The 126,640-nt window shown below is 52.9% G+C and overlaps 3 protein-coding genes and 1 pseudogene across 4 annotated transcripts; 2 read left to right on the forward strand and 2 right to left on the reverse strand.

Annotated features, from left to right (window-relative positions):
- Positions 1 to 397: 397 nt before the first annotated feature.
- SNORC (secondary ossification center associated regulator of chondrocyte maturation) lies at positions 398 to 6,599 on the forward strand. The gene is made up of 3 exons (XM_004576722.2): positions 398 to 567; positions 6,128 to 6,310; positions 6,409 to 6,599. Exons 1-3 carry the CDS (start codon positions 402 to 404, stop codon positions 6,516 to 6,518), a joined length of 459 nt encoding a protein of 152 aa, XP_004576779.2. The 5' UTR covers positions 398 to 401; the 3' UTR covers positions 6,519 to 6,599.
- Positions 6,600 to 7,184: 585 nt separating this feature from the next.
- NGEF (neuronal guanine nucleotide exchange factor) lies at positions 7,185 to 94,403 on the reverse strand. 2 transcript variants are annotated; one of them, XM_058665115.1, is made up of 15 exons: positions 94,230 to 94,403; positions 61,047 to 61,383; positions 60,496 to 60,601; positions 38,592 to 38,734; positions 28,830 to 29,134; positions 16,413 to 16,573; positions 15,269 to 15,421; positions 14,837 to 14,966; positions 12,673 to 12,747; positions 12,190 to 12,279; positions 11,563 to 11,726; positions 11,090 to 11,245; positions 10,162 to 10,241; positions 9,671 to 9,775; positions 7,194 to 8,120 (listed from the first exon to the last, which is right to left on the reverse strand). In XM_058665115.1, exons 2-15 carry the CDS (start codon positions 61,306 to 61,308, stop codon positions 7,930 to 7,932), a joined length of 2,121 nt encoding a protein of 706 aa, XP_058521098.1. In that variant the 5' UTR covers positions 61,309 to 61,383; positions 94,230 to 94,403; the 3' UTR covers positions 7,194 to 7,929. The 2 variants fall into 2 exon arrangements, with proteins under 2 accessions (XP_004576778.1, XP_058521098.1); XM_004576721.2 differs by lacking the exons at positions 60,496 to 60,601; positions 61,047 to 61,383; positions 94,230 to 94,403 and adding an exon at positions 39,432 to 39,647 and having other exon boundaries at positions 7,185 to 8,120.
- LOC101520468 (kallikrein-5-like) lies at positions 85,744 to 106,482 on the reverse strand (annotated as a pseudogene).
- Positions 93,621 to 111,254, forward strand: NEU2 (neuraminidase 2). Its single transcript, XM_004577193.2, has 3 exons — positions 93,621 to 94,131; positions 108,960 to 109,164; positions 110,243 to 111,254. The coding sequence occupies exons 2-3, from the start codon at positions 108,964 to 108,966 to the stop codon at positions 111,176 to 111,178; spliced, it is 1,137 nt and encodes a 378-aa protein (XP_004577250.2). The 5' UTR covers positions 93,621 to 94,131; positions 108,960 to 108,963; the 3' UTR covers positions 111,179 to 111,254.
- The last annotated feature ends 15,386 nt before the right edge of the window (positions 111,255 to 126,640 follow it).

Genomic DNA, 126,640 nt, shown 5'->3' on the forward strand with positions numbered 1-126,640 from the left:
GCCGGGGGACTTGGGTGGGAGGTGCTGCAGCTGGCACAGCTGGGTGCTTACACCTGGCCAGACATGAGTTCAGGCCCTGGCTCCCAGAGGCCCCAAAATGCAGCTTCCCAGCCACAGAAACTGGGATGCATCTGCATTTGTTTCCAAGCACCCTGGGCGATTCAAAAACTCACTTCCAGTGACCAGGGAGTATGTGTGAGAGAGGGAAGGCAATTTTTGCCTTCCTTCTCTGTGGGTGGGGCTACCTCTGAGGTCAGGCGCGGAGGTCATTGGCTGAGCTTGTACGTGTGTGTGTGTATGTGTGCATGCGCACAGGGGGTGGGCATGGTGTCCCACAGGAGGACAGAGTTTGCATTGATGGAAAAAAAAAAAAAACCAACCAAACTTTTCCCAGCCCTTTGATGCCTCTCGCCCGCCACCCCAGAGCACAGCAGCGCAGCCCTCTGCAGCCCGCCTGCCCGCTCGCCCGCCTGCCGCACTCACTCCCGGCCAGGATGGCATCCTGTCTGGTCCTGCGCATGACACTGCTGCTGGTCGCTGGGGTCCTGGCCCCTGCTGTGCACACAGGTAAGGGTGCAGGCCCTGGCTCCCCTACCACTGGGGTGGAGGGGAATCCCTCACTGGAGACAGGTCAGCTGTCGGGGACATTCTGCCTGGGGGACTGGCTAGGAGGGTCGCCTGGAAGAGCTAGGGGAATAACAGAACACAGGGCCCCAGAGCTCCCTCTCTGTGATAGTAAGGCCATAATGGCTGGGTCTGGGGTTCCCAGTAGGCTCCCAGGGATCCGGGGCTAGGATGGGCTGGCCTGGATAGGAGAGAAGAGGCCCAGAACGGGTGTGGGCACATCTTAGTGGCGGTCGCCTTGGCCAGCCGAGAGCCGCCTGTGCCTTGGGGGCTGTTGGCTGGCCTGATGAGAATGGAGGGGACTTGGGTCATAGCAGCGAAGCCCGGAAAGGACACTCAGTGGTGCAGGCTGAGTGGAACCCCAGCCTCACACACCTGTGGGCTGGCATCTGAAAAAGACGACCCCAGCGGCTTGGCCTCCTGTGTAGGAGTCTGTGAGGCTCAGGGGAGCCTACAGTGTGGGCCGGGTACCCCATGAATATCAGAGAGCAAACGAATTCCGAATTCCCAGCCCAGGATGGCCTGGGGGCAGACCCACCTGCTAGAGGTGAGGAAGTGGCCTATGTGTCTGGTGGCACCTTCTAGCCCAGGTCTTAGGTTTGAGATCCTTGCCCATCCCTCTTCCTACTCCAGCTCCTGCTAGAGATGAGGCAGGTGACCCAGGCTGTCCCTGCTCCTGCCCCAGGCCCCTGGACCAGGCTGTGCGTGCCTCATGAGGGCAGTGGGGTGGGCTGAGCCAACCACCCTAAGATGCTCTGGTCACAGCTAGGCCATTGCCTGGCCTCCCAGTCTACTCTCCTTCCTCAGCTCCAAAATCAGGGCCCAGGTGTGTTGAAGCCCACCCAGTTCCTTCAGGGTCCTGGCCTCTGTACTGGAAAGCTAGCGCACCCAGGCCACCTCGAGCAGGTGTATGCCAGCCCTGCCAGTGCCCCTGCCTTCTGCTCATGGGCCAGGAGCCTGCAGTAGACAGGCCGGGAAGGAGTGGGCTGTGGGCCACAGCCCAGGCCCAGGCCCAGGCCCACCCGCTACCCTCCCTGCCTGTCTGTCAGGGCCAGTGGCTGCAGTCCTCAGAGGAGGGAGCAGGCCAGATTGAGTAGGCGTGAGGCCAGGGCACTCATGAAAAGGCCCTTCATGGGCCACACAAAGGCTGTCTGTGAGCCGGGCGCCTGGCCCCAGGGCCTGTGGTCAGCCCGGGAATTAAACAAACTTATTTACCGAAAGGCAAGGGTGGCCGGGGAGAGCCCACGGTGCCTGGGCTGGTGGCTATGTCTCCAGGTCCCCACGTCCCAGGGTGGCCCTTGCTGGAGCTCGGAGTGGATTCCCAGGATGCTCTGAGGCCTCTCCTGGTCCCTGTCCTCACCCTGACCTGTTGGCTGCTCCCCTGAGCTGTCGCAGACACCCCCACCCCACCCTGCCACGTCTTCACTCCTGTACCTCCACTGTCTGCCTATCCCTGCTCCTCGTCCTTGGACCAGCCAGCCAGTCACTTGTATTCATGGCTTGCCAGGAGAGACTTGGGGGGCATGGCCCTGGAGCTTTGTGCCCCTTACCACAGCTAGTTTAGAAAATACAAGAGAACAGCTGGGGGATTATGGCTTTCACCTGGGGCTGGTGTGTGAGGTGTCTGCCGCTGAAAGCCACCTGGTCCTGGGGCCCTGGCTCTAGGGGTGCCTGGGGCATTGGACTAGTCTTTGGGGGACTCCTGAGATGGCCAGTGGAGTACTTGGCTTGTGTCCACACATGTCCTGCAGCCACAGAGACCCTAAAGGTGGGCAGTGCCTAGGACAATGCCCAGAGAACTACTCCAGGCCCCACCATCCACAGGCCATGATGGGGCAGCTGCGGTGGGTGAGTGGGATGTGGCTCAGGTCTCAGGTAGGACCCAGGGACCACGTTTCTGGCATGGGTGAAGCAGGCCATCCTTGGTGGGGAGGCCGAGGAGCCGGGGCATCAGGGCAGGTGGGGAGAGGGCTGCCTGGGGGTCCCTACTCTCTCAGAGGTCTGGGGTCTGCCACTGCTGCCCTTGCACTAAGGCCTGACCCTGGCAGACACCTTCCAGCTGCCCAGAGCCCTCCCCGGAAGCCTGGGGTGGCCTCCCTGGCCTGGGGCCCCGCCTCAGAGTTTCACTCTGACCACCGGCAGTGGTGGGGACAGGGTGGTGCCTGCTGGGCAGCCAGCAGGAGAGTAGGGGACACCAGGAGCCTGTGAGGCTGGGAACTGGGGGCCTGCCAAATGTGGGGCATGCTTGTCTCATCTCTGTCACCCCCTCTCTCTGGGAGCCTGGGGCTGGCACACCTGGAACCTCCCTCGGAAACTTCCAGGCACAGACCCCTGCCTGGCTGGGTCCCTTCTGCCTCTCACAGGGTGGTCTTCCCGGCTACTATCAGGCTGGGTTGGCAGCCAGCCTTGGCCTTGTGAGAGGAAGACCCTCCAGCCCCCTCCAGTGGGCACCAGGAAGCCTTCTGGAAGGGGATGTGGTTGGGGCAGGCCTGGGGGGTACAAGCTGAGCAGCAGAACCTACCTAGCCTAGGCTCAGGCGGGGCAAAGTTCACAGTGAAAAGATCTCGAGTTTCGATAGACCCTCAGCTGGGTTGGCTAGTGACCGAGGCCGCCACACGGCTTTTCTCCTAACGTGTGTCGCCGCATCACTCCCCCCTTTCCATCTGAATGTCACCCCCTGGGAGTAAGTGTGGGCATTGTGCTCCTTTGCCCGCAAATCCTGCTCTCACACAGGCAGGGCCCACTGTCACGGCCAGGAAGCACACGCTGGTGCAGCACTCGGTCAAGACCTCACCCAGCCCTCCCCAGGGGTGCCCAAGTGCCTTACAAAGGGCCCTGCCCACCACCTGTATTGGCTCAGTTCCATCCTAAGCCCCACACTGTTCTTTTTTGTTTTTTAAAGTGTCCTGTATGATTGTCACTTCTATCTGCCACAATGGCTGCAATGGCCAGAGTTGAGCTGATCCAAAGTCACGAGCTCCCTCCAGGTCTTCTACGTGGGGTACAGGGTCCCAAGGCTTTGGGTCATCCTCTGTTGCTTTCCCAGGCCATCAGCAGGGAGCTGGATGGGAAGTGGAGCAGCCGGGATTTGAGCCGGCAACCATATGGCAACCACCACGGAAGGGAGCTTAGCCTCCTCATCTTTCTGATTTCAATGTATTTAATTTTTAAGGATTTATTTATTTTTATTAGAAAAGCAGATTTTACAGAGGAGAGGCAGATAGAAAAATCTTTACTCCCTACTTGCCCCAACAGCTGGAGTTGAGCTGATCTGAAACCAGGAGCTTCCTCTGGCTCTCCCATCCGAATGCAGGGTCCCAGGACTTGGTCCATCCTCTGTTGCTTTCCCAGGCCATAAGCAGGTAGCTGGATCAGAAGTGGAGCATCTGGGACACTAACCAGTGCCCCTATGGAATCCAGGCACTTGCAGGAAGATGAGCCTTTTGAGTCATTGTGCTGGCCCTGTCCTTGCCATTTTTTTTTTTTAAATTGTTCTGAGAGAGATAAGTTCACTCCTCAGATGCCCACAAAGGCTGGGGTGAAGGCTGGGCCAGCCCAAGGACGGGAGCCCAGGACTCCACACAGGTCTTCCATGTGGGGTGGCAGGGATCTGTTACTTGGGCTATCCTCTGCTGCCTCGCTGCGTCCAGGAAGCTGGCACTTTAGCCCACTTACTGCACATGGAAGGCAGGTCCACACATCGGAATGGTCCAGTTATTTAAGGCTGACCCTGGGTCTGCATTAGGCTGATGTTCGACAGTCTGCCCGACATGGATCCTCATGGGCAGGAGAACCCAGCAGCACTTTTGTGTCTTCTCCAAGCATCCTCTCTGGGAGCAGGTGCAGTTGGGACCAGCTTGTCTGCCTGCTCCTGCCGGAGTCCAGATCCAGCCTGGGTTTCGGAACTCGGGAAGGGTGCGTGGATGAGGCGCAGAAAGAAAGAGACGGACCACTAGGATTCCATGATGATAGTGGACACGGCAATAAAGCCGTCCGCTTTATTTATACAGAATCAGTTAAACTCTGGCTCAGACTTTCCACGTCATGGTCAAGTGGGTGTTTCTAAGAACAACCATGCCATCTGCTTTATCCAAAAACAATAGAAATTCCTGCTACAATTCTTATCCTACAACCTAATCTTGTATCACAAAGAAAAGGAGAACCTAAAGATTAAGGAAAGGATGAAACCCTAAACACAGGTCCCTTGATTAGCATAAGGTCAATGGGGTCAGCCAAAACAGTAGGAATAATAGAAGGCCCTTTTGTAAGACATTATTATTGACATTAACCTCCAAGCTCACATTGTGTAAAAAGCCAGTCTCACAGTAGCAAAAATGCCTGGACAGATTAGAATTCTTCAGCTGAGCTGGCATAGTAGGCACGGCGAATGTCCAAGCGAAAAGCACATGGAGATCATGGTGGTGGTAGAAGTGCTGGGAGCCATCTGCTCCAAAGCCTCTTTGTTACATATTATCTCCTCTTCCCCCCAAGCCCATTAACAGGATAATAGGACGTCAATGAGTCTGCAAAGGCCAGGTGCTACTGCCTTAGGCCTGATTCCTGAGTGCTCAGCTAAAGCAATGTAAATCAGCTCCTCAGCCCACAACATGCTCCAGCATGCGATGGCCCCATGAACTGGCAGGCGGGGTTAATGAAAACCACCCCAGAGCCCATTCCCATGTTGTTCAAGGCCTTAGGCGCACACCAGCCCTCCAGTGTGGTTGAAGGTTGCACAGTTCCCATGCCATGGAGCTCCTGGGGTCCATGAGATGATTTTGTGGTGGCCACCAAGCCCATTCTGGGGACCTGCTTGGGGCGGGGGGCAGGCACCCCCGGTCCTTTTGCAAAAGCCGTCATGTCGGAAGGTGGGGCTTGCACGAAGATCTCCAACTGCCACCATCTGGGGGTTCCTTTTGTGTGGGCCCAGGGTGGGGCCGTGTTGGGGGTCTCCTTAGAGGTGGGCAGTGCACCTACTTGGGCTAGCTGGGGCCCAGGCCAGGGGATGCAGGGCTGTGGGATGACTGTACACACTGTTCAAGCTGTGCTTCTGGAGGGTCCTGAGCCTTCTGCCTGCGGTCCCGCGTCTCCCACAAACCCTGCTGACTCCCTGCCTCATAAGCAGGTCTGCTGCTAGGGCCTCCCTCTCTTCTGCCCTGGCCTTTAAGGGGCAGCAGCTGTAATCCGTGTCCTGCAGGTGTCCCGGCAGGGTCTGGCCCCTGCCCTCCCCACAGTTGTGAGACCCTGCTCAGGACCCGTCGGCCCCGCACCTGTGCCCACAGTTCAGATGCAGGCGGCCAGGCCCCGGTCCAAGTCCTGGGGCTCCGTTCCCGGCCTCACCTCTCCATCAGCCAGTCTTAGCCCGGTCCAGGAGTGTGTGCGTGTGTGTGTGTGGGGGGGTGAGGTGCGCCTGCCCCCCGGGGGGGGGACACACCGAGCCAGCCAAGCCGGTCCATCAGATTAACCGCGGGCCGCGCCCTTCTCTGTGTCCCCCTGGGCCTTGCAGCTGAGGGTCCCCAGGAGCCCGAACCCACGCTGTGGAACGAGCCCGCGGAGCTGCCGTCGGGAGAAGGTCCCGCCGAGAGCACCATACCCGGCCAGGAGCCCGCGGCCACGGATCCCCCAGCGCCCTCCGCAGCGCCGGGCCCCGAGGACAGCACCGCGGGGGAGCGGCTGGACCAGGGCAGCGGTAGGGATGGGGGCTGGGGCCGGGATGGGGGCGCGGGGCTGGGCCCGCGGAGGGGCTGACGGGGTCCCCCGTTCCTTCCCTTGCCCCCAACCCCGCAGGCTCGCTGGGGCCCGGCGCCATCGCGGCCATCGTGATCGCCGCCCTGCTGGCCACCTGCGTGGTGCTGGCGCTCGTGGTCGTGGCGCTGAGGAAGTTCTCTGCCTCCTGAAGCAAATAAAGGAGCCGCGCCGGCGCAGCGCGATTCTGGCACTCTACCTGCGCCCGTGTGTCTGCGCCTGCATCCGTCAGGCCCCGCCCCCAGGGCCCTGTTCCCGCCCCCAGGACACTGGCCCCGCCCCCAGGGCCCAGTCCCCGCCCCCAGGGCACTGTCCTGCTGTCCCCGCAGTTGTACCACCCTGCTTGCACTCATCCCCCATCCCCGTGAGTGAGGCTTGGGGACCCCTGGGGGCAGCACCCTCCCTTGTGTTCAACCTTGGTGGCCCCTGTGGCTTCTCCGAGCTCCTTATGGGTTGGGGTCTCCTCGTACACCCATCGATGAATTGACGCCCTTCTCCAGGTGTCCCCTGCCCGCACCCAACTGAGGGACCTCAAGCCTAGCTTTAGGGAGTGGAGGGTGACTTCAGGTCATGGTACATCGAAAGCCTCGGTGGAGCTGACCCCATCTTAGCCTCAAGCCTTCTCCCACTGGCTCAGAAATGGAATCCTCGTACTCCCCTGCTCCCAAAGCCCCTGAGGCAGTGCGTGATGCCGCACCCATGGAGGCAGGTGCACTCAGGCCCAGGAACCCCTCTAACGCAGGAGCCTCCTCTAGGGTCCCAGCCCAGGCATGCGGTTCACCCTCTGGGACGAGGCCAGGGGCAGAGCTGCAACCCCACTGCCCCAGGCTGGCATCTGGCCCAGAGGAGGTCACTGCCTGTGGGAGCGCCGTCCACGAGACCTTGGTGCCTCTGACACAGGGTGCCCCACTCCCTCCCCATCTGAGCCTGGGGTCCTGCAGGTGAAGCCCCCTACCAGGGTCTGCAAGGCGGTGCTGTGCTGGCTAGCTTGCTCAGAACCAAAGCAGCTCTGTTTTATATGTGAGGATGCTTTTAATGCAGCCAAAAAATGGTGTTTGCTTTTTCTCAGAACCATAACCAATACAAGATGCAGTGACCAAGTCATTCCCATAAGACACCTGGGCTCCCTAAGGGACCAGCACCTGGAGGAGCCCGGGCGGGGCAGCGGGAGGAGCGTGGACAGGGGTGGGAGGAGGCATGGCTGGTCCCAGTTCTGTGAGAAGGAGGAGGAGGAGGAGCAGCGAGCAGGAGAACAGAGGCAACTGGTCGAGCTCAGGTAGGCAGGTGCTGCCATGGTAGACAGGGAAACGTGCAAGGGCCCGTAGCCAGCCTCCCTTCCCACCTGCCCGTCTCCCTCCTACAGAGGTGGTGTGACACTGCTGACGCCATGCCCCCAGTCTGAGGGTCTCAACCCAAGCTGCCCTCTGCTGCCTGGGGCCAGGTGGGGGTGGGGTGTGGCCCATGCATCCCCAGGGCCCTCTGTCCTTTGTCCATTAGGGTCAGGGCCAGCCCCTGCCTGCCCACCTCCCTCTGCTGTGCTGGTGCCCGGGGCCCCGCCTGCAGTCATTGCCGGTTCCGGCTGCCCAGCTTCCTGCGGTCCTTATTCTGGCTGCGCTGGGGGTCGTCCATCTTGTGAACTCGGAAGCACTCCTTGAGGTTCTGGGAGCGGATCTTGGGGTTCAGAATCTCCTCAGTCATGGAGCTGGGGAACCAGCCTCTCTCCTGGTCGTGCAGACGCTCACCAAAGATCCACCCTGCACAGGGATGGGAAGAGGAGGGTGCAGGGAGTGAAGGTCAGGGCCTCCTCCCAGCCAGGCCCCTATCCTGGTGTGCCGGCTGCCCTCCTGGAGACCCTGATGGGGGTTGCCCCCCAAGATTGGCAGGCATGTGATGCGGCAGGGCTGAGAGCAGTGCTGGGCATATTCTGATTTGGGGGTCTGTCCTGCCAACTCAGCAATGCCAGGCTGCCCCATACAAGGCCAAGGCTGCCGCAGGGCCTGTGGGGTAGTAGCTGACCCCTCGGCTGTGTGCCTGGGGCTGTAAGCCACCCTCCTGGGGCCACTGCCTCCTGAGGGTCCATGGAGTCAGAGTGGTCAGGCTCCTCACTCTCCTGTCCACCTCCAGACATGAAGGGCCTGGTGGAGACGGCCTGTCTTGGGGGTTGCCGACCTGGAGCTTCTAGCCGTGCCCTGGCAGGAGCGGAGGGGTGTGCTGGGGGAGGGATGGCAGAGATCTCGCAGACTTGGGGTGTCCTGAGCAGCAGCAGCCAGCACAGGACCAGGGAAGGACTTTTAAAAGGACAGGAACTCACGGCTTGATTCTGCATGGATGTTCTCCCTCTCAGTGCCTCTCAAGGAAAAAAAACACAACTTTTTCTCTAAAGGAAGTAGGTGGGACTGGCATGGTGGTATAGTAGGCTAATTTTCTGCCTGTGGCACTGATGTTTCCTGAGCATTGGTTCGTGTCCTGGCTGCTCCACTTCCCATCCAACTCCCTAGTAATGACATAGGAAAGCAGTGGAGGATGGCTCAGGTCTCTGCACCATGAGGGAAACCTGGAAGAAGTTTTAGCCTCCTGGCTTCGGACCAGCCCAGCTGGAGCTGTTGTGGCCATTTGGGGAATGAACCAGTGGATGGAAGATGTCTCTCCTTCTTTCTCCTTCTTTCTCTAGAATTCGGCCCTTCAAACAAAAATATATATATATATTTTTAAAGAGGGTATTTGGCATAGTGGCTTAGGCTCAGCTTCAGATGCCATGACCCATGCTGGAGTACCCGGTCCAAGTCCCAGCTCTCTCCCTGACTCCAGTGTCCTGCTAATGTACCCCTTGGGAGGCAACAGGTGATGAGTTCAGTGACTGGGCCCCTGCTGCCCACATGGGAGACCCAGGTTGAGTTCCAGCTCCAGCTTCAGCCTGGCCTGTTGCTGGTGTTTGGGGCAGCTGGCGGTGAGTGGCCCAGCTGACCTGTGCCTCTCTCTCGCTGCCTCTCACTTGAACTCAACATTTATAAACAGTTCCACAGGGGCTGACGCCAGGGCAGGGCAGATGGGAGCTGGGTGCTGGCAGGCTTCCTGGGATCTTGTTGCAAATTCAGGGCCTGGGGTCATGTAGACCTTTGAAAAGGAAGGGTCACGGAGCCGGCCAGTTGGGCTGAGTCCCCTGCCAGCTCCAGGGAGGGACAGAGGTGGCTGACAGGCCTTTCTTCGGGCCTGAGGGAATCCTGGTGGCAGCCAGGCCGAAGGGTGCTGGCATTGAGAGGCTGCAGGGCGACGGGACCCCTGTGGGGTGATGCCTTGGCCTCACCGTCTTCCGTCTTGTCCAGGACGTTTAGGATGTCAGCCAGATCCAGCGTCAGCTCGTCCGGCTGCTGGGCCATGTACGGGTGCACACACTGGACCTGCGGGCAGTCTGCAGGAGGGAGGGCCGTGGCAGTCCTGGTCACTGTGTCTCACACATGCACACAGTACACACACACACACACACACACACACACACGGATACACAGGCCTTGGTGGGGCCAGGAGCCACACTGACAGATGTGCCCAGCAGTGGCCATGGGGTCATCTGAGGGAGAGGAGCGAATGGCTCCAAAGCAAACCTCAGCTGCCTGGCCAGGGAGCTGGGCAAACAGCAGGGCGTGGCACTGGCCGAGGCTCGCAAGGAGCGCATTGTGCCGGCCTGGCGGTGCCCATGCAGACTACACGCCTTCAGATCTCACAAACTTCCCAGGGTGGGGGCACATGGACATTTAGGGCCCCATTCCTCCTGCCCCCGCCACCAGGCTGGTGACTTACCCAGCAGCCGTGACGTGAAGGAGACGAACTTGGTCCTCCTGTTGGGGGCCAGGGAGGTCATCCAGCGCTTCATCTCGCTCCTGTGTGGGGACAGCACAGTGCCCCAGCCGCCAGCGCCAGCACACGGGGCCCATGGGGGGCAGCGGCATGGGGAGGGAGGGAACTTGGAAAAGTTCATGGAAAAATGGAATTAAAAGAAAAACACTCTGAAATTTATACCTGGTTCTGATCATCTGCATTTCCATGAACCCCCAGAAGATCCTTCATATCTCCCAGTCTTGGGTATGTGTGGCACCCCGATAAGTTTCTTTCTGGATTCCATTTCCCATATAGTTAGAGTTTCCCCTGGGATCTTTTAGGGGGCCACTGAGAACAGATAGAGTGGAGCGCCCTCCCCAGGTCCCCATCAGGTAACCTGAGCAAATGCATTGTGGGGCCAGCACAGCTGGGCAAGCCTGAGCTCCCTGTTGGACCCCCCGGTGGGCTGGAGCCTGAGTGAGCCACGTGGGCAGGCGTGCCCAGCACTGTGGCTCTCTCCCAGGCCCCTTTGCCCTGGAGTTTCAGGGTGGGGTCCCTGCTAGCTCAGAGAGGGGGACAGAAGAGTCCAGCACTGCACAGCAAGCGGACAGGAGGCAGGGAAGGAGGGTAGTCCCAGGTCAGCCTGACTCAGGGCTCTAAACTGCCCAGGCTAACAAGAGGGCAGCCAGAGTCTGCAGCTCTAGTGTGATTCACGAGGTGTAAGCATGTGTGTGCTCACGCACACACACACACACTCACGCATGTGGGCCTGTGACCCCAAGGATACAAGTTCTCTGGGCAGGTCTGCAGTGGGAAGGGTCCTGGTGAGGGGAGTGGACCTGCGACTGCAGACAGGTGACTGGCAGGTAGGGTGCCTGGGTCGGCCGGCTGGCCAGGACAGGGCACTCACTGGGAAGATGCCTTCAGCATGTAGGTGGCCTCACGGTCGTCGGCATTCTCCAGCAGCCGCAGGATGAACACGTTGGCTAGCGTCTGGCCCTGGTCTTCCAGCTCCTCCACCCGCAGCAGGCCTCGCGGGGCCGAATCAAATACCTGGTACTTGTCTCTGGGAGCCAAGGAGGCAGGGGTGTGTGGGTCCCCAGGTCTCCACCTGCACCAGATCCCTATTCCCACCCCCACTGCAGGGTGTCCCCTGGGGTTGGCTGAAGTCGGAAGCTGAGCCGGGCTGTTCCCACCCATGGGAGAACAGCCCCACACGACAGGAGGGGAAACTGAGGCTCCAGGAGGTTAAGCCAGTTTTCTGGGTGGCCCAACACTGGACAACGGGAGCGGGTCTGCCCTCCCTTGCCAAGCTGGGGCCATGGTCAAGCCAAAGCTGGTGCTGCCTGCTGCCCACCTGCCCGCCGCCTGCTGTGGGCTCACCCTGGGATCTGCCGGCAGATGACCAGCAGGTCGTTGAAGAGGAAGAGGTAAATTTCTTGGAAGAGCTTCTTGGTCCGCAGGGTGCGGGAGGTCTTGGGGCCTGACATCTGCTGCAGCTCCCCCTGCTTCAGCAGCCAGCGCGAGTGTGAGATGATGGGCACGGACTGTGGGGAGCGGCAGTGGCAGCTGAGCAGCCAGGCCTGCTGCCTGCCCCCAGGGCACTCCATGGACCGTTGGGGGGAGCGTCCCAGGGGACCTTGAGGGAGGGCTGTCATGCTTCCTGCCGCCCATGGGGGCCCGGGCACGGCACAGCAGGCACAGCTGGACAAGAAGTGGCAGGTGTATATGTGTGTGAGTGTCCCTGTATTCCCGGCTGTGTGTGCTTCTGTGACACACATGGAAGCCCACATGCATGGAGTCGGTGTTCAGCTGTGTGTGTGTGTGATCAGCCCGCTGGATGCAGAGTCAGGCTCCCAGCAGAGGGGGAGTGGTCCACAGCGGCCAGGCAAGGACCATCTGACACCCAGAACCGAGCTGGGTGGGGGCAGACAGGGTGCTTGGGGCTCGGGCTCCCTGTGACCGGGCGTGATGGGGCAGGCCAGAGCCTGGCTGCCAGTGAATGCTCACCTTGATCTTGAACTCCATCTTCTTCTGGATGCTGATCATCTGCTCCGTGCGGCTCATCTTCCGGACACCCTCATTACACGCCTTCACCACCTGGAGCAGATGGGGCATCAGGGCCTCCCTGCCGCCCAGCCACGCCTGGTGCTGGCTGGTCACTTAGTCTGGGGACATCCCCTGTGGTGTTGCTCACAGTCCTCATGTTCATCACCTCTCCCTGTCCCGCAGGGTTGAGGGGAGGCAGAGGTGGCTTCTGTCACGATGAGCTGGGCAGTGACAGCTACAGAGTGGCCCCACACCACCTGCACCCAGCAGGGCTGGTGGGCATTCACAGATGGGAGAGGGGTAGTGGAGGCCACGCCACATGCTCTCAGCCCCAGCGAGGGCCAAGCTGGAGATGACCCTCAGGACCCAGTCCTCTGGGGGAGCGCAGGCCGGGCAGGTGGGCCATGGGGTGGTCGGGAGGGAGGAAGCGGAGGCGCAGCTCACCAGCTCCAGTTCCCTGTGGGCGTCCAGGGCTGTGGACTCCCTCTCTGAGCGCTCCTCCACCCGCTTCAGGATATTCTAGCACAGAGAAAGGCCACGTTAACCACTGACAGCAGGCAGGCAGGCCGACTGGCCCTGGGGCTTGAAGGACACGGGAGCTCCCAACGCCGGCCCAGGCTGCAGGGGTGCAGCCGAAGCTGATGGGAGGCTCCCCTCCCCTCCGACATCATCCTATGTTCACCACCATCTTAGCCACGGAGAGATCTTTTCACCAATTGTTCAGTTTCTTCCTCTTTTAAAAAGATTGCTAGACAATGGGCTTGGTGCTCTGGCTCAGTGGCTCAGTCCTAGCCTTGCACGCACCAGAATCCCATATGGCACCGGTTCGTGTACCAGCAGCCCCGCTTCCCATCCAGCTCCCTGCTTGTGGCCTGGGAAGGCAGTAGACAACGGCCCAAAGCCTTGGGACCCTGCACCCATATGGGAGACCTGGAGGAGGCTCTTAGCTTCGGATCAGTTCAGCTCGACATTGACTTGGAAGGCCCAAGGACACAGAGGGACACAGAGTGGGATGATCCTTTCATTGGGTCACCATGCAAAGGCCCACAGCGTTCCAGGGCCCAGTGGGACTGGGCGCTGGGAAGTCCATAGGGGCAGGAACCCGCGTTCTTGGGCCATCAAGCCCCGCTGCCAGGCTCGTTAGCAGGAAGCTGGACTGGAAGCCCCTGGCAGCTGGGACTTTGGCCAGGCCAGGCGCTCCGCTATGGGATGTGGCTGTTGCAGGCAGCAGTTTAGTCCCTGGTACCGTACTGCCTGCCCGTTCAGCCACGTCCCCTTAACCAGGTCACGTGCCTGGTGCTATTATCGCCACAAGCTGCTGTTTGCACTGCTCCTGAACTTCACATTGCTTTGAACTTGCATTCCTTGAGCAGGTGTGGGAGCACCCTAGCGCATCCATCTGCCATCCCAGATGTGTTCTTTAGGGCTTGGAATTTTCTCCCAGGGGTGGCCCCAGGACACTGGGTGAGGCAGTGACATCCGGTTCTCTCTGAAACACCCTGAACCTGTGACCCACGTGTCCACTCAGCTGTGCCTGAGTCCCTCTCACTGCCTCCTAAGCTGGCACAGGTGGGCTGTGCTGGTTTTGAGTTAGGAAATCACGCTCAGTTTATAGAGGCCTAGATGGTCTGTCCCTGCAGGAGACCTGTTGTGTTTCCTCAGCACCACCAGAGGGCGCTGCTGTCATGGCCCTTGCAGCTCTGCGCTGCCTGCTCCGGCTGTTCTGTCCCAGGCAACTGTCTCGGCTCTCCTCCCTGACCCCTCCGACACTAACATTGCTGGCTTTGCCCTCAGCTTCTGAGCCTGGCCCTCCATGGCCCCTTCCTCCCCTCTTCAGAAAGTCCACAGAAAATGCCCGTTATGAAGAAGGTAGGGAAGATGTAAAATATGTTTTTGCACCAGGATAAACTCATCTTTAGTTCCACTTTTCCCAACACCCTTGAACCTCCCCTTCTGTGGCTCCTGGGTCACTGTCTCAGTCATTCCAGAGTCCACACAGCCTCTCCATCTGCTCAGGGTGGGACAATGCATGTCTGTCAGCGTGTGTGAGGCAGAAGGACCGGCCTCCTGGCTTCCCGCATCCAGGGGGTCCCTGTCTGGGCCACATGGCCTCCAGCCGCCCAGGCCCTGCTCCTCTGTCCCCCGCCTCCCTTGCTGATCCACTAAGACCCTGCCCTTTCCATGAACTTGACCTCGCCCATCCATATGCTCAAGCAGCTTAGTCAGCTCTCGCTGGGCCAGACTCCTTGCCAGTCTCTCTGGGTAACAATACACACTCCAAGTATTTTGAATCTCCGTTTACCTGAGTCCCTCCGGGTTCCCACAACCCGGACCAAGCATGACCCCTCCACCTATGTCCACTTCTGCCCTCACTCTGCCCTCTGGACAAGCCTCTGTCCCCACCTCTGCATGGGCTCCACCCACCACCAGGTTGTGGCCCTGGGGTCTGGGGAGCTCCCTCGGCTGCCGGGTCCAGGATGGGAGCTGACTTGGTACTTACTGGGCACATGGGCCACAGGAGCAGGTAGCATGGCAGGGTGGGGTGAAGAAGCCCGGCCCTCCCGCGCCATCCTGGGATTGCGCAGGTGCAGAGGGGCGGGGGCAGTACCTGGACCAGCAGCTTGAGGCGCGTGATCCTTTGGAAGGGCAGGATGAGGAAGGAGGAGAAGGGCAGCCCCTTGCACTTGGGGTCCAGCTCCAGCTGCGCTATCAGCTCCCGGAACGCGGCCTTCTCCTGCCTGGGAGAGGGTGTCCGGCTCGCCGTGGGACCGCCACCCCTCACCCCGTAGCCCCAGCACCCCCACCCTGGCATGGGGCACATCCACCTCTTTCCTGTCCAGGGAACACACAAGGCGAGGGTGACCGTGGCTGCGAGGGGGGCAGGAGCAGCCCAGGCTGACTCAGACACACAGCAGGTGCTGCGGGGGTGGGGGAGGGGGCCAGCCAGCTCTCCTGGGCTCTGGGGCCTTAACCTTTCTCTGGCTACACAGACCCTCCCTCTGCCTCCTCCCTGGCCCCGGGAGGGCGGGGGAGCGCTCACAGCAGCTGCTTGTAGGTTCTCTCCTGGTAGGTTTGGTTGCTGACGTAGGTTATGTAGACAGAGAAGGGGTCGGCGGCATAGCGGTGCACAATGTCACACACATCCGACAGCACGATGCTCTCCTCCATACGGTGCTCTAGTTCCAGGAGGAACCTGTGGGAGGCGGTGGCTTGGGTGGGGAGCCGAGGCGGGGGACAGTGAGACAGTCAGTGGTGGCAGAAGGGGTCAGTCCCAAAGAGCTTGGTTACGTAAAACGCTGTGCGTGGGTGTGAACAATTCTGCACCCAAATAAACGGACTTCCTGATAACCTCGTGTTTTTTTTTTTCAGGTGGGTGATTATTAGGAGTATTAGAGTGAGCAAACGAGAGTGAACAGGCTCACCTTTGAGGGACACGGTGATGTGCTGTAGGTGAAATAAAGTGACATTGCCAGTGGGCAGAGGTGGGCATTGGGCAGACAAACCCTGTCTTCAGTGGCTACCACTGCTGGTGGTGGGGGACCCCCCATGTGGGCATCCCTCCACTTGCCTGCCCAGATAGAAGAGGCAGGTCCTCGAAGAGACCTGGCCTCTGAACCCCTGGGAGGTAAGTGGTGCTGCCAGGGGCAGCTGGAGGAGGGGGCCTGTCCAGGAGGTGGGCGGCTTGTAGAGGGGGCCTCCCTGGGGTCTTGGGCAGTTCCTAGGGCACCCCCTGCAGGACAGAGGCTGCCTCTGCGCCCAGCAGTCCTCTACCTGCACAGGACATAGGGGATCCCCGCAAAGCTTTCTGACAGTGAAACGGCACTGTGTCTCATCCCAGCCCGCGCCCTGAAATCAGCTCTTCCCCCAGGCTCTGCTCACAGTCGCCTGTTCCTGCTGGTCTGGAGCTCACGCCATCCTCATCACGTCCTCAGGCAGCGACAAGAGCAGACAGGAGCAGCTGCTGCAGAGGCTCTGCACTGCCCTGTGACAGGCCCCCCAGGGGCAGACTGGAGAGAACCAGACAGTGTGCACGCTGCAGCAAGGGACCCGGCGGCCCTGCTGGGTGAGCGTGGTAAGCCCTTGAGCCTACATCTTTCCCCACCGCATCCTAAACTGGAACATTGCCGAGCCAAGCTCGTCAGTTGGTGGACAAGTCTGAGCCCTGCGTCTGCCTGGCGCCTCACCGCTCGCTGACGGCCATGACGTCCAGCACATTGGAGAAGAGGATGTGCGCCTCAGAGGGGTGCAGGATCTTCTTCAGTCGCTCGTTCTCCATGAAGTGGGAGACCAGCAGGTTCAGGCTTTTGTAGTAGGAGGCCTCGGAGGTAACCAGCTCGAACATGGCCTGTGTCGGGAAAGCAGACAGGAGACCCTGGGGTCACTGGTCCATGTTCTTCCCCTGGCAGGCCTTGAAGCTGTGATCCCAGACACAAAGGGGCTGAGAAGTTCAGAGCGACACGGCTGCCTCCCTTTCAAAGTGTACGTGGTTTGAGATCAAGGCTCAAAAGGCAGGGTGGGCAGGGTGCACACGGCTGCACCTCTGAGCCCGAGCAGCAGGGGGCGCTCCAGGCCACACCTGCGGGGGGAACCAGGGAGCAGGTGGCCAGAGCCCGGGTCTACCTGGTCTGTGAGCAGCAGGAGGTGGGGCCTGGGGCCAACTTTTACCGACACCACCCCCTCAGGTGACCTTCGAGTCACCTGAAAATTTAAAGGTGAGCATCCATGATTTCTTCCAGGGTCTGAGTTCACAACTGAAGAAGCTGAAGCAGTCCCTACTCTAATGCTCTCTGAGAAGCACGTTGGCCCCACGTCATGATGTCACCCGAGCTCCTGAGCCCTCCACACTGCCGCTTGGGTGACACAGGCAGGCAGGAACCCTGTACAATGCGGTCCAGACTCCCACTCACCCACATCCTTCTAGTGCAAATAAGCCAGCAGGGACTGCGCCCTGCACTGCTCCCCCCACCCCAGCCCTCTGTGGCTCCCTCAAGGGAGAGCGTGGCCAGTGAACCTGTGGCCTCCACGGAAGGCCACACCTACGCACCCTAACCCCCAGCTCCCGGAGTGAGACCTTGTTTACATGCAGGCCTTTGAGGGCGGGGTTGGGGCGCTATTGGAGGATCCGGAGAGGGACTACCCCCCCGCCCCCCGGCTTAGGGAGGATTCCCAGAACCTGGTGGAATGCAGCCAGGAGCCAAGGACATGGGGGTGGGGCTCCCCAGGAGCCAGGGACAGGGGTGGCCTCTGCAGGGAGCACAGCCCCTCACACCTTGACGGAGGAGGGGCGCCCATGGGCGTGGGGGGGAGTTGTGTCCCTTCACAGCCTCCTGAGGTGTGACGTGGTGATAAACCCAGGACCCTCCTCTTCCACATGTCCTGCCCAGTCTCATACCGCTCCCTTCTGGGTCCCCCTCAGTGTCGCCCCCAAGCCCCACCCCCCAGGGCTCAGGCAGGGCCTGGCAGGGAAAGCTGCAGGTGCAGAGCTGAGACAGGGCCCAGCAGGACAGTGCTGAGGCTCTGTCAGGACCCAGCCCCTAAGCCCTGCTGTGCGGACCAGCCAGTGGGGGTCACCGGCCCTGTCAGCCTGTCAGGAAAAAACTGGCCCCACTGACCACTCGTGTCACACCAAAGAATCTGGGGTCACACAGGGGCAGTGTCAGGTGGCCTGAAGTCCCCGTGCTTGCCCCATGGCACCCTGCCTGCCCTACGGACCACACAGACCGCATGCGCTGGGCCTGGCCATGCCAGGGCTGCACTCCTAACACTGACCAGCCACATGGCCACTCGTCCAGGGTCAGCCAGTGTCACCCTGAATTCCGCCTGGCTAAAGTGAGGCTCTGTGGGCCAGAGGTTTCCAGAAGCTTCCCTGCAGACAGGAACAGCTGTGCCTACCGCAGGTGGGTGTGAAAACGCAGCCTCTCACGCTGCCTGGCAGTGCATACGCTCCAGAACCGTCTGCAGAACGTGGGACTGAAGGATGTGAGAGAGACAGAAGCCCCACGTGAGAGGGTCTTCAGAGCGCGCCTGGGAAATGAGCGTGATGAAAGCAGCGCACATGGACTGCCAGCTTGCGGACCCAAATCAGCCGGCCCCTCGTGCCGTCTGCACAGTTCCCGCGCCTGCCCTCCCGCTTCCAGCCCAACCCCTGCTCTTCCTCTGCGCTCGACCTGCTCTGCTTCTGGAAGGAGCTGACCCGAGGACTCACAAGGTTGTCAGGCACCAGGAGAGTCACTGTTACTCAGGGAGGTCCCCAGAACTTCGAGCCTTGGTGGCCCCAGGGGACCCTGGAAGCCCTGGCCTTCAGGTGGGTGTTCCTCCCCCTGCCCTTGTAACTGTGTGTCCCAAGCTTGGGTGCACATGTGCAGGCCCCACTGTGTCTGGCCCCACTCAGCACTGCTCTAACAGGACCAGGTCTGGGCACTGCAGGAAGAATAGGGCGGCAGTTGGCTCTGTGCAGTGGTGGGAAAGCTACTGCCTATGGTGCCGGCATCCCACATGGGTGCTGGTTCAACTCCCAGCTGCTCCACTTCTGACCCAGCTCCGTGCTGATGTGCCTGGGAAAGCAGCAGAGGACGGCCCAAGTGCTTGGGTTCCTGCACCCATGTGGGAGACCTGGAAGAAGCTCCTAGCTCCTAATTTTGGATTGGATCAGCTCTGGCTATTGTAGTCACTTGGGGGAATGAACCAATGGATGGAAGATTTCTCTCTCTTCCCCTCTCCTTCTAACTCTGCTTTCCAAATAAACAAAGGTGAGGCCTGGCTGCACAGGGAGAGTCCCCTCCCCAGATGATAATGCTAATTCCCAGGACCCAGCCACCTGTCACTCTCTCAATATATTATTGCCTCGGGAACTGAGCTGCCAACATGGGAACAATGGGGGCCACTTTCCAACCCAGCAGCCACTTGGCTGCAGCCTGTGGTGTGGGGGGAGAATGCCGGCCTGCCGGGAGGAATGCCCGGGACCTTGGCCTCTCCTTGAGCTCCAGCTAACCTTGGTGGCTGTGAGGAAGTCGCCCGGACCCCTCCATTCAGACTTCACCATCCAGGCCCCGTGTCTTCCCCTCCCTTGTCTTGGTGAGTTGGGGTAACTACAATGGCCACCTCGGACTGCTGAGGACTGGACCATCGGTGGCCAGGTCGGTGGCTCAGGTGAGCAGGTGTGGGGATGGCGATGGTACCATGCACTCTTTTGCAACAGTGACTTTGGTGACCTCTGGAATCCATGCCCTCCCTGGCTGAGTCCAGCAGCTGTGGGAGTGGGATGTAGACCTTGGGGGGGAGGGGCTGCGGCAGCCCTGACCTCCGCAAAGGCAAGTTGAGGCATGTCTGGGATTCCTCTCCCAACTGGCTCGCAGTGAATGTAGGTACACAATGGTGTCCGAAAAAAAGGAGGTGCCGCTGAAGACAGGGTGAGCATGACTGACCTTTGGGAAAAGTGCATTTGAAAACCCAAGGCAATCCCAAAGGTGGGAAGACGGCCAAGGCTGGGTGAGGTTGGTGCAGGGATGGGGTGGGGGGGGTCGTGGGGTGCATGCTCAGACCCTGCTGGTGTGTGCCGACAATGGGACAGGACCCCCTCTAATTCAACATGCTTTGACCTTAAACCTGACAACTCCAGGAGTGCCGCTATGGTCCCCAGGGGTTCGATCTCCAAGGAATGCAGCCAGGACTGCTGGGAACATTTGGTTTCCAGTTGTCCAAGTCTGCCAGCCTGAAACTGGCAGAGAAGCCACAGAATGCAGAGGTTCCTGGCCTGCTGGGCAAGGTGTAGAGCCCGCCACCCGTACAGGGTTGCTCTCAGGGGATAAGATCAGAGTCCTATCTGGGCACACTGCCTTGGGTACCGGGGTCTCACAGCAGCCTTCCCTGCTGGCTTTCCCAGCTGTAGGCACCCAGCCCAACACGATCAGGGACCATGCATGTTGTCCGTTTGTCTCTGCCTCCTCCATTGAGAGAGGTTCCTGAGTGTGCTGGGGACACAGGTGGTACCAGCCCAATGGCTATAGCCACTTCCAGGTCCTTTTCTGTGTATAAATTTTTTAAGGAGTTATTTTTTGAAAGACAGAGATAGGGTGGTGTGAAAGGGAGAGATCTCACTTTCCAGATGGCCATTACAGCTAGTGCTGGGCCAGGCGGAAACCAAGAGCCAGGAGCTTCTTCCAGGTCGCCCACCTGGGTGCAGGGGCCCAAGCACTTGGGCCAGGCTGTTAGCAGGGAGCTGGATGGGAACTAGAGCAGCTGGGACTCGAACCAGTGCCCATGTGAGATGCAGGCATTGGAGCCAGTAATTTCACCCACTATGGCTCAATGTCAGTCCTAACTAACAATACCCCATGCTTTCTCCTTCCTGGCTGTATGCACAGATATATGTCAAATTCATGGCTCAAACCATCGCACATTCTCAAATAGTGAACTCCAAAACCATCCAAGAAAGGAGGCTGGGAACCGAGGGCCTCAGATAAATTAGAAAACAAAGCAGCAAACCGAGAGAATCCTTTGCAGTTTCAGCTACTTCATTTTTGCTTTACAAGGAGGAAAATGTTACTAACAAGTTCTCAGATCCTGATTCTTCCAGGACTGGGTGAGACACGGGCCTACCAAAAGACCATCGCCGTGGGCTGTTTTCCTGGTGCGAACAGTACTTCACTCAAGCCTGCTGCTTTTGTAGTCAAAGAAACAACAGATTGTGCAGGCAGTGCGAGTTGCCTGTTGGCTTTGATGAGTACGCAGAGACAAGATCTAACACGGTAGGCACGAATCTGGAACATGGCAGCTAACAACGGTGCTTCTGTGTCCATTATCCAAGCGCAAAGCTCAGGTTCGGCTCTTAGAAACAAGCTTGGACAGAAGTGGCTGTTACGGCACGGGGTCAAGTTACTGATCAGGATGGCTTCCATGTTGGAGCGCAGGTTTGAGTCCTGGCTGCTCCGCTTCCGATCCAGCTTCCTGTTGATGCCCTTGGAAAGCCACATCGACAAACGGAAGCTCTTTTCTTTCCCTCTCTTATCTGTGCCTTTCAAACAGATAAATAAATCTTCAACTTTTTTTTTAAAGCTGTATTTATCTGGGCCCGGCGGTGTGGTCTAGCTGCTAAAGTCCTCACCTTGAACGCCCCGGGATCCCATATGGGCACCGGTTCTTATCCCGGTAGCCCCAGTTCCCATCCAGCTCCCTGCCTGTGACCTGGGAAAGCAGTCGAGGACGGCCCAATGCCTTGGGACCCTGCAACCACTTGGGAGACCCAGAAGAGGTTCCTGGCTCATGACTTGGGATCAGCACAGCACCGGCCGTTGTGGCTCACTTGGGGAGTGAAACAGCGGACGGAAGATCTTCCTCTCTGTCTCTCCTCCTCTCTGTATATCTGACTTTGTAATAAGAAAAAAAATAAATCTTTAAAAAAGAAAAAAGCTGTATTTACCTATTTGAAAGCCAGGATAACACAGTGGGAGAGACAGGGAAAAGGGAGACATTTTGCACCTGCTAGTTCATTCCCCAAATGGCCCATCATGGCCAGAGCGGGTCTAGCTGAAAGGAGGATTCCGGAACTCCACCTGGGTCTCACGTGCGGGTGGCAGAGCCCAAGCATTTCACCCATCCTCTGCTGCCTTCCCAGGCACATCAGCAGGAAGCTGCATCAGAAGCAGAGCAACTGGGATGCTGGAGCCACAAGCAAAGGCTTAATCCAGTACACCACAACACTGGCCCCCAATAAAGCTTTAAAATAAATGAAATGAAAATGAAAAGCCAAACACAGTGACTCAGGAGAAGACATGTTGACACCTGTGTCTCTGGGTTGTTCACTGAGAATGTCACTGCAGTAAGTATTAGTTAGGTCATCCTTACTTATTTTTAAATATTTGTAACTGAGCCATTGGGAATTACAAACATCCACTCTGCTATAGAGGCATTGTTTGCCCTGCTCCTTTGCTTAATAACTGTTCTAAGAATATTTACCCATGTCATTCTTTGAAAATGCATTTTAAACTTTTTAGATTTCGTTAGCTTTCATTCTACCTCAAAAGTGAGAGGAGGAGAGAGAGGAGAGGAAGAGGAGCATTTACCTGCTGGTTCACTGCCCAGATGCCTGCAGCAGCTGGAGCTGGGCTGGGCCAAAGGCAGCAGGGACTGGAATGAACCCAAACACTTGAGCTGTAATCGGCTGCCTCCTCAGGTGCCAGGTAGCAGGAAGCTGGATGGGAAGTGGAGGAGCTGGGACTCAAACCAGGCACCCTGATATGGGATAGGTCAGAGTCTTAACTGCTAAGGCCTGCCGCTAGAAACTTTGCACCTTTTGTATCTGTGTCTAGCGGTAGATTATCTTGCTAAACATCATGTAGTTGCATATTACACTGTGCCACAGTGTTCCCGTCATTGGGCATTTAGCTTTCTTCCCCTCCTTCTCCTCCGAATTTCTGCTGGAACGAACATTCTTAAAAACAGATACTTGTGTATACTCCGATGGTGCGGTAAGCTAAACACCCAGGAACAAGAAGAGGAGCAGTCTACAAATCAGGCTTCCTCCTTTGATACAGATGTTGCCAGATGCGGCAGGGCTGCACTGGCCTCCCAGCTAACAGGCCACCTGGGGCGCCTGCATTCCATGGCAGAGTGCCTGGGTCAAGTTCAGTCTTGATCCCAGCTTCCTGCTATGGCACCCTTGGGAGGCAGCAGGTGCTGGCCACCCACTGGGAAGCCTGGACGAAACTCCGCTGCTGCTGGCCATCTGAGGTAGGGCTGAGAGATGGAAGACCTGTTTGTCTGTCTTTGTCTATTGCTCAAACGGAATAGAAGGGGGAAAACAGAGTCCCCCAACACTGTTTTTGTTTTAATTGTTTTTTGATACAATTTAGTTGGCTGTGGGCTCTCCCCTCTCCCTCCCCCAAATTCCCTCCCTTCCTCTCTGTTCTCCCTCTAGGTTCATAATCCAACACTGGGTTTTAAGTCTACATTTACAAGCCTGTCATTTTGAAGTGCAGATGACAGCCCTGCACCGTGGGCTCCCTTTAAACCTTTGTAATTGCTTGAAATCTAGGTTTTGGGCCCGGCGGCGTGGCCTAGCGGCTAAAGTCCTCACCTTGAACGTCCCGGGATCCCATATGGGCACTGGTTCTAATCCCGGCAGCTCCACTTCCCATCCAGCTCCCTGCCTGTGGCCTGGGAAAGCAGTTGAGGACGGCCCAAAGCCTTGGGACCCTGCAACCACTTGGGAGACCCGGAAGAGGTTCCTGGCTCATGACTTGGGATCGGCGCGCACCAGCCGTTGCGGCTCACTTGGGGAGTGAATCATTGGACGGAAGATCTTCCTCTCTGTCTCTCCTCCTCTCTGTATATCTGACTTTGTAATACAATAAATAAATCTTTAAAAAAAAAAAGAAATCTAGGTTTTGCTGATGGGTATTAAACGCAACTATTGTACATGTGTCTTTTATCTAGCCACCTCCTAGGACAGCCAGCTTATGCCTACTATTTTTAAAAAAATTTATTTATTTATTGGAACGTCAGATTACAAAGAAGGAGAGACAGAGAGAAAGATCTTCCATCTAGTTTGTCACTCCCCAGTGACCACAATGGCCCGAGCTATGCCGATCCGAAGCCAGGAGCCAGGAGCTTCTTCCAGGTCTCCCACATAGGTACAGGGTCCCAAGGCTTTGGGCCGTCCTTGACTGTCTTCCCGGGCCACAGGCAGGGAGCTGGATGGGAAATGGAGCAACCAGGACATGAACTAGCTCCCATATGGGAACCACACATGAAAAGTGAGGACTTTAGCCACTAGGCTACAGTGCTGGGCCCAGGTCTATTATTATTTTTTTAGAAATATTCTCCACTGATTTCTTTAAATATTTATTTTATTTTTATTGGAAAGTCAGATATACAGATAGGAGGAGAGACAAAGAGGAAAATCTTCCATCTGATGATTCACTCCCCAAGTGGCCTCAACGGTCAGAACTGTGCCAATCTGAAGCCAGGAGCCCAGAGTCTCTTCTGGGTCTCCCATTTGAGTGCAGGGTCCCAAGGCATTGGGCCGTCCTCAACTGCATTCCCAGGCCACAAGCAGCTAGCTGGATGGGAAATGAGGCTGCTGGGGTTAGAACCAGTGCCCATATGGAATCCCCATGTGCGTGAGACAAGGACTTTAGCCACTAGGCTACTGTGCCAGACCCAGGTATACTATTTTTAATTTGTTATCTCAGGCTTTTAAACATTTAACTTTATATATGTTATATATTAATATATAATATAAAATATACCCACAATACAATATACATTGTATATTACATATATATATATATATATATATATATATATATATATATATATATATATGGAGAGTGGGAGAGAGACACACACACAGGTCCTATCCACTGGTCTCCCATTGCTCCGCAAATACACACAACAAGTGGGGCTGGGCCAGAGGCGGGGCTGGGAACTGCATCCAAGCGGGAGCTGGGACCCAGTCACCTGAGTTCTCACTGCTGCCGCCTAGAGGCCAGAGCCAGGCACTGAGTGCAGGCGCTCTGATGTGCCACGCCACCCGTGTAATGCCTTGGCTAAATGTCCACCTGCCCTTGGATTTTTAAAGTCAGCAACCACCACAACCACCATGGGCAGCAAATGATGGCTTGGGCTTTGCGACGGCTTCCTCGGTTACTCCTTGGAGGGTTTGCAAGCACTACCTGTGGCTTTTATCATTGCACCGATTCTTCAGAGTGTGAGCCTGTAATATTGGACATATTTTTCAGACACCTTGAACAGTGTCCTCCTGAGCTCATTTAGGTGGTAAAGGATGGTCTGTCTTCTCTTTCAGTCTCTTCCAACAGCACGGCATATTTCTTCTCTGGTTTATTAGAGTGACACACTTGGCTCCCAACATCCAATCTTTGCATTCATTTTTACCTAGCCAGTGTATTTTGTTTCTTTAAGCTATCTGCAGATTTGACTGACTTATGTTTTATATGAATTTTTGTCTTGACTCACAATGAGACAAACCTAGGGGAATACTTCACTTGTTAGGCTGAACAAAGTAAAATTTAAGACATTCACCCCTTTCAATATTTCCCTTTTGTTAATTATCACACTGGGGCCAGTGGTCTGGTGTGCTAGGCTAATCCCCTCCCTGCGGTGCCAACATTACGTATAGATGCAGGTTTGTATCCCAGCTGCTCTGCTTCCCATCCAGCTCCTGGCTTGTTGTCTGGGAAGGCAGTCGACGATGGTCTAAAGCCTTGGGACTCTGCATCCACATGGGAGACTCAGGAGAAGCTCCTGGCTCCTGGCTTCCGATCGGCTCAGCTTTGGCTATGGCAGCCCCTTGGGGAGTGAACCAGTGGATGGAAAATCTCTGTTCTTCTTCTTTCACTGTAAAATCCACCTTTCCAACAAAAATAAATTTTAAAAATCAGAGTTCTCGGAGACTGATAATCTTCCCCAACACATGCTTTTTCTAAAAGCTGCTAGATTCTGTATTTACATTTAGGCCAATGGCTCACTTTGAGCTGCTATTTGGACAGGGTGTGAAGTTCAGGTTGAGGTTATTTTTTTGCAAGTGTACAACTGTTTCAACATTCATCGACCCTCCAGCTGTGGCTGTGTGGGTTCAGTTCTGGATTCTCCTTTCCATGTCTTGATTAGTGTAAATTTTTAGTGAAATCTTAACATCATATAATTATGACTCCTCCGTACTTATTTCTGTTTCCAAAATTGTTCCGTATGCCCCAGATACCTTGACGTTTCATGTGAACTGTAGGAAACAACAAAAGCCCAGGAGTTTGGCTGGATTCGTCTTACATGCCATGGCGCAGGTCCTGTGTGGTACAATGGTCAAGCCTCCCCGTAGGTTAACATTATTCCGTATCAAAGTGCTTGGGATCAAGTCCTGTCCTGCTTTTATACTATTAAAATAATAATAATAATAAAGATTGACTCTTGTTTTTCTTTGAAGGGTACATTTGCAGAGAAAGAGAAACAAACACAACGTCTTGCTCTCCCCAAACAGCGGCAACCTCTAGAGCTGAGCTAATCTGACGCCAGGAGCCAGGAGCTTCCTCCAGGTCCCCCATGGGGGTGCAGGATCCCAGGGATTTGGGCCATCCTCTGCTGCTTTCCCAGACCATAAGCAGGGAGCTGGATGGGAAGTGGAGCAGCTGGGATACAAACCAATGCCCATACGGGATGCTGGCACCGCGCTCAGAGGCCTAGCCTACTACACCATGTACAGCCGATGACATTGTGGTTCCGCCCTCCCAGCCTGTAGAACTGGGAGCTGAGAATCCCCTTTGCAACAACAATAGCAAATGCCACCCAGTCTCCGAAAGGCAGACAGAAGCGCCTCCCTTTCACTGGGCCACACAGACACTAAGTCATGTGCCCAAGATCTGACTGCTGATGTGCAGTCACTCTGTCACAGTTCACACGCTGTGGGAGAACACACTGGTGACACCAAGGAGAGAACTCCCCTCCAGCATGCAGGAAAAGCTGCGGCAAGTCCCGCAGAACAACATACACAGCACCTTGGAACAGGGGCCAGGGATAAGAGACACGTGGTGAAGAAACGGAAACAGCCGCACTGGAAGGAACACGCCAGTTTACAAGTCGTCAGGGGCAGGCAGATGAAAGCAAGACACCAGATGAAGACATCCTGGAGGGTGCGAGCGGCCGAGCTGCTGCCAGCGGAGTCCCTGACCTCCTGGGTGGCCTGGGCCATCCTCCCACATGGTCTCACAAGACACAAAGATGGGGTCCGGGCACGCATCCTCACTCAGATGCTCACCCAAGCTTTGCGCACTGGGCGAGGATCCCCTGATGGTCTGGAGCCGGCGGTCGCACACCTGTCCCTGCTCACAGGAGCTCTCGTGCCCACCCTACACTCACTCAAACCCGCTGTACCCGTGGCGCTCTGATCGAAAGATGCGAAAGGCAAAATTACAGAGCTCAAAGGAGACAGAAGGATCTTCTATCTGTAGGTTCGCTCTCCAAATGACAGCAACAGCCAGAGCTGTGTCGACCCGAGGCTGGCAGCCACGAGGGCATCAGGGCCCCAGGAATACAGACTTCTCTGCTGCTTTCCCAGGCGTGTTAGCAGGGAGCTGGAGAGAAAGTGGAGCAGCTAGGACTCAAACTGGCCTCTACATGGGATGTTGGCACTACGGGTGGAGGCTTAATCTATCATGCTAGGGCACTGGGCCCTTGGTTTAGTTTTGCAAATGTTGGAGAGCCTGACTTGCAGAGGGAGTCCAAGGCCTTGACCCGTTAACCTGCCACCCTCCTCCGCACTGGTCGCTTTTGTGTATTTATTATTTCATCTCTGCTTACTACACGGGCCCTTCTCTCTGCTGCTGGCCTTGCTTGTGCTGCAAGGCTTTGCCCCAGCCTTCTGTGTCCTGTTAGGATTTGTCTCTGAGTTTTACATCAGAACGTTTGCCAAAAAACCACTACTGCGATCATTTACAAATCACTGCTCATACATACAACAACGTTTAAACATTTTTTCCTAATTTTATGGGGCCACACACCTCGTTGAGCCGTGAGGCCCTTCAAAAATCAAAATTTAGGAGTTGATGCTGTGGCTTAGTGGGCAAAGCTGCCGTCTGCGGCACCAACATCACACATGGATGCGAGGTAAGTCCTGGCCACTCCACTTCTGATGCACCTCCCTGCTTGTGATCTGAAAGCAGCAGAGGATGGCCCACGTGCACAGGCCCCTGAACCCACGTGGGAGACCTGGAAGAAGCTCCCGCAACCCAGGCTGCGGTGTCGCAGCCATCTGGAGAGTGACCCAGTGGGTGGAAGATTTCTCTTTGTGCCTCTTACTTTCCAAGTAAAATGAACAAATCTCTTTAAAAACAAACAAACAAACAACCCCCCCACAACAACCCACCGAGTTTGATGGAAACTTCCTCTGGCAGCAGCTGCATCATGAAGCCCAAGTGTGATTGGGGATGCTGATGGGGGGAACCTGATGGTCCCAGCTGGGCTGGGAAAACAGCAGCTGCCAATGTCTGTGCCAGCTAAGGACCAGCAGCAACTGGGGCTTGGGAGGGGGATGAGAGTGAGCCCGGGGAGGATCACCCAGATTACCCACATCTGCGCGGACTCCGCCTCTCCCACCACGCGTCCCTCAACACGCAGGTTAGCACACAGACCTCCAGCTGCTCCCTTCTGCTGCTGCCAGCCTGAAGCGATCCTCTTTCCCAGCAGGCGACCTTGAGACCCCTCAGCAACAGGTGCGCGAGACCCCAGGTCCCCACCACTTCAGGACCCCGCTGGGCTCGACCCGGAAGCCTCTCCATGGATTCCCTGCGTGTTCCAGTCGCACAGCCCCTGCCAGTGACGCTGGCAAAGACGGACAAGCTCGGACCCCAAAGGTAACCTCAGCCAGGAAGGCGGCCCTCGGGGGAGTTCCGCAGTCATGCCCACACCCCAGCGACAGGTGTCTCCCAGGCTCCGGGCCCGCCGTGACGACATATCTCCAGCGGCCCGCCCCCATGACGACACCCGCCCCTCCCCCTGACGACACACCTCCCGCGCCCCCGCCCCACCCCATGACGACACACCTCCCGCGGTCCCGCCCACACTCCGGCGACAGGTGCCGCCCCGGCCCGCACCTCCTGCAGTTTGATCTCCTCTGGCTGCAGCATCTCCAGCACGCCGCTACTCCGGATCTCGGGCAGGTCCTGCCACAGGTTGAACCGTGAGTGGGGGTTACTGAGCAGGCAGATCTGGGGCAGGGTCCTCCTCTCGGGCGGGCTGGCGGGCTCCTCGTCCTCCTCTTCCTCCTCCTCTTCCTCCTCGGGGGTGCCCTCACTGGCCGGGGAGCCGTCAGCATTGCCTTGTATCTCTGCATCCTGCTGCCTCCGGGTTTCGATTTCCTGCAGGGTCGACTTGTCCCGGTATTCCTGATACAGGAGCCCTGGCAGAGACAGAAGACAGAGATTTCAGAGGCGCCCTCATCCACAGTCACCAGGCCGGGGCGTGCTGGTCGGGCACAATTTTACATAGACACACACACACCTGCACCCCGCACCCGCTGCAGCTGAGGCAAACTCCCGGGAGGGCTCAGCATGCCCAACTTTCCCCAGCGGAAGAGAAACCCGCAGGTGAGGCGGCAGGGACCTTGATGCAGTCACGGCCAGAGTACAGAGTGCCTGCCAATGTCCCTTCAGGCCACTTGCCAGAACCTTAGATGCCTCAATATTAAAACCCCAGTTGGCTCATTCGTGCAACAGGAGTCGCTGCCAATCTTCCTGTGCAAGGAAAGTCAGCATCCCACCATCCCAGCGGTGGGTGCTGGGGTTTGCAGAATGGTTTGGATGTCTGCCTCCCCCTCCACCCCCGCCTGCGACCCAGGAGGGGGAAGCTTGACCAGGAGAATTTCAGTTAACAGATTAAGGCTGAGACTTGCTTCAACCACGATGAGGCCTGGGGCAGTGATGTAGTGGGATTCTATCACCAGGGGTGTGCTTATTGTTGTGGCATAGCACGCTAAGCCACCACCTGGAGTATGAGCATCCCATACGGTCAGTGGGTTAAGTCCTGGCTGATCCCGCTTCCTGCTAATGTTCCTGGGGACGCAGCAAAAGAAGTGCTAAGTGCTAAGTCCTTGCACCACAAGAGGGACCTTCAGCCTGGCCCAACCCCAGCCTTTACAGCTCTCTCTGTACCCTCTTACTACTACCCTGTAACTCTTCCTTTCAAATAAATGTAGCGCCTTTTATTATCATAAGAGAATATGTATGTGATAACTTCACAGTTTTGGGCCCTTTGTGTAATATTTTTAATGAGACCAAATTATTTTTCTATTTCTCTATTATTATTATCATCACTTTATGATACAGTTCCATAGACTCTGGGATTTCCCTTATCCCCTCCCCAATTCCCTCCCCCCCACTGAGTTCCCCTATATCATTACTATAGTACAGTTCTTCACAAATAGTCACATGTTCATCATTGCGGGCATGGACAGTGGCAGAGAGTCCAGCATCCTATTGTCAACATATACTTTACAGTTTCATTGGGAGCCCATCTTTGATCTGGAAGTACAGATGCATACTGCATTGTATCCTCACATCTGGATGTGACAGACTCCATTACCGAGTTACTCTACATCCTCTTAAATGAAAAGCCACAATACAAAGTCAACAACAGGAAGAAAAATAGAAATTTACAACACCATGAAGTTAAATAACATGCTACTGAATGCCTAATGTGTCGCTGAAGAAATGAAAAAAGAAAATCAAGAACCTTCTTGAAGAAAATGATGCTATTGTATTATATATGAGTCACTAAAGAATTTAATCAGAAGGAAGTGTTTTGAAGAGATGAAACTAACCATAACCAAAAAATCAAAACCCATGAGATACAGTTTCACTTATCTTTATTGGTGAGATATGTCTTCTGTAGAAAACCAAACAAATGGGCTTTGTTTTTTTAATCCAGTCTACTAATCTATGATGTTTTATTGAGCTTAAGCCACCTATATTCAGGATTAACATGAATGGGTGGTAATTTGGTCCTGTCATTTATGCAATGGGTTGTTCATTGATTTAGTCTTCTGTTATTTTACTGGGATGTTCTTCACATTTGCCTTTGGTTTTTTTTTTCCAACAAAATAGGGTACTTTATTTGATAAACAATCTGATTCTATTTCAAATACAAGTATTTTAATTATTAGGAACAATTGTTAATATTAATAAAATGTTCTAAAATATATTTTTAATGACAGAGCTATATTCAAACTTTTCCACCAGAATATAACAGGCAATCACTTTTTTCATTGACTTTATTAGGAAGTCTCGGCCCCTGCTTCATTCCTCAAGTACTGGTAATGGCAGGACTCGGCCAGCTGGACGCCAGGGAGTGTAGTGTTAATGTGGGTCTTCTCTGTGTATGGAAGGGACTCAACTAAATGAACCATCCCTCACTGCCTTCCAAGAAGCTGGAATAGAGAAGAGAGAATTTGAACATTCGCAACCCTATGGGACAGAGATGTCCAGATTGGCATTTTTTTAAAGATTTATTTATTTTTAATCGGAAAGGCGGATATACAGAGAGGAGAGACAGAGCGGAAGAGATTCTGTCCTATGGTTCACTCGGATGGAGCTGAGCCCATCCGAAGCCAGGAGCCTCCTCTGGGTCTCCCACACGGACGCAGGGTCCCAAGGCTTTGGGTCATCCTCAACTGCTTTCCCAGGCCAGAAGCAGGTAGCTGGGCAGGATGCGGGGCCACCAGGATTGGAACCAGCTCCTACATGGGAACTCGGGTATTCAAGGCAAGGACCTTAACTGCTATGCTATCGTGTCAGGCCCCAGATTGGCATTATAACCACTAGGCAAAATTACAACACAATTATAGCTGTTAATATCAAAAGTAGTTTGGTATTACTTTTGCTTTTTAAAAAGTAAAAAATACAACTATTAATCTAAAATAATTTCAAATCACAGACAATTTTATTACATTTTCTTAATCATTTATTAACTGTCTTACATGTTTATGTTATGGACCTGGCTCAGTAGCCTAGTGGCTAAAAGTCCTTGCTTTGCATTCACCAGGATTCCATACGGGCACTGATTCCTTTCCCAGCTGCTCCACCTCCCATCCAGCTCTCTGCTTGTGGCCTAAGAAAGCTAAAGCAGACAGCCTAAAGGTGTGGGACCCTGCACCAACGCGCGAGACCCAGAGGAGGCTCCTGGTTCCTGGTTTCAGTTCAGCTCACCTCCAGCCATTGTGGCCACTTGGGTAGCGAACCAATGGATAGAAGATCTTCCTCTCTGTCTCTCCTTCTCTATGTAATTCTGACTTTCCAACAAAAAAATACATAAATCTTGCCTTTGGTTTTCTTGGGTGCTATTCCTCTTCTCTGTCAAGAGAACATCTTGAAGTATCATTTGTAGGGCAGGTTTGGAAGAGGCAAATTCTTTTAACTTTTCTTTACTGTGGAAGAATTCTATTTCATTTTCAAAGACAAAGAAAAGCTTTTCTGGGTACATTATCCTGGCTGATAATTTTTTGCTTTTAGAATCTGGACTATGTCGCTCCATTCTCTTCTGTCTGTAGAGTTTCCTGGGAGAGGTCTGTGAATTTGATTGGCATTCCTTTATATGTCAATTTATTTCTTTTACGTGCACATTTAAGGATCTTTTCCTTATGTTCAATTGAACAGAGCTTGATGATCATGTGTCGTGGTGAAGGTCGCTTTTGGCCAACCCTGTTGGGAATTCTGTGTCCCTCCTGGATGTTGTTTGCCAATTCTTTCTTTAGATTAGGGAAATTTTCCAATATTACTTCATTGAATACACCCTTAATCCCAGCTTCTCTTTCTGTACCTTCTGGGACTCCCATAATTCTTACATTTGGGATTTCAATCGTATCTTTCAATTCTTGAATGCTTTTTTTTTTTTCCAGCTTGACCCAGCTCTGCTTCCAGCTTTTTGTTTGTTTCCGCTGGTGATAGGAAATATCTTCCAATTCTGAGATTCTTTCTTCTGCCTCCTTCATTTTATTTTGGAAACTCTCCACTGTACTTTTAATTTGTTCCACTGTATTCCTCATTTCTAATGTGTAAGCTTTCTTTTGATTCATTTCCTGTGTGACATATTCCTCAAATTCCTTGAACTTCTGTATTAAGTGCTTCTCATTGTTGATAAGAAGCTTTATAACAAGCGTTTAGAATTCTGTATCTCCCATTTTCTCGATGTCTTTCTCAGTGAACTCTGAAGTTGGCATAGGGTTTTGTTCCTTTGCAGGGGAGTCTTCAGTACTATTCATTTTGCCTGTGTCTCTTCTTTTGCTCTTGGTCACTGTACTTCTGGTTAGCAGGATCTTCTCCTTGGGGCAGGTTTCTAAGCTGTGTCTACAGTTCAATTTTACTTACTGCAGTTGGTACATGGCTCTTTGTAGTCACTATGCCACTCCCTCCAGCAAGTTCCAGGTCTGGGTTCCTATGTTAGATTTCCACCATGGTCTCCGTAGCCCCAGCTCCAGGCTCACCACTCTCCACCTCCTGTGACACTGCTGAGGCTGCACCGTTGTCTATACAACCTTTCTCCCACTTCCGGTTGGAGCAGGTCCCAGGATTACGGAGACACCAGGGGTCCAATTTAGCTAGGTTGTTGGTTTTTTTTGTTTGTTTTTTTTTTAGAAGTAGTCTTTTTTTTTTTTTTTAAGATTTATTTTATTTTTATTACAAAGTCAGATATACTGAAAGGAGGAGAGACAGAGAGGAAGTGGAGCTCCCGGGATCAGAACCAGCGGCCATATGGGATCAAGGCAAGGACCTTAGCCACCAGGCCACGCTGCCAAGCCCGCTAGCTTGTTGTTGGTGGCGATCTTGCAGGAACCTGTTGGCCGTTAGATCTGAGGGTCACATGGACCTATTTTACCCGTACAGTGCCGTAGTTGGTATTATTTTCCCTGTGGGACAGTGCAATGCACTGGGCTCAGTGAGCTCGCTCCCATCTCAGCACATGCACAGCTCACTGTTGTCCCTGCAGTCTTACAGTTTTCCACACTGTACAAAATGGCGCCTGATATGCCACTACTAGAGTTCTTGACCTGCTGGCCATCAGGTCTGAGGGCTTCTCCTACCTATCTTGGGTGGAACCCTTAGGATGCCACGTTGTTGCACTGAGCTGAGCCCATTGAGTTCACTCCCAGCTCAGTGCATGCGCAGTCCTGTCCCATAGCCTTTGCCTCCCTATACAAAATTGTGCCCTACTCAGCTCTAGGGGGTGGAAGGGTTGTGAAATCCACCCTGTTCCTGCACTGGCCTTGTGGGACCTGCTGCTTTTTCTCTGCTCCTGGTCAAATCAAACAGACCAGCAGGACGAGCAGTTCTTTGTCTGGGTTCACCTCCTGAGCTCCTGGTGAACCTTCTTTCCCACCTGGTTGCTGGTGGAGTTCAGATTGCTACTTGCTGAATGCTGCTTGGGTATTAGTCACTGCATCACCACACCGCTGTGTCTGCTGCTTTCCTGTGTCTGTCAGTCTCCAGGTGCCCTCTGCTACTGTTCTGGCCTCTCCTTTTTACTGGAACGTGCCTTCTCTGCTTCACACTGGCCAATGTTTCTCTGTCTGTTTAAACCTGTCTTACCCTATTCTGCCATCTTGATTCTTTCTTCAAATAAATCATAAAAAAAATATTGTGCATAACCTGGCCTGGTAGCCTAATGGCTAAAGTCCTTGCCTTGCTTGTGCCAGGATCCCATATGGGCACTGGTTCTAATCCTGGCTGCACCACTTCCCATCCAGCTCCCTGCTTGTGGTTTGGGAAGGCAGTCGAGGAGAGCCCAAAGCCTTGGGACCCTGCACCCATGAGGGAGACTGGAAGAAGCTCCTGGCTTTGGATCAGCTCAGCTCTGGCCGTTGTGGTCACTTAGGGAAGCAGCAGATGGAAGATCTTTCTGTCTTTCCTTCTCTATGTAAATCTGACCTTCCAATAAAAATAAATAAATCTTAAAAAATAAATTGTGCAGGGCCTGGCACGGTGGTCTAGTGGCTAAAGTCCTTGCCCTGTCTCGCACGGGCCAGGATCCCGTATGATTGCTGGTTCTAATTGTAGCAGGCCCCTGTTTCCCATCCAGCTCCCTGCTTGTGGCCTGTGAGAGCAGTGGAGGATGGCCCAAAGCTTTGGGACCCTGTACCCACGTGGGAGACCTGGAAGAGGTTCCTGGTTCCCGGCTTCGAATCGGCGCAGCACCGGCCGTTGCGGCTCACTTGGGGAGTGAATCATCGGACAGAAGATCTTACTCTTTGTCTCTCCTCCTCTCTCTGTATATCTGACTTTGAAATAAAAATAAATAAATCTTAAAAAAAATATTTTGCACAAAAAGGAAAAAAGGGAATGTGGAAACAATGGTCTTACCCACTTTCCTGTAGCCCTTGACCCTTTGTGCCCTAATCAACTATGTAAGATCATCAAAATAGAATATAGGTATACAAAATATGTTGCGTAACAACAAAAGTAGCTTTCGAGCTGCTGGGCTAGGCCCTGATTGCATCATGGCAGTGTCCCACAAGGACACAGCAGTGGACAAGGCCTTCCCGGCTCCCCGCTGCCTATGCACAAGGTGTGTTCTGCGCACGCATTGCCCCAAGAACTTGGGTTTCTCTCTGCTGCTTTCTCAGGCATATTAGCAGGGAACTGGATGGAAAATGGAGCAGCCAGGACTCAAGCTAGCATTGATACTGACGTCAGCACTGCAGGTAGAGGATTAGCTGGCCGTGCCATGAGCTGGCCTCTGAACACCTTTTGAAAATGCACCTTCCAGGGCCAGAAGTGTGATGTAACAGGCTCAACTGCCATTGCAGGGGGCTGGCATCACAGATGAGCGCTAGTTTGAATCCTGGCTGCTCCAGGTCCTCAGGCCCCTGCACCTGCGTGTGAGACCCAGAGGAAGCTCCTGGCTCCTGGCTTCAGCCTGGTCCAGACCTGGCTGGTGCAGCTAGCTGCTGGAGCGAACCAGGGAGGGAAGAGTCTCTCTCTCTGACTGTCCCTTTCAGACAAAATCTTTTCTTCTTCTTCTTCTTCTTCTTTTTTCAAATGCAGTCTCCAGACTTCACAAAAGTATCTCATCTCATGGATTGTTGATGGCTGCTGGGCCAGACTGATCCCACGATATCTGCCTTGCGGCTCACTGGGGTGGAGACCGCGACCTGGAGGTCACAGGGCAGCGGCCGCCACTGGCCGCCTCTCCGGGGCCTGCAATCCGCAGGTGGGCTTCTGGCACGCTGTGCTCCAGGACGCGGCGGCAGGAGAACTGACCAAAGCCTGCTGTCACAGTTCCTCCCCGTGTCATGGGCATGCGGAGCGTCCTGCAGTGTGTTCCCCTGCCTCTATTCCTTCGCCGGTGGGATTCCTGCCCTTACAAAGCAAAAGGGGGGGCACCTCTTCCCTGCCATCCCAGAGAGGATGTGTAGGAGGCTCTGCCATCTTCCAAGCAGACCCAGCAGTCTCTGCGAGACTGGGATTTCCCAGACTCCAGAACCATAATCCAACAGCCTGCTGTCTCCAGGTTACCTGATGAGGGGGTTTGGTTGTAGCAGCACCAGGAACAGAGGAAGATGCTGGCCAAGGAAAGCCAAAAGGGCACCCATGGTTTCTCCACATAGGCTGTGACGTCCGGACCTGCAGCAGCCTGGCTTGCACCATGAGGCATGCATGGAGGTGGACAGGGAGCCGGGTGATGGTCTGGCTGGGATGGACTGGCTCTGGATGTGTGCCCTGAACTAGGACACGCCCACTGCTTTGCATCACTCTTCACCAGGTATTTTTACTTGTAGCTTTCAATACAAATTTATTTTAAAAAATCTTATACTTTTTTTCCTCCAAAGGTGTTTAGAGCCTGATTGTGAACACCCATTTCCTGGGGCAAGCTGTGGGGCCACTCTCACACCCACTTTCACTTGCCCCGAATTGCGATTGCTAGTCAAGGAGGACAGCGCCACCTGCAGGATTCTGTGTCCTCGGAGGCCATACTTACCATGACCTTCCATCAGCCAGCTCTCGCCTATGAAAGTGTCCAGTTCCATCCTTCCTCAGTTAGAATGCTCATGGCCAGGCTGGAATCCTCACCCCTTCCAGCCTCTCTAACGCCTCTGCCCCCGCCCACTTGCTGGTCCTTTCTTTCCCAGAATACATTTTGGTTGACACCTTCTCAAGGGTGGAAGGTTTGTTTGTATTGAGCACCCTCTTCAAGACAAACCCCAGGTGCCAGAGCCCGCACAGCACGCACAGATGTCACAGGCACGTGTGCCTAGGTAGCTGCCCTCAGGGTCTCCTGGGACCTCAGCTGGCCTCTGTGACCCCCCAGGCACTGCATCATGCACAGGCCAAACCCACTGCTGCCTGGCTCTGGTGGGAGCTACTGCCTGTGGCAACAGTGTGGTCCTCAGAACACCTGCGAGAGCCCCTGAGCTCCACGCCATTCCCATGGGAACCTGCCGTCCTCTCTTAACACCTGGCAGCAGCAGTCAGCTCCGCACCCCACCCACAGCTGAGACAGAGGCTCTGAGCAGAGACCTCCTCCCGGATATCACCCCACACACCCACCTCCCCAGGGACCAGAGGCTCCTGGCAGGGGCCCTGGGGGAGACACTCAGAATGCATGCGACATCTAGCAGTCGAGAAACGCAAGGCCTCCAGGGCCTCACACCCTGCTTCCAGCTCACACTGCCAAGGTACCTGCACACCTCAGACTGCACATAGTAGCCTCTGGGGGGGTCTCTCCCCCAGCACCATGGCCTCTGACCCTCTTTCTGCTCTTACTCCAAGAAGAACCCTTGCAAGAGGGCGGAAGGCAGCATTTCCTGGGTCTGTGATGGCAGAGGCGGGAAGGGGCGGTTATTCGCAGGAGTCTGCCTCTCATCCGGGGCACAGGTGCCCTGGGCCAGCCTGGCATGCAGGGGCCTGCCAGTGCCATGCTCTGCGGCCCAGCTCTTCCGCAGGTTGGGTGTGTGCACTGGGACTGGGGTGGGGGATAGCAGGTGCAGCCTGCAGAGTGGGCCAGCCGGGCCCTGGGACGGGGGCAGCTGCACTTCCACTCTGGGGCCACTCTGAATTGATGTGTCCCAGGACCAGGGACCAGAGGGTGGCAATTACAGCCTGAATAAGAAACTTTCCAAATTGGGAGAGTTTATTTAAGGCGGGACCGCTCCCATAGTGTCTGAGGGCAGGGAGGTGTTCCAAGCAGGCAGGCTCACTCCAGGGCCCACTCTTAGGGCAATGCAACCCATGGGTTCCCAGCTTGCCTGGCCTGACAGCAGCCCCAGCCTTATGTCATTAGCAGTTTCTTTTTCTTGTCTTTGTTCCAACTGCAGGTGCTGGTGATCTGGCACCGGAGCAGCTTCTGTGCCCCCCAGGGGCTGGACACACATAGGGACTTCCCTGCCTTCAGACACCTACAGCCCTGTCGCATCCAAACCTCACCTTGTGCAAAGTCAGCCCCGCTGCCTCGGCCTCCCACAGTCCCCTGGCACACGCTTGCCTTTTCCATAGCTCCAATGCTGTGCACCCTCCCAGGCCTCCCCTGGTCCCTGTCGGCTGGGGCCGCCCAGTCCTGGCTCCCTCTGAGATTAGCAGCGCTGCCCCCAACACCCTCTTTCCTCCTCCCCGGGAAAGTGCTGGGCTTGGGCGGACCTTCCCGGAGACTGGAGACCGCGGGGACAGAAAGCTACCTGCGGAGTAAGTCCAGCCGCGGCGCGCTCTGGTTATGCGGCCTTTTGGCCTAAGACGCCACTGAGACACAAATCCAGACGGGTCCCCCAGCCACCACAGGTGCACGCGCTCAGGGGCAACTCCGATGCGCCCTAACAGGAGGGAGACCCCAAGCCCGCCTGTAGCCAGGGTCTGCCCCGCCGGGCGACTACGCACCTATTTGCTCGATTAGGTTTCTCCAGGAATCGGCAGGGATGGGGTGGATCCTCTGCAGGGCCTCGGTGAGCGTGGTGGGGCTGTCGGCCAGGGCCGGGCACTCCTCGGGTGTGGTCCCATTGCCAGGCGTGGAGGACGACTCGCTGCGGGAGAGGGAGGAGGCAGGGGCCGGTTACTGCCAGGCAACCACACACAGCCCGGGCAGGCTGGCCGGCCAGCGGGCCCCAGTCCAGGACCGTCCAGGCGGCGTGGCCACAGCGACCGCCGCCCCTCCGAACCGGGCGGGCCCCACAAGACCCCGTTTGTCACCGCCCCGGGGCGCCACCGGGTGATTCATCCCCACCCAGCCCGCCCGGCCCTTCAGGTTTTTGGAGCTTCCTGGCAAGCGTCGGAAACTTGGCGCGCCCTGCCCATTACGCGGCACCGACCCGCCACCCCGACGAATGCTCCGGCCGGCCGAGAGAAGGCTGCCTCGCCGTTCCTCGCCACCACCCGGCTCCCAGCCCTTCTCGGGGCCCCAGGCTCGCGTCCCAGTGCCCCCGCAGCGGGCCGAGGGGGACGCCGAGGCGACACTCGTGCCTTGAGCGCGGGGTGACTCCGGGCAGGGACGGGGCGCTAGGGGTCTGCGCCAGGACGCGATCCTCGCCGGCTGTCTGGTGGTGGTGGCGGTGGCGGAGGGGACCGGAACCGAGGAGCGATTGGAGTGGGAATGGGGCGCAGAGGCGGCGGGGGCTGCGGATAAGTCGAGCGGATGGGTGCCTGCCGCCCGGGGCGCAAGGCGGACGGGCAGCAAAGCGGGGCTGCACGCAAGGGCAGGCAGGGCCGCCCGCGTTCCCTCACCTGCCGGGCAGGTGTCCCGCAGCCGAGTCGCGCGTGTCGCTTTCCGAGGTGGAGCTGTCGTGGTCCACAGCGCAGGCAGCGCTGAAGGCGGCCGCCAGCAGCTCCATGGGGGCCGCGCGGGGGGCCGGGGCCCAAGCCGGGGGCGACGCGAGAGCTCCGGAGCGGGGGTCGCAGCGCGCGCCGCTGGAGCTGGAGCCGCCGCCGCCGCCGTCGCCGCCGCTGTCGACCGCTCCCGCGGGCGCGCGCGCGCCTGGAGGCTCCCGGGGTTGTCACGGCAACGGGGGAGGCGGGAGGGGCGCGCGCGGCGGGGGCGAGGCCGGGCGACAGCGCGGCGGGGGTGCCAGCGCTGGGCGCGACCCGAGTCCCGCGGGAGCAGCCCGCCGCCGGGCACTTGGCGCTCGCCCGCATCGCTTCCCCCGCGCTGATCGCGCCCTGCCCGGGAGCCGGGGACGGCGGGAGGGAGCCCGCAGGCTGCGCCTCCGCCTGCCCACCCCCTGCTTGCCGTGGGCCGGGCTGCCCCCGCTCTCGGGGCGTTCTAGGAAGCGTCAGACGAGGCGACCTTCTGTCCCCAAGACCGCGTGAACCTCTTGCCTTGCCCATGCCGGGCATCCTCTGCTGCATCCAGCAAGGAGAGGGTTCCGCGACCCCGTCTCTGCTGCCCCGAGCCCTGGGTTACCCGCTGCAGATGCCTTCGTGAGTCCGGGCAGAGCCTGGGGTTCCCGGGGGTCACTGTCCCCCACTGCCAGCTCCCGACCCTTACAGAGGAGAAGATAAGCCCAACCCGGAGACCTCTCCCTGGCAGGTCTGGACGCAGCCTCAACTGGTCGCCCTCTGCGACCCCTACACCCTGGCGCGGCCGAGTACGCGGCTGTGTGTGGGCCCTCCAGGGGAGACAGCGTACCGGAGCAGCCACCGGCTCTCCTGCAGGGTCAGTCGCCCAGGGCTCCGTGACGGTGCCGCTCCGCGTGGACTGGCCCGGGATACGCGGCGGAGACGGCGCATTGGGCGCGTGTTCCTCGCGGGGTGTTGAAGTTCCCGCGCTCTGCGCTGTGCTGGATGCTTTCAGTAGCAAAGGTTCTGCCTTTGCCCTGGCAGTCCGAAACGCAACACCAGGAAGGAGTTGCTGCTTGCCTCCTCGGCTGGAGGACCGCAGGAATCTCCGCGGACCCCTCGCCCTCCTCCCTGCTCCGCTGTCTCACACTGCGTCAATGAATGCATAGTGTGCCAGTGTACACAGTGTGTCCATCACTGCACACAGCATATCCATCTCGTACACTGCGTGTCCCTGTCCAGCCAGGTAGCACTCGGAAGCTGGCCCTCACCCCACACACGCGTGACTAGTGGATCCATGAATCCTCCGCTTCCCATCCCCAGGTCCACACAGCCATCTGCCCGTTCCTAGGTCTCTCCTCTCCCTAGGCCACCACCTCTCCTTGAGCCAGGAGTCCGATTCTGCCATCTCCTGTGGAGGCACTGCACCTGAGCATTCATCAGCAGGCTGCTGAAAGCCCCCGTACACTCGCTCATGTCTGGCCTGTGGTGTGGTGGCCCAGCACCACCCAGCTCTTCCAATCCATCTCCAGGTGCTGGCCTTGGCTAAGTGCTGCCCTCTGCTCCTCACGGTCCAGTCCTTGCCCCCCCCCTTCCGACTAGATCTTTTCTCCTTGTGTGTCACAGTCCCTGGCCAGCTGCTGTGGGCGACCCGAGGGCAGGCACCCTGTGGATTGCCTGTTTCCCAAGTCTGGGGGGGCATGTTGTGTGCCATGTTGATGGGCTATGCTGGTTGGCACTGTAACAGCCGATGGAAGCCGTCGCTTTCACACTCTGCTGCACCAGAGACAGTGCAGGGATTTGTGTGTCTGAAAACTCAAGGGGTTTAAAGGGAGACCGTAGACAGGAAGACGGTGTAGCACGGCTTTGCGTGGGACAGCTGGACCGCAGCCTCCTAGCCATGCAGGCAGGTGGGAGAGCCCCGAGTAACTCCAGCTTAGTCCCCCAAGTGCTATTTCCTGTCATCTTCTGTGCTTACCAAGCAAACTATCATTAAAATCCCTGCTTGACTAACACCGAGGCTGGAACCATTTGCAAAGCCAAGTATTGAGAAAGTTTTCCATTATTTATACCTGACCGACACACAGTAGGTATACCTCAGTGTCTAAGAACTGAATGACACGATTTTTTAAAATAATAATTTTAGGCATTTTGTCCAAATGTTACTTATTCTATCCTTTGGGTAATAGCAACGAACGTTGTGATGGCTCCAGTCCTCAGGTTGCTGCTGGCCACGCAGGAGCCATGGAGCCATGTCTCGCCTCCTGGCTGCCACCTGGCTCAGCTTCAGTGCTGCAGCCATGTGGAGAGTGACCCAGAGGTTGAGAGCTCTTCTCTCCCCCTCTCTCTGCTTTTTCAAATATAGAAACCATGACATTTTTAGCAAAAAGTTAATTAGGGGAAGCCAGTGGATTCACACTTATGCAGTCATCTTGGCCTCCCGGTGTCTCATTTATGTTTAGATTATTTTTCTTGATCCTGAGAGGGAGGGTTTCTGGAAGTGGAGAGATGTGCTGGTCCAACACACTTATTTCACCGGAGGAGGAGGAGAACACCGTTGCTGGCCACGGGCACACGAAACATCAGTGGCCCTGGCTGGTGGTTAAGCCCAGACGACATTGTGTGTTGTCAGGGACCACACATCTCCACTCACTAACTCCATAATAGGCACTTGACAGCTGGTAATGAAGGGTATCTGAGCTTCATGGACCTGGCAACTGACACCTGTCATTCTCCAGAAACTGAGTGCAGATTTGAACCCAGGCAGAGGATCATCTCCTCTCAGTGACCAGGAAAGGGTCCCCCGAGTGGAGGGGAAAAGTCTGGCCAAGGACAAGATGTGAGCACGGAGTCCTCCTGTGGTGGACGCACCCAGAAGCCCCGCCCTGGAAGCTGCCCTGCTGTGTGGTTTGGGCGGCCATTGGCTGGTGCAACCCATATATTTTTTTCCCCTTCCTTCTCACCCAGAGAAAAAATTTGCCAATGTGAGATTGTCACATTTGTCAGAAGCAAGATAAAAATCAACCAGCCTAGGGCTATGGAATAAAGAATTAGTCTTGGGGCTGGTGTTTGTGGCACAGTGGGTTAATTTGCCCTCAACTTGGCACTGGCATCCCAGGTGAGTGTTGGTTTGTGTTCCGGCTGCTCCAGTTCTGATCCAGCTCCCTGCTCACGTTCCTGGGAAAGCAGCTGGTGGTGTACCAAGTACTTGGGACCCTGCACCCACGTCGGGGATCTGGAAGAGGCTCCTCCTAGCTTAGGACTGGATCAGCTGCAGCTGCTATGGCCATGTGGGGAGCAAAGCAACAGACAGAAGATCTCTGTCCCTGTAACAGTGTGTTTCAAATAAACACATTTTTTTTTCTTAAAACACATCAGCTGAAGAGATGCTGACGTTTGCTCTGAGCTGCTGGGAGACCATGGAGTTGGACGGTGATGTGGAGAAATGTGTCCTGGCCCACCTGGCGGTGCAGGCCACAGCCGACATGGTGGGACTTTGAGGGCCTGAAGAGCGAGGCAGCATCTCACTGACATAGTCCGTGCGCACAGCCACGTGTGGCTGCTGGAGACACACTTCCCACAACTCCACAGCGATCCCCCCGGAAGCACGGGATGGGGAATGGGTCTACCCCCTGCCCCCTGCGTCTCTGCTGTTGAATGACTTAGCATCTCTTTCCTCTCACTGTCATCAACCGTAGCCGGGAAGCTGCAGCTCTCCATGCATCCTGCAAGTCCTCCCAGCGAACCAGAGAAACAGAGGTCGGACTCAGGGACCCCTAAGTGAGGGGCTCTTGTGGGCTGCCTGTCACAGGCTCTGGAGGCTGGAGACCTCTTTCCACTAACAGATTATGTTTTCCTGGTGCAGTGTCCCAAATCTTTGGACCGTCCTCCACTGCTTTCCCAGGCCACAAGCAGGGAGCTGGATGAGAAGTGGAGCAGCTATGACACAAAGCAGCACCCATATTATGGGATACTGACACTTAAAGGGGGATGATTAGCCAGTTGAGAACTGCGCCCCCCCTTTTAAAAATATTTATTCATTTTTATTGGAAAGGCAGGGATACAGAGAGGAGGAGAGACACAGGAAGATCTTCCTTCCAACGATTCACTCCCCAAGTGACCGCAACAGTCAGAGCTGCGCCGATCTGAAGCCAGGATCCAGAAACTTTCTCCAGGTCTCCCTCATGGGTGCAGGGTCCCAAGGCTTTGGGCTGTGCTCTACTGCTTTCCCAGGCCACAAGCAGGGAGCTGGATGGGAAGTGGAGCAGCTGGGATTAAAACCAGTGCCCATCTGTAGGATCCTGGCACATTCAAGGCGAGGACTTTAGCTGCTAGGCCACGCGCCAGGCCATCCTCCCCACCCCCCGCATCCCCTTTTTAAAGTAATGCAGTTTCCAAGAACTTTACCCGGTGCCTGGCACAGAGGGCACAGAATTTATGTGGTCATGTCCTTGGTTCAAGTCTTTCTTGGGCCACAATCATCGAGTGTGGTATGCGTCTGTGCGTTGTCAGTCCACCATGCTTCCTCGCCTGATCCCGTAGGATCGCTGTTTGCTGCTGGGATGAGGCTTTGTTGAGGCCTGAAAGCCACCGACACCAAATTCAGTGTTTTGAACAAGTGAGGTGTGTTTTGTTTCATTTCTTGCCCTTTTGTTTTTGCTTTTTTTCCCCCTTGACATGGTCGCCATAGCGGATGGCTGTGCTTTTGGGTTAAATAGGAAAAAGGCCGGAGCGATGAGCAGGTGCCCTCAGAGGCTCGTCTGGGTTAAGGAGATAGAGTGGCATTGGATGAGCTCCAGGGGCTGCTGGAAACAGGCCTATAATCCCAGCGCTGCCGAAGCCTATCATTGCCAAGCTGAATCTGTTTTCTGAATTAAAAATAGGTGGCCAAGAATGTCGCTTCACTTCCAGGCCCAAGAAGCAGCCCAGAGGGTGCTGCTTGGCTAAGGGATTATGGAATTTTCCAGGGATTTGGATGGCTCTTATGTCCTTAAAAGGCTGGGACAAGTGGCAGCTGCATCTTCAGTGATGAGCTCAGATAACTCAGTCACCTTCTTGGCACGTGTTCCCAGGGCAGGCTCTCCAAACTGCCTCAGGCGTTAGACACCAGAAAATGAGGAGAACCGGAAGTGTGGGTCTTTCTGGAATATTCCCAACATGGAGCCTGGGATCCGGAAAGTCCAAGGATTTTGGCTCTGGGTGATGATGTCAGCAGGTTGGACCATACCACCTTGAAGCTAGAGGGACCTGAGGTATCCCTGGTTTATTAGCTCTGTAATGTTCAAGCCATGTTGAAAATGAAATTGGCAGTAAACCAGATCAGGTTGTCTAGGGGTGTGTGTGTGTGTGTGTGTGTGTGTGTGTGTTTGTGTTTCTTAATTAGAACTCAAACTGTGAAGGAAGATGTTGTCTTCCTTTCTTTCATCAAGACCAATTGCTTTTAAATTAGCTGATAAACTGTATAGTCAGAGGTAATTGAGTCTTAAATTTGAGAGAGTGCTTTGTAAACTTTAACATACTACACACACACACACACGTAGAAAGTGGTATTCTATATTAGGGAGCCAGCATTGAGGGTTAACAAACGTCACCATTGGGATGTATTGTCTTAACCATTCATCAAATGTCACAAAACTGTTGAAACAAGGAAAAAATAAGTGTACATTCGTAAGCAAAACTGACTTGAAGGAATAACACGTCATCAAGAAAATTGATAATTTGGGACCAGTGCAGTGGTTCAATAGGCTAATCACATGCCTGCAAGTGTGGGCATCCCCTAAAGGCACTGGTTCGTGTCCCAGATGCTGCACTTCCCTTCCAGCCCCCTGCTTGTGGCCTGGGAAGGAGCAGAGGATACTGATAGGTTCTTGGGCCCTTGTACCCACGTGGACGATCCGGAAGAAGCTCCTGACTCTTAGCTTTGGTCAGCTCAGTTCCAGCCATTGCAGCCACTTGGGGAGTGAACCAGTGGACAGAAGACCTTTCTGTCATTCTCCCTGCCTTTCCACTACAAACAGCTGCAACAGCCAGAGCTGAGCTGACCTGAAGCCCGGAGCCTCTTCCCAATCTCCTGTGTGGGTGTAGGGGCTGAAGCAGCATGGCCGTCCTCAACTGCTTTCCCAGGCCATAAGCAGGGAGCTGGATGGGAAGTGGAGCTGCCGGGATTAGAACTGGCGCCCATATGGGATGCTGGTGCTTCAGGTGGGGAATTAGCCTGCCCTGACCCTACATATGGGCTTTTAAAAAGAATGGAAAAAACGATCAGCAAAGCTATTTGACAGTCCTGATAACTGGTTGGTTGGATCTGGAAGGAATTTTCCTCCTCTTACTCATATGTGCTTAAAATTTCTCCTATAATAAATGTGCCACTTATGTAATAGGAGGAAAAAGTTACTTTATGCAAGCAATGTCAGTTCTGTTGTGTGCATTCGCATAAGCCCTGGGGAGCCCATGCCCTTGGTGAGGGGGTGGGGCTGCTTCCCAGTCTCTAGGTTTACCTGGGGGGAACATCCTTCAACTTGTTACATAAATCCATCTCTTGGAAAAAAAAAAAACAAAACCAAAAACCTCCACTTTTCAAAGACTCACGAATTGCAGTTTTGTTGGCAATTGTTGCCTGGCATCACAGAAATTAAAGCCTTGTTTGGTGTTCTAATCTGTTGGTGGCTATAAAAATGGACTCTTTTTTCCCCCAGAAATCCTCCTTCTCCTTCCATAAATGTATGAGTCCTAACAAGAGTGTTCTGGCCTTTCCAGCCACAGTCCTGGAGGTAGGGGCCTTCAAGAGATTGCCAGGAGGGGCTGGTGTTGTTGGCACGGTGGTGCAAACCTTCACTGGAATGCCAGTTCCTGTGTCTGACTGCTCTGCTTCAGATCCAGCTCCCTGCTAATGTACCTGGGAAAGCAGCAGAAGATGGCCCATGTGGGAGACCCGATGAAGCGCCTGGTTATGGCCTGGCCTGGCACTGGGTGTCGTGTTCACTTTAGGGGAGTGAACTAGCAGGGAACCTGGCACAGGCCGGGCTGTCTCTGAGTGGGTCACTGCATGAAGGGTCTGTGGGCAACAGAAGGCAGAGTCCCTGGGATCTTCCTGGCGGCCCCTCAAAAGTCACTTCGCAAACAGAAACACCTCACAAAGCCGCTAGTCCACTGTACCTCCCTAGCAGGTGAACAGGTGAGCACAGCCAACCCAGGTACCTCAGCTTCTCCCACCCCAAACCCAGGGGCAGGCAGGGTATCTCTTTGCAGCAAAGAAGAGAAATTTCATTTTGGTTTTTACATGTCCTTTCTCGGCCAGCAGGATGTTCAGCTCAGCGACAATCCATGCTTTTAGCTGGAATTAGTGTTTGTTTTTAGAAAGGCCAGATGCTCACCTGTCTGGGTGTTTTCTGTGAGCATGAGGGATTGCACCTGGCGAGAGGCGATCTCTCCCAGTGGTTGTGAGTTAGAGAAGTAGAAAAAAGGAAAAGTCCTCTCGTCCACAACCGCCTTGAGGCACACTATATTCATCCCTCCCTCACACAGCATCCCTCCCTCACACCACATCTGGCCATCACACCATGTCCCTCCCTCACACTGCATCCTGCTGTCATGCCACGTCCATCCCTCACACAGCATCCCTCCTTCACACCACCACCCTCCCTCACACAGCATCCCTCCCTCACACCACATCCCTCCCTCACACAGCATCCCTCCCTCACACAGCATCCCTCCCTCACACAGCGTCCCTTCCTCACACCACATCCCTCCCTCACACCAAGTCCCTCCCTCACACCAAGTCCCTCCCTCACACCACATCCCTCCCTCATATAGCATCCCTCCCTCACACAGCATCCCTCCCTCACACAGCATCTTTTCCTCACACCATGTCCTGCCATCACACTACATCCCTCCCTTTCACAATGTCCTGCCATCACACTTGATCGTGTCCTGTCCTTATACCAAGGCCCTGGTTTTAGCACTGCACAGGCTGTGTGCCTCTACTAATCCTGTGGTTGTCTGCTTTGAAGTTCACTGGGATTGTTCAACAACAAATTGGGCAAGCAGGCACCGGTGTACCTCACTGGTGGAGGAAGAAAATCCTCCAATCCCTTAGGGAAGGGATTTGCGCAATGGTAAGAGGACTGCTCAAGCATTTACACGTTGACACTGCAGTTTCCCCTCTGAGAGGTAGCGGCATCCTGACACTATATAGCACCATCATGTGAAATACTCACAAAGGTGGTTCCTTGTGGCACCCTGCACACTTCTCTGTGTATGGGAAACAACTTCTATATTCATCCCGAGGGGACCGTTGGCTACACTGGACTGTGATCATGCAGTGCAAGGAATTAAAATATGTAGATTGTAGAAGAATTGCCAGGTCTCTTATTAGGCATGAATCAAAGGGCTGAAACCAGAAAACTCTAAAACAGGGGAGGGACCAAGGAACCTGTTGTCTGTAGGTACCCACCCCAAACCACCATCACCACAACACACACACACACACACACACACACACACACACACACACACAGATCTTCCCTCTCCTGGTTCGCTTCCCAAATGGTTGCAATGTCTAGGGCTGGGCCAGGTCAGACCAAGAGCCCAGGTCTCCCAGGTGGGTATCAGGGGCCCAAGCCCTGGGCCATCCTCTGCTGTATTCCTGGGTGCATTATCAGGGAGCTGCATGAGGACTGCAACAGCTGGGACTCCTACAAGCATCAGTGTCACAGTGGATGGCTTAATCCCCAGCATGACAAAGATGGCTCTTGACTGGAGTCTTACTAAGAGTAGGGGCAATCTGGGCACAGGGTCATAGAGACACAGAAAGGAAGGGGAAGACCCCGGCAGAGATGGGGGTGATGCAGCTACTGGGTGAGGAACCAGGGGCCACTGGCAGTCACTAGAACCCAGAAAGAGGGTGTAGAATGGTCTCCCCCACATCTCCCAGAGGGAGCTCAGTCAGGCCAGAGTCTTCCCTTGGAGCATTGCTCCCCAGTCCAGTGAGGGAACACAGTTCCACCCGTCCCAGCAGTTCCATATGGCGGCCCCAGAATCCCAGCAGGGGGGAGTTGTCATTGGTGTGGGACCATTGGCCTCCTCCGTACAAGTGGTCTCAGAGTGTTGGAGTAAAATGGAATTATGAATTTGTTTTGGTGCAGCTTTGGCATTATAGACAATTTTTTTATAAGCCCCATTTTTTCATGAGCTTTCTGAAGATGAATGACACTCCCTGTTAGATCAATCCATTGCAGTACAGTGATGCTAAAACCAGGTGTCCCATTTAGGAAAATGAGATTCAGAAGATGGCACTGTGGTATAGCAAGCTAATTTTCTGCCTGGGGTGCTGGCATCCCATACGAGTGTTGATTTGTGTCACAGGTGCTCCACTTGTGATGCAGTTCCCTACTGATGGCCTGGGAAAGCAGTAGAGACAGGTTCAAGGTCTCAGAACCCTGCACCCACATGGGAGACCCAGCAGAGGTTCCAGGCTCCTGGCTTTGGACCAGCTCGGCTCTGGCCATTGTGGCCATTTGGGGAGTGAACAGTGGATGCGAGATCTGCCTCTGTCTCTCCTTCTCTATAAAATCTGTCTTTCAAATAAAAATTAGTAAATGTTTTGGAAAAAAAGTGAGATGTGAATACGAAATTGGGAGGAGAAGGGAGGACAGCTTCCAGATAGATCCAAACACTCAGCTCAGCCAACGTAAGTGTTTCCAGTACAGCCCTGGGTACTCTTTCCCAACAAGCAGCATGACCAGTGTAAAGGCAGTACAGGAGGAAACCAGCAATTTGAACAGCACACGAGGGCTGCACAAACCCACCAGGGAGGCCACACTACACAGATACGCCTAGATTTAATAAAAGGGGGGGAGGAATCTCAAATTACTAAGACCAGTATCTCAGTTCTCTTACCTTAATTTGCAAAGTCCAACCTCCAAAGAGATGTTGAGGACAACTGGGGGAATCCAAATAGAGCCTGGGTCTGAGGTCTATTTTGGCATGATGGTTACTTGCTGCAGGTGTGACAGAGGGGCTGTGACTTCATAGAAGGATGTTCTTAGCCTTAAAATTTGTTCTCTTGGCATTTGAGGGTGGAGAAATACAATTTCTGCAATTTACCTTCATATTGTTCAGGGGATATGGAAGTGAGAGAGAGTGAGCAAAGAGACTCCAAATAATGCCAGGAGTTCATAATTTTCTGAATTTAGATTGAGATGTTGTGGGAGTTAATTGTACTATTTGTTGCATGCTTCCAATTTTTCTTTATAAAAAGTTGAGAGGAAAGGGAAAAGTGGTTAGAAAAGTAGAACATTTGATTTTTAAAAAAGAGATTTATTTATTCATTTGAAAGGCAGAGTTACAGAGAGACAGAGGCTGAGAGAAATCTTCCATTCACTGACTCACTCCTGAAGTGGCCCCAGTGGCTAGAGCTGGGCCAGCCCAAAGCCAGGAGCTGCTTGCGGGTCTCCCATGTGTATACAAGGACCCATGCATTTTGGCCATGGGCCACTATTCTCCCTAGGTGCTTTAGCAAGGAGCTGGAGTGGAAATGGAGCAGCCATGTTGGATGTTGGTACTGTAGGGAGGTGGCTTAAACCACTATGCTACAATGTAGGGCCCTGAACATTTGTTTTTTTTTAAAAAAAGATTCATTTATTTTTATTGGAAAGTCGTATTTACAGAGAGAAAGACAAAGAGAGAGAAAGATTTCTATCCCCTGGTTCACTCCCAAATTTGCTGCAATGGCTGGAGTTGAGTTTATTTGAAGCCAGGAGCCTGGAGCATCCTCCAGATCTCCCACGTGGGTACAGGATCCCAAGACTTTGGAATATTTTCCACTGCTTTCCCAGGTCACAAGCAGGGAGTTGGATGAGAAATGCAGCAGCCGGCACACGAACTGGCGCCCACATGGGATCCAGGGCATGCAAGGAAAGGATTTAGCCTCTATGCTACCATATTGGGCCCTCTGAATATTTGATTTAAAGGCATGTGTTAACAAGTAAGTCTCTGTGTAGCAGGGTGGGACTGGGGCGGTACTGGGCCAAGAAGGGAGATGCCTTTACTAGTCACTTTGTCATTCTCGGGACCATGGGTTCCAGGACCTGCGGAATGTGAGCTTTTGGAGGCAGAGCCCTTGATGCTGTCTATTCTCTGTAAGATCCACAGGACAAAGCCCAGATGGTAGCAGGTGCTCAGCCAGCATTCGCTGGCCAGCGTGGTGGAGTGGCGAGTTAGGCTGCTGCCTGCTACACCAGCATTCTCTATATCACAGCACAGGTTCAAAGCCACCCTGCTCCGCTTCCTATTCAGCTCCCTGTTAATGTGCCTGGGAAGGCAGCGGAAGATGGTCCGAGGGGTTGGCGTGATCAGAATGGAGTTGCAGGCTCCTGGCCAGGTGGGGAATGAGCCGGAGGAAGGACGATCTGGGCCTTTCTCTCTGAGCCTCTCTCTGTTTTTCTGCCTTTCAAATAAATCAAATAAATCCTAACGACAACTTCATCCTCTGTACAAGAGACAGAGCTGGGATCACTTCAGATAAGGTTTCCTGAGGGAATCTCCCCACTGAACCCCTGAACTCAGAGCTCCCACCTTGGGGAGAATTACAGAATCTGTGGTCTGATCGTGGAGTGCATGTGTCAGAACAGGACCTCCTCAAGTGACTTAGATGGAGTGGGGGATGGCAGCCCAGATGCACATGGAGGATACGGCAGCCCACTGGGGCCTGCAGAGGACATCTGGTACCATGGCAGAGGATGGAGGGTAGAATGAGTTGGTCAACTACCCCAGCCAAGCATTGACAACAGATATCTAGGTGAATGGAGACTCCAAGGTGGACTGTGTCAACCAGTGGACCTTGGAAAGATTTTCTCATGCAGTGAAACTGACAGCATTTCAGAACTATCAAAACCACTTGAGAAGAACCCTTGGAGCACGCTCCACACTGGGGATGCCAGGATGACACTGGGAGGCCGTTCCCCATCCCTGGCAGTGAGGTGGTTGGGAGCTGGGTTTGGTTTCTCCCGTTAACTTCCCCTTCCCCCGGATAAAGGAAGAAGAAAAAGATTTTTGGAAATGATGGTCTCACCCACTTTCCCCTAATCCTCAACCCTTCCCACCCTCATCAATATGTAAACAGCATCAAAAATAAAATTAAATGGGCAAAACCCACTGACTTGATGGGCTGTAGACAGCTTGATCCTTCTCCTTATCTGTACCCAGGAAGTGAGTGCTGAACCCCGGAAGTGCTTGCTGAACCCCAGAAGTGCTTGCTGAACCCTGCCAGTGTGTGCCTCTGTCTTCTCTCTCTGCTTCCCAGTACTCATGATGAGGTGTCTTTTCAAAAAGTTTCAGTTTGATAGATGAAAGATAATGTCTTATTTTATTGTACCTTTCTTTGTCTCTCTCAAGATTTTCTTATTTGTTTGAAAGGGTTACAGAGAGAGAGAGAGAGAGAGGAAGACACAGAGAGACAGAAAGATCTTCCAGCTGCTGATTCACTTCCCAGAAGTCAGTAAGAGCCAGGATGTGCTGGGGGTTTCTTCTGGGTCCTCGGGGGGCAGGGGCCCAGCACTTGCGCCATCTCCTGCTGCTTTCCCAGGGGTGCTGCTGTTGCAGGCAGCAGCTTTACTTGCTGTGCCACAATGCCCGCCCCTCGCTTTCTTTCTTTGCTAGTGAAGTTGAGTTTTTTTTTTTCTAATGATATTTTTCATATTTTTTTGTGGATAATCTTATGTCTTCTGTTGGTTTCAATTTTAGGATATTTAGGTTTTTCTGGTTAGTCCTGTGCTGCCTGTATGAGTAGAAAGAAAGGAGCATTTAACAGTTGGTGGAGAAATGGAGTTAACAGATAAAATGGTTTATTTTATGGAGCTGGTATTGTGATATAACAAGTGAAGCCGCTGCCGTCTGTGGCACCAACATCCCATAGGGGCTGCACCGACAAGAGAGGCTGTAAGAAGTTCCTGGCTCCTGGCTTTGCCCTGGCCCACCCTCAGCTGTTGTGGTCATGTGGGGAGTGAGCCGGCAGGTGGATAATCCCTTGCTCTCTGTAACTCTACCTTTCAAAAAAGATTGATTTCAGTGCAAAAATGTGATGTGCCACTTTTGTCTATTTCTATTTTTTTGAGGAGTCTGGATTTTAACACAGGGGCCATAGGTCAGGGAGTCCTGTGATTGGTTAAGGAAGAGTAACCCAGGAGGTACCAGAGAGGGTGAAAAAGACCAGCTGGAAGTGGGGCTGTAGCCCAGCCCCAGCTGACCTCCAGGGGCATAAACACCCCCAGAGCTGGTCTCCACCTGCTGCAGGGCTGCCTCAGGCCATGGGAGGGAGTTTGTATGTGTGTTGGGGGGTGTCAGGAGGGAGGTAGCCCCCCAGGAGTGGGGAAGAGGAGAAAAGCAGGTGGCTTCAGAGGGACTTGATGCCAAGCTTTGCCCAGTACTGGGTTTTGATATGTAGAATCACCTTCTTTTCCTGTTTATTTTTATTTGAAAGACAGAGTAAGAGTGAGATAGAGGGAGACATCTTCCATCTGCTGGTCCTCTCCCCAGAAGTGCACGCCAGCCAGGGTTGCCCCAGCCCTCTGGAGGGCAGGGACCTAAGCACTGTAGTCACTCCTGCCGCCTCCTGAGCGTACACCCAGTGTGTCCATCCTCTGGCCAGGTCCCCTCCCCCTCTTGCAGTCCAGGCTAAGTGCAGGTAGTTGGCAGGAAATCTCAGGTCTGACCACAGCCATGGGGCCCTCCTGGCATCTGCACTCCCCAGGACCCACAGGGAAGGGGACAGGGCTGGCTTCCCTGCTGAGTCATCCCACACAGGTGGCCTTTAAGACCTCTTGTCGGGCAGCGTGGCCTAGCAGCTAAAGTCCTCACCCTGAACGCGCCAGGATCCCATATGGGTGCCGGTTCTAGTCCCGGCAGCCTCACTTCCCATCCAGCTCCCTGCCTGTGGCCTGGGGAAGCAGTTGAGGACGGCCCAATGCATTGGGACCCTGCATCTGCGTGGGAGAGCTGGAGGAGGTTCTAGGCTCCTGACTTCGGATCGGTGCAGCACTGGCCGTTGCACTCACTTGGGGAGTGAATCATTGGACGGAAGACCTTCCTCTCTGTCTCTTCTCCTCTCTGTATATCTGACTTTGCAATAAAAATAAATAAATCTTAAAAAAAAAAAGACCTCTTGCCTCAGACCCCAGACAGTTACTCTCAGCCAGAAGTGGTGGCGGGTCCAGGGCATGCACCACCTGAGGAGCTGCCCACAGGTGGGCGTGAGTCCCAGGCTGGGTGGCCTTGGGGATCCACCTTGGAGCCCAGTGCTACACATTCCTCCAGCGTTGGGCAGAACGCCCACTAAGACAGCAGTGCCATTGTCCGTTCTGTGTTTGCTGTGTGCCAGAGCCAGCACCCCACAGCAGACAGGCAGGCCATGAGCCACCCTGTGTCTTCCTTCAACACAACAGATTATTTCAGTTGCCTTGAGCTGTGGAAGGCTGGCCAAGGTGCTTGCTGGTGGTCACGCACCTGCAGGTCCCCAGCTCTGTCCCCAATCCCAGGCAGGGCCGCTATCTCTGCACACATGGAGCCCTGTACCCGGAGAAGGCCTGAGTTGGCCTTGGGCCTCCTCCCTGAGGGCCCACGTGCGATGGAAATCCCAGTGCATGATTTAGGGGAGAAACCAGTTATTTGCCCCTTGTCCTCTCACACTGCGTGAGGAAGGGGTGGAATGCCTGGCGCTTAGCTTCAGTCTGACCCAGACCTGGCTGATGAGGCCGTTTGAGGCATCAACTAGAGAATGGATTTCTCTGCTTTTGCCCAACTCTGCCTTTCAAACAAATAAATAAATCTTAAAGAAAGAAATAACCCCCCGGCACATTAACTGTGATGGATCCTTACTAATGCCCTCAGACTCCAGTTGAATTTCTGCTTTGTACGAGGTTGTCCTTCAGAGTGAACATCTGGGACCCAGGGTCCCCAGAGCCCTTGGCTGTGCAGCCTCTCTGCCTTCCTCTCTCTTGGCTCAGCTTCTGCAGCCCCTGCACTTCTGGAGGTCTCAGGCCGCCTGTTCGTAGCATGTGTCTGGATTTGGGCTTTTTTAGCATTTTCTAGTGTGAGACCTGGGTTTTGTGGCTCTGGAAGGCCACCCTGCAGCATGTGATGTGGCTCCGCAGCTGAGACCCACAGCACAGTATATGCAGATTCTGCAGCAATTCATGCTGCGCTGAGTGTGTGGGGCCCCATCCATGCACTCCCCGGCCACACTAAGCTGCTCTGTTCTGGATGGGTGAGGTCCCTGGGGCTTGGGCAGAGCCAGGGCTGATGTACGCAGGGCCAATGGCTGTGGTTTGGGAGTGTCCTGGGAAACCTCATGTGCTGGAAACCAACCTCTGCATAGGTATGTACATGGTGCTTAAAGGAGGCTCTTTGGGGGGTGCACAGGGCTGGAGGAGGTTACGTGGCTGGCAGCATGATGGAGTCAGTGGCTTTATGATGGAAACACCTGAGAAGGCAGGGCCCCGGGCTTGGACTCACCAAAGGGTGCCTTTGCTGGGTTAGATGCCATCGGGAGGCCCTTGTCCCACACTGCACTTCCCGGACTTGGAGCTGAGAGCCCAGCTGGCTCTTGCTCTGTAGAAACTATGCAGGGTGATGGCTGTCTCACTCAGCAGGACTCTAAACCCCAAAGCCGTAAGGCAAGGGCAGTGAGAAGGCAGAAACTGACCCAATCACCCCGTCCAGGAGGTGGGCCTCGCAGGGACTTGCCTTTAGAAGGTGGTTCTCATGAGAGGGCTGGTTAGAAAAGCTGAGTTAGCCCAGGCCCTCGGCTTCCTGCTTCGATCAACACCCTCGGACCGTTGCCCTCCATGGCTCTTGCCACGTGGCCAGCCAGTGGTGTGCTCTTGAACTGGGACTCTGCTGGGCACTAAGCCCAATAAGCTTCCTTCTTTCCTAAGCAGTTTGCTTTGGGGGTTTTGTAACAGTCATGAGAAGCAAGTGAAAGCAACTTGCAACAAACCAAGGCCTGGAAGGAGGGAGACCCAGGGCTCATGGCATGTAGAGACACCCCTGATCTGCCTGTGCGGGGAAGGGGATCCTGGGACATGGCTGGTCTGTTCATCTCAGGGTCCGAGCTCTGAGGTTCACGCTTCCACCTGCCATATCCTCCCAGCAGCAGAATGATTGATAGAGCCAATAAAACAGTGGTTTAAGAAAAGCAACGGGGGCCCAGCGGTGTGGCCTAGCGGCTAAAGTCCTTGCCTTGAAAGCCCCGGGATCCCATATGGGCGCTGGTTCTAATCCCGGCAGCTCCACTTCCCATCCAGCTCCCTGCTTGTGGCCTGGGAAAGCAGTTGAGGACGGCCCAATGCCTTGGGACCCTGCACCCGTGTGGGAGACCCGGAAGAGGTTCCAGGTTCCTGGCTTCGGATCGGCGCGCATCAGCCCGTTGCGGCTCACTTGGGGAGTGAATCATCGGACGGAAGATCTTCCTCTCTGTCTCTCCTCCTCTGTGTATATCTGGCTGTAATAAAATGAATAAATCTTAAAAAGAAAAGAAAAGAAAAGAAACGGGCCCGGTACAGTAACCTAGTGGCTAAAGTCCTCACTTTGCATGTGCCAAGATCCCATATGTGCGCCGGTTCAGGTCCTGGCTACTCTACTTCCCATGCAGTTTCCTGTTTGTGGCCTAGGAAAGCAGTTGAGGACAGCCCAAAGCCTTGGGACCCTGCACCTGTGTGGGCAATCTGGAAGAGCCTGAGGTCCTGGGCTCAGATCAGCTCAGCTCCAGCCATTGTGGCTGCTTGGGGAGTGAATTATTGGACGGAAGATCTTCCTCTCTGTCTCTCCTCCTCTCTGTATATCTAACTTTCCAATAAAAAAAATCAATAAAAATAAAATTAAAAAAAAAAAGCAATTAAGTTTGGTTGGAGTTAACCAGAACTAGGCTACTGAAAAGCCTTAGTATAATCAGTCAACTAAACAAAAGAATGTATGAAGGATTGCTGTAGAGAAGCAAGAATTAAAGCCATGAGAGAAAACACTCTGCCCCCCTAAGCTTAGGGATTTAAACTCCGAGACTGAAAAATGAAGCAAAATGGATTTAGTAGTAAGGCGAAGCTAGTAGTTAGGTATAGCAAAGCTAAAATACAGCTGGGAGATGTTTAAAGGGTGAATAAAATAAGAAGCAAGGTTCAAGGTCAATGCCAGGAAGCTTAGAAGAAGAACAAGTGAACGGTTGGTAAAATGAGCCCGAATAACCAAATAAACCTAAGGGGGCAATTCAACAAGTGGGAAGATGGCAGCGTGTAAAACTGCACAGACCGCGTAGTGTGGAGGGCGTCCATGCTTCGCGGGGTGCATGTGGTGCTGGGCTGGCCGAGTCCTCAGCAGATTAGAGTCTGCTCCCTCCTAGCGTGCAGCGGTGGCTCCAGTGTCGGCTCCCTTCTGCCACTGTGGGGGACCTGAACGCAGTTCCTAGGTCTGGCTTGGCCTGGCCAGCCCCAGATGTTGGCAGGTACTTGGGGAGTGAATCACCTCCACTGTTCACCTCTATGTGCTGATGCTCACCTCCCGTAGGTCCCCTTCTGTGTTTCACTTGTGTCTAGATCCAAACTCAGACTCCACCGGCTGTGCTTGGGCATGCTGGTGGTGTAGGCAGGGAGGGAGCTGGGGCAAGAGGAGCTGAAGTGTAGGAGCACTGCCTGCTGCCCTGCCAGCCCACTGCAGCCCTGCCCAGCCCACTGCAGCCCTGCCACCCCACTGCAGCTCTGCCACCCCACTACAGCCCTGCCCAGCCCACTGCTGTACTGCCCAGCCCACTGCAGCCCTGCCACCCCACTGCAGCCCTGCCCAGCCCACTGCTGTACTGCCCAGCCCACTGCTGTACTGCCCAGCCCACTGCAGCCCTGCCCGCCCACTGCAGCCCTGCCAGGGCACTGCAGCTCTGCCCAGCCCACTGCAGCCCCTGCCTAGTCTGGCTAACTCATGTCACAGCTAAGTCTACATCATTACAACCCCCTCCTTCCCATGCAGTGACAGCACAAAGTTCAGGAGGCTGCGACCGCAGAAATGGCAGCAGCTAGGACTACCCAGGATGGCTGTAGGACGCGTCCTCTGATGACCTCTCAGCCATTGTAATGTCACTATACTACAGGTGCTATACCCAACACTCCCAACGCCACAAAGCACCTGAACAAGATGCAAGAAGCATTCCAAAAGACAGCACGACATGGGTGGTATTCAAACCCTGCCTTCCGCCCATCCACTTTGAATATTCAGTTAGGCCCCCAGGCCCCACTCCCATGTCGCCAGAGTATTAAAAAAAGACAGCTCTGAACCTTATTAATTGAGCTGTCTTAGGAGCTTATCCACAGTTATTCCTGAATGTGCACTTATGCTTCAAGTCAATCTTGCCTTCCTGCTTCTCTTTAAATCTCTTCACTGGGCATTGATTGAATTCCTTCTTATGTGGGGACAAGAACCTGGCCATGTCCACACAGGAGTCATCTCAATACTGACTTTTCTCTCAAACACAGATTCTCAGGTTCTGGGGATGGTCCTGTTCAGTCTGTCTCTGATTGGCTCAGAGACAATCAGTAGATGGAAGGTGGCCAGCCAGAATCTTTGCCTTAGACATTGGACATAGGCGCAGAGGTTGGACAAACTGCAAGACTCCACTTGCGCTGCCAACAGCCCATATTGAGTCCTGGCTCAGTTTCTAATCCATCTTCCTGTCAATGTGTCTATTGGGAGGCAGCAGATAATGGTTCAAACTACAATGCTAGCTGCATTGTGTTCTCAGCTCCTGGGTTTGATCTGGTCCAGTCCTGGCTGTTGCTGGCATTTGGGGAGTGAGCCAGTGGACAGAAGATCTCTCTCTTTCATATAAAAATTAATTAATGAATGAGCTAAAGGTAAATAAATTCTGGACACAAAAAACAGTCCCTGTCTGCTGCGGAGAGCCAGTGTAAAGTCAGGTGGCTGTCGTTAGGGCCGTGTGCAAGCTGGCAGGCAGTGGGAGGAAGCTGGCTGAGGAAGGAGCAGCACAGGCCTCAGAGAGAAGCAGGGAGGAGGGCGGCCCAAGGCCTGGTCTGGACGGCTCTCCCACCCCTGTGAGGAGGGGCCCACCGTCACACACCCTTGTTCTGCAGGGTGCCAGCAGCCTCACAGCAGCCTCATAGCAGCCTTCTTTTACCTGAATGAGTTTAGATCTTTGCAGCCAAAGCAGCCTTGACTAAGGAATAGACAAGGATGCCTGTTCTCCCACTTGCATTGAGTGTTGTAATGGGTGTCCTTGCCAGTGCAAACAGGCCAGAAAAACAGAAGACACCAAGATGGGAAAGACGGAAACAAAACTGTCTCTGTTCCCAGATGGCAGAGCTGTCTGCATGGAGAATCCAAAGGAACCTACAAGCAGACTATTAACACTAACGAGCCAACTTACAAAGATCACAGGGTGCTGGGCTAGACGAACACGCACAAATTGACAGCATTTCCACATTAGAGATGAAAAAAATTGAAGACAAAAAATGAAACTATAAAGCTATAAAATACACAATTAACATAACATCCTGAAGTATGAAATACCTTGGAAAAAACATGGTTAACATTTGTGTAAAATCTTTTTGCTGAAAACTACAAATTATTAAGTTAAAGAATTTCTAAATAAAAGGGAAGTTCCATTCAAGGCAGCAACTTTCAGGTGACAAGAATCTTCCTAGTTTTTTGAAAAGCATATAGATTGATCACATACAGCGTGCTGGATTTTTTTTGTTTGTTTGTTTTGTTTAAAGATTTACTTTATTTGAAAGGCAGAGTTGAGAGAGAGAGAGAGAGAGAGAGAGAGTCATCTACCTGCTGCTTCACTCCCCAAACAACAGTACTACCCAGGGCTGGTTCAGGCTGCAGCCAAGGCCCAAAACTCTAGCCAGGTCTCCAACATGGGTGGAGGGATCCAAGCATTTGTGCCACCCTCCGTTGCTTCACCTGGTGCATTAGGATGGAGCTGTGTCAGAAGTAGAGCAGCTGGGACTCCAACAGGTGCAGGTAGCTGAGCCACCTTGCTCCCTCCCAGGGTCTGCGTTAGATGGGGCTGGGGTCAGGAAATAGGTCTCCAGCCCAGGCAGGTCCCTAGGAGGCAGATGCCCCAAGGGGGTGGCTTAGCTGCTACCCCCAATATGCATTCCTCAGTGTGAGTTCAATTTGTATTCCCCTGCAGACTGACCATTTGGAGCCATTTATCTATGTTCTCCTGCCTTTCCTGCGTCTTCCCGTGCAGTGTTTGCCCAGTGTTGTGTTGAGTTCTTTGAACATTTGTAACAAAAGTTCTCAATCAGCTAAGTGTAGTGTGTGTATAGATCTCCCCAGATGCCCCGTGTGTGTGTGGATGTGTGTGTATCTCCAGATATCCAGAGCTGATCTTTTAACTTTCCTGCTATCGAAGGAGCAGAAATGTAAACTCCTGATGAGGACTAGTTTGTCAGTCTTTGGCTCTTGCTGTCCATTCCTTTCCCATGCTGTCTAAGAACTGTTTGGCTGCTTCAAAGTCATGCAGATACTCCCTGTGTTTTCCAACAGGAGTTTGTGCTTTTTGGTTTCATGTTTATATCACAATGGTGGATGTCTGGGGGCCAGCACCTTTTTTTTCCCATAAGGCCTCTTCGGAGTGGGCTCAAGAAGTTGGGTCTTTGCTGCTTGAATGGAAGATTTGGATGGAGTTCCTGGCTCCTGGCTTTGGCTTCTCCTAGCCTTTGCTGTTGAGATGTTTGGGAAGTGAAGTAGCAAACAGGAGATGTCTTTCTCTGATTTCCTATCTTCCAATTAAATAAAAGTGAGTAAATTAAAGCAAAAAAAAAAAAAAAAAAAAAAACCCACACATGGACAGACCATGATCTATTAGAATGGATGCAATCACTAAGTCTGAAGTTTCAAGTGTTGGCAAGGCCCCAGGGCAGCGCTGGCGGAACACGGCTACACAGCAGGCTGAGAATGGGGGACTGCCTGGCTCCTTCGAACCAAGCTAATTGTGCACCTCTGTTACCTGGGTCTCAGCATTCCTGGGCGCATCTGCGTTGGCGTGCTGCAGGGATCCTGGGGGCATCTCAAGGCCGGGGGCTCCTGGGCAGATTTCTCGTGTTCCTGTGACTCTGTGATAGGTAAGAAACACAGTAAGTTAGGAGATTCGCCTCTCCCCTTTTCAGGTGATTCTCTCTACACCAAAGATGGTTTGTAGCAGCCACCAGGTAGGGGAAGGAGGTGGAGGGAGAGGGGCCTGCTTCTTCTCTGAACAGGATCTGCCACACCTCGTGCAGAATTCGGTCACCTGGGGCTCCATCTCTGACAATCACAGTGGTAACATGTAAACGCACATGAACACACATGGGCACACATATCTCTGAGATCACATCTGTAGACACCCATTTGGCTAACGTCACAGAGAGCGAGAAAGCTGTAATTGCTCCTGGCATTTCTACTGGACAAATATCTTTGGTTACTTGTTACCTTCACACATTTAGCTGTAGAATAACGCTCCGGTTAGTTTTCCCAAGGGATTGAAAAGGCAGTGCCGGGGTCCCTGTCCCTGGTACTGACCTGCCAGGTGGCCGATGTCCCGGGTGCGGGGGTCCTTGCCTCTGCTTTTGTGCCTCATGGCACGGTTAAAGATGGAGTTTCTCTGGATGGAGAGGTGGCGGCGGGGTTCTTTGTCCTGGGCCTCCTGCCCCACATCGGGGGGGTCCTCATTTTCTGAGAGTAACTCAGGTCTCATCTTGGCCAGTTTACTGTCAGGTTTCTGTGAACCGCTCATTGATTCCTTAGGGGACTTTTCCAGACCTGTGGATTCTAGGGTCTCCATGGAAATAGGTCCATTGGTTTCTCAACCGAGTGGCCCACAGTCATTCATCTCCCCAGGCATCTGTAGGTCAAAGCACTAGAGAACAGAAAGAAATGACCTTCCAGTTAGCATCATTAGGCTCAACATTCCACTTGGGCACAAGTTCTCCTCCCATTTGGACCAGGTGGGATGTGGAAATTTCTGCCCATCCAGGCAACCGTATCTTTGCCAATGGAGATGATAGTTTAACTGCAGAAAATTGGAGGCATTCAGGTATAGTTTGAGAATTGAAGCTTGTTTATGCTGTTCCTAGGATGCACTTTTGGTGAAAGTGTTTAGAGCATCTGGTAGAACTCACGTTCAAGTCAACAGTTCATGTACAATTTGAGAGCAAAAGAGTAGCAAAGACAGCAAGGGCACTTTGGGAAGCAGCAGCTCAGAGGGTGTAAGCACAGAGCCGTGAGAGAGCCGGGGAGAGAAGACAAGGCGACAATGAGAAACCCGGGGTCCAGTGGACTTGAGCTCCATGGGTCATAAACCTATTGCTGTCAGCTGGAGACCAAGTCCCTGGCCTCTCGAATAGACATGGGCCGGGCAGCTATGTCTGTCCCCAACCCCAGGGGTTGGGGTCACAGAACATCTATGTCCCCACCGGTACCATCTAGGCAGAGCCATTCTCTTGCAGTGTGGAGGACGGATCCCTCGAGCATGTCTCGAGTCCTGAGTTGGTGGCACGATGTTGTGGTTTGTCCTCCTTGAGGTTCAGCTGACCCTGAGTCACTGCTGTGGCCATTCTGGGAGTGGGGCCATCAGGAGGTGAAGGGGAGGAGTGGATGCTTTTCCAGGGAGTGGCAGCACCCCATGTTTCTTCTTACACTCACCTGCTCACCCTCTGTCCTGCATGTTACGCCACAGCACGGAGCCCAACCAGAGGCCGAGCAGGTGACAGCATCCTGCTCTTGAACTTGCTGCCCTTCAAGGGTGTAAGTCAGGGAGAACCTCTCTGTGTCATCTAGTCCCAGGCAGAAGATGGGGAGTGGGATTTTCCCATGTTCTTTACCCATCCCATGACTTGGATCTTGGAGTCCCTGGCTGGGCTTGAAGTGGAGTACCAGGTCAGACACAAGAGTAGGGTGGGTGAGGATGCTCGGTTTCTCAGTGCTGAGTTTGGGTCAGAGATGCAAGAAAGGGCGTCTGCTGTGAAGTAGGGGGTGGTGGTGGCCCGCACTGGAGGGTCCCTTGCTCCTTGATTATCTCCTCTTTTTACCCAGACTCCACCTACTCCAACACTGTCAGCAGTGGGGCCTGGCCAGGTGGTCCATCTGGTCCCAGCCCCTGTTTGCTGACTCTTGCAAGTCATGGGTCTGTATGAGGGGATAGTTGTTTCAGGGGGGCTGATGAGGGAGTGGGCAGTAGTTACCAGGTCATGTTTGAGCTGCTCCACAGATAGGACAGCTCCCTGGGACAGTGATGCCCGGGTGTGGACTGGCCGATGAAGCAGTCAGCAATTACCCTGGGGACTCTATTGACACCTAAATTGTTCTTGAGCCATGCTTGAGAGAGAGGGAGAAAGAGAGAGAGATAGAGACAGACAGGAGAGACAGTATGAGAAGGAGACCCATGTCCTCTGGTGGGCATCCAGCAGAAAAGTGGCTAAGTGGCTGCAAGGACAGGCAGAGAGGACTCAAGAACAACAAGATGACCATGACCACCATCTGTCCTCGGGGGCTTAGGGGAGAGCAGGCAGCCAAGACCCTGGGGAAAGAGAAATCTCCAGCAGAGGCCCTGAGTTCTAGTGCTGTTCCAATGGGGAGTGGCTGTGGGCTGGGGACTACATACCCATCACTGTGTTCTGGGGTGGCTAGAGGTGTGTTAGGCTGCAGGGTGCATGCCCACCTCCAACATCCCCTCCTTCTCTCCCTGCCTAGCATTCTCGCTGCTCCCCTTCCTCCAGCCACTCCCTGAGGTTGTGCTTGGTTTGGAGCTGGGTCTGACAAAGGCAAAGGGGCAGGGTCTCCTGGGGTGGGAGTGGGGGATGTCAGAATCGTGTGGGTGGTAGGAGGCATTTGGAAGTCCTGTGTGAGCAGGGGTTGTCTCTCCGGGGGAAGTCCTGGGCAGGTGGGTCAGGGATGCAAAGACCATCTGGGGCAGGTATTCTACTGCTGTACCGTGCTGAGTGAGCCCAGGGTGGGGCTGGGGGGAATCACAAGGGGTGTGACTCACATTGGCCTGGGGAGGAGTGGGCATGGAACCAGCTATTTGCTGGGGGTGATGGCGCTGCTGCTGTGGGTGGGGCAGATGACAGTGAAGCCAGTCTGGGGTTACAGCATGCTGGGCTGGCTGTGTTGGGCTGAGGCATTGCCTGGGCGAGCAGCGCTGTTGAGTCTGGTTCTCTTGGCTTGGGGTGCTGCCATGGTGAGTCAGCCCACGGCTGCTGTGTGTCCAGCACTGGGCACTAGCATTTCCTGCAGAGGCCTGCTTAGCCACCAGAACTGGAGTCAGGGGGCCGGGTTTGAATGTCCATTTCTAGCTGCTGCCTGCTTGGGTATCATGTCTCAGTCTCCTGCCCAGGACACCCGGGGTGGGTGATGGTCCCAGCAGTTCTTTTTGGTTCTCAACTTCTCAGCTCTAGGTAAAGAGGCCCAGAGGGAGGCTGGTGCTAGGACGGGGGCCAGGAGATCACCCATCAAAACACCCGAATCTCTTCCAATAAGGAGAAGACTCAGAAACATTGAGGAAATGCAGTGTGAGATCTTCTGGTGGGTGTGGGTTTAAGAACACATGGCTCCCAAACTCATACAGACATCCACACTCCTAAAGTCATCAGCTAGAGAGTGGAAACTGGGGCTGCCATTGTGGCACAGCGAGTTAAGCTACTGCCTGTCACCCCTGACATCCCATACAGATGCCAGTTCCAGCCTGGCTGTTCCATTTAGCTCCCTGCTAATGCACCTGGGAATGCAGGGGAGGATGGCCCAAGTGCCTGGGCTCTTGCTACGTACGTTCGAGATCTGGAAGAAGCTTTGCCATCCTGCCCCAGTCCTAGCTGTTGAGGCCATTTGGTTAGTGAATCAGCAGATGGAAGAGCTCTCTCTGTCCCTCTCCCTCTCCCTCTCTCTCTTTTAACTGTGCCTTTCAGATAAATAAACACATCTTGAAAAGGGGTGCAACACATGGCTCCCAAACTCATTTGTAATGGTGATTAGGAGGCAGGCCTCCTGGGAGAGAGGTTAAAAACCTAAATCAGGCCCAGCCACTTTCTCTGCTTCCTGCCTCACCTTGTGTTCTTGCCCTCAGCTGCCTCCACTTTGTCAGACATCAGCCCACTAGGCCATTGGATCTTGAACTTGAACCTTCCAAACTATAACCTAAATAATCCCTTCCTCTGTATCAGGTTAGTTTTCTCAACTATTTCATTCCAGCAATGAAAAGCTGACTAGTAGAGCCATCTGTGAGATCATGGAATGCACACACGCAAAGGAAAGCAACTGTAACTCCACCTTAGCTGTTGACCACTTCAGGCAAACGTATTGGAAGGTCAGGGTATCTTTATATGGCTTTGATGCTACGATGTCCATTAGCTGGGGAGAGTCCGAAGCCACCAACCCATTTCTGACTGTGCTAAACACCAAGTGTTTCTGCTGTGAGGTTGAACTCGGAGTGGAGGAGCATGAGGACAGCTTTGAAATCGCTGGACAAGGGCTTGCGGAAAGTCACACTGGCCAGCATCCTTGCATCCATTCATCCATCCCCTCCCTTTATCCACCCACCCACACCCATTCCTTTCTCTGTCATCCATCCATCCACCCACCGATTCACCCATCCACCCACCCATCCACCCATCCACCCATCCACCCACCCATCCACCCACCCATCCACCCATCCACCCACCCATCCACCCATCCAGCCAGCTACCCATCCATCCACCCATCCATCATCCCCTCCCTTTATCCATCTAACCGTTCTTTCCTCCCTCCCTCCCTACCTCCATCTATCGATCCATTTCACAAGTATTCTCTGGACACCGGCTGACCTCTGACATCTGTCTGTTCCTCCCTCAGTTCACTTGGGGCACACAGCATGCCTCTGTCAACCTCAGCTGTTCACAATGAACGAATGGATGGGTGCTGCTGCCCCCAAGGCTCACAAGCGCTACAGCAGTCCTTGTGGAAACTAGCTCTGTTTTAGACAGGAAGCTGCGGCTCTGGGGCCTTGGTAACTCGCCCAAGATGACACAGCCAGCAGCGGGTGGGGAGGCCAGCACTACCTCTGCTTACTCATTCCCTGGCACGTGCATGGTCCAGCGTGTAGATGCTCTTGTGAATTGGCACCGAAGGCAGGCCTGGATGAATCAGAGGCAGGGGCAGGGCTTCCGGGCTGTACCTTCAGGCCCTGCGATGTGGCTCAGGCACTTGAGCCATGGAGACTGCCTATCCAGCCTTCTGGCGTGGGTCTCAGGACCAGGGGCCTCCCTGTGTGAGTCAGAGAAGGAGGTAGGGAGGGGAGGCCCAGGCAGGCTTCAGAGCAGCTTCTGGGGGAGGGAAGCCACAAATGCGTGTTAGGCAGTGAGGCTTCCAGACCCTTAGGAGCGAAAGTCACTGTTGAGGGCAGTTACTGACTTGGGAGGTCCTGGTGGGCGGAGTAACACCCTCACTGCCCATCAGCACCAGCCACACCCTTCAGCTGGTGAAGTCTTGGAAGGGCGGGGCGGGGCGGGAGGAGGGGTGAGGAGGAGGGACCTCAGCCTCAGCGCAGGTGCAGGACTGGGAGAAGCCCATATATTGGCTCTGCTGGCCTCTGCTCCTGCCAACTGCTGTCCCTCATTGTCCCCTGTGCCTCTGGGTAGTGGCGGGGTGGGGAGAAGGTGGAGGAGACTCCGGAGCAGTCAAAGTTCTAGTTGGACCAAATCACAGGCATGCAGGAACACAGGGGTCCCGGGCTGGGTGCTTTCACTGGCAGGCCGTCCCATGGGCCCTGGCTTCCCCTCCACTGGCAGGGAGCAGGGGTTCTCAGTGGAGGCCCTGTCAGCTGCAGGCCAGCGGTGTGTGGCACACTGGTGACACTGAGGGCAGGCCTCAAGCCACGTGGCTGGGGCCACCAAGAGGTGTTTTTAGAGTCCGTGTGAAGCCTGAGGATGAGGGCTTAAAGGTAGTGCCGTGGGGCAGCTGGCGGATGCCCATCCCCTGCCCTGCAGTCCCTGCTAGGCTCCGGGCCACCTGCATTGTTTCCATGACACTCCTTATCCTTGAACAAACAGATGGACTCTAGAGTCCGTTCACATCCCTAATGTCCCCCCAAGACCCTGGTTTTCTGAGCAAAGGGCAGCTCCCTGCCATTAGGCAGAAAACAAACCTGGGGGGTTTCCAGTAGCAGTTCAGGTGCTGGGGAGCGAGCAGTGGGGAGAGACAGGAGCAGAACAAAGGTATAGGGGACCTCGGGGCACGGTCTGGAGGCTCGGCCAGCTCTGCCTTCTCAGAAAGCATTCAGAGCAGGAATGGTGAACAGGTGGAGAGAACCATGGGCTCCTCCTGCAATGTGGAACATTCTCTTAGCCTAGCCAGGAAGGCAGCCTGAGCCAGAAAACAAGCGTGATAATGAAAGAGACATCAAGGGTGTTATTGATCAGGGCTGGTGCCATGATGGTTCAGGCTGATGCTCCGCCTATAGGGCCGGCATCTCATACAGGTGCTGCTTTGATCCCAGCTGCTCCACTTGTGAGCCACCTCTTTGCTTATAGCTTGGGAAAGCAGCAGAGGATAGCTCAAGTCTTTGGGCCTCTGCATTCACATGGGAGGTCTCGAAGAAGCTCCTGGTTCCTGGGTTTGGACTGGCCCAGCCCCAGCCACTGTGGCCATTTGGGGAATGAACCAAGAGATGGAGGATCTCTCTGTCTCTCCTTCTCGCTTTCTCTAACTCTGCCTTTCAAACACAAATAAAAATAAATCTTTGAAAAAGAGGAAAGAGAGAGAATGTTATTGGTGAGTGTTAAAGTCACAACTGACTCGGAGGAACAGCAGGCCACACAGGCCACATTTTTGCTGGAATCCCCTGGGCAAGTCATTGACAGCCTAAGCCTAGGCCGCCCCCGTCCATGGCTCGTCCTCCTGGAGTAGCCCCTCTCAGCTGCTGGCCCCCTGTGCTTGCAGTCTCTCTCTACTCTTTTCAGTGAAAGTCTGCTGCTAAAAATCATCTCCTCCATGAGTTCATCTGACCTCACCCTGCATCGCCTGGATCAGATCAGCTGTCACATCTTGGTGTGTTAGCAGGGAGTGTGAACCCCTCTGCCAGCAGCTGTGGTACCTGGAGGGAGATGGAAGGGTCCCTGGATGGTGAGGGAGGTGGGGGCTTAGACTAAAATGAGGGCTGACCACTCAGTGCAGAACAGAAAGGAAGTTTGGTGGGACCTCTCCTTGTGTGTGGAGATAACTGTACAGATGGGGGGCCGGAAGGGCAGGACAAGGTAAGGGTTTCTAGGTTAGACAGCTGGCCAGACCTGGTCTCTGAGAGGTATACACACTATGTCCTAAAGGGAGGAGGCGCAGGAGCCAGCTCTGGGGTGGCAATGCTGTTTAACTGGTGCTAGCATGGTGGTGCATCTAGTTAAACCACCACCTGAAATGCCGGCTTCCCATGTGGGTGCTGTTTTGAGTCTTGGCTGCTTTAACTCCCATCCAGCTGCCTGCTAATGCTCCAGGGAAAGCAGCAGAGCCCTGCCACCCATGGGGGAGATACAGATGGAATTCCAAGCTCCTGGCTTTAGCTTGGCCTAGCCCCAACTAGTGTGGCCATTTGAGGAATAAACCAGTAAATGGAAGATCTCTCTTTCTCTCTCCTTTCTCTGTAACTCCACTTTCCAAATAAACAAAATAAATCTTATTTTAAAAAAAAACTTTCCAACTGGATTTGCTGTTGGCTTGCTCTTGGCTCAAGAGGGAGAAAAGCAAAGATGAACCCCTGGGGTCTCTATGGTTGTTGAACTGATGCATGGATTTGAGGTCAAAGGGGAGAGGTTCCCAGTACAGACAGCTGCTGGAGACATCGTGCCTGAGCCCTGCTTCCCGCAGGCCTGTCAGGTCCATTTGGGAAACCTCTGTCTGGTGTGGGGAGCGAGGTGTCGAAGCCGCTCCCAGGAATAGGAAAGGCCCTCGCAGGACAGCGGCTGGCCCAGGGCCAGGAGGCAGGGTTGGTCTCGCCAGCAGGTAAACAGGAAGTCACAGGGATAGGCTGATGCCCTTGCTGCGATTATGTCATTGCTACTGGCCTATCAGGTAGCGCCAAGTGGACCCACGGGGAGAATTGATTGGTGGAGAGCAGCCGCTAAACGCAATGAGACGGACGGAACGAGAAGAACGGGGCAGCAGAGAAGGGTAGAAAAGCTAAGATCTTCGGGGAGAAAAGCTAAGGTGTACGGGGAGAAAAAGCAGCAGAGAGGGGTACAAAAGCAATAAGGTCTACGGGGAGAAGAACGGGGAGAAAAGTAGTGGAGAAGGGGTATAAAAGCAGCCACTTTTGGCAATAAGGGGTCCGGTTGCAGTTCCGGCTTTTCCCAGGCCCTCGAGAGTGTGCCTCGTAGGTAGTGTCGCTGCTGGTCGGCGATAGTCTGGCTTTCACGGTAGTTTTCATTTTGCTTTCACAACGTGAGGAGTCCAGTGCTAATCGCAGGAACAACTCACTGAGCACCCACGTGGAAACCATGTCCTGCAGGGTGGAGAAGACTGGACCCAGGGGAGATGAAGAGCGATTTCTGGGAGGCTGAGTGCAGGCCTCAGCTCTCTGCCCACTGCTTTTCTGCCAGTCATCACTCAGCCCCAGGGACCAGCCCCGGTAAGGAGCAACACAGGGTATATGCCCAGGCACCAGGTGCAGCAGGGATCATCCACCTGAGTTCTGCACAGTGGAGAAGAGGTGGAGGCAGGCTCAGTGTCTGCACACAGGGAGAGAGGCCGGGCACAAAAACAGATGGACAAAAGCGGTCCGTCTGGGAAGGACCATGAGTGGAGTAGAGGCTGCTGAAGGTGATGATGGCTGGGGCCATGGTGGCCTCCTAATGGCAGCTCCTTGGACACGGAGGGCTCTGAGCACAGGGCCATGGCCCAGGACTCGGAGGCTTGCTTGCTGGCACACAGCCCAGGGGCTGCGTGAGGGAGAGGCTGGCACTGAGAAACTGGGAGTGAAGTTAGAGATGAGGGGGGTGGGGGCATGAAGAAGGCTGCCAGGTGCCCCTAGTCGCATCCCCGTGTGTGCTGGGCATCGAGGGGTAGAACTAAGCCTCTCTGGTCTCCACATGCTTTCCCCTCTGCTGGCCAACACGGCCTGCTCATTACGGTGGAATACCCAGGTAAATTTCTGGGTGACACAGCAGCTTGAGCCAATCTTAGCTCCCCACCATGCCTAAACTCCCCATGTGGCCACACCACAGGAAGATAGCTCCCTGGGCCCTGGAAGCGACAGTAAGATGTGGTTCACCAAAGATCATAGTGACTAGGAAGGTTTAGAAGCATCACCAGTGGCGAAGCTGTGCCTTCAAGTTTTTGCAAACAGGCAACAGGTATAGGAAGTGCTGCTCGGCCTCACCATTGTCAGGGACTTGCAGAGCAAAGGCATGGAGTGAGCTCAGCTGATTCCAGTCATAGTGGCTGCTGTGGGGCCAGTGGGGTGGAACAGCACATTAAGCCGCTGCCTGTGGTGCCACTGTCCTGTATGGGTACTGGTTCAAAACCTGCCTGTGCCACTTCGAATCCAACTCCCTGCTAATGCTCCGGGGAAAACGGGAGAGGATGGCTCTAGTCCTTGGGCCCCTGCACCCACTTGGGAGATTTGGAATTCACACCTGGCTTCAAACTGGCCCAGCTTCAGCTATTGAGCCATTTGGGGAGTAAACCAGAAAATGGAAGATCTCCGTCTCTCTTTCTCTCTGCCTTTCAAATAAAAATAACTTTCAAAAATGACTTCTGTCACAAAACATAAGACAGCAAGTGGCGGCAAGGCTATGGAGTGAAGAAACTGGTACGCACTGTGGGTGGGAATGCAGATTAGTTCAACCACTACGGAAAATGGTGTGGAAGGTCCCTGAAGCTCCCAAGAACATCCTGTGACTCAGCATGCCTGGAGATACAAAGGGGAACTACCCTGTGACTCAGCACTTTTGGGAAGCACCCCCATGCTTACTCTACTCTGCTTCAACAGCCAGGAGATGGCGATGAATGGAATGCCCCTCTGTGAATGACTGCACAGAAATACCATGATACACTTTCTGCCATTCACAGTCATATGGATGAACCAGGAAGGCACAATGCTAAAGGAAGCAGCCATACAGAGCGAAAGGAAGTGGGCAGACATGTAGCCTGATGGGTGAGAGGCTGGTGGGGACGCCCATACCCCGTGTTATAACAGGAGTATCTGGGTTCAAGTCCCAGCTCAGCCTCCCAGTTCCAGTTATTGCACACTGGGGAAGCAGAAGGCGATGGCTCAAGTGTTGGATCCCTGCCTCACACCTGAGAAACCTGGGTTGCGTTCCTGGCTCCCAGTTTCTGCCTGTCCTAGCCTCGGCCACGGTGGGCTGTTGCGGGGAGTGAATCAACAGATGAGAGCTCACCTTTTTCTCTCCATAAATACACAAATAAGAACTGATTTGTTTTAATAGAAGTGATTTCACTTATAGGAGAGATCTCCAAAAAGTATATGGAAAATACATATTATGAAAAAAACTATGCACATTAAGGTTTTTTGTATCAAGATAAATGTATCCGAGAATTCCATTTCTCCATGAACTTTTGAAGTCTCCTCATATACGGAGTGTAGAGAAAGGAAAAGCAAACTTGTAAAAGTGGAGAGAGGAATAGTGATTGCCAAGGGCTGCAGGGAAGGAAGGAGGGGGTGCTGGTCAAAGGTCACGGACTGTCACTCACAGCCCGTGCAGACTGGCTGGTGACTGAAGAACCTCAGTGTTTTCTGCCTTTGCGATTTCTGCCTTGCTTGCTTGCCTGGGGGCTGTGTGAACTCCAGGCCTGACAGTCTACGTGACACCCGGCAGGACACCTGGCAGGCCCCGTAGGCAGAGCACCCCTCAGCAAGGAGGCCCCTGGTGATAGATAAGACCCACTGCTCTACAGCCCACCAGTTTGTACTTTTTGAAAGTTACTTGCTTCAAACCCACCAATAGAAGCCTGCCAACTTGCTCTTTTAAAAAGTTAACAAACTGACCAATCGTGACTGTATGATTATATGGAATTGGCCTGAAATGTATAAACCCTGTGCTGTTCAACCTCAGCCCTTTTTTTCTCAACCTTCTTCTACCCCTTCTGCTGCAGCTTTTCCTGCTTTGGCCGCCGTGGCAGGGGCCACAGCTATGGCTCCTACTGCTTCCCCGTGCTGGGCTGGGAGCCTAGGTTAGTTTGGATAAACCGCCTTTATGCGTTTGCATTGACTTCAAACTCCTGGTGGTTTTCTGGGGATCGCAAAATCTGGGCACAACAGACGGACGTGTCCACTGACTTAGTGACCGGCATTGTCACACAACGCCTGTATGCACTCGACACATCAGATCATTACACATGTCCCTGGAGCAATATCATCTTGGCTAGTGAAACACCGTTTTTCAAATGATGTAAACAGTTGATACATCAAAAGGTGGAACCCTGGGGGAATGACCTAAAGCAGGAAGCGTGAAGCAAGCAATGGGAGCACGTGTGGCTGGATGAGGGGCAGGATCATTCCCTGCTGGAACTGCTGCCGAGGCCACACGCGTCTGCCACAGCTCGGGTCAGCCAGCAGCCCCCAGGGGCTCCTGAAGGAGACTTAGCTCTGCTTTACTTTCCTCTCGGTAAAATGAGGAAGAAGAGAGAAGCCTTGCTTTGGGGGCTGCTACATCCGAGAGAATCGAGAGAATCCTGGAGAAGCCTGGGAGGGGGCCCCTGCATGTAGGAATGTGCAGGCTGTGTATCCCACAGATGTGGGGGGTGGCTCCAAGAAACCCCGGACTCTGGACAAAGCTGTGCGACACATTGGTCCATCAAAAGAGGAAGAAACAAGGCGCTGGTATTTGGCACAGCAGGGAAGACCCCGCAGGGACTCGCATATCCTAGATCAGAATGGCTGCCTGGGATGGAGTCCTGACTCCACTTCTGACTTTAGCTTCCTGCTAACACACACCCTTAGAGGTAGCAAGTGATGGCTCCACTACTAGGGCCCCTGCCTCACCATGGGATGGGTTATGGGTTCCCGATTTTGGCTGAGCCCATCCTGGGTTGTTTGTAGGCATCTAGGGGCCTGAGCCTGTGGTTGGAAGATCTCTTTGTCTCTCTTTGTGCCTTTCAAACAAAAAGAAATAAATATTTGGAGGGGAAAAAAAATGAGCAGCACTGAGTCTTCAATACAGAAATGAATCAGCTCTAAACCCCACAGGCGACAGGGGGTGATGGATTCCACCAGGCAGCCCAGCTCCCCGTCAGGGACACGCCCTGCCCGGAGCAATGGGGGAAGCTGCTTTACGTGTGTCCTTGTAATTCAGATGCAGAATCAGAATGAATTACTAGGTGAGCTGCTTTAATTCCTTTAGTAAAAGATCCTCAGCTGGATTTAAATAAAAGCAAAGCAATCTCACATGTATTAGGCAGTCCTCCTGTGAACTAGTACCAACTGACAGTTAAAGTGCCAATTCCCAGGGAAACCCAGCAGGCAGATCCCCAGAGGGGAACCACAGTGGGCATCCAGCCATGTGATGCTGAGCAGCCAGTGGGGCTCCCGGGGGCAGGCTCTCTGCAGTCGCCAAAAACAAGCAACATTTACTCTCTGCATTTTTTCTTGAAGATTTAGTTGTTTATTTCAAAGGCAGAACTACAGAAAGAGAGGGAGAAAGAGAGACAGGAGAGATCTTCCATCTGCGGATTCACTCCACAGATGGCTGCACCTGCCAGAGTGGAACCACACTGAAGCTAGGAGCCCTGAGCCTGGAATATTAGCCAGGGCTCGCGCTTGGCCAGGGGCCCAAGCACTTGGGTCGCCTTGTGCTGTTTTTTCCCAGGGCTTTAAACTGGATAGAAAGTGCTGCTGCGGGGACTTGAGCTGGTGCTCATCCAGAGACTGGTGTTGCCGGTGGTGACTTAACATGCTGTGCTGCAACTCTAGCCTCAGCACCATGCTTCTTTCTTCCTTTCTGAAGATATATTTGTTTTTACTTGAAAATCAGAACTGCAGAGAGAATGGTAGAGAGACATCTTCCATCTGTTGGTTCACTCCACCATGGCCAGGGCTGGACCAGTTTGAAGCTGGGAGCCTGGAGGTTCCTCCAGGTCTTCCACATGGGTACATGGTTAGGGTTAGGGTCACCCTCCACTGCTTCCTCCAGCAGGGTTGGAAGTGGAGCAGCTGGGATTTGAAGTGGTGTCCATAAGGGATGACAGTGCCACAGGTGGAGGATTAACCTGCTACACCAATGTGCCAGCCCCAGTGTGTTTCTTGAGGTTTGGGTCAGTCTACTTAATGTCACAAAAACAAATAAGGTCTCAGGAAAAAACTGAAACAATCAGACATTGGAAGTTACATGATCTTTATGATTATAGATCCCCCAATAACCAACAAACCGTTATGAAGAATTCATTCCAGGTCCAAAAATAGCACCAATTCATTGCCCATCAGTAAAAGCAGAGATTCCAATTACGGCAGAAACAAAGCCAGAAGACCTGTGCTTATTGTCTTTTTTAAAATTGCTGTTTTTTTTTTTTTTTGAAAAGTAGAGAGAGAGAGAGAGAGAGAGAGAGAGATGTTCCATCATTGGCTCCGTCCCCTAAGGTTGAAGCCCAGAATTCCACCTGGGTTTCTTACTTGACTGGTAGAGACTGCAGTACTCCGGGCACCACCTGCTGTCTCCTGGGCAGTGCATTGGCAGGAAGCTGGGATCGGAAACAGCTGGGATACAAGCCAGGTGTTACTCCAAGCAGAGCTGCTGTATCAAATACCCGCCTCGCATTATTTTTAAAGAAGATTTATTTATTTTTATTTGGAATGCAGAATTACAGGAAGAAAAGGAAATACAGAGAGAGAGAGAGAGAGATTTTCTATTTGTTAGTTCACTTCCCAAATGGTCTTAATGGCAGGAGATGGGCCAGGCCAAATCCAGGGCCAGGGGCTTCCTCTGGATCTCCCGTGTGAGTGCAGGGTCCCAAGCACATGGACCATCTTCTGTTGTTTTCCCAAGCACATTAATGGGGAGCTGGATGGTAAGTGGAGCAGCTGGAACTTGAATAAGTACTCCTATGGGATGCTGGCACTGTGGGTGGAGGCTTAACATGATAAACTGTGCCAATGCCCCCACCCCTCTTTTTAAACTGATAGATGGCCTATGGGTACCCTGATGGTTTGAGTATATAGCTGTAGTGGAATGACAAAATCTTGCTGGCTAACAATTACATAGCATGATAATCATTTTTTTTTTGTGGTGCCAAAATATAACATCTGTCCTCTACATACTTTGTAAGAATTTTGGCCCAGCATGGTAGCCTAGCAGCTAAAGTCCTTGCCTCACATGCGCCAGGATCCCATGTGGGCGCTGGTTCTAGTCCCAGCAGCCCCGCTTCCCATCCAACCCCCTGCTTGTGGCCTGGGAAAAGCTGTAGGACCCTGCAGCCACGTGGGAGACCTGTAAGAAGCTCCTGGCTCCTGGCTTCGGATTGGCTCAACTCCAGCTGTGTGGTTGCTTGGATAGTGAATCATTGGATGAAAGATCTTCCTCTTTGTCTCTCCTCCTCTTTGTATATCTGACTTTCCAATAAAAATAATAAAAAAATTCATGATGTCATCCTTGACCATAGCTATTTCATTGTACAATAGAGCTCATGATATCCCCCATACTAACTAGCAGAAGAAAGCCAGGGAAGGTGCTCCAGGATGTGGAGCATCCTAACTGGCTGTGGTTAGGAGCTCTCGGGCAAGAATCCAAGCACACAGGCAACAGAAGCAAAAATAAACAAAAGGGATTAACTACAACAGAAAATTCCTGCATAGCAATGGAGCCAACAGCCTATAAGAGGGGAGAAAATACTTCCAAACCACACGTCGAAAAAGGATTTCATACCCCAAATGTGTAAGTAACTCCAGCAACTACATGTTAAAAAGCAAAAACAAGACATGAAGCATCAAGGGTGGGTAAAAGAGATGAGCAGATATTTCTTGAAAGAAGATACACAAATGGCCAATGGACATGTGAAAAAAAGTCTGACATCACTAATCATTCAGGAAACATCCATTATGGCTACAATGAGCTGTGATGTCACCCAGTCAGAACAGCTGTCACCCAGTCACAAAAGGGAAAACAGATTGATGTGGGTATGGCAGAGAGGCCAGCCTGTGCATGCTGGTAGAAATGTCAAGTTGTACAACCATATGGAAAATAACATGGAGAGTCTGCAACCAGTTGAAGATAAGATGACCACGTGATCAACATCTCATAAATCCCCAAGGCTGAATATTGCAAAAGGAAGTAGGTGGAGGAGTGCTGTCGGCTGAGAGAGGCTTGGTTTTAATGGATGGAGAACACAACACTGCAACTGTGTCAGCTCTCACTGCTGCTGGCTTTAGTGGCAGTCTGATCAAAACTACGACAAGAGCCCAGCACAATAGCCTAGCGGTTAAAGTCCTCATCTTGAAGGCGCCAGGATCCCATATGGGTGCAGGTTCTAATCCTGGTGGCTCTGCTTCCCATCCAGCTCCCTGCTTGTGACCTGGGAAAGCAGTTGAGAATGGCTTAAAGCCTTGGGACCCTGCACTCTTGTGGAAGACCTGGAGGAAGTTCCTGGCTCCTGGTTTCGGATCAGCACAGCACCCGCCATTGCGGTCACTTAGGGAGTGAATCATCGGATGGAAGATCTTCCTCTCTATCTCTCCTCCTCTCTGTATATCTGACATTGCAATAAAAATAAATAAATCTTTTAAAAAAACACGACAAAAAGCCCTCATTTCAATGTTTAGGCAAAATGACGGATAGACAAGATTAGCTTAGATCTTTCGAGAAACAAAAGCAATGCTTCTTTCAAATATTATAAAATGTTATAAATATTACAAAATGTTATAAAGGAATAGGAAATTGGTTTAAGATTGTCAGTAAAACAGAATAGCGTAGAAATGAATTCTAATCTGTACAAATGTTATTTTATGAAAGAGATATCCATCACAGATATATAAAAAGGATTACAAAACTGGACTGAAACATCACAAGGAAAGTGTAGACCAGTATCTCTTACAGGAGAAATCCTCAATGAAATACTAGCAAATTCAACCTGCTAACATTTGGAAGAATTTATGCACCACGACCAAGTAGACTTCATCCCAACAATGTGAGCTTGACTTCACATTCAAAATCGGTGAATACGCCAGAGAACCATATCTGGGGACAGATTCTCTGAGGGATGTGTGGGTTAAACCCTGTGGAAATTCGAGCCCCACTGGTTAGTTCAAGAGATGGGGTGGTGATGGACTAAGCTAGGTGTGACCAAACAGCCTGACATCAATCACAGGTTAAGGAACTGACAACAGTCTGGACTGGTCAAGGCAGCAGCACCCAAATGTGCTTCCTGAATAGGGCACCAGCCTAAAATCCAATGGCATGTATGAGAACTGGGTCTGGGAGTGGATCAAGTGGAGGAACTTGGGAAACTCCCCTGGCAAGTCATAGCTCCTGCTGGTGAACATGTGGTCCAGACCTGGGGGTCAGACAAGCTGGGCAAAGTAGCTCCAATGGCTGACCAACATGTGAATTGGTAATGGAACGGGATGTACCGGGCAGGACTGAGCAAACCTTAGCCCGTAAGTAAAATTAGAAACCAGGATGGAGCACAGGTCTGCCGAGCTAGGCTCTTGCACCTACTGGTCTGTGTGAGCCAGGGACACTAAGCCACATGTCTAAGGCAGAGGTCGGGACAGGTGAGGGGCTGTGCCAAGCTGAGTCAGAGCAATCACTGGCATACGCGTGATCTATGGCTGGGAACAGGCCTGGTAGGGAAGCTAAGGGGACTCCCTAACTGGGTTGAGGTTCCCACCAAGGGGTACGTGGGCTGGAATGGGGGCTGGTTCTGGATCAGGATACAGTTGTAGTCTCCCTTGGGACAAGCGTGGACAAGGACTGGATGCACCAGGCCGGGTCAGACCCCAACACCGTCTGGTGTCCTGGAGGACCAGGGTAGATGTGGGACAGACTAGGCAAGGTCTCTACCCCTACTGAACCATGTGTGAGCTGTATGTGGGTATGGACGAGGCGTGGCTGGGCTGAAACATCCAACAGCAAGGACCAGATTGGGTTGAAGGCCAGTCAGGAAAAGCCACTGTTCCTGCTAGGACAGGAGGTAAACTGAGTAGGGCTGGCTCATGGACCCCCTGGTATGCGCAAAATCTGGCATTGGGAGAGATTCTGATGGAGGAGCCTGGACAACTCCTCTGGCAGGACATAGACCTGGCAGGTAAGCGCAAGAAGCATGATAGGACACAGCTCAGAACAGGCCATGGAAAGTATCCCACTGGCATACATTTGGCATGGGTCAGGGGCAGACCAGGCTGAATCAGTTCACATCATCCACTGGCAAATCCAAGCACCAGAACAGAGTGTGGGTCGAGCCAGGTTCAGTCACGACAAAAACCAGTGCACAATATGGAATGCCAAGGTGAGGTTACCTGTACCGGATGTGACTGCAGCACCCATCAGCACACGTCAGAACCAGGAAGGGAGGGGGAGGAGTTGGCAGGGGGGATACCGGGGGGGGGGGGGGCGGTTCCCCTGTTGGACAGCTACTCCCACTGGAGAGCAAGAGCTGGCAGGGGAGCAGGCCAGACTAGGCAGCGCTACAACACCTGTGGACCTCATGTGTGCTAGATCAGGGAAAAGCCAGGCTGGGCTGATTGTTCCTCCTGGTGCAAACTACAATTAGAGTGGGTGAGGGTTGTTTGGGCTTAGCTGCAGCATCAGTTGGCAGAAGCTGGTGTTGTGGGCTAATTTTGTCAAGTTAAACCACAGAACCCCTGGAGAGTGCATAAACTGGGAGTGGGAGTGGCCTGGGAGGGAAATAGTGGGCTCCTCTCTCTTGGGTTACCACTCCCACTGGAGGGCGGGAAAACCAGGACAGGGGCTGAGGTGGCTAGACAGAGAGGCACCCAACAGTATGTTTGCGGGTTGGATAGCAGAGCTGGTTGGGTTGAACTAGGCTTCAATGCCCATTGACATGCACGAGAGCTGAGCTGAATGGGATGTGGGACAGACTGGACTAGTCTGCTACACATAATGGCAAACCAGGGTAGGGGGCAGGCCTGGTGGGGGTTATTGTGGGTTGCTCCAACTAGGCTGCTGCTCCCACTGGTTTGTGTGAGGGCTGAGTGTGTGTTGGGTAGAACCAGGCTGGACTGCAACACCCATTTGTTCCAGTGGAAGACAGGGATGGAAATAGAACCAATCCAGCAATTGCAACCACCAGTTGGTTGGGGTGATGGACTGTACTGGGCCCTGTGCTTGCTGGCACATACAAGAATCTGGTCTGGGAACACCTCAGACAAAGTTTCTTTGGGGATCCCTTCAACTGAATTGCTGGACTTAGATCCCTAACCATGAAAAGACAGAGGACAGAACAAGTCAATCAACCACCTCAGCCATATGTTGACAGTGAAAAACTGGGCAAATGGAGACTCTAAGATGGACTATGTCAATCAGTGGATTCTTCAACGACCTCATCGTGCTTGGAGTGGTGAGTTTCACAGCAATTCGTAACTGTTGAACTATCAAAACCACTTGAGCAAGACCCTCGGAGCATGCGCCACATCAGGGACCTGGGGTGGGTGGGAGACTGGGTGGGGCTTCTCCCTTAAAATCCCCCTTTATCTCAGATATATGAAGGAAACAGTATGGAAATAATAGTCTTACCCATTTTCCTGTAGCCCTTGAACCTTTATGCCCTAATTAACTATGTAAAGATCATTAAATATAATTAAAAAATGGAAAAAACCCAAAATCGGTGAATATAATACACCATATGAGTAGGTTGAAGGGCAAAAAATGTGTGATCCCATTATCAGCTGCACAGTATCAAATAGTATTTGACAAAACCCTATCCCTTTCATGATGGAAATATTCAGCAACCAAGTACAGAAGAGAATTTCTTTAGCCTCATCAAGAATTTTGAAAATGCCACAGTAAGGTTAGCATTGTACTTAGTTGTGAAAGATTGGAAACTGTCCTTGTATGATCACTTCTACCAGTTCACACTGAGGTGGGGTTCTAGCTAGGGCAATTAGTCAAGCAAAAATGGGAAAGGAAGATGTGAAACCCCTCTGTGCTAAGATATCATGATCTACGGAATTCAGTAAAAAAAAAAAAAAAACCCACAAAGTATTAAATCTAAAAAATAATTCACCTAAGTTGCAGGATACAAGATCTATTTTTTAAAAACTAAGTTGGACTTACAGCACTTGGTTATACACTCTGCTACAGAGTAGTGTTAGTCAAGGCACGGTGGCTCTCACACAAGCATGGATGCAATTGTTGATGGAATAGGGTTGAAAATCTATAAATACACACATACAGCTATCCATTTGCCCAAGAATGAATCTCAGTCCTTACCTCATACTGTATATAAAAAATAGCTCACAAATAACTAAAGATTTAACTGTAAGAACTCAAGCTATGAGACTCCTTAGAGGGAAGCACAGAAAGTTTCTTGATGGTGGATTAGGCGATCGTTTCCCGGTTTGACACTCACCAAAGGCACAAGCAGCAAAACGAAAGTCAAATTGGACATCATTAAAATGTAAGCGTCCGCACTGCAAAGAATATCTGCAGGAAAATTCCCACAGAATAGAAAAAAATTGCATAAAGGACGTATGTCTAGAATATATGAGAGATCTTTTTAAAAAAGGATAATGGAAAATGTGTCTTATGAAAGTACGTAAAGATTTAAAGCATTTCATACCAACATAAATTCATCTTTCAGTTGAATGTTCCACAAACGTTTGAATCTCCCTTGTACAGAGAATGGATGTAACTCAAGAATTCACAAAGCTCAATTTTAAAATGTGGACAAAGGTTCTGAATCGACATTTCTTTAGGGAAAATATACTGATGGCCAGAAAGCACACAAAAATGCATTCAGTATCCTTAGAATTCAGGGAGGTGCAGAGCTTAACCACAACATTATTAAAAGGTTTTAGCTGTGTTTTAGTAGGGTGCAGAAAGCCTGCCCTTTTCTGTGTTGTCAAGGCCTGGAGGCTGAATAACTGATCAAGCAAAGAGGTTCTGTTGGCTCAGGATTCTGGAAAGTCCAGTAGCCTGGTACCCATGTCCTGATGCCGCTGCTTGAGTACTTGGTGGAGAGCAGAAAGAGAAGCAGAGAGGACTGGAGGAGCCTAGCAGGTGAGCTGGCCTTGCTCTTGTAAGACTTGAGCTCTGGAGAGAATGATTTAGCCACATGAGACCTAATCCACTTCCAGGAGATGGGCATCAATCCCTTCCCAGGGAGGTGCCCATGGCCTAACCACCTTCCACTAAGCTTCACCTTGTAGAGATTCCACCACACTGCTTAAGTGTGACATAAGGAGGCTAGCGTCCAGCTCCAGAGCCTCCGGGGGCCAAACCATTCTCCAAACCCTAATGGCACTTGTCTCTCCAGTGTACCCAACTGCCAGATGGTTACAAAGTGGCACATGGCATGACCAGAGCCATCAGACACACAGCTTGGAAGGGGAGCCATCCAGAGTGTGGCCTTGGGGCTACTTCTTCCTCATCCCCACGGCAACCTCTGACCCCTAACAGCAGGGACATTCCTGGCCTGTTGGGGTGGCCAACGTCAACAGAGTTGCTCAGTATGCTCTCCCTCGCGCCTGTTTTCTTCTTCCCACCTTCGGCTTGTGCAAGCCATCCCGGCTCAGCTCAGCTCTGCAGTGGAGGCTTTCATGGGCAGGCGGCCCAGAATAACCTGCAGAGGTCAGTGGGGGCCCAAGAAGCTGCCTTTCTAAAGGAACCTCAACTCAACCCTCGCACCTGCCCCCCCCGCCCTGCCACTGCAGCCAGCAGGCTCCCAGCCATAGTCTGTTTAGCAGCCCCTCCCCCATCTGCCTGGAGCTGTTCACCTGGCCACTGTGGGGGCCAGGGCTCAGGGCAGGTGTGGCCGCCACAGCGCTGGCATCTTTCTCTGTGCACTCTGTGCATGAGGTCAACCGGAACCCCCTCCCTTGGGGTTCTAGCCACACAACGAGAAGGGATTTTCCTAACATCTTTCATTGTCCAAAGATGAGCATGCTCCTCCCCTGGCTTCTTCTGGAACGTTCTGTCACGTGTGCAATCATAGTACAGGGATGGAGTGAGGTCACCATGCCTGGCATTCATAGGAACCTGCTATAAACAGCTCCCCAAGGCTCCCCGCAATGAAGTAAGTGATCTGCTTATTTAAGTCTGGGCAGATGAGAAATCAAACATGGGAAAAGTGTCTTGTAAAACGCTTAGCTTCAAAGCAGGTTTTCAGGATGAGAAAAGGGACCAAGGGATCCATCAGAGCTTTCCCTGGGGCTGTGTGTGCCAGGGAGCCTGGTCCCTGCCTTGTCTGGGGCCCAGCTGTAGAGCTGTTGGCTCCTGGCCTCAGACGGTGGGGGTGGGGCAGGGTGCGGCAGTAGCAGGGCAGTTAGCCTACTTTCAGACACTGAAGTCTGCCGGCTTGCTGCCTTCACCCAGGGTGTGAGCCTCCGGAGGGAGGGATTTGGGGATGGAGGCCACTCCCAGGGAGAGCCGCCCTGAACCCACAGGCCATCACCACCCTTGGCAAAGTCTGCCTGGCCTGGCCCGAGGGCAGGAACGAAGGCCAGGGCTGCTGCAGCAGGAAGTAGACCCCCCTGTACAGAACCAAACAGAGGCATTTACGGGAAGAAACCGCACACCAACACTGGGGCTCTGTTGAATTCTGGGAGGGGTACCATGTGCACGTTGGAGTTGCTCTGAGCTCATTTATTAATCTGTGTGTAAGGGAGTTTAGAAAAAGTCCTACTAAAATAAGATGACCAGAGCAGTCCTGGAGTCTTGGTCTGTTAGGGCTGCCTCAGCCAAACACAGTGGACTGGGCCTGACACAGCAGCCGTTCATTTCCCACAGTGCCAGGGCGAGTCCAAGGGCAGGGGCGGTGTGGTCAGGCCCCGCCAGGGCTCTGTTCTCCTCCTGCTGCGTCCTTACCTGACCTGTCCTTGGAGGATACACTGGCTGGGTGTGGGCTCAGGATGGGCCACGGGGAGGATCCACCCTCTCGGCCTCCTCCACCCCGTTACGGTGGGTTTAGAGCTTAGGGTTCTGACACTCAGCCCACAGTGGCTGGACAACAGCTGGTATCACAACCCCTCCTTTTGCGTTCCCATTCCCCCGTTGGGGGGCATGGCCTCTCTCCACCCTGGAGGGACACCCTGAGCCCATCCTGCCCGCTAGACTAGTGTGTACCTTTTGACCTGAGAGAAGTAACTCTGGGCCCTTGGACCCAGGGTGATGACTGAGCTGACACTGAGCAAAGCTGGCCATGGCCTGGAGACACACCCCTCCCCTGGACTCCACAGAGGAAGCAGAGACAATATCCACGGTGTGAGTGAACTGCCCCCAACATCTTCCTCACACCCACCCCAACTGCTCTTTCTCTTCTAGGACCTCCTCTCCTCTGTGCACCCTGGGCAGCATTCACAGGGCCTTTGCACACTTCCTCATACCCTGGGAGTCAGTGGCTGCACAGGCTTCTGGGTAAGGGGGACATAAAGTCAGCTGAGGGACCAAGACCTGCTGCAGGTGCAAACGGCAATGGGGGAGGGGGTCGAGACCTGGAGGGGCTGCGGCTGCTTCCAGGAGTCGTTCACCCGAAGTATTGGTACAATTTGGGCAAATGCAGGGTTTTTCCCCGTCCTTCCAGCTCTGTGGCATTGGAACTGGAGGCTTTGAGGTGTTGTAAAGAGATGTACCAGTTGAACACTCAAAAAATTAGTGACTATGGCACAAGCCAACTTTTCATCTCTACAAAGAAATACTGGAGGCAACTTGCTTCATAGAGGAGAAGGTCACCTCTCCCCTGGACCTCACGGACAGCCAGACAGGTGCGCAAACACGGTGTGACCAGAGGCTGAGGTGTTGAGGGGCACACAGGGGCTGCTCGCCTCAGGGACATTTCCGCTGAGTGCCAGTCGCCCCGCCTTCGCCCGTGTCTGTCATTCGGCCTCTGGGCCCTGTCAGCACTCGCTCACCATGTAAGTCCCACCTGCCCTGACTTGCTGGGACAGTGATTTGGAGCCATCTGAGCCTGTGTCGCCTGTTCTGCAATTCCTAAAACCCCCCGTAAGGCCCTTTTCCTTTTGCAGCTTCTGAGTTTGGGCTGATCAACTGTGTTCTAGTAAAAACAACAACAAAAACAAACACGATTAGCACGTGAAAACTGTGATCTCCCAAATACTAATGCTTGGAATGCACACAGGGAAGGGGGGGGTGCAAGGCAGATATGTATAGAACATCAGTGTGAATGGCATGTGAGCGAGCTGTGCATGCGGAAGGAAATGAGATACTCACGAAGCAAGGCACTGGCGTTAGTGCGGTGAACCGGCCCCCGTGGAGCTGCCCTCCTAAGTGAGTCTCATGTCCTCTGCAGGCCCAGGTGGGCCTGCCTCCAGCAATAACAATACCTTGAAAGCTCTTTTAAAAAGTCACTTTAGGGGCTGGCACGGTGGATCATTGACTTGATTAATCCTCCAGCTTGTAGGCACTAGGATCCAATATGGGCACCGGTTCATGCCCTGCCCGCTCCACTTCCCATCTAGCTCCCTGCCTGTGGCCTGGGAAAACAGTAGAGCATGGCCCAAAGTCTTGTGCTCCTGCACCCACTCAGGAGACTTGAAAGAAGCTCCTGGCTCCTGGTTTTGGATCGGCTCAGCTCCAGCCATTGTGACCGTCTGGGGGGTGAACCAGAAGATAGAAATCTGTCTCTCCCTTTCTCTGTAAATTTGCTTTTCTAAATAAATAAATAAATATTTTAAAAACTTTTTCACTTGAGTTAAAATGCAGAGAGAGGGACCATCTAGCTGCTGAGTTACTCTCCAAATGCCTGTCCCAGCTGGGGTTGGGCCAGTCTGAAGCCAGGTGCCCAGAACTCCGTCTTGGTCTCTCAGGTGGGTGTCCGGGGCCCGTGCCAGCACTTGCTGCCTCCCAGGATGTGCTGCAGCAGAAAAGCTGAATCGCAAGTGCTGCCAACCGAGACCTGAAGAGCACACTTAGTGGTGGGACACGGGCGACCCAGGCACAGCTTCATCGCTGAGCCAAATGTTTGTCTCAAGGAGACTTTAAAGAAATGCAGATTCTTTGGGCTCTTTCCCACAGGCCTTGGGTAGTCTTCTGTCCCCACACCTCTGTGCTGCCTGTGTCTTTCTGACCTCAGCCAGACTGAGCATCCTGGGAAGGGGCAGGTGTGAACTGTCATTAGATCTCACAGGCTCAAGCGCTGCTGTCCCCCATGGTGCCTGCACTCCTGTGAGAAAGGCTTCCTCCCCAGCCCCTTGGGCACTCACTGGGTGCTGGATGTCAGCTCCCACCTGTCAATGGGACTGCCCTCCTTAACCCCCAGACCTGAACTGCTACTTTGTGTTCCGAGGCTCTGCCACCCACTCCCTTCCACCTGCTGCTTTGTTCTTTAGCCCCTTGCCCAAGACACGGGCGGCTGGCTGTTTTCCCCAGGAGCTGTGCTAGGCCAGAGAACTCCAGGCCTTTCCCCAAGGCAAGAGTGACTGGCCAAGGTGGTGCGGTGGACGTGTCTTAGGGTTGGGCAATGAGGGATATGTGATGCCCCCTTGTCTGGGCGGGACCCTGCCAGCCTTTTTTTTTTTTCTGCTCAGCAGCTTTATTTCTGAGGCTGTTTGGGTGGTGAGGATGGGACCACCAGGGCAATGGAGATGTAGCCCCTGCAGTGATCTCCAGCACCCTAGGAGGCGTTCAGGGGGTGGGGGCTGGAGAGAGGACACCCCCCGCAGAAGGGGTTGGGGTTGGATCCCTGCAGGAGTGGGAGCTGGAGAGAGAACTTCCCTGTAAGAGAGGATGAGGTTCTGGCGGGCGGCGTGGCCTAGCGGCTAAAGTCCTCACCTTGAAATCCCCAGGATCCCATATGGGCGCCGGTTCTGGTCCCGGCAGCTCCACTTCCCATCCAGTTCCCTGCTTGTGGCCTGGGAAAGCAGTTGAGGATGGCCCAGAGCACTGGGACCCTGCACCCGTGTGGGATACCTGGAAGAGGTTCCTGGTTCCTGGCTTCGGGTCGGCTCAGCACCGGCCGTTGAGGTCACTTGGGGAGTGAATCATCAGATGGAAGATCTTCCTCTCTGTCTCTCCTCCTCTCTGTGTATCTGACTTTGTAATAAAAAATAAATAAATCTTAAAAAAAAAAAAAAGAGGATGAGGTTGGGTCCCTGCAGGGGGTGCGGGGGACACAGGTGTCAATTGGAGCGAATGGTGTCCTAGATCCACTTGGTGAAGTTGCACAGGTTGGTGTAGACACCTGGGCGGTTGGGCTGTGCTCAAGGGTAGTCGCCCCAGGACACGAGGCCCTGCAGGGCCCCGTCGCATACCAGGGGGTCCCCAGAGTCACCCTGGCAGGAGTCTCTGCCATCCTCGTCGCCAGCACAGAACATGCTGCAGTCTATTTGCTGGGGGTAGGCATCCCCGCACTGTTCCTCACTCAGCACGGTGATATTCAAGCATTGGAGGGCCTTGGGGAAGGCGTGCTGGGCGTTGCTGGTGGTGCCCCAGCCCGACAGGGTACAGTGGGTCCCGGCGGTGGGACAGCGGGAGACCATGTGGACGGGTCTGATCTTTTGGCTCTCCAACACCTTGCGGTTCAGCTTGATAAGCGTGAGGTCATTGGAGTGGCCAGGGTGGGAGTAGCCGGGGTGGAGGGTGGACTTGACCCCCTTGAACATCTGCTGGCCCGACTCATAGACGGGGTATATGGAGTGGTGGCCCAGCAGGACCCGGAAAACAGGCTTCGGGTGAGCAGCCACTCTGGGTCCACCAGCACTGCCCCGCAGTAAGTAAGCTGGTTGGGTTCCAGCAGCAGCGCACCCTACTACTGCTGTGTCCCGCTTGCAGTCCAACCCGTTCATGATGCTGCTGCTGCCGCCAATATCAGATCGGCTGTTCTCCCCCAGCCTCTCTTTTTTAACAATGAGGAAGCAGAATACCGACTATGTACAGGTAAAAATATGTCCGTGTGTGCCTCAGACCTAACAGCCAACAGGTTCCTGCAAGACTACCACGAACAACAACCTAGCTAAATTGGACCCCTGGTGTCTCCGTAATCCTGGGACCTGCTCCAACCAGAAGTGGGAGAAAGGTTGTATAGACAACAGTGCAGCCTCAGCAGTGTCACAGGAGGTGGAGAGTGGTGAGCCTGGAGCTGGGGCTACGCAGACCATGGTGGAAATCTAATGTAAGAATCCAGACCTGGAACTCGCTGGAGGGAGTGGCATAGTGACTACAAAGAGCCATGTACCAACTGCAGTAAGTAAAATTGAACTGTAGACACAGCTTAGAAACCTGCCCCAAGGAGAAGATCCTGCTAACCAGAAGTACAGTGACCAAGAGCAAAAGAAGAGACACAGGCAAAATGAATAGTACTGAAGACTCCCCTGCAAAGGAGCAAAACCCTATGCCAACTTCAGAGTTCACTGAGAAAGACATCGAGAAAATGGGAGATACAGAATTCTAAACGCTTGTTATAAAGCTTCTTATCAACAATGAGAAACACTTAATACAGAAGTTCAAGGAATTTGAGGAATATGTCACACAGGAAATGAATCAAATGAAAGCTTACACATTAGAAATGAGGAATACAGTGGAACAAATTAAAAGTACAGTGGAGAGTTTCCAAAATAAAATGAAGGAGGCAGAAGAAAGAATCTCAGAATTGGAAGATATTTCCTATCACCAGCGGAAACAAACAAAAAGCTGGAAGCAGAACTGGGTCAAGCCGGAAAAAAAAGTATTCAAGAATTGAAAGATACGATTGAAATCCCAAATGTAAGAATTATGGGAGTCCCAGAAGGTGCAGAAAGAGAAGCTGGGATTAAGGGTGTATTCAATGAAGCAATATTGGAAAATTTCCCTAATCTAAAGAAAGAATTGGCAAACAACATCCAGGAGGGACACAGAATTCCCAATAGGGTTGACCAAAAGCGACCTTCACCACGACACATGATCATCAAGCTCTGTTCAATCGAACATAAGGAAAAGATCCTTAAATGTGCACGTAAAAGAAATAAATTGACATATAAAGGAATGCCAATCAAATTCACAGACCTCTCCCAGGAAACTCTACAGACAGAAGAGAATGGAGCGACATAGTCCAGATTCTAAAAGCAAAAAACTGTCGGCCCAGGATAACATATCCAATAAAGCTTTCTTTTGTCTTTGAAAATGAAATAAAATTCTTCCACAGTAAAGAAAAGTTAAAAGGCTATGCCTCTTTCAAATCTGCCCTACAAATGATACTTCAAGATGTTTTCTCGACAGAGAAAAGTAATAGTACTCACCAAAACCAAAGGCAAATGTGGAGAACATCTCAGTAAAATAACAGAAGACTAAATCAATGAACAACCCATTGCTAAAATGCCAGGACCAAATTACCACCCATTCATGTTAATCCTGAATATAGGTGGCTTAAGCTCAATAAAACATCATAGATTAGTAGACTGGATTAAAAAAGCAAAACCCAGCTGTTGCCTACAGAAGACATATCTCACCAACAAAGATAAGTGAAACTGTATCTCATGGGTTTTGATTTTTTGGTTATGGTTAGTTTCATCTCTTCAAAACACTTCCTTCTGATTAAATTCTTCAGTGACTCATATATAATACAATAGCATCATTTTCTTCAAGAAGGGTCTTGATTTTCTTTTTCATTTATTCAGTGACACATTAGTCACTCAGTAGCATGTTACTTAACTTCATGGTGTTGTAAATTTCTATTTTTCTTCCTGTTGTTGACTTTGTTTTGTGGTTTTTCATTTAAGGGGACGTACAGTAGCTGTGTAATGAAAATTGTCATATCTAGCAGCATGTTATTTAGCTTCATGGCATTGTAAATTTCTATTTTTCTTCCTGTTGTTGACTTTGTTTTGTGGCTTTTCACTTCAGGGGATGTACAGTTACTGTGAAATGGAGACTAACATATTCAGATGTGAGGATACAATGCAGTAGGCATCTCTACTTCCAGGCTAAAGATGGACTCCCAATGAAACTGTTTACTATATGACAATAAGATGCTGGACTCTCTGCCATTGTCCAAGCCCACAATAATGGACATATGACTGTATATGAAGAACTATACTTTGGTAATGATATAGGGGAACTCGGGGCGGGGGGAACTGGGGAGGGGATAAGGGAAATCCCAAGGGCCTATGGAACTGTATCATAAAGTGATGATAATAGTAATAATATAATAATAATAATAATAATAAAAGATTAAAAAAAACGAGGAAGCAGAATTTCACTCAGCCTACTTGCTCAGGCTTGCGCAGGGGGTATGGCCTCCCCTGGTCAAAAGCCAACTTCTCCCTACTCCTTTGCTGTGGCAGACATGGCGAATGAATTGAGATGTCCTACCCCTTCAACCTTGGCCACAGGAGGATGGCTCAGAGCCACCTGGTGGAGAGGTCCTCTTGGCCATTCACATGTTAGTGGCCAGCTTGTGCTCAGCCCATCCTACCTGCTGCTGAAGGTGATGGCAAGCCCATGGACTGGACTCCAGACTGCCCACCTTTCCCTCCTTCAGCTCCACCCTGCTCCCTGAGCATACTGCAGTCACAGCAGGAAGCCTGGAGTTGGAAGGGTGGCTCCTTAGCTTTGGTCCCACTTGGGAAATGGCATTGGGAAATGCCCCTACACCCCAAAGACACAGACCCTGAGCACTGGTCAGCAGGAAGTGACTATACCCCAAGCACTTCGGCCCACACTCTCAGCCTGCTGATGAGGCTCTTGGGGCATCCCTCAGGGTTACAAGGTCTGTGTGATTGTAACACACTCTCTTCTGACACCCTCAGTCTTCTGCAGGTGGAGTTGGGAGCTTCTGGGACAAAGGTGGCAGCTGCTCTTGACCCTCTCTGTCAGGGCCAAGGTCAATGGTACCTATATCTGTGCAGGTGCCACGTTAGGGCAGCTGACAACAGGCAGACTGAACTATGTCCTATATTTCACTTATGATTCTTCAGCTTTTTGCCCTTAAAAATGTTCACAGAGGCATTGTTGGTTCCCAAACATGCTCCAGCTACAGCTAAGAGATCTTCATGGTCTCCTTGAAGTGGGCTGAATTATGCCCACCCGACCCTGAAGCTGAGTGGGTCTGAAATCCGGGACTTTTCATGGCAAGAGGGAAGCGGCAGGTGTGGATGAGTTAAGAGCCCAGCTGTCCCAGTGTCACTTAAGGGATTCTTAATGGAGGAAGGCAAGAATGTCAGAGCTGGAAAGACTCCAATAAAGAGCTTGCTGGCATTGATAAAGGGGGAAGGGGCTGGGACAGGATGGTGACGTAGGAGCTCTGGCAGCCTCTGGCTGAGGGAGTTGGGGATGGGGGGGTGCGGCAAGGAGAGCAGCAGGAAGACAAGGGATGCCTCCAGGCCTCCAGGAGGATCACTGCCCTGTGGACACCTCTATTTTAGCTCCGAAACGTCCTTCTAGGACAACCTTGCCTTCCAGGATTGTCCAATGGCATGCCTGAGCTATCTGCACTCCCTGCATCTGTGTTCCTTGGTTATAGTGGTTCTTGGTTACAGGGAATGAACCTGTGCTTCCAGCTGGGGCAGTGGGGGATCTGGAGGGTTCCCAATCCTGGACACACCAACCACCCAAGCCCGGTCCACACTAGCACAGACCAGTTTGTTCCTTTTCCAAGTTTGGAGTGTCAAGCTTTCTTGGAAAAAAAAAATGCCTTCAGTTCTCAAGAAAGCTTGTTTAGCAGAGCAGCCCATATGCTGAAGTCTTGGAGAGGCAGGGGTGGGGTGGGGCTGGTGGGCGGGCTGGGTGAGCTGGTGGCTGATGGGCTTGGGCAGCATCCAGGCTGGAAGTGCTTCGAGTGGGCAGTGGTTTTCTTTGTATTTGACAGTCCATGTTCACACCTGCACCTGGTTGTCTATGTGAATGGCAAATACCCTCCCCGGGCCACCAAGCCCCTTGTTACGTCGGAAGAAGGGGCCCATTGTCTGTTTCAGACCACACCCGGGTAAAAGTGACTGGCATCTCCTGAGTGCCAAGCCCTCAGTGTGTGCTGCTCTCCCCAGACACATGGGGCCATCCACTGGAGTCACAAGCTGTGGGTTAAGATCCCCTCCCAAACCTTACACTGTGATCAGATGGTGGGGCCTCTGAGAGGCAGCCAGGTACGGGGCTGGGCCATGCTTGGAGGACCTGTGTTGTTGTTGCATATGTGGGTCCCTGTGACATGGAGTGAGTGACAGTGACACTGGTCCCAGTGTCTGCTGTTTCTCACAGTTACCACCAAAGCCCTCCCCAGACGCTGGGTAAACACTGCCACCACGACCTTGGCAGTCTGCAGGCCTTGTCAACCTCTGCTGCTCAGCAATAGCTTCATTGGCATCAATGGCAGCAGTGGGCACTGAGCGAGGACCTTGGGCTGGTCTTGTTCCCTTGTCCCCATTTCATAGAGGAATGCATGGCAGCCTAGGGAGGTGACCTGGCTCATCCAGACTCACACATCCGGCAGGTGGTGGAGCATGACTCGAACCCAGGAAAGCTGTCTCTGGAAAAGTGGTGAGCAGTGAGGGCTGACAGCTATTGCCCACTGCCTTTAACTCGGAACATTCTGGGCAAGTCAGACAACAGTAGAGGTGCACGGAAGGCTGTGGGGAGACCAGCTGCTCAGCCCAGTGTGCAGCCAATGCCCTGGCTGGTGGTGGGACCCTGACAAGGGTGGTGAGGAGGACACAGCCCCGGCAAGGCTGAGAAAGGGAGACAGACATGCACCTAACACCGCAGCTCCCTAATGGGGCTGGCGACACAGGTGTTGGATCTCTGCCATGCCACTTAATTTTGGCATTTTCTGTGCCATTTCCCTGATGAATGCACACATCAGCTGCAATCGTATCTTTCTACAGTCGAGGTAGGTCTGTTTGAGCATTAAGATCGCCTCTTAATTGAGCTATAACTTCCCCATTGCTTGGCTTGAACCAGGAACCAACTTAGCTGGGTGCAGGGAACTTTGCCCTCAACCTACAATCATTTACAGAAAAAGGCTAGAAAATCACAGATGGTTGCAGGTGGCTGCTGGGAAATCAAAGGCACTAGAAAACACAAACAAACAAAATGGCTCCTGTGCCAAACAACCTTCTTAGTCCAGAGACAGAGACAAAGAACATCATGATCACTTTAAAGTTCAGAGTGGCTTTGCCTGGGAAGGACCTAGCAGCCCAGGGGACTTCTGCCCAGTGCTCCTGCAGCTGAATGTGGTGTACAGAGCATGGGCGCTAGAGCCCCAGGCCAGGGTGCTGCAGACAAAGCCCTCGGGATGCCAAGGGAGGGGGCCGTGGGGCAGGGGGTGCTGGCCACTGTGGAGGCGGGAAGTTGGCATGCTGGCGGGCAGCTGGCCTTGGCAGCGGGGAATGTGCCCAGTAATTCAGTGCCATCACCGAGGACAGAAGTTCTGATACATCAGGCCATGTGAATTTGGGATTGAGTAATGCTTTCTAAGCCAGCCACTTCGGGTAGGTCTGGGGCAGAGGGTCTTGAGACCCAAGTTTGTCTGCCTTCCCTGTCTCCATGGGCCCCCCTCACAGGGTTCCCCAGCTTGTCCCAGGAAGGAAGGGAACTGCGTCCTGCCAAGGGCCATTTGGGTTTCCACAGCACCATCATCATCAATTTCACAATGCACTAGCTGTGCATTTATGGAATCCTGCCATGGCCAGGCCAGATCCAGTGATCTCACACATGGGCCTCATAGAGGGGCCACAGTCTGGCCTTAATTAAGGATGCTGGCTAGGCTGCATGGCCTCCTGATGCTCAGCTCAAAGGCTGCTTCCTCCCTGTAGGCTTCCACGATCCTCTCTTGGGGGATTCCCTTCTGCCTCCATTGGAACCTGTGATTTGCTTGCTTTGTATTCCAGAGGTAAGGCGAGTTGAGGGTGGATGGATCGAGTCAACAGCCTGAACAGTTTTCCCATAGAAAGCTGCTGAGGGACACCCCCAAGAAAGAGGGACGATGAAGGCCCTGGGGATGTTTCCTCTGGCCTGCAGGCAGAGCCCCCATCCCTCCTGCCCTCTGCTAAAGGGGGAGAGACAGCCTGAGATGAGAAGTGCAAAAGGATCCCTCGGTAGGCCCAGGCTGCCCCACCACAGCAGGTGCCAGGACGAGGCTTGGAGGAGAGATGACCCTGGACAGACAGATGAAGCTCCCCGCTCCCTCTGTCCACCAATGAGGTGACCCCACAGCTGTCCTTGTGACCTCAAAGCCCCCTGATAGCCCAATGATCACCTCCATCCTGCCAGTGTCCCCAGAGGCCCACTCCTTTGGACAATCCTCAGCAAGCGCTGGATGCAGGGGTAAGGGGATTCCGCGGTGGCCGAGGATGGCCGAGGATGGCCGAGGACCTGCCGACTGCCAGTGCTGCCTCCATACTTGTGCAGCCGGCACTGGGTTCACAGGGCAGGGACGCATGTCCCAGGGGTCGGGAATCTGACTGGGGCTTCTCAGAACAAGCAAAGGCTCTGTGTCTCTTGGTAGAACCAACAAGTGTGGACTGGCTGCCCAGTGGCTTCAGTGTCATGGGTGGCCGTGATTGAGCCAAAGAGCATCCCACATGCCCCGGGGGTTGGTGCAGCTGCTGTCTCAGGCCCCTGGGGCTGAGTGCAAGCACCACTCCGCACAGTCCTGCTGGGTCTCCTGTGGGGAGCTCCTCCCGGGGGCATTTCTGAGACAGTCTGGGTTCCAGAAAGAGGTGGGGCCAAGGAAAGTGAGATGGAAGCTGTCTTCCTTCCCAGGCCAGAAAGCTCTAGAAGCCCTCAGGAGAGGCTAGCTTGTATTTTCCCAAGGCAAAGCAAGCTTGAAGGGCAGCCCAAGAAGGGGCCAGAGTGGACAAACAGAATTGGAGAGGAGGACGGTGAGAGGTGACAAGGCCACGAGGGGATGTCCCCAGCAAGCAGGGAGCTCCCTGCATAATATAAGCAGCATTTCCCCAAGAGGCAAACATGAGCAGGTGGTCGGCAGAATGTGGCAGCACAGTAACACTGTCCAAAGATGTCAAGGCTGTGTCTCAGCTTTCTGAGGCCAGCCACGTGTGTGTGTGTACAGCCCAAACATTGCTCAAGATAGAATGCAAGAACCAACGCTGTCACAACCAGTAAACTGCATCCCCACACACGTGAGTCATGTGACACTACGGCGCGATATTATTCAGACACACGGATCTGGAAGGTTCAGGGTGAGAGTGTGGGGGGCAATTGTGGAATGGCAATATAGCAGTGCCCGGCCCCTTCAAGGCTGCAACATCCCATGTGCACTCCCTGCCCCTGAGAGCCGGGCCGTGAGCCAACAGGAGTCACAGCTTCTGTGTATCTCTCATTGGGGCTGGAACCCCAGGTGTAGCGCCAGGGTGGCCCAGGGCCCTGCCCCGAGTGGGTCACCTGGCTTGCCTTCACGCTCTCTGCCAAAACTCCTTGTAACTTTCTCACAAGGGCCCTGGTCTTGCATGCAGGTGCTCCCTGCCCCACAGCCACGCCAGGAGGCCATCTGGAAGGAATTGCTACTCTGACTACAGAGGCCAAAGGCCTGCCTGGTGAAGCCATTGGTGACATCTCGTGGGCTCCTGCTCCGTGCCTGGGTGAGTGAGGATCTCCCTTTGACCTGTCCTTGCAGGAATCGCTCTTCTACCTCTTGTTTCATCTCATCATAAAAAAGGTGTCAAAGCTGTTTGCTCACCTGACCAGCAAGGAGCTCATGGTGGCTGGACAGCCCTGGCCAGCACTTCCTCTCCAGTCCCGTCCAGGTGACTTCCAGCAGGAGTGTGGTGCCCCGGCTGAATCCCTGGGCTGGCTGCTCTGTCCCAGGGAATACACAGACGAGTGCTTCGTTCTTTCCTCCTGGGAAGTGTGCCTGACCTTCAGACCCGTCTCTGCCTGCAGCTGGCCTCGTGCCCATGACCATCACTTCCTGGCTGGGTGTTTACCTTCCCAGCGGGGGTGGTGACCACACACCTGACCTCAGGCATTGGCCAGGCCAGCTACACGGTGTGGATTTAAGACCTGGGGAGGTCTGGCTTTCTCCAGGGCTCTGTAGGATTCTTGTACGAAGTCATCTGGCCTGGGGACCCTTGATGCTTTGAGAGGGCTCTCGCCCCATTCTTATTCTTGCTGTCACTAATAGTTCCCTTCTATTTAGTGCTCACTGAGTGACAGGCCTTGGGCTAATGTGTTACCTAAGCTCTTTACGTAATCCTCACATTATCGAGCAGCGAATGACACCCATTTTAAAGATGAAAAAGTAAAGGTTTGGAAGATGATCTTGTCCAAAGCCACATGACTAGGAAGGTGGGGGATTCCTGGCTCAAGTCCCGAGCAACCTGGAACCAAATCCAGGCTCTTGGCCGCTGCTGTCACTCTCCACGTTCAGCCGCCACAATTGTCACCTTTCTACACAGTTCAAGGTGGCAGTTGTTTGAGTGATCTATCACTGGTGACACATTAAACCCAAGCATGTAGCCTGACACAGCCTTCAGCTGTTATCGCAGCTTCTCAAGGTCAGGGCACTGGGCCTGACTTGTCTGGGCTTCTCCTAGGCTGTGGTTGAGCTGGCAGCAAGGCTCCACCAAGAAGGATCCACTTGTAGCCTCGTGGTGGTGGCTGCAGGCCAACCGTCCTTTGCTCCCAAGGCCTCTCCCTGTGGCAGCTTCCCTGGGAGAGTGAATGGCTATATGGTACATCTTCTGGGAGATGCCCGTCACCGTTGATGGCAATCTACTCTCAGGAGTAAACTCCACCTCTGCTGTGTCTTATTTGTCAAGAGGAAGTCTCTAGAGAGAGGACCACATGCCAGGATGGGGGGGTCACACGAGCAGGTGGGTGCCAGCACATGGGGAACACTGAGGCCCATCTTGGAAAGCCAACTGCTACAGGCACCTGCTTGCCATAGGATGCTGGTTGCCTTTTAGCATCTGAGAGGCAGGCAGAAATAGCCTCTTCCCTCACCCATCCACCCATGTACCCACTATCCTTCCCTTTATCCATCAATCATGAGATTATCCATCATCTACTAGCCATCCTTCCATCTACCATCCATCATTATCCACTGATCGTACCGCCTATCCATCATTCATCCATCCATTTATTTACTCAACAAACTTGAGAAAGACCCCACATTAGACTTGGAACACACCAGACTAAATACAATGACTCCCACCTTCCCTTGCTGTCCCCTGCTGCCAAAGGCTCCTGGGAGAGCTTTCACACTTGCAGGTATTAGGAGGGTCGCCCCTCCTCTTCCAGGACACCAGATCTACTCCCTTTGAGGCGTCCTCAGGTACCACACTTCTGAGACCCCTGTCCTTGCACTGGGTCATCTTTGTCATCCCATTTGTTTAGAACATCCATTGCAAGCACCTCCTAATTGCTGAGTGTTACAGAAGCTGGGGCCGCCACCACTGCAGATGCTGCTGCTGGCAGTGGCCATGGCCATGATGGTGGCCTGCCTTTTAACTCCAAAGAGAAGCAGGAGCCATCCCTCTCTGATGATAGACTGCACCCTTGACAGGCCCAGTGGGCCCACACTCTACCTCAGTCCTGTTGCAGCCATGTGCTGTTGGGTTGTCTGCTGGAGCAAGGTGAAGGCACCTGCACACTCTCAGTGTGAGTTAGGTCCAGCCAGGAACCCAGTGGAGCTGGAGCCTGGGATCCACCTGCATGGGCCTATCTCCTTACCTGCCCCCCAAGTCCCAGGATTGAGGACCAGCCACCAACCCTAAGGCCCAACTCTGAGCAGAGGATGGTGGGCCCGAGGTGGCACTCGGTGGGATGCTTTTGGTAACAGAATTGTCATTGAGTTTCACAGGGGACCCAGCAATCCATGAGGTGCCTGAGTACCTAGTGTGTGTCGGAACTCAGCTGGGATTGGGGTGCCTTCTGAAGTTCAACCAGGTTTCCGTTTCCTCTTCCGCTGCACTTCACTGCCTCTGAACAAGCCCCCATGCTGTCCCACTGCACACTGCTTGTGTCTTTCAGGCAGGACCCCTAGCTCCACCTGCCCCTTCCCTTTTCACTCAGCTTCTGAATTCGTTAGCTGCACAGAACCATGAGTGACACTTCTGTGCTCAAAATCATTTTACGTAACTTCTGCCAACAGTTTGCTGAGCATCCTTCCAAGATGTTCTGTCTATAATCCTCTCTCTCCTCCTCCCCTCTTCTCCCACCACTGACACACCTTGAAGCTTTGCCCTATGTTTTAAAGGATTTATTTATTTATTTGAATGTCAGGATTGTATAAAGAGAGAAAGAGACAGAAGCAGAGAAAGAGAAACAGTTCATTTGCTGGTTTATTCCCCAAATGGCTGCCTTGATTGAGGCTGGACCAGGAGTTTCGTTCAAGTCTCCCACACGTGCGCAAGGGCCCAAGCACTTGGGCCACCTTCCACTACTTTCCCAGTGCCTTTGTAGGGAGCTGGATTAGAAGTGGAGCAGCCAGGTCTCAAACTGGTGCCCATGTGGGATGCTGGCATCACAGGCAGTGGCTTTAGCTGCCATACCACAATGCCTGCCCCTAAATTTTTAAAATATATTCTTTTGAGAGGGAGAGACAGGGGGTGCAGGGGTGAAGCTCTCCCACCCACTGTTGTCAACACCCGGGGCTGGGCTAAGGCTGACTGTGGGACTGGGAGCTCAGTTCATGAGGGTGACAGGAACCCAGTGACTTGCGTGTGACTGCTGCTTGCCAGGGTGTACCTTGGCAGGACGCTGGAGTTAGGAACTAGAGGCAGACAATAAACCCACTCACTCCAGTGGGGGCTAGCACCTTAATCTCCTGGTCAGACGCCTGGGTCACTGCACATCTTCAGAGACTGTCTGAGGCTCTGCTCCGGAGTGTTCCAAGGTGGTACAGAGACCCCATTCCCAGTCCTCCATGCCCTTGACACTCGTACACTTGTGATGTTTGCCTGAGAGGTAGTTCTGTTAGGTCATTGACTGGCTTAAAAGTCCCAAACTAATGATTATAACAATGCATTGGCAAGAATTAGATAGACAAGTGAAGTGAGTTTAAAAACATTTCTCTCAAAATAATATGATGACCTCTCATGTTGGGCTTGATTTCAGGAGTGGAAAGGAGAGAAAAAGCTCAGTGTTTGAAGTTGTACAAAAATGGTTGTCATTAAAAAAAAATGAAATGTTAATGTGTGAAGGTGACAGACAGACCTGGTCAGGAGAGGGACGATGATGGAAACCTCCGTGACTACCTGAGAGCAGAGCGAGGTCTTAGCACTTCTGGCGATGAGCTTGTTGGTCACCCCTGCCGTCTTAGGAGGAGAAGCCGATGTGCCTGAGCAGACCCAAGCATATGTGTCCGCTTTTGAAGTATAACTGTGCCCTGGAGCTCCAAAGCGACACAGGTAAATCGGCAGGGGCCCTGGGTGGGTTCAGGGAATGCTCCACTTGTCCGCGTGAGCTGATCACCTTGGGAGCCGGGGCCAAGGCTTCCCACGGGATTTTCTTTCATCCCACAGCTTCCAGTCCACAGCCCCAATGTGGAATCACTCAAGAGGTCCAGAAACGCCAAGATGGAAACTGAAAAAGTTGAGACTGTGTGAGCCATCCCCTGCCTCTTCCTTTTTAAAGATTTGTTTATTAAAACCAAGAGTGACGGGGTGGCATGTGTAGGTCAAGTCTCTGCCAGCATTCCCTATGGGCACTGGCTTGAGATTTGGTTTCTCTGCTTCTGACCCAGCTGCCCACTAATAATTGAGGAGAAGCAGTAGAAGACGGCCCAAAAAATTTGGGCCCCTGCCACCTGCCTGGGAGAGACCCATATGGAGTTCCTGGCTTCAGCCTGGCACAGCCCTGGGGAGTGAGCCGGGGGGTGGAAGATCTGTCTCTCCCTGTCTTTCTGTAACTACAACTTTCAAATAAATGAATCTTTTTTCTTTCTGAAGAGGTAATGGTGGAGAGAGACGGAGAGAGAAAGATCTGTGAGCCTCAACAAGTACGGTAAAGGTCAGTTTTGGGGAGGGTGTTCACACTCTGGGAGCAGGAATGGGAATGATTTCACAGTCACTCAAAAGAGAATTCCCACTGAGGTTGCACTTACATAAACAATTGTAAAATTAGAAAAAAGATTTCTTTATTTTTATTGGAGATGCACATTTACAGAGAGGAAAGACAGAGAAAAAGATCTTGCATCCACTGGTTCAATCCCCAAGCAGCCTTGATGGCCAGAACTGAACTGATCTGAAGCCAGGAGACAGAAGCTTCTTCCAGGCCTCCTGTGTGGGTGCAGGGTCACAAGGCTTTGGGCCATCTTCCACTGCTTTCCCAGGCTAGGGAATTGAATGGGAAGAGAAACATCCAAGTCACAAATCGGCACCCACATGGGATCCCAGCACATGTAAGGCAAGGATTTAGCCACCAAGCCATTGTGCTGGGACCTATAAAATGCCTTTTTAAAAAGGCCAGTATGGAGAATGCAACTGACTGAAGATTATTATGCCAAATTAGAAAGCATTTGGGGAAGTCCAGTGTAGACCCTGGAACTCCATCAAAAGCATAAGGCAACAGAAACCATGGGATACTAGAGGCCATACTTATTAAAACATTAACATGCTTTTCATCTCAGAAGGCACCTCTGGAGTTGTTGCCTTCATGGGATTCTGAGTGATGCGGGTTATATCTCTGCTGTTCTCAAACAGTAAGACTGAACCAGCCTAGGCATCCACCCTCATTGGAGGTTGGCTGGAGGGAAAGCAGGGTGGCGGTGTGAGGAAAGCAGGTGCATTGCTAGGGTACCATAAAAAGTCGCAGGCCTGGGTGCCTTCAATGTAGAAATTGATCTTTTCAGCATATTGGAGGTACAAGTCTGGGTGCAGGGGTTGGCACGTGAGGTTTCCCTGGCTAGCAGATGGTTGCTTCTCCCAGGGTTTCTCTTCTGTGGGTGCCCAAGTCTGTGCCCCCTTTCTTCCTAGGACGCCAGAATACTGGACTAGAAACCTTCCTAGCAAACTCACTTGGCTTTCATCATCCCTTTATCATCCTTGTCATCTAACACAGTCGCCTGTGATGCTAGGGACCAGGATTTCAACAACATATACGTTTTCCGGGTTACCCAAGTCATCCCCCAAATGGCCCAAAGTACTCTTCAATTTCCATAATCCTCTTCGATTAGCAGTGGTGTGACTTTGGGCTAACCAGACTGCCACCTTCTGCCTACTCCTCTCCTTTGCAAAAGAATGAAATACATCAATACAGCCGGGACAGGCCATAGAGGGGGTGTCACACCCCACAGCAGGGTGCCTAGGATTGAGTGCTGCCTCCACCCCCATTTCTGGCTTCCAGCTACTGCGAACCCTGGAAGCCAGCCAGTCCTGGCCACCCACACAGGAGAGTTCATTCCAAGTCTCCTGGCTTCTGCCTGGCCTCTCCCCAGCTGTGGTGGGCTTCCGAGGAGTGAAGTCTCCTGGCTTCTGCCTGGCCTCGCCCCAGCTGTGGTGGGCTTCCGAGGAGTGAAGTAGGTGGACGGCAAGTCTTTCTCTGTCTCTCCACCATTCAGATGAAAACATTTTTAAACATTCTTCCTCACTGAACGTACATTTCAAATGCTTATGAAGTAGTGAAATCTATAAAATAAGAATTGAAAAACATTTTTTATAAAAAGAAGATTCAAAGAAATTTTGAAAAATGTGTAAAATATCTTAGCTCGTTACAGTTTTAGAGTTAGTGTGAGTTGGCAGAAAGAGTTGACAAAACACCCTGTGTGAAGCACCTGCAGCAGAGGGATGGGAAATAGGCGATGAGGAACATTTCTGGGGGAGCGTGACAGGTGCGCCTACATCCCTGATCCCGGTGCCTGGGTTCCTCCTGATCAGCCACTGCGCATCGTGGCAGGCAGCAAGTCATGGTTCAAGCAGTTGAGTTCCCATCACCCTTGACTGGGTTCCCATGGGGTGGCTGTGTGGCCATTTGGGGATTGAATCAGCATATGGCAGTTCCTTCTCTCTGTCTCTGAAATACATAAAAGTTTTGATTACATTATTTAGCATTATTTGAAAAATAATACCTTTTAAACTAACAATAAAATTCATGTGTTACTAGAAGAGTTAGACAAGCAGATAAACATGTCTGACTACATAGGTTAATATTAACTGCTGGCCATCCTTATTTAGTCTATATTCCTTAGAGATTTACTTTTTATCCCACTCCTAGGAACAGACCCAAAAGAAATTAAAGCTACATATGAGAAGGGGATCTATAATCCTATATTTACAACAGCACAATCTACAATAACAAAGACATGGGAAAATCCAGATGCCCATCCAAAGAGGAGTGGTTAAAGAAACTGGTATGTCTACTCCATGAAATATTACTCAGCCATTAGAAAGAATGAAATCATACCATTTGCAACTAGATGGTCACAACTGGAGACCATTATGCTCAGTGAAATAAGTGAATCCCAAAAGGACAAATACCATATGTTCTCTCTAATATAAGGAACATCATGCAAATTGGAATGTATAGTGGTAGAATAATGGAGGTTGCCATATCCAGATGTGAAGACACAGTGCAACATGCATCCCTACTTCCAAACAAAAGATGGACTCCCAGTAAAAGTGTTGGACATATCTAGACAATGGGACGATGGACTGTCTGACATTGTACCAGCAATGTCAGGTACACTTAAATAACTGACTGATGGAATTGTAACTCCTTATGAAGAAATGTTGTCACAATATGGGAAAAATCAGTCAGGGGCTGGATTGAGGGAAGGGGAATCCCAGACTATACAGAATTGTATGATAAAATTCAAGATTTAATGCAGAAGACCTGCACCCCTCCCTAGTGAGGCTAACACAGGCCTGCATCCCTCCCCGGTCAGGCTAAGGCACAGGCTTGCACCCCTCCCCGGTCAGGCTAAGGCACAGGCCTGCACCTCTCCCTGGTCAGGCTAACGCAGCAGGTGTGTCCTGGTCTGAGCTGGACAGCTGCTTGGTCTCTCAAGCTTCTGCAGCCACATATGGAGGTCCAGAGGTACTGCTTCGTCTGGGTACATCCCCGGAAGGCTTGTCTTCCCTGGGAATGGCCGTGGAGCCTTGAACATGGTTGTACTAGCAGTTCTGGGGGTCCCTACCATGTGCCAGATGCTAGGATGGCTAAGATAACAGGAAGGGAGGTGTTGGCACAGCCTGTAAGATGTAACTTATGGCAGCCACATCCCTCATCTCAGTGCGTGAGTTCAAATACCATCTCTGCTCCTGATTCCAGTTCCCAGGTCCTATGCACCCTGCGAGGTAGGGGTGATGGCTTCGGTGCCTGGCTCTCTATCACCCACGTGGGAGACCCAGGAGGAATTTCGTTTTCTTGTTGGGCCTGGTTAGTCCTGGCTGCTGCAGGCATTTGGAGAGTGTACCAGAACTTCGGGGGGGGGGGGTGGTAATGTTGACCTTACATTGGTCCTGCCCGGAAGGAGACGCATTCTTCCCTCAGTAATGAGCCCTGATTAGGCGTGAACTGTCTTCAGCACTCACAGGGGGCAAGCAAGGGGGGGTACAGAGTAAGTACATAGCTGTTAGCTTTGGGCTGTTACAATCCCAGAACTTCCCGAGTTGTTTCAGTTCTATATCTCTCCTCATCCTCTTCTTTGGACCTGGTGAGGCTAACATACAGGCTTGCACCCCTCCCTGCTGTGGCCTGGTAAAGCAGTCGAGTACGGCCCAATGCCTTGGGACCCTGCACCCACGTGGGAGACCTGGAGGAAGTTCCTGGCTCCTGGCTTCGGATCGGCGCAGCACCGGCTGTTGCAGTCATTTGGGGAATGAATCATCGGATGGAAGATCTTCTCTGTCTCTGCTCCTCTCTGTATATCTGACATTGCAATTTAAAAAAATCATTTTTCTGTTAAAGAAATCCCTAAAAGCTAGTTCCATGTACAGAGTATACAGAACACAATGGGTATTATAACTTCATCTAAATGAGTTATTCTTAGGTCAAAATCACAGTTTTATAATTTCAAATAACTATCAATGATAGAATAACATTTCCTGACCAGCACACACCATTTGCCACCACATCTGAACAATTTTGAAATTTTCCTCAAATTTATCTTTCTATCCCTTATCTTTTTCTTTTAAACGATGTGAAGCAGATTTAATTAATTAATGTGAAGATTTAATTAATCTATGTCAAGCAGCAAGTAGCTGGGTTAACATACACTCTCTAAATGACTGTGCTGGCTCACTTTGGTACAGCATAAAAGCTTGTATCCTTTTCACCAAAAAACTCTAGCTGCAAATATATCCAAAGATCTATTAAGTGGCCATTTCAAATTCAGTCTCAGAGAATACTTAGGCAAGCAGCGTTACTGTAAAGCAGTACCTCTTTCTTTCACAGATTTCAACCAAGATTACTCAGTTTTGCAAAACACACCGCAGGGGACTGTTAGAACCGAGCTCTGATCACCAGTTGCTATTTCGGCTGTTGACCTGTCGAACCAAGTTACAAAGTGAGTTTGGCAAATTGTCAAGCAATTTCCCAAAGCAACGATCTCTCTAACTCTAAAAAGGAGGAAACCCACGTTCAGTCACAGCTAAACTAAATTAGCAGGAGAGCCTTATCCTGGAACACCAGAGATACTGGCTTGGCATCGTCAGACACATGATTGTTACTCATCAGAGTCTGCAGATCTTACACAGAGTTCAAGCCTCACTTCCTCCACTCAGGCCCCTCAGGCCAGCGATGCCTGGTCAGCAGTCAGCCACTGGGAACTGTCCCTGAAACAAGTGCTCCAGGAGTGACCGAAGGCCACAGGCTGATGGCCACCAGTGAGAATCCCCCGCAGGACTGTCATCCCTTTGTGGTGGCCAGTTAATGCCAAGCAGCACCTCAAACTGGTTGGAGGCATTGTTGTAGAAGTTCCAAACTGGGTCCTCCCACCTGACTCACAGAAAGCCAATCCCTGTTATCAGGGTGGTGGAAGAAAGTAGGCATTTATTGCAAAGTGCAGAGGAAGGAGTTGGGCAGTGATTGCTTAAATCCCTCACTCCTGAGGAGTTAGGGGTGAGATCCTCATGCTTTAAATTTGGGGCTGAGAGGTGTGCAATCAACTGATATCCAAGTTCCTGCTTGGTCAGTGGAGCCCAAAGCCTTCCTCTGATTCATCAGGGATGCTGCGCTCTTTAGGGAATTTATGATGGCCAGGTGGGCTCCAGTTGGTCTGGGATCACATGAATGTAGCAGTCAGATTTTCTCCAGGAATTCCACCCCACCCCGGGAAGAAGCCCTCCAGACAACACCAGCCACTAAGACTCTGTGATTAGAAGCTTGTAGGGTCAGTTGTGCCCCCTCCCTCAATTCACTGACTTCCTTGTGAAAAGGCAGGTAAGGGCACCTCCTGCTGAAAGAGACAGACGGATCAGGTCATATTCTTACATGGTGGAGATTTCAAGGAGTACTGAGGCCAATATACATATATTATAAAATTAAATTACACTAACATTTCTTGCTTTTGCAAAATCTTAGGAGGTCTGTAACAAGAGCTGAATACCACGGCCTTTTGGGGGCTCTGTTAAACCAAATTACAAAATAATTTTGCCAAAATACAAAGTCATTGTTTTTTCAAGGTAGTGATCTTAATGGGCCTGCCTCCTACCCACAGCTCCACCTGGATAAGGGGTTCAGTGGGCCTCTGGTTGGGGGTGAGGGACAGTTGAGGTGTAGAAGGTGAGTGAGATGTTTCTGTTTTTGTTTTTGTTTTTTAATTTTCTACTGTGTCTGTGCGGAGGGAGAAAAAGAGGGGCACTTCCTGCTGTCAAACTACATCAACGCGGGGGACGGAAACGGTCATTTGATGATGCCTTAAAGGCCCTGATGTGGGGAACAATGTTCTGAGGCTGATTTGGTAGCTCTGAAACCTTGTCAGCTTCATTATACTAGGGTTGAGGAAATCTTTCCAAGTGCATTGTTTGACCAAGTCCACCTCAGTGATCCACAGGCTCGACCGGGAGAGTTGTCCAATTTGTTCTGCTTTCTATCCTCTGATGAAGCCATGTATTCAGCCTGTCCCACAGCCCTGACTTTCGCGTGTGCCAGCAGGCAATGTGACCTAGGCCACCCCAGCTCTCCGACATGGACAATTGCCTTGGCTTAACCCAGTCATGTCGCTGTTGGCCTAGATGAGCTGGCAGTCATGTCTGTTGTGTGCATCTGGGTTTGCTGTCCATTGCATGGGCATTGGCAACTGAAGAGGTCCAGTCCCAATAGCTGCACTCCAAGGTCAGATCACACATTTTGTGATTTTTTTCAAGGATGGGGTTTGAACCCAGCGATCCAGTTGGGGAGGCGCCCAAGAAACCTTGCCTGGGAAGTCCTCAGACTTGACTCTTGCATGCACCAGTTAGTACAGGGTCAGGTTCAGTTTGTCTCCTGAACCAACCAATGCATGCACTAGTGCATGCAAATCCCGGCCAGTCCCACCTCAGCCCCAACTCTCAAGCGAACTGGTAGATGTGGCTTAGCCCAGCCTAGCCCCGCCGAGGCCCAGCTCTTATGCACACCAGCAGGTGCTGCAGCCTGGTTGGGGAGACCCCAAATAACTCCCCCAGGCTTGCCGCTATCTCTAGGTTTTCCCTTAGGCCAGCAGGTGTTGTGGTAGACTTACCCCCAGATTGTCTGACTCTCAAGCTCAATAGCAGAAAGCAAAACCTAGCAGGAGAGTTCCCCAAATTCCTTTACCAGGCCCACATCTCCCACTTGCCAGTGTGCTGTGGCCCAGCCTGGTATCGACTGCTCCCAGTCCTGGCTCTTACTGGTGGATGCTAGAGACTGGTCCAATCCAGCCCACTGGATTGGCTCTTATTGGTGTTAATGAGTGCAGCAATCTTGTTTGGTCTGGCCCACCACCAACCCCAGATCTCAGGTACATTGGTGGGTACTGCAATACACCAGGCATGAGGCCGTATTCAATCCACCCCAACTCCGGTTCTTTCACATGCTGGTGGGTGCTGCAGCCCAGCCTGCTGCAGCCCAACCCTGCCCCAACACCTTCCAGCAGGTGCTGCAGCCTAGCCTGACCCAATCTGCCCCCCAGTCTTCGTGGCCGCATGTGCCAGCAGGCGATACAACTTATCCCAGCCCATTTCTCCCTCATGGGCAGGTGTCTTGGCCTGATGCAAACATGCCGTCTGGATTCTGTTTTCTGAACCACCCTATCACAGTTCCCTCAGTTACCTAAGAGTGCAGTGGCCTGGTTTGTGGAAGCCCCCAGAAGTCATTCCACACTTGTCAAACATGTCCTTGCTGACCCCTCTTCTGATGTGTCCCTAGACCCACTTCCCTAGCCAACCTACAATCCTCTCACTGCACACAGTGTAGCCCAGCGGGTTCCACCTGGTATCCTCTTCCCCAGCTCCATCTTTCGTAGAGCAGTAACATGAGCTGTCTTTAGTACTGGTGGAGGCAAGCAAGTGTGAAACACACAGTGGTTGGCTCTGGGCTGTTACAATCCCGGAACTTCCTGAGCTGTTTCAGTCCTTTATCTCTTTGCTCATCCTTGGGATTCTTATCTCAACATGTGTTGTTGCCTGTTCCTATCCCTCCAACCTGAAACCTACCTCCTTCCTACGTGACCTGCGTGACCTGTGTGTAGGCTTGATTTTTACCTGCATGCAGGCCAGTTTCCACCTCATCCATACACTGACGTGGTGCCTGGGGCGTGTCTGGCCAGCTGAGTAGGCGGCAAGTTGCTGGGGACTCCTGAGGGTGTATATAGGCATAGATGCAGCCAGGGGCCTCCAGAGGCTGCAGGTGAGGCTGGGAACACAGGAGCATCCCAGGGACCTCTAGGAGACTCAGCCTGGCTCTGCTGCTAGTCAGCCTCCCTGCCTGGCCCCTTGCACTCACCAGGAACGCTCGCCCATCTGGCCTTCAGCCTTCTTCCTTCGTTGAGACTTCTCGCCACCAGGTAATGATGAGACCTTGCTACACGCCATGTTTGGAGAAGCTCTGCTGGGCCCCCAGCACCGTGGACAGCATGGGAGGTCTTGTTTCTGTCAACTTCCTGCTGGCCTGGACTGCTCAAAGCATGGTTAGCCTTCTGGAAGCAGCCGAGGGATCAGCAGGGGACAGAGCTGGCAGCGCTGAGCTGCTGACCCTGCTGGCGTTGGATTTTTCCTGGGGAGAGGCTGATGCTGCCTTCCACCCACACGCCGCCCTTCTGCCCACACGCAGTCCTGTGCTGGAGTACTTGACAGCCCGCCAGATGCAGATAGCTGGCTGCTGCAGTGTGGGACCTCGTGGTGATTCCCGTGCCTGTGCAGGCCTGGCGGGCGGGGGCCAGGGCTACGGCTTACCTGTGTGCCAACACACCAAGGTGCCCACTGCTCAGCTATGAGTTGCTAAACAGCTCCCCGGGGTAGGCAAATACCTACTGGCAGTAAAGGCTCTGGATTTATGAGGAGGTCGTATGCCCAGCAACAGGGAGAACCCCCGGGCCCCAGCATCGCCCAGCTTGGTGGTTGACAGCCTGGTCTCTGGAATCCGGCAGAGCCAGCCTGGATCCAGCACCTCCTCCGCCCCCACTCCTGGCCTCCTGACCCACTTAGCAGCTTCCTCAGCAGGGTGCCGGCCTCAAGGGCTGGGTGGTGAGAAGGGAGCTACCTCCTGTGAGATGCTGGGCTTGCACCTGTTGTGGCCATACATGGCATTCGACAGTGGCAGGCTGGGTGGGGGAAGGAATGAGAGAGCTGCTGCCATGTGACCAGTGTGCTATCTGAGCTGAGCCTGGTGGTGCCTTCACTCCAATAGCCTGGTTGTGCTGGGTACCCTGCCCATCCCACCTCCACTCCTGAATGGCCTGGTTGTGCTGGGTACCCTGCCCATCCCACCTCCACTCCTGAATGGCCTGGTTGCGCTGGGTACCCTGCCCATCCCACCTCCACTGGATCTCATCTACACTGTCCAGGTGATGGGGGTGGGGGCTGGGGGTCACCTCACAGGGCTCCCTTTTTTGCTAGGTTGGGGAGACAGAATTCTAGGAGGGGAGACTCCTGGCTCAAGGGGCCAACCTGCTAGGAGCAGACCCACAGCTGGAATCCAACTGGCTCCTAACTCACTTCCTTCCGGACTGCAGCCGGCTGGAATGTTACTAATGCCAGGAGCCAGGGAAGGCTGAGGGGGGCAGCTGGTTTCCAGAGGTCCCTGCCAAGTGCTAGCCAGGTCTGGCCCTGGTATATCAGGCACTTGCAGGGTGCTGGGTGTCATGAGCCCTCCCAGCAGGGTGAAGGTCCCGTTTGCGCAGGAACTTAGTCTCTGGTTCCTAGAGGAAGCTTGGGAGCAAGGGGAGGACCACACTACTTGCTACATGAGTGAGTGGATTTGGCATTGTCCTTAAGGAGCTCGGGGTCCACAGAGGAACTTGGATGGACACTGTGAAAGTTGATGCGGATGCATTCATTTGGGTATTCCTGCTTCCTCCGTAGTGTGCCCTCTCTCCCTGCAAGGCTCCCCTTGGGGACCGTTGCTCTTGTTACCTGCAGACTTGCTGAGTCCCACGTGGAAAACTTCCACACACACTCACCTTCCACTCCCTATTCCCTGAAACTGGAAGAAAGACTTCCTGGAGATTCTTTCTGTTTGAGTCACTTCCTTGCCTAAATGCATTTGAAAGCTCCTCATGGCCTCCAGGCTAAAACCTGACTCGTAGACCAATAAGCACATTGCAGGGTATTAGTCATCAGGGGGTGCAGAGCAGACCCATGACAAGATGCCTCACTGCATACCTATCTGGAAGGCCACAGTCCCAGACACCAGGCCAAGTGCTAAGGAGACTGCGGAGCACACAGGACCAGCCCACTTACTCCTCCTAGACAAATACTGACATTTTACTCTTACTTTCTCATGCTTCTGGGGACTCTTCCCAGCCCAGATGAGATTGCCAGCGGCCTCTGTCACCACCACTGCTTGCCTCAGGATGGGAGGGAGACAGCTGGGCCTCAGCTCCTGGTGTCTGGGGCAGCAGAGGCTTGAAAACCAGGCTTACTCCCACCCTCAACTGAAAACAACTTTCTAGGCCTGCAGAGTTATAAAAAAAACTCCCACATGTCCTTCCAGGCAGCTGGAAGGCTACAGGATGCCCTCAGCAAACCCTGCTGTCCTAGCTGGTCAGAGCAGCCTACTAACGTGTGGGATTTGACAAAAGCAGCTGGAAGTTATCACAAAGCTATGGAAAGGGGATTCATTTACAGAATAAAAATCCAGTAGAAGACGCACTTTTCCAAATGCTGCCTGCTGATGCCTCATGGATCGAGGGTGGCCAGTTCCACAGGAGGCACCTGAAGTCTCCAGGAAGGGCAGACAGGCCAGCCAACCATGGGCGAGCCCACGGAGTGTGGGTGCGGATCCTCTGTCCTGGTAGATGGTCCCCACTCTGTAACAGGTGTGGCTACAAGTGACTCATCTTCCCTTCCAGCCTCATGGCCACCTGCCCCGTTCTGCAGAGGCACACCCTGTTCCAGTCGGGACGCTATGTCTACAGAATCCCCGCTCTGCTCTACCTGCCCCGGCAGAAGACGCTGCTGGCCTTTGTGGAGAAGCGGAGCAGCAAGAAAGACGAGCATGCCGAACTCATCGTCCTGTGCCGTGGCAACTACGATATGTGCTCCCATCGGGTCGAGGTGAGTCAGGGTGGGGCGTGCTGCAATGGCTCCTAGCGGGCAGGTGCAGGCACATGCGTGCAGAGCCAAAGGGTGGGTTGTTGCCATCCCTCAGTGGCTGAAGCATGGAGGATTGAGAGGACAGATAGGTTGAAGAAGATGGGACTGGCAAGGGATGGGGTCAGAAGGTGCCTCTGGGTGAATGCTCCCTTGGGATCACCACCTTGGCCCATCTGCACCTGAGGGTCCTGGCCACCGGGGGTCCTGAGGGAGGAGCAATTGGGCCTCATACCGTGGGGTTGTAAATGACCTAGGGGACACTCGGTTGGATGACTGGCATGTCCTAAAGTTCTAGCTAAAAGATGGGGTGGGTAGTCTGATGAAGACACCAGAAGCTGCCAGCCCAATTCAAAGGACTTTAGCCATTACTCTCATGACTTTGTGGCTGCTACTGCACTGTTGTTCAGAACAGGGCCTTTGAAGCAGATGGACCTGGTCCAAGTCCTGGTTCACTGCTTACCCGAGGGGTGGACTTGGGGACTCAACCTCTCTCTCCAAGCCTGTCCATTTCCACATGGACAGGGGCAGGACAGGGGCATGGGTGAGACACAGAAAGTCTGGCTGGCACAGTGGCCATTGTGCTGAGCTGTGGAACAGATGACACCAACTTGGGGATGGTGGGAACTCCGCATGGATCCCCGGGGCCCTAGGAGAGTGTGGTGCGTGGAAGAAGGAAGGCAACCGGTATATGGTGTCTCGCACCGTTCAGGCTGCTGCAGCCTGGACTAGGGCATTGCTCCCCAAGTACAGTGAGCTGGAGAGGGCTAGGGAGAGAAACTTGGACTGTCTGTGGCCAGGTCTTTGCTGCATCAGGGCCCTGTGTGGGAGCTGTGTGAATGTAAAGGGTTAGAAAAGAAGGGACAGAGCCACAGCAGCAAAGAGCAGGTGGCCTTGGGGGAAGCAAGCAGCTGCTTGTTCCCAGGGAGCTACAATGGGGAGACCTGGAGCGGTGCGTGTAGCACTCATAGCTCCAATCCAGTAGCCATCTGGGGCAGCCCCAAAGCTGCGTGTCTCTTTCTTGTTCTCTCCTCCCACACAGTGGCATGCACAGGAAGTGGTGTCCCATGCACAGCTGGTGGGCCACCGGTCTATGAACCCCTGTCCGCTGTATGACGAGCACACAGGAATTCTCTTCCTCTTCTTCATCGCTGTTCCCGGGCAGGTGTCAGAGCACCATCAGCTCCACAGCCGGGTCAATGCCACCCGGCTGTGCTACATCACCAGTCCTGACCTCGGGAGCACCTGGGGCTCTGTCACTGACCTCACCGGCTCTGTCATTGGCCGGGCCCACCGGGAGTGGGCCACCTTTGCGGTGGGCCCTGGGCACTCCCTGCAGCTCCAGGATGGCAGCCTGGTGGTGCCTGCCTACGCCTACCGGAACCTGTCCCCCAACCAGAAGCCCACCCCGTATGCCTTCTGCTTCTTCAGCCGCAACCATGGGCTCAACTGGGAGATGGGGAACTTCGTGGCCCCAAATACACTGGAGTGTCAGGTGGCAGAAGTCATGGCTCAGGGGCAGGGGCTGTTGTATCTGAACGCCAGGAGCCCCCAGGGGGCCAGGGTCCAGGCCCAGAGTGCCAATGGTGGGCTGGATTTCCAGGAGGCTCAGGCTGTGAGGAAGCTGGTGGAGCCGCCGCAGGGCTGTCACGGGAGTGTGGTCAGCTTCCCCCGTCCCACGGCAGGCCCAGGCTCTTCGGAGCAGTGGCTGCTCTACACGCACCCCACTGATACCCAGCGCAGGTTCAACCTAGGCGCCTACCTCAACCAGCAACCACCTGAGCCTGGCGCCTGGTCGCAGCCCGCTCTGCTGGCCCAGGGCATCAGTGCCTACTCAGATCTGCAGAGCATGGGACCTGGGCCTGATGGGTCGCCCCTCTTTGGGTGCTTGTATGAGTCTGGGGATTATGAGGAGGTCATCTTCCTACTGTTTACCCTGAAGCAGGTCTTCCCTGCCGCTCTGTCTGGGTCCCAGTGAGCCTGCAGCGAGTGCCCAGGCCTCCCTGCCCGCCTGCCTCCCCATGGTCCTGGGTGGGAAGCAGCTGGGGAGATAAGCACCAGGAGAGGGTGGGGGGCACCAGAGACGTGTGTGTGTGTATGCATGTCATGTATCTGTGTGTCTTTGTGCATGCATACATCCCTGTGTTGTCTCTGTGTGTCTGCTTCATGCTTGAAGTTGTGTTCACGTGTGTTTGTGTATTTTCGTGCGGAGTGAAGCAGCGGATGGAAGATCTCTGTCCTTTTGTAACTCTGCCTCTCAGATAAATACAATAAAAAGAAAGCAGTGACAGACTGTCTCTGAAGTCTTCCTAATCCTAGGGAGGTACAATTAGGAGAATGGAAGGAGAAGTCGTGGCTTGAGAGGTTTATGATGCCTCTGACAAAGGACTTGTATCGAACATAACGCAAAGAGCTCCAGCAAATTAGTAAGAAAAACAATCCAGCAAAATGGGTGAGACCTTGAACAGGAACTTCACATAGGAGGGAATCTTAATGGCTTGTAAATACACCCCAAACACTCAGCGCTGAAAGTCATCAGGGAAATGTAAGTGAAAACCACAAGATACTTTTTCACTAGATGACTAAATTGATCGACCGTATGACCTAGCTACCTCACTGCTGGGAATATATCCAAATGAAGTGACATCAGCAAATGAGAAAGTGACCTTCAACCGCATGTTTATAACAGTTCAGTCCACAACAGTGCAGACGTGGAAACAGCCCAGATGCCCGTCAAAAAAGGACTGGACAAAGAAACTGTGGTACATCTGCTCTGTGGAATAACATTCAGCCATTAGGAGGAATGGAATTCTACAGTTTGGTCCCAACTGGAGTCCAGTATGTTCAGGGAAGTAAGCCAATCTTGTATGTTCTGATATAAGACAACCTTCATGCAAAATACATAACAAATAGCTATACAGGTAATCAATTACACACATATATTCTCATACAGGAACTGTATAAGGAAGACTGGGAAGTGAAGATATGTTACAGTATGCATCTTTATTCCTAGATAAAAGGGGGACTTCTAGTGAAACAGTTAAATATACCTTGACAATAGGATACTAGATTTTCTGCCTTTGCCTTTACCCATAATGCCATGATGCACTTAAGTAGTAGAATGTTAAGCCAGCAATTGTTACTAAAGGACTATACCAAGGGGACTATAGTAACTAAAGGACTATACTATAATATCAGGAAAAGGGTGGAGGGGAAGAGAGGAAGGGAAGAAAGAGTGGGTAAGGGTTAATTCCTTATATGTACAAAACTGCATCATGGAGCATAATAATAACAATAAAAGTTTAAAAAATAAAAAAAGAGAACAGACGAAGATGCCTGATGCAAAGATCCTTAACAAAATGTTAGCAAGTGGAGAGGGAGGGAGAGGAGGGGGAGGGAGGAAGCCTATATCTACGAAACTATATCATGGCAAATAATAATAATAATAACTTTAAGAGTTAGCAAACCACATTCAATAATACGTGAAATTGTGTACATGAATTTTTGTGTATGTATATATATATGGATAAACTACTATGGCATACACTAGCAAGTTGGTCATTGGACATCATACTGAGTGACAGAAATCAAAAGTACTTGCGCTTTAGGAGAGTATATACTTTATAAATCTATTTACATTAAGTTCAAGGGTAGGCAGGATGCATCCCTCATGTGTAAGTCAGGATAGCGGCCACTTCCGGCTATGGGAGCTGTTGGCTGGGAGAGTGAAGGGGAGACCTCAGGTGATTGGTCTTGGCTGGTCGGGGGAGTGACTGTGTGTGAAAGAAAGATCAGTGAGCCAAGGGGCTGGAATGGTGGCTTAATCCTCTGCCTGCAGTGCCAGGATCCTATACGGGCCCGGGTTCATGTCCCAGTTGCTGTACTGCTGATCCAGCTCCCTGCTTGTGACCTGGGAAAGCAGCAGAGGACAGCCAGAAGCCTTGGGACATTCACTGCACCCACATGGGAGATCAAGAAGTTCCTGGCAGGCCATGGAAAGTATCCCACTGGCATACATTTGGCATGGGTCAGGGGCAGACCAGGTTGAATCAGTTCACATCATCCACTGGCAAATTCGAGCACCAGAACCGTGTGGGTCGAGCCAGGTTCAGTCATGACAAAAACCAGTGCACAATATGGAATGCCAAGGTGAGGTTACCTGTACCGGATGTGACTGCAGCACCCATCAGCACATGTCAGAACCAGGAAGGGAGGGGGAGGAGTTGGCAGGGGGGATACGGGGGGGGGGGGCGGTTCCCCTGTTGGACAGCTACTCCCACTGGAGAGCAAGAGCTGGCAGGGGAGCAGGCCAGACTAGGCAGCGCTACAACACCTGTGGACCTCATGTGTGCTAGATCAGGGAAAAGCCAGGCTGGGCTGATTGTTCCTCCTGGTGCAAACTACAATTAGAGTGGGTGAGGGTTGTTTGGACTTAGCTGCAGAATCAGCTGACAGAAGCTGGCACTGGGGGCTAATTCTGACAAGTCAAACCACAAAACTACCTGGAGAGTGCATAAACTGGGAGTGGGAGTGGCCTGGGAGGGAAATAGTGGGCTCCTCTCTCTTGGGTTACCACTCCCACTGGAGGGCGGGAAAACCAGGACAGGGGCTGAGGTGGCTAGACAGAAGGGCACCCAACAGGTTGGATAGTGGAGCTGGTTGGGTTGAACTAGGCTTCAATGCCCATTGACATGTATGAGAGCTGAGCTGAGCTGAATGGGATGTGGGACAGACTGGACTAGTCTGCCACACATAATGGCAAGCATGGGAACCAGGATAGAGGGCAGGTCTGGTGGGGGTTGTTGTGGGTTGCTCCGACTAGGCTGCTGCTCCCAATGGTTTGTGTGAGGGCTGAGTGTGTGCTGGGCAGAACCAGGCTGGACTGCAACACCCATTTGTTCCAGTGGAAGACAGGGATGGAAACAGAACTGACCCAGCAATTGCAACCACCAGCTGATTGGGGTGATGGACTGTGCCGGGCCCTGTGCTTGCTGGTACATACAAGAATCCGGTCTGGGAACACCTCAGACAAAGTTTCTTTGGGGATCCCCCAATCGAACTGCCGGACTTAGATCCCTAACCATGAAAAGACAGAGGACAGAACAAGTCAATCAACCACCTCAGCCATATGTTGACAGTGAAAAACAGCAAATGGAGACTCGAAGATGGACTATGTCAACCAGTGGATTCGGCAGCGATTTCTTTGTGCTTGGAATGGCGAGATTGGCAGCAATTCATAACTGGTGAACTGTCAAAACCACTTGAGCAGGACCCTCGGAGCGTGCCCCACATCAGGGACCTGGGATGGGTGGGAGACTGGGTGGGGTTTCTCCCTTAAAATCCCCCTTTACCTCAGATATATGAAGGAAACAATATGGAAATAATATCTTATCCATTTTCCTGTAGCCCTTGAACCTTTTAATCCTAATTAACTATGTAAAGATTGTCAGAAATATAATAAAAATGGAAAAAAAGAGAAGTTCCTGGTTCCTGGCTTCGGATCAGATCAGCTCTGCTTGCTGTGGCCATTTTAAGGCGTGAACCAATGGATGAAAGATCTCTCTCTCTTTCTCTCTTTCTCTGTCTCCTTCTTTCTCTGTAACTCTGTGTTTCAAATAAAAATAAATAAGCCTTAAAACTATTTCTGTGAATTACTGTGCATACACTACGTCTAAAGGAAAACAGGTTTAAGTGAATGGCATATTTGTTAGTTTCACTCTCAAAACAATTTAGAGTTTTGGAATGAGATTTTTCAAGGGAATTTTTATTTGGGGATAATTTTGCATTTACAGAAAAGTTGCCAAGATAGAACAGAGTCCTCCCGGCTGCCCCCCTCCCCCAGGCTCACCTCTTATGCCACCACAGGCCATGACCAGTGGCGCAGGGCTGCCCATTGCACGCCACACTTCTGCGCTCCAATGCCTTCGCAGCAACATCTGCTAGGATCCAGGAGCTCAGCCAGGAGACAGTGAAACAGAATTTTGCTGGAATGAGTTTGTTTCCTTCGAGGCACAGATCCATACACAATTCCTGCTTGCTTCCCCTCCTCCACACCCCCTTAAAAAGCAAGCATGGTGTGTGTGTGTGTGTGTGTGTGTGTGTGTGTGTGTTTACATGTGTGATCATCCCATGTCCATTGCCAGATCCAAGTGTTCAGCAAGCCTGGGCCTCCCCACAAGCTCCCTTCGATGCAGGCTGGGGAGAACAGGAGCCGTGGGCTGTGTGCCTCCCTCAGTTCCTGGCCAGAGGCGGGTATGGGTGGCAGCTCTGGCCGAGGCTGGGGTCAGCTGTCCACCTGCCTGAGGGACTGGGCCAGAAGGGTCCTTGATGCTGAGCAAAGCCCAAGAAGACAGCGATTCTCACGGAGCCCAGAGCGTGGGATAACTGGGGGTGCAGAGCCCACCTCCCACATCCTTGTGTGACCAGCAGAACTGGCATCTTGTTTCCTCTTCGCCACAGGGGAGGCAGTGAGGCAGGCGCCCAGCACTGAGAATGCTGGTTGTACTCCTGTCAAGGCACTGGCTTCCACATACCATTTTTGTCTCTAGCAGTGGGTTTCAAAGGGACAAACGCCAATGATGTGCAAGGAGAAGGCCCCCAGAGTCTCACTCTTTCTGGCCATTTCTGCAGGAACATTTTTGCTTCTCCAGACCCTAGCATGCTGCAAAGTCGACCCAGGTTTGTCCTACGTTCCTGTGTGGTGTGAGATCGTGGGCAATTCTTGCAGATTCTTCCTTTGCAAAAAAATGGGACGAAGAGATACACCCCACGCCGTGCTCAACCCTTTTTTCCCCCAGTGACAGAGTCTGAAGTTAGATGATCTTTTTCTGTTATAAATAACTCTGAGATGAACATTTTCATGAGTAAATCTTGGTCTGTATCTTGCATTACTTTTATTTTTAAAAGTATTTATGCATTTGAAAATCAGGGCTACAAAGTGAGGACAGGAGGGGGAGAGACAGATCTCCTACCTGCTGGTTCACTCTCCAAATAGTTTCAAAAGCCAGAGCTGGGCCAATCCGAAGCTAGGAGCCTGGAGCTTCCTCCAGGTGTTTCACATGGGTGCAGGGGCTCAAGGACATGCATCACCCTATGCTGCTTTCCAGGCACATTAACAGGCAGCAGGATCAGAAGTGGAGGATCGAACTGTTGCCCAATTGTTGATGTGGCAGCCAGTGGTCTTACCACGCCATAGCACCAGGCCCCTTGCATTACTCCTGTAAATCAAATCCTCCAAGAAGAGTTACAAAGGTGAAGAGGGAAGTTTGGAATCTCCTAAAGGCATTGCTGGTGAGTGGAAAACACAGCTCCCAACTCCGAGTAACAATATCCTCAAAGTGAATCCGTTCCTCAGTTCCTTCCAAACACCTGACTCCTAGAAGTGCCAGCTACGTCATCTGATACAGTTTGTAGCCTGAGTAAAAGACCAGAGGTAGCTATATATCAAGAACCTTCTAAAAGGTTCTAAACCCACAAAGGTCCCAAGGCCTCTGGGTATTGTCTGGCCTTGATGTGTTCATCCACTGAAGGTTGATGAGGAGGCCTGGGCGGGGGAGAGCATGCAGTGTGCAGGCCCTTGCCCCGTGATGGTGGAATCCTGCTTCTTCTCTTCCCTCTCACCTGAAGGGTCATGGGCTGACCCTGAAAACCTCCCCGGCATACCCATCAGGAGTCGCGTACAACGCTGGGGTCATAACAGCTTGAGGGGATGGCATAGGGCACAGTGGGCAAAGCCGCTGTCTGCAATGGTAGCATCCCAGAGGGAAACTAGCTCCAGTCTCAGCCGCTCCACTTCTGATCCAGCTCCCTGGGAAGGCAGTGGTGGATGGCCCAAGTCCTTGGGCTCCTGCACACATATGGATAGCTCCTGGCTCCCGGCTTGAATCGTGCCCAGCCCCGGTGATGAACACCGTTTGGGGAGTGAACCGATGGGTGAAAGATTGCACTCTCTCTTTTCCCTCCCAATCTCTAACTCTACTTTTTAAAAATGTCTTTAAAAACTTAAGACATGAGCTCTCCTTGAAGTCACCCTGCTTGTGAAGTGCTGTTCACTTGCTCTTCAAAGCTGCACCATGGGACAGGCTGTGAGAGAAACAGAAACCGAGAGCGTGAGCCCCCTGCCCATGACGTCACACATGGAAGGGGCCAGACAGGGGTCAGGTCAGGAGGCTCTCCTCTTGCTGCTGACAGGGGAGGAGTGAGACTGAACGTGCATCACTGTACAGGGCGAGAAGTCCCCATGCAAGTCCCAACATGTTCCTGGAGCAAAGAGGTTTGGGCCAATAGGGGGTGACCAGTGGGAGTCTAGCATACAGGAAGGAAGGGATGCATGGAAGAGGCCAGCTTGGTCCCATCAGAGCTCCGAGGGCATGCATGCAGGAGAGTGAGAAAGACCAGGAGAGCCTGCAGCCGGCTGGCAGCTTACTCACTTGGAGATGTGACCCACTCAGGCGTGCAGGTTAGTAAGGGGTTCCATTAGGTGTGCCGAGCTCTGAGTCAGAGGTGCCAGTGAGTAAGGGACGGTGTGACCCTGGAAGAGGACAGGCTGGGGGACCTTGAAACAGTCTGGGGACAAGGGCACAGTGGCGGCAGCGTTACAGCTCAGAGAGTGGATTCAAGGAGCCCGCTGATTTATCGGAGGTGGGTGGGGAGCAGGATGCTGCCCGGTGCAGTGGTGCACAAGGAGTCGCAGGTGTGAGGGGCAGCTTGTCCAGCGGGGGCTTGGCAACAGGAGAACGCAGGGAGGAAGCTGCGGTTGGGCTCGTCGCACACCCCTGGGGGATGTCTGTGCCCCACCATGGCAGATGTCTGCTGCATTAGTCCAGGGCAGGGCATTGTATCTTGCAGCGTGCACTGAGAACCTGTTTATAGGGAGGATTTTTCCATTATCTTTCTGCATGGAATAAACTTGAGCTTGGGTAGAGGACAAGGGGAAAGAGTAGGCAGAGAGGAGAGGGAGAAAGTACAGTCGCAGCCTGGCACGCCTTTGGCAATGTGAGAGTCTGGGAGCGGGTGCTGCTGGCTGGCAAGGGTGAGGGAGGGGATCCACGCTGTGTGGGGGCAGGAGAGGGAGAATTTGGATCGTTGAGAGTTTCTGGAAGGGAACTGGCCTGGGCAGGTGCAGAGGAGAGAAGTAGCTCATTTCTGTCCTCACTCCCCCACCCCCAAGCTCACAGCAAAACATCCAGAAGGTATGGGGAGGCCCTGCCTATCTCTTCCAGCCCCAGGAAGTCACTTGCAAACCAGGTGTGGCCCCTGGGATTCCTACACCTGAGCCGGTTGGTGGCAGTAGCCATTGGAGCAGCCAGGGGCTTGCAGGATGGAGGCAGCGCAGGGCACGGTCTCAGAGCCCAGCAGGCCAGGGTGGCCAGCAGATGACGCTAGGTGAGCTGTGTGGGCAGTGCTCCTGGGCTCCATCAAAGCTGCATGAAAATCTCAGATATGCCCTGGCCTGGCAGGTGTGGGAGTTAGCTTCTCTGGTCTCAGCCTTCCTTTCAGTAAAATAGACCTGGTGCTGGACTGGCCTGTGGCTTTGCTTTGGGGCCAGAGGAGCTGGTAAGCTTCTGAAGGCACGGCTAGCAGCTGCTGTTACAGTTCAGCAAACTTCGTGGGCACTGTCATTCAATTCACAGTGATCCCCAAATGGGCTCACTGGAGCCCCAGCTCCTCACATGGCTGTCTTCCGAGGTGTGACAAGGTGGTGGTGGTCGGGTGGTTAGGAGACCACCAAGGTTCTGTGAGACATGAGGACACCAACACAGTGACGTGGGGCTGCATACCCCTAGTCAGCCCCCATATCAGCTGAGCTGCCCAGCTCTCAGAAGCTTGTCTCCTAATTCCTTCCATTCTTTCCAGGAACTCTTTGAAGTCTCTTCATCTAGGGCGAGTCAGGAGAGTGGGATGCGGCAGGGAGAGGAGGCTGCGGGCAGTGCCAACAGGGAGGGGTCTGGCATGTGGGTTAGGAGCAGGGCTGGCAGTGGAGGCAAAGAGGAAGAGGAAGAGAATTCAAAACTGAGGGGTGCCTACCTAATCACATGGAAGAGTGGCTGCTGGCAGAGAACGCGTTTGGGAAGTGAGCTAACGGTCCCTGCCAAGAGAAGCTGCTGTGATTCGTGCTGGAAAGTGCTGGAGGCCAGAACAGAGGCCGGGCTGGCTCAGGGGCTGAAAGTCTGTACACTCTGACCCTGGGGTCCAGAGACAGAGGAGGTGTGGCCACCATGGGAGTGGGGTTGGGAAGCAAGGGGTGGCAGGAAGACGGCAGATGTGCTTCCCACACAAGGCTGGGCTCTAGGCCAGGAAGACAGAAGCTACAGAACATCCATCACACCAGTCCCTTCAGGACCAGCACAGGAAGCTAACCAGGCAGTTCTCAGAAAAGGGATGTGTGGGGACTGGTGCAAAGGTTCAGTGGCTAATTCCTTACCTTGCTTGCACCAGCATCCCATATGGGCCCTGGTTCATGTCCCGGCAGCTCCACTTCCCATCCAGCTCCCTGCTTGTGGCCTGGGAGAGCAATAGAGGATGGTCCAAAGCCTTGGGATCCTGTACCCACGTGGGAGACCCTGAAAAAGGTCCTGGCTCCTGGCTTTGGATCAGTTGGGGAGTGAACCAGCAGATGGAAGATCTTTCTGTCTGTCTCTGCTTCTCTCTGTAAATCTGATTTTCCAATAAAAATAACTAGAATTTGCAAAGAAGTGATGCACACATTCCCCTAACATTTCAAGGCCTCCTGTAAATGCAAGAGGACAGCTATGTCAAGCATTGGAAACTATATTTCTTTCTTTGAAAGTCAAAATGATAGAGTGAGAGATCTTCCATCTGCTTTTTCATTTCCCAAATGCCCACAGCACCAGGTGTGGACTACCTTGAGCAGGGAACTCGTGCCTTGTCTGGCTCCTGGGTGGCCAGAACCCAATCACTTGGATCAACACTCGTTAGAAGCTCGGTCTGAGGCTCAGCGTAGCCGAAATTTGAAGCAGACACTCTGTCGTGAGGTGTAGGTGCTCCGAGGAGGGGCTTGTCTTGCTGAGCCACAACACCTTCCCGTCCTGCCCCTTAAAATATTTAATTTGAAAAAGAGACAAAGATCTTCCATCTGCTGGTTCAGCCCCTAAATGCTCACAACACAACCAGGAGTCAGGAACTCGTTCTGGGTGGGTCTCCCATGTGGATAAGGCGGCAGGAACCTGCTTGCTTGAGGTGCCACCTGCCGCCTTAGCAGGTGTTCATTAGCAAGAAACTGGATCGGAATGGGGACTGGCATCTAGGCACACCCATACGGGAGGCAGCTGTCCCAAATGACATCTTAACCATGCCTCAACCTCAAGGCTTGCCATTTAAAGTCGCTTTTAAAACATCAGTCATCAGGGCCTATTTTTTAAAATTACTGATAGCTTTTAAAAATGTATTATTTATTTTTACTTGAAAATTAGAGTTACAGAGTGAGAAGCAGAAAGGCAAGAGAGAGATTCTCCATGCACTGGTTCACTCCCCAAATGGCTGCAATGACCAGAGCTAACCCAGTAGCAAACTGGAAGCCAGGAGCTTCTTCTGGGTCTCCCACACAGGGGCCCAAGGCCTTAAGCCATCTACTGCTATTTTCCAAAGTCTTTAACAAAGAGTTGGGTCAGAAGTGGAGCAGCTGGGACCAGAACTGGCCAGTCCCACAGGTGTCATTAGGGATTTTCTTTCTTTTTAACATTTATTTATTTATTTGAAAGGCAGAGTTAGAGAGACAGATGGAGAGAGATCTTTCATGTACTGGTTCATTCCTCAAATGCCCAAAACAGTTGGGGCTGAGCTAGTCTAATGCCAGGAGCCAGGGTTTCCTTCACATCTCCCATGTGGGTTCAGGGGCCCAAGCACTGGGTACACAGGTAAATAGCAGGGAATTGGATCCGAAGCGGAGCAGCCAGGATTATACACCACAGTGCCAGCCCAAGTCCTGTTTTTGTTTTGTTTTGTCCCCCTCCCCTAAACCTGCTTCATTCACACCACTTTCTTAAAATGATACACTTGAATTTTCCCTTTGAATTTAAGGAAAAACAAAATTGTTAGGATTTATTCATTTTGGGGCCAATATATTGACTCAACTGGCTAATCTTCAACTTCCAAGCACCACCACATCCCACATGGGTGCTGGTTTGTGTCTTGCTTTTTTTCTTCTTTTTTTAAAGATTTAATTACTTTCATTGGAAAAGCAGATTTACAAAGAGAAGAGACAGAGAAGAAAATCTTCCATCTGCTGGTTCACTCCCCAACTGGCTGCAATAGCCACAGCTGAACTGATCCGACACCAGGAGGCAGGAACCTCTCTGGGCCTCCCACCTGGGTGCAGGGTCCCAAGGCTTTGGGTCATCTTGACTGCTTTCCCAGGCCACAAGCAGGGAGCTGGATGGGAAGTGGAGCAGCCAGAACACAAATTACCACCCATATAGGGCTCCAGTGCTTCCAGGGGGAAGGATTAGCCAATTGAGCCATCATGCCAGCCAGAGTTTAAGGAATATTCAAGCCAGAATTCTCCACCATGTGTATTAATTGACACAAACAAGGGTCAAAACACACATTGGCTTTGATCTTTAGTTGATTTCCTTTTTTTTTTTCCCTTGCAGATAGAAACTAACTCAAAACAGAAATCATCAGAGGTGGGCATTTAGCAGAAGGGCTAATCCCAGAGGGATGTCCCGGAGTTCAGTACCAGCTTGGGAGGTGGGGGGTGGGCAGCTGGCAGTGGCTTGAACTCCTGCATCCCTGCTGCCCAAATGGGAGGACTTGGTTGAGTATTGGGGTCCTGGATCCATCCCCAGCCCTTCCAGGCAACTGGGGAGTGAATTAGAGCTCACTCTTACTCTCTCTGCCTCTCCAAAAAATAAGGTATAAAAAAGAAAGTGTGCACCATTGAGAGACTGGTATGATACATGTCTTATCAAATAATAGTAGATATCTCTCAAAAGAACGTTGATGATTACACTGTCCAGAAATTCTACAAAGTGAAAAAAAAGCATGGTACACAGTAGAGTGAAGAAAAGCAACGAGACTTGCCAAAAGCTGAGTTTACAGACACCTGCCCCAAACTGGACCAACCACTGGCCCTGGAGAAGTGGCACTGGGTTGGGGTTGGCCAAAACAAACAAACAAGCAAACAAACAAACCTACTTTGGGTTGTACACCCTTCTGAAGTGTCAGTGTGTGAATGTACGTATTTTCAAGAAGAAACAAGACTGGAGAAGCAACAGCCGGCCTCTTAGGCGTGCTGAGCTGCTCACAAGCAGGGAGGCGTCTCCCGGGGGTGGCTGGTGGCCACACAGAGCACAGCTCTTCAGGGGCTGGTGGCTGGGCATAATAGATTAACCCTCCATCTATGGCAGTAACTGCACTCCATATGGATGCTGGCTCGAGTCCTGGCTGCTCCACTTATGGTCCAGCTCCCTGCAAACGCACCTGGGAAAGCAGCAGAGGATGGCTCAACTCCTTAGGACCCTGCACCCACATGGGAGACCCAGAGGAAACTCCTGGCTCCTGGCTTCGGATTGGCTCAACTGCAGTCATTGTAGACATTTGGGGGTGGGAGGGAGTGAGCCAGCAGATGGAAGACCTTTCTGTCTCTCCTCTCTCTTTCAAATCAAACAAAGCAAAACAAAACAAAAACAAGCTCCTGAGCTTCCTAATGACTCAATTCCTATTATTATAAAAGAAGTCAAGGGAAGGCCGGACATGTGGAGGCAAGAAGCCCCCGGGTCACACACAAGCCACCCCGCATGTTTCCTGGGAGTTCTCTGCAGTCAGAATCTTGCTACATCTCCCATCTTGGCTCCCTGATTTTTTCCGCCCCCTACTTTACATTGTCTTTCAATTCTCCTTTGGTTCCAACATTTGACGAGATTTTAAGGATGTGGCTCTTTTTTGTCCGAACAACTCTTCCCCACGCCCATCCTGATTATCTTTTTTTTTTTTTTTTTTTTTTGCCCGTTATCAAGCCCGTTTGATTCATTTTCTGGAATCATCTGTAGAATGCACAGCGCTGTCTGCTGCTGAGTTCTCAGGGGTCTTAGAGCACAGCTAGGAACCCCAGGGACCATCAACCCTAGCCGGCATCAGGTGGAGAGCAGAGTTCAAGGCTCTCCCTGGTGGCCAAGACTCACATGGCTCCAGCTGGGCACAGAATACTTTAATGTGACAGAGTACCATCCTCATTGACACCTGTGTTACTCAACTACGGCAAAGGTCACTGAAGCTGGCTACCTGCAGGAGCCACCACAGACCACCCCAGCTCTTCCTGTGGGCACTGGTCTGGAAGACTGAGACCATCCAGGCCTGCTGAGGTCTTGTTCACACCTTCAGGTGTGCGGCTTAAGCATTGCCCAACCATTTTCTAAATGGCCTTGGAGCCTGGGGGCAGGGGACAGAGGATATTTGCAACCAACTCTAGCAATATGAACAGAGCAATGTCTGCAGGGTCCCTGGTGGCCCTGAAGATGCCAGTTACAGAAAGGGAGCTGGTAACAAGGGAAGGGCGTTGGGGGGTACCGAGAGACAGGGAAGGGCTGAGACAGCTGGGGAGGGGAAGCTGGGTGGATGGGGTTTTGTGCTAGAGAGAGAGAGAGAGAGACAGAGAGAGAGAGAAAGACTGGTTCCCTGGGGTTCAGAGGTGCCCAGCTCTGCAAAACACCTCCCATTCTGCTCTCACTCTCGCTGCCACCACCTTGGGCAGTGGTCCTGGCCTTTGACATGGGAGGGGTAACTTCTCAGGTAGGAGGTGAGCCCCACTCCTTCCTGACAAGCCCTGAGCAAGGTGTCAGCTTTGGGATTGGCTGGCTTTCCCTGGCAGTCTTCCCAGACAGGAGGCATAGAGTCCAGAGGCTGATTCTTCCCCTTGGGTGCGGTGACCTCCCTTTCCCCTCCAGCCCAGGTCTGGAGGGAAGCCAAGTTCACCCCTGATGCCGCCAGCCCACGGGCAGCTCAGCAACCCCACAGAGGGGAGTTGGCTCCTTGCCTGATGGGGACGCACGGTGAGAAGTGGGGTGCTGGGACATCCCAGGGCGTGTGCACAGCCTCAGGTGGTACAGCCTGCTGTCAACCACCCTAGCCATTCTTGGGCACTTGGGAAGTGAACCAGCAGATGAAAGATCTCCCCAATACCCTCCCTCCCTTCACTGCTCTGTCCTTCACATAAATAACTATTTTAAAAGATAGCTTAACAGTTAAAGAAACAGTGATTTAAAAGGAGAACGGCAAGTTTGTAGCATTATAGTACAAAGGAAATATTTTCATACAGCAGCACAAGGTGTTTGTATTTTTGCTAAGTGCCATCATAAGAGTCAAAAAGAATTAAAAAATGTAAAGTTTATAAAATAAATTGCAACAAGCAAGGTGAATCTACTATTGATAAAGGACATTTTTTAAAATAAGATTTATTTCTTTTGGGGCAAGCACCCTTGCTCAACAGGCTAATCATCCAACCTATAGCACCAGCATACCATATGAGCACCGGTACATGTCTTGGCTGCTCCACCACTGATCCAGCTCTCTGCTTGTGGCCTGGGAAAGCAGTGCAGGATGGTTCAAGTGTTTGGATCCTGTACCCACGTGGGATACTTGGAAGAGGCTCCTGGCTCCTGGCTTCAGTTTGGCTTAGCTCCAGCTATTATGGCCACTGGGGAGTAAACAAGTGAATGGAAGGAAAGATCTTCCTCTCTCTCCTCTCTGTAACTACCTAGCCAATATATACAAATAAATAAATATTTATTTATTTATTCATTCATTTATTTGTTTTACTTGAAAGTCAAGAGTTACAGAGAGGGAGAGACTACTTGGCTCACTTTTCAAGTGGTCACAGTGACCAAAGCTGAGCCAACCCAAAGCCGGGAGCAACTAGCTTCTTCTGGGCTTCCCACATGATTGCAGGTGCCCAAAGACTTGGGCCATCCTCCACTGCCTTCCCACGTACATTGACAAGAAGCTGGATGGGAAGTGGAGCATCTGGGACACGAACAGTACCCACATGGGATGTTGGTGCTGCGGGCAGAGGATTGAAGTGCCATCATACTGACCCCAAGACATTTTCTTTCTCCATTCTTTCCTTCCTTTCTTTCTTTCCTTCTTTCTTTCTTTCTTTCTTTCTTTCTTTCTTTCTTTCTTTCTTTCTTTCTTTCTTTCTTTCTTTCTTTCTTTCTTTTTCTTTCTGTCTCTCTTTTGCTCTCTCTCTTGCAAACCTAGGGCAGTCCAAGCGTGCTGCAGTGCACAGGAGTCCCGCAGCCTCCACACTCTCCCACTGACACACAGGGCAGCCTCCTGCCCTGCAGGTTCGAGGCAGGTGAAGGCAGGTGCACCCCTTGCTCACTCTTGGGCCATGTTTTGTCAATGCTTATGGCCATGTTGCAGTTGGCTACAGTACTCAGTGCAACAGCTCTGTCCAAGTTTGTAGCCCAGGAACAATGGGCTGGACCCTGCAGCCTTGCTGTGTAGTGACTGTGCCTGCGTTTCTGTGACATCCATAGGATGACCAAATCACCCAACCACGTACCTGCATGTCATAGAGAGATGGATGTCTGCATTCTCTATAGATAGCTATGTAACACATCCCTGTGTAGGGAGAGCTGGCAGGGGATGCGTGTCTTCACTATGTGCAGGTCGGTGCAGGAGACACCCTCTAGAGAGGGACACTTGATGACCAGATGACCACTGGACAGGGATGCACATTAAGGAGCTGGCTCTCGAGGTTGTGGGGGTGATGAACTCACAATGTGCAGGGCAGGGGGGTGGGGGGAATTGTGGCAGACGCTTTCCTCTTTGAAAGGACTGGTCTTTCTCCATCCAGATCTTGGGTGATTGGGTGTGGTCACCCACACCACTTTATGTGAAGTCTGTCTGCGACTTCAGTGTTAACTTCCTTTCCAGTACAGCTTCACGGACAGCAGTGTGATGGGCAGCGGCAGACCAGCTGTTAGCACCTGACCTTGATGCACGACACCGTCCCAGCTCCCTTTGCATGGTTGATACTGTGCTCTCACCCCTTTCCCTGCCAGCTCTGCAGCCAGCTATGGGTGATGGTTAGCTCCCTGCTGGGGAGCCGGAGGACAGCGTGGGGCCTCTGGGTGGGCAAGAGTATTCACATGCGACGTCTTGTTGGGGTGTGTGGTCCTGACCTCTGTCCTTGACCCTGTCTGGTGGCTCCAGCTGGGACTTCTCGGATCCTTCCCTGGCCCAGCTCCTTCTCAGGCTCCGAAGCTCTAGGTGGAAAAAGCCCCTGGTGAGCTCCTGAGTGGTGTCCCCGTTGCCCATTGTCCCCACTCACCAGCCACTGTCTTCCCATGGCCTTGTACCTGCTCTGGGGACCAGCCAAGGAATGGCAACCCTGCTGATACTGCACACATGAGGGCCAGATACCCTGGTGCCTGCCATGGAATTCATCCCTTCTTTGAGCTCCTGAGGTGGCCAAGTA

The sequence above is a fragment of the Ochotona princeps genome, chromosome 5, assembly GCF_030435755.1.
Source record: "Ochotona princeps isolate mOchPri1 chromosome 5, mOchPri1.hap1, whole genome shotgun sequence".
Lineage (NCBI taxonomy): Eukaryota > Metazoa > Chordata > Mammalia > Lagomorpha > Ochotonidae > Ochotona > Ochotona princeps.

Coding starts and splice junctions, on each gene's coding strand:
- SNORC (XM_004576722.2), top strand. CDS start 402: ATGCCTCTCGCCCGCCACCCCAGAGCACAGCAGCGCAGCCCTCTGCAG. Junction 568..6,127: donor GGCCCCTGCTGTGCACACAG/GTAAGGGTGCAG, acceptor TGGGCCTTGCAG/CTGAGGGTCCCCAGGAGCCC. Junction 6,311..6,408: donor GCGGCTGGACCAGGGCAGCG/GTAGGGATGGGG, acceptor CCAACCCCGCAG/GCTCGCTGGGGCCCGGCGCC.
- NEU2 (XM_004577193.2), top strand. CDS start 108,964: ATGGCCACCTGCCCCGTTCTGCAGAGGCACACCCTGTTCCAGTCGGGA. Junction 109,165..110,242: donor TGTGCTCCCATCGGGTCGAG/GTGAGTCAGGGT, acceptor CCTCCCACACAG/TGGCATGCACAGGAAGTGGT.
- NGEF (XM_058665115.1), bottom strand. CDS start 61,308: ATGGAGACCCTAGAATCCACAGGTCTGGAAAAGTCCCCTAAGGAATCA. Junction 29,135..38,591: donor AAACCTAATCGAGCAAATAG/GTGCGTAGTCGC, acceptor TGTCTCTGCCAG/GGCTCCTGTATCAGGAATAC. Junction 9,776..10,161: donor CTTCACGTCACGGCTGCTGG/GTAAGTCACCAG, acceptor TCCCTCCTGCAG/ACTGCCCGCAGGTCCAGTGT.